The sequence below is a fragment of the Sorex araneus genome, chromosome 2 (assembly GCF_027595985.1).
Source record: "Sorex araneus isolate mSorAra2 chromosome 2, mSorAra2.pri, whole genome shotgun sequence".
Lineage (NCBI taxonomy): Eukaryota > Metazoa > Chordata > Mammalia > Eulipotyphla > Soricidae > Sorex > Sorex araneus.
The window spans coordinates 247,301,437-247,445,615 of record NC_073303.1 but is presented as its reverse complement, the minus strand read 5'-3'; the positions used below and the strand labels follow the sequence as shown (position 1 = coordinate 247,445,615).

Below are 144,179 nucleotides of genomic sequence, written 5' to 3'. Positions count from 1 at the left end.
AAAAAAATTATTCAGTGTCCTCCTTTAAATTTATCTTCTGATAGTTAGAAATGATCAATCTGGACAAGAACTGAGTGTTGGAAGTAGGTAAAGGGATATACATGATAACTTCTCAGGATCTGTATTGCAAACAATTTAATGCCCAAAAGGAGGGAGGGAATGAGAGGGAGAGGGAGAGAGAGAGAGAGAGAGAGAGAGAGAGAGAGAGAGAGAGGAGAAAAAGTGCCTGCCATAGAGGCAGGTGGGGGTAGGGGGCAAGAGGGAAACTGGGGACATTGGTGGTGGGAAATGCACTTATCAAAGGGATGAATGTTGGAACATTATATGACTGAAACCCAATCATGAACAACTTTGTAACTGTGTGTCTCACTTTGATTTCAATTAAAATAAATAAACAAATTTACCTTCTTTAAGGAACCAAGCTGGAGCGATAGCTCAGGCTGGAGCAATAGCACAGTAGGTAGGGCGCTGGCCTTGCACGCAGCCGACCCGGGTTTGATTCCTCCGACCCTCTCTGAGAACCTGGCAAGTTACCGAGAGTATCCCGCCCGCATGGCAGAGCCTGGCAAGCTCCTTGTGCCATATTCGGTATGCCAAAAGCAGTAACAACAAATCTCACAATGGAGACGTTACTGGTGCCCGCTCGAGCAAATCGATGAGTAACGTGATGACAGTGATACTGAATGGCAGAAGGAACCAAACAGATGGGGCTGGGGCAATAGTACACATGCAGCGAGCTTGCCCTCCATGCGGCCAGCCTGAGTTCAATCTCCAGCACCCCGTATGGTCCCTCGACCCTACCAGGAATGAAGAGCCAGGAGTCAGCTCTGAGCACGGCCGGGAGTGGCCCAAAAGAACAAACAGAAAAATCAGCAAACAGAAAGCACCCCCTGTTGCACCTGAAACTACGACAGAAACCCAGGTCATTCCAACATCCCTGGTGTAAGGGGGGAGGGGTCATAAAGGAGATAGCCCTCACTTCCTGAAACACCAGAACACTCCCCACCGAGGGTGTCTCTCTGTTTTTGTCACTGTTCGTTTTTCTTCTTTGCTGTATCACTTCCTCTTGGCTTGTTATTTATTCATTTTTTTGTTTTTTGGGGCCACCTGGCAATGTTCAGGGGTTACTCCTGGCTTTGCACTCAGGAATGACCTCTGGTGGTGTTCAGGGGACTACGAGATGCCCGTGATCAAACGCCTGAGTCCACCGCATGCAAGGCAAATGCCCTTCCCACTGTACTATCTCTCCAACCCATGGCTTTTTTTTTGTTTATGTTCCTTTCTTTTCCCAGGAAAAAAGAATGAGACAGTGCTCATTCATTTCTCATGAGTCATGTCTCAACCAAAATACCACTCAAGGGCAGCAGGTGAGATGTTTGCCTTGCACATGGCTCACCCAGGTTCAATCTCTGGCAACCCGGATGGCTCACTGAGCACTGCCAGGAGCGATTCATGAGTGCAGAGCCAGGAGTGGTGCCAGATGTGACTTTAGAACAAAAGAAAACAGAACACAGACACCAGTCATCAAGACAGAAAAATGCTGTGGAGGTGATGAGATGGGCTCCTTTCACTCAATGCTACTCTAATTATTTTGTATCTCTGCTTCCAAAAGTAGGGGGCTGATACCCATATCTGAGAATCCACATGCTCCATGAAGGCACACTATATGTGATCTCTTTATTCGCTTTAAAAATTAGCACCACCAAAAAAAAAAAAAGAATTAGCATCAAAGGAGACCATAGAAATTGCTGTGAGAAGTGAGAGGGCACAGCCAGAACAATGAATTATAAAAGAGCATTCAACCTTTGTGCAAAATATAGGAATACAAGTTAGTTGTCCAATGAACTCTTCCCTCAATCTCAGACTTGTCTGGATTCTAGTCCTCCTTCTCAAAGAGACCATAACACCCTCAGTCCCAACCTTAATCACTGGGAGATTCTGACATAAGTCAACACACTGATCAGTCACTGCACATTGGTCAGTCAGTGATTTAATAGGTCTCGAGAAAGCTCCACTGCCAAGTGCTAAAGCACTAAAATCCTGAGTTCTCTGGAGGGCCGTTTCCTGCTCACCAACTGCCTCAAGAGAACTGAAGGGGCCTTCTGGTTTGTGGGCTTCATCTCATAAACCACTTTTCCTGTGAGATGCCTGTTGTTGCCTTCTATGCGGCTAACCTAGGTTTGATTCCAGCATGGTCTTAAATGTATTGCTATCCCATGTCATTCCATACAATGGTGCATGGTCTTATATGCATAGCTATCCCATGATATTCCATATAATTGTGCATGGTCTTACATGCGTAGCTATCCCATGTCATTCTATACAATTGTGCATGGTCTTATATGTTAGCTATCCCATGTCATTCCATATAATTATACATGGTCTTATATGTATAGCTATCCCATGACATTCCGTATATTTGTGCATGGTCTTATATGCACAGCTATTCCATGCCATTCCATACAATGGTGCATGGCCATTTCATACAAGAGCAGAGAGAATACCTGGGATAAGGTGCTTGCCTTGCACACAGTTGAACCCAGCTTAAACCTCAGCACCACATATGTTCCCTTAAGGTCCCTGACCTCAGAGCTGGCAACAAACCCTGAGCACCAGAGAGGTGAGTATCTTGATCCTCTTTATCCTATCCCAAGGCTCTGCCAGTTCCCAGCAACTTCCGCAGTGCCTCCTTCACATCCTTGTTCCTTAGTGTATAAATCACAGGATTGAGCATAGGAGAAACAATAGTATAAAAAAGGGCAGCGAACTTTCCCTTGCTCTCCGAGTAACTACTCTTGGGTTGCAGGTACGTGTAGATGGCGGAGCCATAGAAGAGGGAAACCACGAGGAGGTGTGAGCCACAAGTCCCAAAGGCCTTCCTCCTGCCTGTCATCGACTTGACTCTCAACACTGCCTGAACGATGTGGACGTAGGAGCCGAGGATTAGCGCAGCGGGAACAATCAGGATGATGGCTCGGGCCACGAACATCTTGGCCTCGGTCCCGTTCTTATCCTCGCAGGCCAGCTTCAGAAAGGCAGGCATCTCACAGAAGAAGTGGTTCATGAGACGAAGCCCACAGAGCGGCATGGCCATCATGAGGCTGCTCTGAATCAGAGAATTCACGAGGCCGCCCAGCCAGGAGATGGTGGCCAGGACGTGACAGAGCTGGGGGTGCATGATGGTCGTGTAGTGGAGCGGACGGCACACGGCCGCGTAGCGATCGAAGGCCATCACCACCAGAAGGACACACTCCGTGGAGCCCAGGGCGAGGGTGATGAAGAGCTGGGCCACACACCTCCCGTAGCTGATGGTCCTGTCGAGCCCGTGGAGGTTGATGAGAAGCTGCGGCACGGTACACGTGGTGTAGCAGAGGTCCAGGAAGGAGAGGTGGCAGAGGAAGAAGTACATGGGCGTGTGCAGCTGAGGGTCCAGGATCGAGAGGGCGATGATGGTGGTGTTGCCAAAGAGAGTCAGGGAGTAGAAAATGAAAATAAAGACAAAAAGGAGCGGTTCCAGTTGAGGCCAATCCGAGAAGCCCAACAAGAGGAACCCGTCCCCAAGACTGGTATTGAAACTTCCCATTGCCTCTGGTCTGCAGACGTAGCATAAGACGACTTAACGTCTCCTAGGAAGACCACGGAGCAGTTTCTCTAAGTTCTTCTCCATTGTGCGTGGTCGTACATGGATAAGCTATCCCATGCCATTCCATCCAAATGATTTTGGTCTTTTCACTCCTCTGATTTAGGGTGGAGTTAACCTGAAATGAACGAGGAGTGATGTGACTTCATTAGCCCCCTGCCCCTCCCACCTGCTCTGTACTACGATTTCCACCAGATGACTCAATCCCTCTCACCTCCCTCACAACATTGAGGTCTGGATGAAATGTGGGAAGATGGAAATTTCTTTTGAAAGCCTAAGGTGTAAAATGGTGGCATGCTAAGTGAAATGAGTCAGGAAGAGAGGGACAGACATAGAAGGACTGCACTCCTTTGGGGAATATAAAGTAACAAAATGGGAGACTAACACCTAAGGATAGTAGAGATAAGGACCAGGAGGATTGCTCCATGGCTTGGAAGCTGGCCTCACCTACTGGGGGAAAAGGCAGTTCAGATAGAGAAGGGACCACTAAGTAAAGGGTGCTGGGAGGGCCCATTCGGGATGGGAGATGCACGCTGAAGGTAGACTATAGACCAAATTTGAAGGCCACTTAATGCCTGTATTGCAAACCAGAGAGAGTGAAAGGGAATGCGCCTGCCACAGAGGCAGGGGTGGGGGGTGGGGGGTGGGGAGGAATGGGGAGTAGGTGGTGGGAGGGATACTGGGAACATTGGTGATGGAAAATGGGCACTGGTGGAGGGATGGGTGCTCAGTCATTGTATGACTGAAACGTAAGCACGAAAGTTTATAAGTCTATTTCTGTACCTCACGGTGATTCATTAAAAAAAAAGGTAGCATGAGTATTTTATGTTTATTGGATCCTTTTCCTGGTCTATCAGGTAGGCTGTTGAAGTCAATTATCCGAGGGTAACAAGTTTGATATCAGATATTGGCGCTCTGGGCACTCACTTCCTTCTCTTCCATGTATATGATCAGCACAGAAGTTCTGATCCTATATCCAAACAAACAAAAAATATTAATAGCCCATAAATATTTATTTCCTGTGAAAAAGGAAACAACACATCAGTTACTTTCTCACTTTAGTGCCCAAAATTATTTTTTACAATTCTTGCTCGTTCATTTTTATCAAGGAATTTATTTGTTTGCAGGCCACTTACAGGGTTTGTTCCCAGCTCTGAGCTCGGAGACCTAATGGAACACATGTGGTATCTGAGATTGAAACTGGGTTCAACAGCGTGCAAGGCAAGCACCTTATCCCAGATACTCTCTCTGCCCTTGTATTATTTTTAGGATTACATGGAAATAGTGTATTTTCCGTTGACTAACAACTTCAACTTATAATTTTATGATATTTGAAAGAACCAGAACACCAAAGCTCTCACTATGATAAAATAAGGAGTCCTAACATTATCCTAAACTTATCGTCCTAGGAAAACAAAATAACACAAGGCTTAAGCTCATCTTCAGATTCTCAGTTGTACAAACCTACGGTGGAGACCAAACTTAACAGTCATTACCTTAGAAAGTAGCTAAGAGTGAGATAGAACAGTGGGGAAGACACTTGCCTTCCACATGGCTGACCCGGGTTCAACCCCCAGCATCCCATATGGTTCTCCAAACACCACTTGGAGCAATTCCTGAGTGCAGAGCCAGGAGTTACCCCTGAGTATCGCCGGGGGTGGCCCCCAAACAAACAAAAATGTGGCTAAGAGTGACAGAGCACATACTTGCCACACGTAAATCTGTGAGCTCAATCCCTGCCACAGCTTGGCATCTAAGCACCACAGGCAGGAATAATGGTGGGACCCAAGAACCACTGAGTGGAGCACCTATAAAACATTAAACATAATGGGCCAGGAAGATTGTATAGAGTACATGACGTACAAGGAATGTGGTCAGTCAGGATTCATTCCTTACCACATGACCTCCCAAACATTGCCAGGTGTAGGCCTGGAGTCCTCCACCCACTGCCCACCCCCTGCCTCCAAAGCATCACTTTGTGTGGCCCTTAAGGTCTCCTGAGCACTGCCCAAGGAGTCCCTGGTGGTCCTCAACACCAGAGGACCCGATTAACATTGTGTCCTTGGGTGCTAGCTCTGAACTACCAGAAATCTCTGGCAATGGGCCTTGAGCTAGTGTCATCAGGCTAAACTCTGCATATCCAAGGGTCTGCATTGCATTGTGAGTCAAAGGCCTTTGGGCTTATCTTAATGGATGCTTCCTCTGGGAGAAAAATCAGGGAGAAAAACGCAGTCAGAGGAGCCCTGTCTCAGTAGCTTGCCTCATCAGCACCCGTGTTCCAGATTCCAGGGCACTGCCACCTGCCCTTTTGCCTTTGGCCTCCATCTGTCTGTCTTTACACTTTGTTCCCAGCACAAACTCATCACGTTCCCCTTAGAAGACTTGTTCTTTCTTGGGTGAACTGCCTCAGGGAAGAGAACTACCAAGTTACAGGGCTTCCCAAACCAGAAAATTAATCATTAGCCCCTAGTCCTTCACTCTGGATTCAGGTCAGAATTTAGCAGTCATTTCTTCTAAGTTAGGGGTTCCACGCCAGAGGTACTTTCCTCCCTGGGGGGTCATTAAGCAATGTTGGGAAACATTTTTATGACTGTAAGTCGCATCTAATTAGTTAAAAACAGGGTATTCTGATGCACTGAACACATATCTCCACCAGCAAACACACACACACACACACACACACACACACATACACACTCTCAAAAGTGTGAACAATGTTTTTGAGAAACGCTCTTCTTTTGAGTGTGACTCCCAAGTACTGTTGAGGGGGGGCTCATGGGTCTTTTCCAGCTACTTTTAGCCTACCAGAATAGTGGTCCAATGCACTATTCCGAAGATGTGTTTGTGGCTTGGGCCCTGTGATGCCCAGGATTCACGGGTTATCCCAGATTTGCTCAGAAATACCTCGAGACCATACCCAGCAGTACCAAGGGCATCCAGAGCTGTACCCAGCAGTGCTCAGGGGTCCTTGTGTTATCAGGAATGTAACTAGGGTCAGCGACATGAGTCTTAGATCCTTCTGTCATCACCCTAACTGAGAAAACCCTTTTCTCAAAGCTGTTTTGCTAACCTTCCTATCCAAGCTAAACCTCTGGCGATAGTGCTTTATCCTTGCCCATGGACAATTCGCCACCCTCAGCTTCCATGTCTGATGTAACTATTCCTCCAGTCTCCCTCACCAGTACAGACAGAAAACAGGGCTCTGTCAGTCTTGCTTACAATTATTATAGTTTAAGAACCCAGAACAATGCCTGGTATACCTATAAGTTTCTAATAATAAAAGCCCAGGTCCAGGGAAGTTGCTTTATGAGCCCATTACAGCCTTGAACATGCAAGATCTAGGTTCTCTCTCCAACATTGCATAGACCCCCAGAGCACCACTGGATGAAAGCTGTGGCTCCTCTCCAACACCAACAGTGTCCCTAATGTTCACAATGGTAACAAAAAAATAAATATAAATTAATTAAGACCTGATTCCTGAACGAACTCACCAGCATCAACTCATCACCAGGTCCTCAGACTATGAAGTCCTCCTCTTGTTTCAATTTTTTGAAGAAAGAGGAATAATGTAGTAACCAGTGTTGGTGAAGATATGATTTTTCAAAAAGGAATTCTCTTTCACTGCTTGTTGGAATGTTGTGTGGTTCAGCCTCTATGGAAAAGAGCACGATATGTCTCAGAAAAGTAAGCCTAGTTGGTGCCAGAGAAATAGTAGAGAAGAGAAAACCCGGAGCCGCTGAGCGCGAATCGGACCCTCTGCGGCGCTTAAAGACTTTGACTCCAAAGATGTAACACATTCGGGCATCCAGCGCAGCACCCGAGAGCAATGCATTGGGACACCAAACTGGGCTACAACTCGGTGCTGCGGGGGGTGGATTTCCCCCCCCCCCCCCACCCTGTCTTCCTGCATGGAAAGCGGCGGGCTGGCGGCACCATGTGGCAGGCGCCATCTTCTGATTCCAGACCCACAGGTATTCGGATTTTACTTTGGGGGCTCCCAGGAACTCATGGGAAGGGGGCGTAACCGGCACGCCCTCGGCCCAGATAAACCCGGAGCCGCTGAGCGCGAATCGGACCCTCTGCGGCGCTTAAAGACTTTGACTCCAAAGATGTAACACATTCGGGCATCCAGCGCAGCACCCGAGAGCAATGCATTGGGACACCAAACTGGGCTACAACTCGGTGCTGCGGGGGGTGGATTTTTCCCCCCCCCCACCCTGTCTTCCTGCATGGAAAGCGGCGGGCTGGCGGCACCATGTGGCAGGCGCCATCTTCTGATTCCAGACCCACAGGTATTCGGATTTTACTTTGGGGGCTCCCAGGAACTCATGGGAAGGGGGCGTAACCGGCACGCCCTCGGCCCAGATAAACCCGGAGCCGCTGAGCGCGAATCGGACCCTCTGCGGCGCTTAAAGACTTTGACTCCAAAGATGTAACACATTCGGGCATCCAGCGCAGCACCCGAGAGCAATGCATTGGGACACCAAACTGGGCTACAACTCGGTGCTGCGGGGGGTGGATTTTCCCCCCCCCCCCCACCCTGTCTTCCTGCATGGAAAGCGGCGGGCTGGCGGCACCATGTGGCAGGCGCCATCTTCTGATTCCAGACCCACAGGTATTCGGATTTTACTTTGGGGGCTCCCAGGAACTCATGGGAAGGGGGCGTAACCGGCACGCCCTCGGCCCAGATAAACCCGGAGCCGCTGAGCGCGAATCGGACCCTCTGCGGCGCTTAAAGACTTTGACTCCAAAGATGTAACACATTCGGGCATCCAGCGCAGCACCCGAGAGCAATGCATTGGGACACCAAACTGGGCTACAACTCGGTGCTGCGGGGGGTGGATTTTTCCCCCCCCCCCACCCTGTCTTCCTGCATGGAAAGCGGCGGGCTGGCGGCACCATGTGGCAGGCGCCATCTTCTGATTCCAGACCCACAGGTATTCGGATTTTACTTTGGGGGCTCCCAGGAACTCATGGGAAGGGGGCGTAACCGGCACGCCCTCGGCCCAGATAAACCCGGAGCCGCTGAGCGCGAATCGGACCCTCTGCGGCGCTTAAAGACTTTGACTCCAAAGATGTAACACATTCGGGCATCCAGCGCAGCACCCGAGAGCAATGCATTGGGACACCAAACTGGGCTACAACTCGGTGCTGCGGGGGGTGGATTTTCCCCCCCCCCCACCCTGTCTTCCTGCATGGAAAGCGGCGGGCTGGCGGCACCATGTGGCAGGCGCCATCTTCTGATTCCAGACCCACAGGTATTCGGATTTTACTTTGGGGGCTCCCAGGAACTCATGGGAAGGGGGCGTAACCGGCACGCCCTCGGCCCAGATAAACCCGGAGCCGCTGAGCACGAATCGGACCCTCTGCGCCTAAAGACTTTGAATTCAGAGACTTCTTACAGCAATGCACTGGGACTGTGAGCTGGGCTATGTAATTTCTGGCAGAATTCTCCCTGGACTTTATACAGAAATCCAAAACCGCGCGGACGCTGCCGCGTCCGCGCGACTTAACATTTATAATTGTTCAGCAATGTGAATTGGTTCCATTTGAACAGGTCTGACTCGGGGGGGAAACTCCAAATAATAACAGTAAGTTTTTGTTGAAAATATTGAAGGTTTTTAATGTAGCAGCCACCTCTGGACTGTGAACTAAGCAAAAGCCCCACGCTGGCCGACGTGGCGTGGCGTACACCATACTATGAGGCGCAGGAAGGGGGATGAGGGGGAAAAAGAAAAAAAAAAAAGGGAAAAGGAAAAAGAGAAAAAAAAAAAGAGAGAGAGAGTTATGTCAACTATAGTGAGTTTTGTGTTGAATTATGGAATGTAATCAAGGTAAAGAAAAAATGAAGTGAAATTCATTAGTTATACAGTAGGGGGTAGGGGGTGGGGGCGGGGGGTATACTGGGGTTTCTGGTGGTGGAATATGGGCACTGGTGAAGGGATGGGTGTTTGAATATTGTATAACTGACATATAAACCTGAGAACTTTGTAACTTTCCACATGGTGATTTAATAAAAACTTTAAAAAAAAAAAAAAAAAAAAGAAATAGTAGAGAAGATAGGATGCTTGCCTTGCACGCAGCCAACTTGTGTTTGATCCTTGGCATCCCAAATGGTACCCTGAGCACCACCAGGAGTAATACCTAAGTACCTGAGTGCAGAGCCAAAAGCAATTCCTGAGCACTGCTGGGTATGGCCCCAAGAAACAAAAAAAAAATGGAGGGGGAGAAGAGGAGATAAACAGACACACAAAGAGAGCATATGAACAAACAACTGCATATGAAAAAGTGCTCATCATCACTTATTAGGGAAATGCAAATCAAAACAACAGTGAGCTAGTACCACACCAGTGAGAATAGCATAGATCCAAAAGGAAAAAAAACAAACAAACCTGGAAATAGTCTTGGTGGGATTGCAAATTCCAGATGTGCCACTTCTTGACATCTATCTCAAACACAAAAATATCCATTCAAAAAGATAAACTCACACATGTATCACACACCACTTACTCCAATAGTCAGGATACTGAAACACAAATATCCAATGACAGTTGATTGGATAGAGAAGTTGTGGTACAGACACACAATGGAACATAATGCAGAAGTAAGAAGAGACAAAACCGTGCCATTTGCTGCAATGTGGGTAGAACGGGGGGATCATGTTAAGTAAAATAAGTCGTCAGAGGGAGGACAAATCATGGATGACCTCATTCATCTGTGGAATAGAGAGAGACCAAAAAAGGGGAAGAGACAGCACCAAGCAAAGGCAAGCAAATGTAAGCTGTTGACCTTACGTTACAAAACTGATTATCAAGCAGTAGGGGATGGGAAAAATGAAAATCAGACAAAAAAATGATCTAAGGACAGTAAGGTCATGGATACTTAGTGGCAATGGAATTCAGAAACTTTGTACATTGATCCTATAAACTTTAACATTATAGTGACCATAATACTTAAACTATAAGAAAAATGGAATAAAATACATTAATAATTAACACTGTCATCCCGTTGTTCATCGATTTGCTTTGAGCGGGCACCAGTAACGTCTCCATTGTGAGACTTATTGTTATTGTTTTTGGCATACTGAATACGCCACGGGGAGCTTGCCAGGCTCTGCCATGTGGGCGAGATACTCTCGGTAGCTTGCCAGGCTCTCCTAGAGGGACGGAGGAATCGAATCTGGGTTGGCTGTGTGCAAGGCAAATGCCCTACCCTCTGTGCTATGGCTCCAGTCCACACTAATAATAGATATGTAAATAAATAAATGCAGTCTAAATAATAGACTGCCCTCCTACATAGTGATATTCTAGTCCCTAGAAAACTTCTTGCTTGTTCAAAGGTTGAAAGTTGGTCTTTTGGGATATTGGGGAGATGGGGAGAATGGGTTAGACGGTCTTGTGTCCCCAATCCTGTCCATATTTTACTAATGTCAAATAAATATTTTGTTTGTCTGGTTTATTTGGGAGGGCCACTTCCTGCAGTGCTCAGGCTTACTCCTGGATCGTGCTCGGAGAGCTCTGCTGGGGGTTCTCAGGGGAACATATGTGTTGCCGGGGATCGAATCCCAGTCAACCGTGTGCAAGGTAAGTGTCCTTCCAGACTATCTCTCCAGCCCTTCAAATAATTAAAAAATTTAACTCGTACTGTTAATGCCCTTTGAAAGCATCAATCATTCTGGCATTTGCATAGATGAGATTCTTCCCCTTCATATCCCAGAGATGAATGTTTTTTTTTTAACAGATAAAGGGCTTATATTTAGAATTATAAAAAACTTACAACTTAAAATGTAACAAATAACTAGAAGAATGGGGAGATTTGAATGGACACTTCACCAAAGAAGATTTTGCGGTTGCAAACATAAAAAGATATTAAATGTTATTAATAATTGGGAAAATGAAAAATAAAGCCATGTACTGCCATTTCAGAAACACCATAGTGACTAAAATTGAAAAAAAATTTGATCCTAAGTCATGGTGAGGATGCAGAGTAACTGGAGGTATTATCAAGAAAACCGAATACATTATGTTATATTAAGACTTGAGGGGCTAGAGCAATAGCACAGTGGGTAGGGCATTTGCCCTGCATGCAGACGACCCAGCATCCCATATGGTCCCCTGAACACTGCCAGGGGTAATTCCTGAGTGCAGAGACAGGAGTAGCCCCTGTGCATCGCTGGATGTGACAAAAAAAAAAAAAGACATAGAACCTTTATTCATAGTAATCTCAGCTTGAAATGACCCCAGTGTTTCTTAATGAGTAAATGGGTAAGGAAATTAAGGTATAAATATACCATACAGAATATGTGTGAATCCATTTAAAATTTTCCTATACATATGTATGCATATATATATGTATATATGTATACGTATATATACCGATAAACACTATATGACGTTATCCAGATTGAAATCAATATTTATGTGGATCCTGTGTTTGTCTGTTTACACGTGCATCTGTGTGTATGTGTATGACTTTTAAAATATCAAGCTTCATGAGCTCAGAAATGACATTCATATTTGTTTCAAGGCCATGCCAGTGCACTAATTTAGAGATATATTTTCTGAAAATAATGGGGCCATACTCAAGGCAGAAAATCAAACTTTTCTTCTGAGCAAAAAAGATACCAACTCCTTCCAAATACTTTCATTGTTCCCAGTCCTGAAATCTGTGTCTTTTGTTTCTTATTATGCTAACATGCAAAATTCTTACAAGTTTTTTTAAGATAAATTTACTTTCACTCCTTCCTCTACAAAACACAATAACCCCTCTGAAAACTTCAATCATTGTTTTATTCTGACTCTGCAACTCACACACGTAATCAGGATATCGAATACTCAGAATAATCCACCAGTAATATTTCTACCAAAGACCAGAAATTCAGTCGGAGTTCAGCATGGCTTAGGGACGTCCAAAATTGACTTAATAATTGCCTGCTTCAACTCTTACTCTGTCTACTTGTCTCCAGATAGGATATAGTCCTTTTTGTTATCTATTACCTGAAGAAATGTTCCTAGATGTTTTAAACAACCATGCCTGTATTCTTTGTCTCCTGGTTCTGATGTACCCTAATTACTTTGTATATTAGAGCCATCGAGTTTTTCAATGAACTTTAGAATTAGTTGCAAACATCTCTTTACAGTTTGCACAAAGAAACATAATGTCCTATAATTATTTACCCATATAATTAATGCAATTGGAACAAGTGATGCAGGTAAGGACCAGAGACCAGAGAGATGATCTAATAGGTAAGATGCTTGCTTGCCTTCACACAGATGAACTGAGTTTGATCCTCAGCATCGCAGATAGTCCCCGGAATTCTTCCAGGAATAATCTCTGGGCACAGTCACGAGTAAGCCTTGAGCACTGCCAGGCTAACTTGAGCACCCCGCAGAAGAGAGATAGGCAGATAAGACTGTTTCTATTTTCTATTTTTACAACCAGTGTGGTGTGGGGCAGGTGACTAAAAGACTATCATCACAAAATGTTTCACAGATATTAATATTCACATTAATATCTCTAGGTCTTCAGTTAGAGAGAGAAGGGGACTGGGGCAGAGCTGGCAGAAGGGACACTGGGGACCTTGGTGTTGGGGGAAATGTACCCTGGTGAAGGACAGGCGTTAAAACATGATATGAATGAAACTCAATATGAACAACTTTGTTCATTACTTTGTGTATCTCACAATGATTTAACAGAAATAAACAAAAAATATCACTCTAGGTCCCCAAACCTGGAACCAAGTACAGTTATGTCGAATAGAATGTTCCTAGCTTCCCAAATCTTATATATTTTATTGTTGTAGTTATGGTAAGAGGCTTACAATAGTATTAACCTTTATGATCTTGATGTACAGTTATTACATCTCACCACCACCAAAATGCCCAATTCCCTCCACCAATTTCCTTATATGACTTCTAGCCCACCTCTGAATTCCCCTCACTTCTGCTTGAAATCTCAGATTTGCAATTTAGGGATAAGAGATTCTTACTGTTCCATTCCGTCCAATTCCATTGTTGGTATCTCTATATACCACACATATAGTCTGGATTTTTACTGTGAAACCAGAGCCGCCAGTCAGTACTTCCCCAGAGCTCCAAGAGTCAAGAACCACTGCCTTGACATCCCTCTGCTCTTTGACTTCAAAAAGGTGTGAAAGGCGTTTGAGGACCAACGGCAGTGGAGAGATCTAAGAAGGGGCCTTCCTCTGTGGTCCTGACTTACCTTATGACATGGAGAACTCAGCCAGATCTTTTCTAGAGAACTTCTGATTACATGCAAGGTTCCACTTCCCAGCAAGTGGAGGCTCCATACCCTGGGAGCTGCGAGGATTCCCGTACCCGCCCCCTGTTCAGTCACCCGAACCAACACAGACCAGGAAGGAGATGGTGTTTATCAAACCAACCGTGTGGTGAAGGGCACAAGTTCTGCCTCCGGGGCATTGCCAAGGCCTCCTTGGAGCAGAGTGGAAAGTGTTACCAGGTGAGGGGCTTAGAGACCTTTGGGCCCCACTGAGGCAATTAAAGTCAACTGGCACCCCAGAACCTGCCTTGTGGTCCTCAATGGTCTCTTTCCCCCCCACACTCTGACCAAACAAATCGATTCATGAGTCCCCAGAGTCCCCTTCTCCTCAGCTCAGGCAGGCCCTTCCACACTGCCCTTATTTCACCCAAATTCCTTCCACCTTTAATGGACAGATTCAGTTAGAAGGTCCACTTGAAGATTATGGCATTTCACATACACCTCAAATCCTTTTCTTCCCTGAACTCCTAAAACAAAGCTCATGGGAGCTCCTTGACTCTGATTGTCGTATAATCCATTCAAACTAAATGTTGATTTTCTTCTTTCTAAAAAAAAAAAAATCAAATCACTGTGAATGACAAAGCTCTCCAGTTACTCATCATGGTTGAGTGTCAGCATGCAAGGTTTCCAACGTGAATCCCCTTCTTACTGTCCACTTTCCTCCACCGGTGTCCCCAGTCTGTCTGGGAGTCAGGAACAGAGGTAAAACTGGGATGACACGTGGCAGTCATTCTGTCCCTTTCCTTTAAGGACAGTGGTTCATAATACCGTCGCTGATTAAGTATCCCGAGTACAGAGCCAGAAGTAAGCCCCGAGCATCACTGCTCGTGGCCCCAATCCCCCTCAAAAAAAAAAAATTAAATAAATGAAACTAAAAAGAACTACTCCCAGGTTCATCCGTTCATCCAAGCAATAGCCTGAGTATCCCAAAGTCAGGCTGTTAGAATTCCAGTAACACTGCCTATGTAGGAAATGTGCATTGTTGGTAAAGAGGTGGGGGAGGGGGTGTATATGCAAGGTCCCAGGGCAGGGGGAAGAGGATGGAGATTTGGTGGACGGTGGGATACCAAATTCCCAAGTGTCATGAGTCGTACCGGAAATAGATTCAGTGCCAGTTGAACAGCATCACCAGAAGGCTGAGTGACCTCCAGAGAGCAGCATTTGCAGTGACACGAACCAATGAGAGTTTATTGGCATTTACATTGTACACAGGAAATAAATCACCCATAAGACGAAGGAGAGTGAGAAGAAGAAGAAAAACACAGTCCCTAGGGCACACATGACCAGCCTCGGGTAGAAGAAATGAAGTGCTGTCCTGTCACCCAGCGGCGGCTGCGACGGAGGCAGGGCAGGTTCTGTCAGAAGCGGTGCTGGCGCTGGCGCCCGGCTTGCTCCTGGGGAAGGAGCTGTGGGAGCGAGAGGAGAGAAGGTCACCCGTGTGCCTTTCCCAAGTCAGCCCCCCCCAGCTGGGAACCTGCAGGGAAACTGCGCCAGTGGCGCCCCCCATGAGGAGGTCTTCTTGAGCAGAGAGCTCACAATGGGGTCTCAGGCTCCTGGGAGCTCCCAGTGGGAGAGGAGGGAGGGGGGAGGGGTGGGGGGGTGGAGGGAGGAGAGGTTTAGGGCATCCTGTAAACAAAGCAATATTCAGATTGTTGCTCTTTGCAGCCAATATGGAACCAGACTCGTCAATTTCTAAGGATGGGACCAGGGAACTTTTCGCCATGAGAGTGTGTGTGTGTGTGTGTTTTTCGCCATGAGAGTATGTGTGTGTGTGTCTGTGTCTGTGTGTCTGTGCTGATCTTGCACACATCCAACCTGGGTATGATCCCCAGCAGGGAACTTTTAGGGGTGAGAGAGGGAGAGAGAGGGAGAGAGAGGAAGAGAGAGGAAGAGAGAGGGAGAGAAAGGAAGAGGGAAAGAGAGGGAAAGAGAGGAGAGAGAGAGAGGGAGGGCAGAGAGCGAGCGAGAGAGAGCTTGCCTGCCTTGTATGCATCCAACCTGAGCCATGAGAGATTGTGTGTGTCTGTGCGCGTGCGCTTGCCTTGAGTACATCCAACCTGGGTATGACCGCCCCAGCATCCCAGGTGGTCTCTAGAGCATAGCCGGCAATGAGACCTGAGGGCAGAGCCAGGAGTAAGCCTCTAGGATCACTTTGGGTGTGGTTCATTTTTTTTTTTTTAAAGAGGAAAAGGCCTTGGGGCCGGAGCGATAGCACAGCGGGTAGGGCGTTTGCCTTGCACGCGGCCGACCCAGGTTCGATCCCCGGCATCCCATATGGTCCCCCAAGCACCGCCAGGAGTAATTCCTGAGTGCAAAGCCAGGAGTAACCCCTGAGCATCGCTGGGTATGACCCAAAAAAAGCAAAAAAAAAAAAAAAAAAAAAAAAGAGGAAAAGGCCTTGGATATCAGGGAGGATTATCCAATCAGTAGACTCTGCCCCTACCTGGTCTGTCACGTGCCTTCAGGACCGTGGGAGCCGCCTTCCGAGAGGGAGAGAGTTGTTTGCTCAGTTCCAGGCCCTCACAGGTGCCAGCAGATCCATGAGTTCCGGGGGGCAGTGTTTTCCTGCTGAACGTGGACCCCCACCCTCTCTCTTTCGGCCGAACCGAACGAAGAGGCAACAGAGGGGCCAGGGCAGGAAGCCCCGCTAGGATGACAGGGGAGGAGTCTGTAAGGACATTAAAGCCCCCCCACCCCCACTCACCCCCTGGCTCTAGGTCCCCCCAAATGTTCCAAGACCTGAGAACAAAAGGGGCCCGGCGGGGCTTTCACACAGCTGGACATGGCCTCCTGTGGCTGCCCCGCCTGTCAGCAGCCGATCTGAGTCCAGAGACAACTGTCCAGCTAGTGTGCCCCTTGGAGAGGACTCCATCGTGTACGCCCACAGCACGAGAGGCCATGGCCCAGCCTCCCCCCCACCCCCTCCCTCTCTCTGCAGCCGGACACTGACCTGGATCCTGACCACGGGTCTGGTGGCCACAGTGCTGCTCTGGGGCCTGGGTGCTGCGAGGGTCACTTGGCTCATCACCGTCCCTATTGTCCGTTTGGCCGAGGGGAGTGCCGGGGGTCCCTGTGAGTGACGCAGAGGGTACAAGCATCTGCAGGGCGCCCCGGCGTGGGAAGGCAGGAGCAAGGAGAGAATCCCTCAGTGCTGGGGTCCTGCAACTCGTGGCCAGGATGGGACTCGGGGCTACCGCACCCCGACGGACAAGCCTAACAAGATCGTTCGCTCCCAGGCCGTCCTGGAGACCCTCACCGGGGAGATGGCAGAGCCAGTGGACTATGTTCAGATGAACAGAGAGAGAAACTGCCACCATCCGAGAAACAGCTCGGCCCCAGGTGATCTCGGCCTCGAAAGGGGGAGCGGCCGGCAAATCTCACAGGAGGAGCAGTTGTTGGCCACAGGGAGAGAAGAAGAGAGGAAAGTCAGACAGGAAATCAGACCCCCCGTAGAGCGGGGTCCCTGTATGACTGGGGAAGGACGGAGCCCAGATGATCGCTCAGGAGTCTGGTTCGTTGCCCTTGGGGTGGGGGCGGGGTGGGGTGAAGTGAAGGCTCATCTCAAAGTCCCCTGCTCCTGGACGCAGGATGGAGCCGGCCCTGGGGGAATGCCAGCACCCTCAAACGCATCTTTGATGACCCGAGTCCCCAGCAGAAGGGAAGAAGAGCGCCCCCCTGAGGATGGTGGAGATACCTGCTGATTCAAGGGATGAATGTGGCAGAAGGAGAAAGGAGCAGGAGAAAGGTGGCAGAGGAGAAAGCATGTAAGGCTGGCTCTGTGGGTAGAGCCTGACACTGGGAAAATGAAAACTCTATCTTTGGGCTCAGAGGCCAGCAATGAGTGGATAGCAAAGTGTACAAACTTAAGAGCGACCTAGTATGCAGCCTTGCTTTGTCTACTTCTGTGAGAAGTAAGAAGACCCCCATCAGCACAGGATAAGGGTAGGATCCTTTGAGCCCACACAGACACATTTTGGGGGGGATGGTGTCACACCCAGAGCTGCTCAGGAGTTACTCCTGGCTCTGCACTCAATAATTACTCCTGGTGGTGCTTGGGGAACCCTAGGGGACGTCGGGGATCGAACCTGGGTCGGTTGCATGCAAGGCAAACGCCCTCCCCCGCTGTATGACTGCTCCAGTCTCACAGATACATTTTATGGAAGTTGTTTCCTGGAGCCAGAGAGAAAATACAGCAGCGAGGGCACTTACCCTGCATGTGGCCAACCCAGGTTCGATCCCGAGCACCCCACAGGGTCCCCCAAGCATGACCAGAAGTGATCCCTGGGTGCAGAGCCAGGAGTTCAGCCCTGAGCACAGCCAGGTATGCACTTCCCCTTGAAATATCCCCCAACAGCAACAACAAAGTGTTTCCTGAGAATCCAGGTTCCTCGATGTCTCAGTAATGCATCCCAGGACGGTATCAGGAGAGAAAAGGCTCAGGAACCTGAGCAGCAGGCTGCAGACGGGCAGGGAGAGTGTCCAGTACCTGGGATGCTGCACGTTACCCGGACAGCGTCTGTGGGGTCCCGGGAGGCCTCAAGCTGTTTGCTCTCTCCCGGCTGCTCACCGCTGCCCGCAGGCCCCTGAGTCCCGGGGTCCGGTAGGTCTCCATCAGAAGTGGACCCTCCACTCCCCTCTTTGTGCCAAACCTCCTGAAGAGGTGACAGAGGATGGAGAGTGAGAGCCGGAAGCGCAGCTGTGGGGAAAGGAGCAGAGACGGCCGTTAAGGACATGAACGGTGTCATTTACGTCTCCGGCTCACTGTGCTCTGGCCCTGGGTCCCCCTGCAATGTCCCATCGTCAGTCTTTCTGTAAGTCTCTGAACAGAGGGACGAGGTATTTGGGAGTTCTGAAACAGTACTCAGCTTTAGGTAAGGATCTTAGGGCTGGAGTGATAGTACAGCGGGGAGGGCATTTGCCCTGCATGCCGTCAACCTGGGTTCAAACCGCAACACCCTATAGGGTTCTCCTGAGCACTGCCAGGAGTTAACTCCCGAGTTCAGAGCCCCGAACATCTCCAGGTGTGTCCTCCAAACTGAGAAAGTAAGTCAAGAATCCTCCAAGCCTCTATCAACACATTTCCTGAAGTTGCCGAGAACTGTTAGGTCAGCCCCTGGGCACCTTGAACCCACTGGTGAGCATTGGCAGATGAGCTCATGAAATCGCCGGAGTTTTTTTCTTCGCGTTGGAATTCCTGGACGGTGCCCAGAAGCTCTTTGGCAGCAATTTGCCCAGAAGCTCCAACTCCCTTATGCCATTCTACCCCTTCACCCCTGGCGAGTTGCCCTAAGAGATGCCCCAAGGTGGTACTGGGAGAGGACTTCAATGGCCCCTTAGAGACCACCGGGAAGCTTGGCCCAGCAGTGCTCCCAATAAACTTGCTTTGGGCTTCTCCTCTCTGCTTCGGTCTCTACTTCTCCAATCTTTTAAGAATGCCCAGTGGGGGCTGAAACAATAGCACAGCTGGTAGGGCTTTTGCTTTGCATGCGGTTGACCTGGGTTTGATTCCCACCATCCCATATGGTCCACTGAGCACTGCCAGGAGTAACTCCTGAGTGCAGAGCCAGGAGTAACCCCTGTGCATGGCCGAGTGTGACCCAGAAAGAAAAAAAATAAAAGAATGCCCCGTGCCTCCATTTCCCACTGGGGCACCACACAAAACTCACAGTGCCCTGTGCCTCCGTTTTCCACTGAGGCGTCACACCAAACTCTTACCCAGCCGTTGCTGTATTGTCGGATCCACATCGGGCTCTGCCAGAAGTGCTGCCAGCACATCCTCCTGGAACTCGGGGGGCTCTGCCAACGCCTCTGGGTCCTGAGCCCCAGACGATGGTCCTGAAGGTACCAGCTGTGGTTGCCTCCTCTGCCGGGCAGCTGAAGGTTCAGGAACTTTGCTGGCTTCTCTGACGCCACCCGGCGCCTTTGACGATCTAGGAGACAGGTTTGCTCCCGGAGTAGAAACTGTGAAAGTGAGAAGAGAGAAGGTCCCCACCATGGGCACGTCGTGGGGTTCAAGATGACCCAAGCAGTCTCCAGCACACTTGTTTGCAAACTGAAGTGCCTTTGGAAAAGCGTCTCAGCGCAGCCTCGAACCTGACTCCAGGTCAAGATTTCTTCTTTTTTTTTGGGGGGGTCACCCCTAGCACTGCTCAGGAATTACTCCAGTGGTGCTGGGAGACCTTATGGGATGCTGGGGCTCAAACCCAGGTCAGGCGCATGCAAGGCAGACCTACGCCCTCCCCACTGTCCAATGGCTCCTGCCCAGCCAAGGCCAACAGTCTTTTAAACTAATCGCTTATTCTGCTCTACTTGGTTGTATCAATCCGCGTTCCCATCAGCCAGCAGTATTTTGGCAAGGAAGCTAGAGGCTGGCGGTGAACCGGGAGCAACTAAGTAACTTTTTCTACTTGGCAGCTAAAGAAGAACCATGAGTGACAGTTACCTCACGTGGCCGTGGGTTTTCTCTGGGCATCTTTTCCCTGCGTCCTTGCAGTAGCTTGTCCTGCTGCTAGCAGCCACCTGCTTTTCCCTCTAACTCTGAGCCATGTCATCACACACCTGTTTCTCTGTGCCCATCCCAAGGTGGCCCCCCCTTGGGACCCCAGGAAATCCCCCAGAAAAGTGGAGCCCGGGGCCCACCAGGCTTCCCTAGAATGGGGTGTCGAACCCATAACCGGTCCTGTGACAACTCTGGCACTGGGAACACCCCTGGAGGGGGTCTCCTCCAGTTCCTCCCACCCACAGGAACAGAACCGCACACATTACACACCCTCGCCTTTGGGTGTATAATGGTCCCCTCCCTTCCTGTACCTGGCACAGGCAGGGCTGCACACACCGGAGGCACCAACATCTGGGGCGAAGAGGCTGCCTGGCCACTCGGGGCCTCCTGTTCGGGGGGGCTCCGCATGGCCTGAGGCACCACAATCTGGGGCTACTCCCCCCACTGGGGTCCTCCTCCCGGCACTGCAGAGAAATGACCACAAGGGGCTCAGCGCTCAGAGCGCTGGGCTGTCACCCCAGAGGATGTTGTCATTGTTGGTTAGTCCCCTGGACTCTCTCCCAGATGCACTGACCTGAGAATGCAGAGATATAAGCAGGCAGCCTGGGGGGGGGGGAGACAGAGGCAGAGAGACAGAGAAGAGAGAGACAAAGAGACAGAGTGACAGAGATAGACACAAAGAAAGACAGAAAGAGAAAGAGCCAAGTCAGAGACAGAAAGTGACAGACATACACACACACAGACACACAGAGACACACACAGCACACACAGACACAGAGTCACAGACACACAACACACAGACAGACAGACCCACACACAGCCCCTGCTACCCTGAATCACCTTTGCTGGTAGAAACGCCCGTGCAGTGTGTGTGATCTTAAGTCACCCAATGTCTAAATCTTTTCAGTCCGTGAGCTTTTTGCTTTTCTCTGTTTTTGTTTTTGCGCTTTTTTTTGCTTTTATAGCCACACCGTGGGGTCCTTGGGAAACTGCAAAAACATCCTGTTCCTCGCCCCCACATCTCTCCTGCTACATTGTCTCTCTCTGCCGGGTCTCTGCAATCCCAAACACAAACTGATCAGTTCCTCAGGCCTTGCAGGCACCTGTGACCTCTCCCTGAGATTTCCTGGGGGCGGCACCCCCACATTCGCCTCCCACGGGGTCCACACCCGCATTCCCGCACAGATGGTCCGTGTTAGTTGATGTGAGCCCGCCTGGGGGCGAGAGGGCGCCTTGCTGTTCAGACTATTATGAAACGGGGCACAAAGCTACAAGCAGTTCGTTGGAAATCCCACGGAAGTTTCAACAGAGTTCGAAATAAGTCGTTCCAAAACACAGTGACAATGAAAAGACTGGCGGTGTTTGAAAATACCGTCAAAATTGACATTTGATAAAGGGCCCCAGTGTCCAGATGATGTAAGGAACACGTTTGTAAGTCAGTTGGAACCGCAGACAAGCCGCCAATGAGCATCTAACCTAGGGATCTTCTGGTGCTGGGATACCAACTGCCTCTAACAAATCATGAACAAAAACGATCCCCAAGCACAGAACTAAGGAGTGAGCCCTGAGTCCTCCCCGTTATTCTCCTCCCCCTCCCCAAATCACCTTCGTTTTGCATTTCCTCAATAGTTAACAGTCCTAAACCATTAAAATCTACCTTGCACATCCACCTTATTTACTTGTAATTGTGTGCTTAGAAAAACTTAACATTCCATTTTTCTTTCAGGTGTTCTGCTAACTGTGGCCTAGATGTCACCTACTCTGGGGTACTGCTGGTGGTCTAGGACCCTCCAGCCCTTGCATTAAACTGGCAGCCTGGCTGACCAAGGATAGCTGGGTGGGGTCTGAGGACCCTGCCTGAGCACCACTTGGGAATACCCCAAAATAAGATAGTTCATGGAATTCCAAGAATTAGGTTTATTATGGCTATTGTAATGTAATCTTGATTTTTAATTTTACAGTTTATAAGGATATAATTCACATAATGGACTGGAGTGATAGCACAGCGGGTAGGGTGTTTGCCTAGCACACGGCTGACCTGGGTTTGATTCTTCCGCCCCTCTCGGAGAGCCCGGCAAGCTACCGAGAGTATCCTTCTCCACGGCAGAGCCTGGCAAGCTCCCCATGGCATATTCAATATGCCAAAAACAGTAACAAGTCTCACAATGGAGATGTTATTGGTGCCTGCTCGAGCAAATCGATGGAACAACGAGATGACAGTACTACAGTGCTACAGATTCCATGTGAGACAAAGGATAACACACATGCATACTATTATGAGTACTATATTTGTGATTAGATTTGGATTTCCCCCCTTCAAAATCTTACTAATTATGGTTGACTATGGTTGTGTGTGCATGGTGAAATTTGTTGTTTGACTGGATTCATTATTTTGAGTTGTCTTATGCTGGTCTTTTCAATGTGTTTGGGGGATAGCTTGATAATATTTGATTATATAATAGTTGTGCTCTAGAGGAATAATCTGAAGTTTAGTTTCTGATAGGACCAATATTTAATTACTCTATTGTATAATTATGGGACATGGTTGGTAACAGTGACTGGTGTTCTTTGCTTAGTTTTAAAATAAAAAATTGATATTATCCGTAAAAAATAGATGTAAGGTGAAAGTAATTTGGAAAAAGAGAAAATATAATGTTTGTCTTTTTATTTGTGTTCATTCTTTTCCTTGGTGTTGGTGTTGTACTGGCATGAGCTGCGAATGAACAGAGAGAGAGAGAGAGAGAGAGAGAGAGAGAGAGAGAGAGAGAGAGAGAGAGAGAGAACGCTCAGGATTAGATAGTGAATTTATTAGAAGCTCAGCGCTGAGAACCCCAACTTGGAAGAGAAAAAGACTTGGAGCCCTGTCTGCTGAGAGGGTTTCCCTTTTTTTTTCTTTTTTGGGTCACACCCAATGCACAGGTGTTACTCCTGGCTCTGCACTCAGGAATCACTCCTGTCAGTGCTCAGGGAATGCTGGGAATTGAACCCCGGTCAGTTGCATGCAAGGCAAATGCCCTACCCGCTGTGCTATCACTCCAGCCCCAGGGTCTCCCTTTTAATTCTCTAAGAGTAAGCTGTAATCTCCAAAAGGAAAAAAAAGAGCATCTTTCCCGGCCTTTAGGTGCCAACAAAGGTCTGTGTCGGCGTCTCTAGCCCATTTGCTGTGGCCTTCTTGTGCGGCCTTCTAAGCATTCCCATAAATCTGGCGGCCTCGGCTCTCCTGTCCATTCAGGGCGCCCTTATCCGACCTGATTAGGGTCTAACAAAGGAACAACTCTTCCTCCCTTCTCTGGCAGACCTTGGGATTGGTTTCAGTGTCTCAGTTCTCATTACAGTTTTATAATTCTCATCGCATAGTTTCTTATTTGCAATTTCTATTTGTCATTACAGTTGGGAGTTTTTCCCCCCTCTAAATATAAATGTTCTGTTTATGCTGAAGGGGCTGGAGTGATAGCACAGCAGCAGGGCGCTCACCCTTCACACGGCCAACCCGTGTTCGATTCCTCCGTCCCTCTCAGAGAGCCTGGCAAGCTACTGAGAGTATTGCGCCCACACGGCAGAGCCTGGCAAGCTACCCGTGTTGTATTCTATATGCCAAAAATAGTAACAATAAGTCTCATAATGAGAGATGTTACTGGTGCCCGCTTGAACAAATCAATGAGCAACGGCATGACAGTGACAGTGATGCTGAAAGCTAATAATATTGTTGCTGGCTCTAATTTTTTATTTTTACCTTTTGGGCCACACCCAACACTGCTCAGGGGTGACACCTGCAGTGCTTGAGGATCATAGGTGGTGCCAGGGATTGAAATCGGGGTGGCCCCATGTGAGGCAAGCATTCTATGCACTGCATTATTGCTCCCTCCCTCTGGCTATAATTTTGACTTATTGATTGGCTGGGTTGGAGTGCTAGCACAGCGGGTAGGGCATTTGCCTTGCATGCGGCCATCCCAGGTTCAACTGCCACCATCTCATATGGTTCCAGAGCACTTCCAGGAGTAATTCCTGAGCACAGAGCCAGGAATCACCCCTGAGCACTGCTTGGTCTGACTCTAAAACCAAAGTAATGTTAAGATAAAATATTTTATGGATCATTCGCGTGTGTGTTCTAAATTGGAACCAGTTCTTGCAAACAAACTTGGAAAATGTATTTATGTATTTTTACCTTTTAGGAACGTTTGATAGTCACAGATGTGGCCATAGAGTTCTCTCAGGAGGAGTGGGAATGCCTGGACCAATTCCAGTGGGATTTGTACACGGACGAGATGTTGGAGAACTACTGGCACCTGGTTTCCTTGGGTAGCGAGCAACTCTGCAGAAACCCTGATTTCCCTCAGAGTTTGCTTCACATCGCTTATAAACTACGAGGGGGTAGTGCTTCTTTGTCTATTAGAATAGTAGGTGCTTTTGTTTAACTAAACAATTAAAGTTCTCTTGGCGTGAAAAATAGAGCATTTAAAATCTTCTATTATGACTTTTTATTTCTGAGTAGCATCTTTAGAAACTATTCAAAATACTGCTGTACAATTTTGTTTGTACAATTTAAAATCCATTTGGCAGGATTTTGGGGGGGACTCAGCTGCACTAGAAGGTCAAACACTCGAGTCTAAACATTATTTTATGCGTCTGTGGAGGTTGAGCGCAACTCTTGGTGCTTGGGACCGCTCCTGGCTCTGTGCTCAGGGGGCACTTCTGCCTGTACTTGCAAAGCAAATGTGGTGTTGGGGATCAAACCAGAGTGACCCCCATGGAACACAAGTACCCTAAGCCTTGCAATACCCTCTCTGGAACAGGATCTGAATATCTTTTTTTGTTTTTGATTTTGGGGCCACATTGGGCAGTGCTCAGGGCTTGCTCCTTGCTCTGTGCTCAGGGATCATTCCTGGTGGGGCTCAGGGGACCGTATGGGGTGACGGGAAAGGAATCTGGGTGGATCATGTGCAATGCAGCAAGTTCCCTACCCACTGGCCCAACAATCTGGAACTTTTTTAAATGATGTCAAAAAATAGGATAGATAAGTAAGTTTCTTGAATACTATTCATAGTGGAACTGTCACTATTACTGTCATTCCGTTGCTCATCAATTTGCTCGAGCGGGCACCAGTAACGTCTCCATTGTGAGACTTATTGTTACTTTTTTGGGCATATCGAATTCTCCACGAGTAGCTTGCCAGGCTTTGCCGTGTGGGTGAGATACTCTCGATAGCTTGCTGGGCTCTCTGAGAGGGGGGGAGGAATTGAACCTGGGTCGGCTGCATGCAAGGCAAACGCCCTACCTGCTGTGCTATTGCTCCAGCCCAATGGTGGAACAAGAAGCACATTGTTGTCTCCAGAACTTGGGAGGGCTCCAGGATGCCCGTTAGTTGTCCACAGAATTCAGGATGCTACAGAAGGCCATTTTGTTGTTCCCGGGCCTTCAAGTGCACCCCCACTCCCCCACTCCCACCCCTGAACCACCTGGACTGGCCCTGACACCCCAGGGCTCATGTGGCATAATCTGGATCAGTCCTACCTCCTGCCCCACCCCCTTGGGGTCTCTGAGGACATACGGGTACCCCATACTCGTGTTGGCACCGCCACTCTTATGGCTGTCGGAGCCAGCCACAAGACTGCCCTGGCCTCCTCATGACCCCTGTGGCCCGACCCTGGCAGGCTCTGCCCGCTCTGAAGCCTCTGAGGGTGTTCCAGGGTGCTCCACTGGCCTGCCACTGGCTGGCCCCATGACCCTGAAGCCTCTAGTGCCCACCCTTGGCTGAACTTGCCCGCCTGGGGCTCCAGAAGTATGTCCTGGGCTGGCCCTGTCCTCCCTGGTTCCCACTCGCCCACCTAGGCCCACCCTGCCCGCCCAGGGTTCCAGCCAGAAAAGGATCCACATGCCCTGGGGTCCCCAGTCTCCACTCTCTGCCAGCCTAGCGTCCTACCCCCGACTGGGGCCCCCTAGGACCTGCCACTGACCAACCCATTTTGACCTCTGTCCCCTTCAGAGTGTTACCATAAGCTCTTTGTTTTCATCCCTGGATTTTCAGCGTGTTTCAGGAGGTCATTTGCTCATTTCCAGACTCTCAGGGTGCTCCAGGAAGTCCGACGATCATCCCCAGATGAACAGGGTTCTCAAGGAGGCACCCTTGTTGTCCTCACACCTTCAGTGGGCTCCAGGAGGCTCGGGTTTATCACTCTGGGACCATCAAAATGTTCCAGGAGGCCATTTTGTCACCCCCAGATTTCAGGGTGCCCAACAAGCTCTCGATTTTCATTCCTAGTGTCATGTCCCAGGAAGGGAGTTTCACACGCACATTGCCCGGACCAGACTCAAGGATGCAAATGCAAGGCACTGTTGCTAGCTCGAGCTAGGGTCCGAGTCTCATCCAACGCAGTGGAGCCTTGACAAGGACCCCCTACTCCGAGTTCTGAGTAGTCTATATAGGGTTTGGTTACATAACAGCATTTTTACTGACGCTATGTTTCCAATTTTGGTCTCAGTCCTGTCCTGTTACTCCAGGGACTAACAGTATGTTTCCAGATTTTAGTCCCAGTCCTGTCCCACGACTCCACCACTGCACTGGCCACCTCCATCTGGCTGGGCACCACTGCCTATGCCCTCTAGTCTTTTTTTTTCTTTGTTTTTTTTTTTTAGGTCACAACTTGGCAATGCTCAGGGTTTGCTCCTGGCTCTACACTACACTCAGGAATCACTCCTGGCAGTGCTTGGGGGACCATATAGGATGCTGGGAATCGAACCCGGGTTGACCCCGTGCAAAGCAAACGCCCTCCCCGCTGTGCGATGGCTCCAGCCCAATGCCCTCTATTCTGATAGGCTGTTGCCAAGGGTTCGTTTATCTGCCCAGGATGATTCTGTTTTCTGAGAAGTCGGGAGCTTCCCTGCTGAGTTCGGGTCTTAAAGTGGAGCCTGTCATGGCTCTACTTTGGCCTCTCACTAGACATTAAAGATGCTCTTGGAGTTCCAGTTGCTGCCCCCAGATCTTCAGCGTGGTCCAGGAGGCCTGTTTGTCATCCCCAGACCTTAAGGGAGCTCTCAAAGGCTCGATCGTCTCCCCCTAGATCTTCAGGGTGATCAAGGAGGACCATTTGTCATGCTCAGGGTCTCAGCGTGCTCCAGGAGGCCCAGTTTTCTTCCCCAGACTTCTGGGGTGTCCCAGGGCTCCTGTTTTCACCTTTTGACCTTCAGGAGACCACTTTTTCGTCCTCAGACACTCAGAATGTATCAGATGGTTATTTTGTGGTACTTAGATGCTCACAGTGCTCCAGGAGGCCCGATTGTCTCTTCCAGATTCTTATAGTGCTCTGGACAGGAGTGATAGCACAGTAGGTAGGGCGCCTGCCTTGCATGAGGCCGACCCAGGTTTGATTCCTCCGCCCCTCTCGGAGATCCCGGCAAGCTACTGAGAGTATCCTGCCCGTATGGAAGAGCCTGGCAAGCTCCCCGAGGCGTATTTGATATGCCAAAAACAGTCACAACAAGTCTCACCATGGAGACATTACTGTGCCCGCTCGAGCAAATCGATGAGCAACGGGACAACAGTGCTACAGTGCTACAGTGCATAGTGCTCTAAGAGGCCTGTTTTTTGTTTTTTGTTTTTGTTTTTTGTCCCAAGACCTTCAGAGAGCTCCAGAGGCCCATTTGATGTTACTGAAGATCTATGAGATAAAAAATAATGTAAAAGAGTCTCTTTGGATCATGTATTATTTAATGGTGAAGCAGGCAGGTAGATTTTGGAGGTGTGGGGTTCTGGCAATGAGTTATAAGGAAGTAATAAAGTAAAAGAGGGATTCAAAGGAATTACTCTGTCTCTAGCCTTAAAATATTCCAAAATTACTTTGTGGACATAGGGACAATGACTGTTAAGTTCTTAGTGTTCTGGCCTCCCCATGGTAGAGGAGAAACGTAAGCAGAACTCAAAGGCCATGGTAAAGATATTGAAGAAACCCTACAAATGTTCAAAGCTTTTCCTCTGTGCTAATAGGCAGATTAACTCTGATGTCAGCAGAAAACTAGGTTAAGGTGATTTGAAAAATATTCACATATAGGGGCTGGAGCAATAGCACAGCAGGTAGGGCATTTACCTTGCACTCGGCCAATCTGGGTTCGATTTCCAGCATCCCATATGGTCCCCGAGTACTGCCAGGAGTAATTCCTGAGTGCATGAGCCAGGAGTAACTCCTGTGCATCACTGGGTGTGACTTCACCAAAAAGGGACAAAAATAAATAAGTAAGTAAGTAAATAAATAAATAAATAAAATATTCCCATATAGACACATCCCCAAAGTCATTTAAGACTCTTTTCCTTTTGGAGAAGCCTCATTCTCTCTTGAACATCTTCCTAAAAACTAAAAGTTTTTTAAAGAGAGAGGAACCCCATCACAAGGCAGCTCTAAAGACCCACTGGTGCTAGTCCTGATGGAATCTTCCATCTTAGACTTTAAAGAAAACCTTAATTAGGGTTGGGTTAAGGTTGTTAGATGTTAGGTCTCTGGAAGGAAGGAGAATTCACCCAAGTGTAATAAAGCACGCATTCACTTCGTGACCTCTTCTCTTGGGATCAGTTAAGAAAGTTCCACGCTGTTCAGATGGATACCCCACGGGAAAATCACGTGCATAGGAGTAATGAGATGGAAATGTGCCTAATGAGCAGACACTTGGAGATGTAAATATTTATGGTACCAAGACCCCTACATTTATTTAACCTGGGGCGGGACAGGAACTGGATTCTTGATTCCTGAGTCTGATTGGGAAGCTGGACCTGACTCCTTCCTACAGTCTTGTGGCATGGGGAGAACAGATCTTCTCTCCCCATCATTAGCCACCCAGTGAGCAATTCCTCCTTCCACATGAGGACTCTCCTCTCAGATGCCTCATGACTCTATCTGGCTGGGTCCGAGGGGCCACTGAGTGGTTGAAGAAAGACTCGGAGATCAGGCAACTTGAAACTTAAGCCAGAGGTCACAGTCACCAGAGCATCTGACTACAGACAAGAGGTGATGTTTGTTTGCTTGGAGTGTGGGCAGTGATGAAGAGGTGTCTTTTTTGACTCTTTCTGGTTGGGAGGTGCCACAGCTGATTGTTCTCAGAACTTACTCATGGTCCTGAACTCAGTGATCACTCCTGGCCATGCATGGGGGAATGGATGGGGGTGCCAGAGATGAACCCGTGTCAGCTGCATGCAAAGCAAGTGCCCTTCCCACTGTACTCATAGATCCCAAGAAGTGTCTTCTTAAAAATGGGGTGTTTGCCAAGTAGAGGATGTTGGGAGGACCCATTTGGATTGGAAGATGTGAACTAAAAATAGACTATAGACCGAACATGAAGGCCACTCAATACATCTATTGCAAACTACAACACCCAAAAGGAAAGAGAACAAAAGGGAATGCCCTGCCGCAGAGGCAGGGTGGGGTGGTGGGGGATGGGATGGGGGTGGTGAGAGGGATACTGGGATCATTGGTGGAGGAGACTGGTGGAGGTATGGGTAAATGATCACTGTATGAGTGAATGCAAACACAAAAGTTCATAAGTTTGTAACTGTACATCACAGTGATTCTCTAATTAAAAAATGGGTGTTTGGAGGAATAATTTGTCTTCAGGAAACACTCTTCTCTTCATTGCTTAAGGACAATGAAGACATTTGGGGAGGAGAAGTAAAGATGTATTTAATTTCTCCACCACTAACAATGATTTTGTTCCTAAAAGGAAGAATTAATATACACTGACAAAAATCTTTGCCCCACTTAGAGAATGGATTGTGTTATCACATCTGTTTAGGTGAGGATATTCACCCCCAGGATGGAAGAGCAAAACGGTCTCATCATGGCTTAAAAATGAGCTTCTTTGGGTCCAGCAGTTTTATAGGTTACATGATATAGCAATGCATCTTAGAATCTTTCACTAAAAAAAAATCTTGAAATTAATGGTGACACTGTTGAGCGTTATGTATTTTTCGGGGAAATTGTGTGTTTAGTCCTCTTCCTCATTTTGCTTTAGGAATTTTTCCATCTAGAAGTTATTGTGGGGGCTGGAGTGATAGTAAGGTGGGTAAGCCCTTGAACTGTGTGAAGCCAACTTAGGTTCACTCTGTGGCATCCCAGAGTGATCCCTGAACACAGAGCTAGAAGTAAGCCTGAGCACAGTTGATATGGCCACAACAAAAATAACAACCGCCACAAAACATAACCTGACATTGTAAAGATATGTATTTCTTTGTTGAATCAGCTCCTTTATTTATTTATTTATTTATTTATCTCTCTGTGTGTGTGTGTGTGTGTGTGTGTGTATGTGACACTTGGGTATGCTTAGGGGTTACTCCTGGTACTCTCACTCTGGCTCTATTTTTAGCTATTTGGTGGCTATTTGTGGCATCAAGAAAATAGCTTGAAGGCTGCCAGAACCACAGAATCTTTCTTCTCATCATGTTCTCTCAGGGAGCAGTTAACAGTAATAGCTATTTTTTCTCATGCCTATATTTCCCCTTTCTCCATTGTCAACTATTTTATGTTTCTTTAAATACAGACATATAATAATCATATTCAAACAGAACCCTGTGTCTTCATGTCTGCGGAGGTTCACCAACTGGAATGTGGGTATTTTTTTATTCTTCATAGAACTGGAGTGATAGCACAGCGGGTAGGGCGTTTGCCTTGCATGCAGCTGACCTGGGTTCGGTTCCTCTGTCCCTCTCAGAGAGCCTGGCAAGCTACCGAGAGTATTTCGCCTGCATGGCAGAGCCTGGCAAGCTACCTGTGGCGTATTAGATATGCCAAAAACAGTAACAACAAGTCTCACAATGGGCAGCAAATAGATGAACAATGGGAAGATAGTGCTACAGTGCTATGGTAAATAACATCAAATGCTGACAATTTATGGGTACTGTAAATGACCTTATTATTACCAGGAATAAGGAATTCCAAGATGTTATATAACTTCAATAGGTCTTAATGTGCTTCAGTGTGTGTGTGTGTGTGCGTGTGTGTGTGTGTGTGTGTATAAGAACAACTTTCAAGGTAGGAGTATGTGTGGTTCTATATTGTAATCTGTGACCTTAAAAATCATATATTACAAACCTAGTTGCCATATAGAAATTTAAACATTATTCATAGATATTGGATATGCCAAAAACAGTAACAATAAGTCTCTCAATGAGAGACATTACTGGTGCCCGCTCCAACAAATCGATGAGCAACGGGATGACAGTGACAGTGATTATTTGCCCTCTCTGAAACAGAAAAGAATGGAGAATATCATGGACGTGGACAGTCATCTCTTTAAGCCATGGAGAGCCATGGAAACCATGTACTTATCTGCTCCAACACCACATTTTTTAATCTCTCTCTTTTTGCTCCTTTTCACTATTCACTGAGTTTCTTTGAACCATGATTTTCTGAAGGTGGTATAATCCTGAAAACCTCTGTGTTGCTGTTGCCTCTAGTTGATACACATTTCTCAGGAAAAAACATGTCTCCTGTGATCTCTTTCGGGAGGTCTCTATCCATGTGGTTGCTGGTGTATGTAGCTAGAAATGGGGGAAAAATACCATCTACTCTTTCAAAGCATCATGTTCCTGTTTTTCCATCTCTGCACTGTCACTAGCTAACATTAATATCCTTTATCTTTATTCCATCTTTGAACTGTGGGGACTTTTGTCCTGAATCTCCTTGTCCCTTTTCTGTGCAGTGTTCAATCTGTATCCTGAACGAGTACAGAATTTCTGACGGAGAGAGTATAATTTTGTAATGCTGGCAGACAGATAAGAGTGGAATGGAATTCCCAACCAAGCTGACCTAGGAGATCCCTCAAACTGGGAATTTCAACAAATACAGATATTTCAAGAAAGAAATTGTATCGTGCCCACAGCATTAGTAGGTGTTGATTTTGTTTTTTTTGGGGGGCCACATCTTGCAGTATTCAGGAAATACTTCTGGCTCTGTGCTCAGGGATCACTCCTGGTGGGCTTGAGGGATCATATAGGGTGCTGAGGATCAGGCCAGGTTTGGTTGTGTGCAAAGCAAGCACCACCCACCATATTAGCACTCTGGCCCCAGTAATGGTTTTCTGGATGAAAGGTAATCACATTGCCTGTATATATATTTTTTCAGCTTCTTTGACCTCATGATACAAGAAAATGCCACACAAATTGAGGAATTCATTCTCCGAGGATTTACAGAAGCACCAGAACTGCTGCCACTCATCTTTGGGATTTTTCTCTCCATGTACCTGATCACTGTCTTCGGGAACCTGCTCATCATCTTGGCCGTTGTCTATGACTCTCGCCTTCACACGCCCATGTACTTCTTCCTGTCCAACCTGTCCTTCGTGGACATCTGCTTCACCTCCACCACTGTCCCCAAGATGCTGGTGAACATCCAGACGCAGAGCAAAGTCATCACTTACGTGGGCTGCATCACCCAGATCTACTTTCTCCAACTTTTCCTAGTGTTGGATGACATTATCTTGACCATCATGGCCTATGACCGTTTTGTGGCCATCTGTCACCCCCTGCACTACATGGTCATCATGAACCCCCGGCTGTGTGGACTCCTGCTTCTCGGCTCCTGGATGCTGTGTGTCCTTAATTCCTTGTTGCATAGTTTAATGCTGTTGCGCCTCTCCTTCTGCAACAACTTAGACATCAACCACTTTTGCTGTGAATTCAACCAGCTGACCCAAATGTCCTGTTCCGACACCTTTCTTAACAACACAGTGATGTATACTGCTGTTGTTCTCTTGGGCGGGGGTCCGTTTGCTGGGATTCTTTTCTCTTACTTTAAGATTGTCTCTTCCATCCTGAGAATCTCCTCAGCTCAGGGCAAGTATAAAGCCTTTTCCACCTGTGCATCTCACCTCTCCATAGTCTTCTTGTTTTACTCTACAGGTCTTGGCGTGTATCTTAGCTCTAAAGATGTTCACAGCTCACATTCCAGTGTCACAGCCTCCGTGATGTATACTGTGGTCACACCCATGCTAAACCCCTATATTTACAGTCTGAGAAACAAAGATATCAAGGGTGCTCTGAAAAGATTCTTTGAGATGGCAACTACCTGAAGGTAAATTGTTTTAGGACTCAAAAGTACCCTGGATTCAGGTCCGATGTAATGAGGACAGAAATGATTGTTCTTTAACTACATGGGGAATCGTAGAACTTTGTCTCCTTCACTTAATTTTTAGAATCTTATTAACTTTTACTCTAAATGCTCCATACAATAAAAGTAACTCACTACGTTTTAAAAAATCATGTAAATATTTTTACTATCTAAAGTCTATCTTTGGCAGAGAGTCTCTTGCCTGCATGCCTGGCTGTCTTCCCTGGGGCCCCTCGGAGGGGATGGGCTCCAGCTTCCCTCCCCACCCTGAGCAGAGCTCCCAGCGGCCGAAGACCACCAGAACCTAGCTACAGCCATGCTCGAGGCCGCTCCCCACACGTTCGGACGGGTCTCACGCATGAAGGTACTGGCAGAAGAACCCAGGTGTGTGTAATCCCATCAACGGCCAACATCCAGAGACTTAAAAGCAAACTCCCAGAAGCTTGTAGCCTACTTCTCCCTCTGGGAGAAACTGGCAAGCTTCTGAGAGTTTCCTGCCCACGTGGGACAGCCTTGCAAGCTTCCCATGGTGTATTCATATGCTAAATCCAGTAACAAGCTGGATCCCATTCCCCTGACCCTGAAAGAGCCTCCAGTGTGACATCATTGGGAGGGCCGAGTCAAGATAGACTTCTAAGATCTCAGGGAAAGGACGAATGGAGAGGTTACTGAGCCCACTCGAGAAATCGATAATTAAAAGGATTTCGTGATCGTGATCGTGAAAGTCTATCTTTATTTATTTCATTTTAATTTTGGGAGGGCAATATCCAGCAGTGGTCAGGGCTTACTCCTAGCTCTGTTCTCAAGGATCCCTTCTGGTGGTGCGTGTGTGACCATACGGGGTGCATGAGATTGAACCTGGGTCTGCTACAGGCAAGGAAAGTTTTCTATCTGCTGTACCATCTTTCCAGACTGCATAAAGTCTACTTCTAAAATATAGATTTTTGAAGCAGCTATAGCTTATATAATAGGGTTAAAATAGTGTTTAAGCTTATAACGTTGCTGTGCAAAGTTACTCCCAACAAGTGTCCATGGCCCACCATCATTGTTCCTATGTTACCTCAGCATCCCCTCTCCTATATTTTGCCCTGCTATTTGTTGATTGACACTTATGGTGTCAGAGCACACTGTTACTTCACTTAGCTACCAGTCATGAGCCCTAGACCAACCACTGATGTGAAACTAGTGTATCTAGAGAAACAAATGAATGGCATGAATATTGTCAATTGATAAATAACGCTGGGCAGTAGATTACAGGCCGAGATTTCCAGGTTGTTGGGAGAATGGGGCAATGATGAAATGGACTGGAAGCAAAGAAAATCACACTACTAACTTTCCTTCTTTGATATTTAGATTATATTTCCCCTTTGTTAATTTTCCTATGTACCCAAAGTATTTATTCCATACTTTTAATGAGAAATACTCAGATTATTTCATTAGGCTACATTTAATATTGATAATTTATCAGATGTCATCTATCATCCTTGTTATCTTTCTTTTAGTTAGAATTAATGGTGTGAGTAACTTTACCCTGGCAAATAAAACTCACTTGTCAGTCAAAGCATTGTATGTGATTTTATCCTAGAAGAAATTGAAGCCATCATCATTCACTTTTGTAATCACTCCCTGAAATGATTTGCTGAGTTTTATTCCTTTTATTAGAATCAGGTTCTTCTTTTATTATGTATTCTACTTACCAGAATGGTTGACAAACAACTAATTACACGAATCCAAGAGGTTTCTGGAGAAAACACAACTTGGACTGAACAAAGTTAACATGGTCTTTGAATCCACAACAATCTTCAATATGAAAAATAATTGTTCATTATATTACTACACAAAACATTGCATATTTCCTTTGTACATATACTCATGTCAACATAGATTGGGGTTTATATGTACAAGTTTTCCCCTGTTGGGATTAAATTGCTTGGTGGGTGTATGAATTTTTATTTATCTTTGTGTTTATTCTTGAAACTTCCAGTACTGCCTATAATTAAGACTCTTACTTTTGCAAACAAAGTATCTCTTCTTCTCTCAATTTTGACATAACTCTGTTGTTAAGTCTTCATGGTGAAATACTGACCCTCTCAAGAATTTTACTTCCTGTTCATTAATGTGACTTAGATTACAAATTTGGGACAAAAATATATGCCTGTCTTGGTAAATGAAATCTGTGTGAATACAGGTTTCCCAAATAAAATTAAAAAACAGTCATAATGAAGGCTGTCTTTAAATAAGAACTAATAACTATTATTATAATTTTCCTCAGTTATTTTTGATGGGGTATTTGTGGAAGTTAGTGATACTGTATAACAATTCAATCTAGAAGTTAATCGCTCCTACTAGTGTTTTTATTTCTGGTTATATTGTATTTTTGTGGTCCTTCTATGATGTGTACATCTTTATCGCATGTATTTATCTGAAAATTATGATATTTTCATATGTCAATTGATCTATTAGTTATGGGCAAATAATTTATACAATTTGAATTTCTGTCATTTAACTATTTCTATGTCAATTTCTTCCTTATTACAAGATATATATCCACCAATTTCAGATGTAGCTCAGTTATATATGTTTTTGATTTGATTTTTGTCATGCATGATCAGAACTTTATTTATAACTAATTTATTGAAATGCATTATGTGTCACCAACTACATGTATGTAAAATGTGGGACTGCGAGGGGGGACTATGGGTGCCATTCAGGTATAGAGTACTTGCCTTATAGGTTTGAAGCCCTGGGTTCAATTCCTAGTGCTACAATAAAGAAGCACTGCACTATAGCTCTGTCATCCCCTTGTTCACCAAACAGGCACCAGTAAGGTCTCCATTGTGAGACTTGTTGTTACTGTTTTTGGGATATTGAATATACCATGGGTAGCTTGCCAGGCTCTGCTGTCCAGGCGGGATACTCTCGATAACTGCCGGGCTCTCTGAGAGGGATGGAGGAATTGAACCCTGGTTAGTCATGTGCAAAACAAATGCATGCAAGGTCGCATGCTACAATAAAGAAATAAAAATTAATTTTAAAAGCATACACTTCAAACTAAAAATAGAGATGATTCCATGATCTGAGTCATGCATTGGATACTGGATGCCAGGATTGATTCCCAGGATTTCGTGGTCACATGGGCATGATCCAAAGCATAGAGCTGGGAATAGCCCCCAAGAATTGCTGGGACAGAAAGCAAAAATAAATAAATAAATAAATAAATAAATAAATAAATAAAAAACAAACCCAAAAAAACCTAGAGACAAAGGACAAAACCAAAATCAAAAATGCATGACGGACAGTGTCGTTATGACTATGCTGTTACTATGCATGAAGAAATCAGAACCATCTGTGTATGTGTGTGGCCAGTCACTGATTGAATATTGTGGAGTGCATAGGGAGGCATATTTACAACCTGGTTTCTTGCATGAAGTTGTTCAGGTGATAGGCAACATAATACTTATTGCAGCTGCTAACTTGGTACCTCTCACTATACAAATTTAATAACCGGGGTCACTGGTGATTCAGATGTGGGCGTCTTCAGGAAGTTTAAAACACATATTCCGACTACTCTGAATAAATAAAATACATGTTTCATTTGTTATCACCAAAGAGTTCTTAGACCAAAAAAAGAAAAAACAATGTAAAACATTGTTGGAGTTTCTGCTGGGAAATCTCCGGAACCAACTGGGTCTGTTGAACTGTGAGAAAGTTCCCAGGGTCCGGTCAGAGGTGACAGAGTGGAGTAAGGGGGGGCTGACATTTTTCAGATAGATTAATGATTGGCAATCGCCATGGTTGTGTTTGAAACATGGGATGTTGACACCTATAGAATCTAGACAAATAACTGGCAATAATGGAATCTAGACAAATAACTGGCAATAATGGAATCTAGACAAATAACTAAATAAATACCTAAGAGACTGGGTGACTGGGATTAATTCCCAGGCCCTGTAGATCAGTTGGGACTCAGGAGGAATCAGGATTGCTGAATGGACCTGGATGGACAGAAGCGCCAACTAGCAGGTGCTGAAGGGATGCTTTCTCAGTCCTGAATCACCCAGGCTCTTTCTTCCCTGTGTGATTAAGGTGTTTATACTGAAATCATTCGATCCCCTGGCCAGACTTCTACTCCTCTTTCCTCCCAATTCACATAAGTCACCTGTAACAAATATCATTCAACGTTCCATGTAGAAGAGAGTTAAATATAGAATTTATAAAACCATTTGAATGAATACAAGGGCTATGGTTTACAAATCATTTGAGCACTTGTGTTTTCAGAGAATGACTATTGCTACATAGGACTTGAATGGGAACAAGCCCCGTTTCTTAGCGAGGGGCTACATTTCAAAATACACAAAAACCAGAACCACTCAAAAGCTTGTTGACATTTCAGAGTTTCTGGATGAAGTAGGACCTGTTGAGTCAGAATCTGTGTTTGAAGGCTGATTCCTCCACGCGTTGAATCTGAAAAGTGCTGGTGTATAATAATTTTTCCCATGTTCTCGTGATGTCCTCTGGGTGTGAATTCTGTGTGCTATGCATGTTATAGCTCTTGGGCATCCCTGCAGATATACCTAAGTATGTACGAGGATAGAGGCATCCATGGTTGAGATTCACCAGCACAGATTTAGACTTCAGAAGCTTTATGACAGAGTTTCAGTTGGTACCTAGACCTCACCTGTATTTTAACTTTGGGTAAAATCTCAGCACACGTCCCCATGCTGGGTCTCCAGACATTTGGAGCTCAGGGAGGTTTTCCTCCATAATATGGTGTGGGTGGTGCGGACTGGTCCGGGGGAGAGATGACAGTGGGGCCACCCACTGGTGGCTGAGCCACCGGAGTGAAGGTAGATTTTAGTCTTGGTGCAGCTCTGGGCCCAGAGTGGGCACCTGACTGGCTACAAGTTTATGGAGTCAAAATGCTTTTATAAAATATTTATTATAGGGCCGGAGCCATAGCAACAGCAGGGAGGGCATTTGCCTTGCATGTGACCTACCTGAGTTCAATCCCTGGTATCCCATATGGACCCTCAAGCACCACCAGGCATAATTACTGAGTACAGAGTCAGGAGTAACCCCTGAGCATCGCCGGGTGTGACCCAAAAAGAAAAAAAATTGACTATAGCTTAAAAGGCAGTTAGCCAAAAGAAGCCAGTTAGTTTTTTCTCTTCCCATGGAGGAGAACGCAATTTTGTGGAGTTAAAGCTTAAGGCGTCCAACCAGGTCAGTGCTTTGAAGTGACAAAGGCAGGTTCCTTTGTGAAGTGGAGAAAACTTTCAGCTCAGAAGAAGATGTAGGCTAATTGATGTGGACATGTGGGTGGCCAGATGTTCATGGAGAAGCAATTAAAAAAAAAGAAAAAAACAACCATTAAACTTGATTCATTGAGAGAGAAGTGGGGGAAAAAAAAAAACAACCACTAAACTTAATTCATTTGAGTAGTCATATCTTAGAATAAGAAAATAATTATGAAAAATCATTTTGTCCAGTGGTGTTTTCCACAAGGGAATCACGTGCTTAGAGATGGGAGAAACATGACGCAAAAGTGCCTAATGAGCAGGTGGGGGGGGGGGGTGCTGTAAGTACCTTCATATCTCTTGTGTCTCAGCTACACAAGCTCGATTGAGCTGGAGAGGACAATTTGGTTCCTTGTTTGTTTTCATTTTGAATTCAGGCTGGAGGAAAAGACACTGAATTGCGTCCTACTGCTTTTATTCCTGGGGAAGGACCTCCAGTCTTCATTCTCCGTCATTCGATGAAGAATTCGGACCTTCCTATGGAGACCTCCCTCTCTGAGTTCACATCTAGGTGAGTTCAATGACTGACCTTGACCCAGTCAGAGTTGCTGCAAGTGGAAGTCAAGGGCACTGACCTGCAGTCCCTTCAGAACCAATCTAAGAGCCCTGAGGCAGGACACTACAGGGTCAGGTAATCTGATTATTAAGAGAACGTATTTATTTCAGTAGCTTAAAGACATTTCAGTGTGACAGTATTAAACACAATGTGGTAATCTTTTTGATTCTTCTTTATATAAATAACTGATTTATTTATTTATTTGTTTTGCTTTTTGGGTCATACCGGCGATGCTCAGGGGTTACTCCTGGCTCTGCACTCAGGAATTGCTCCCGGAGTTGCTTCGGGGGGACCATATGGGATGCCAGGATTCAAACCCTGCGGGCTAGGCAAACTCCCTCCCTCTTGTTCTATTGCTCCAGCCCTCTTTTTGATTCTTTTTCTTTTCTTTTTGGGTCACACCTGGTGAAGCACAGTGGTTACTCCTGGCTCTGCACTCAGGAATCACCCTTGGTGGTGCTCAGGGGACCATATGGGATGCTGGGAATCAAACCCGGGTGGGCCGCGTGCAAGGCAAACTGTGCTACCCGCTGTGCTATTGCTCCAGCCCATCTCTTTTGGATTCTTAATGATACATTGCTATTATATCAATGCTAGAAAATTGGGTTAAGGGTCTCCAATTCACACATGGTCCCGAGCTGAGGTGCTATGTCAATTAGGGTGCACCAAGCAACTTCCAGAAACATTTCTGTAGGGTACAGTGGAGAGAGCTGGTTGGTTCTAAACATCCATCCCATGCATTGTTCTGACCACATCACTGAGAACATTTAGTCTAGAAAGAGAAAGTAAGAAGTGGTAAACTAAAAAATCCTAACTTAAAGAAAATCACTAACCATAATATGCTATAGTTGTCTTCAGGTTTTCCCTAACCTTGTGGCACTTCGGTTTTTCTCACCCAAGTGCAACTCCATCCATCAGAGGGACGGTACTTTTTTTTTCAGCTCCCTTATTCATGGATCTTAAAAGAGATTTTTTATTTCCTTAATTTTAAAATATCCCCAGTGTTAGACTGTGGAGAGAGCTTGAGGAGGCTGAGAACATGCCTGACCCGCAGTTTGATTCCTGCCACTGCTGGATCCCCCAAGTATAAGCCATGTGATCCTGGAAGCCCACAGGCTAAAGGGTTCAGGAAGCATCTTGCTGAGTAAGCCCTGCTTCATTGCTTTGCTGGAGTGGGCACCAGTAACGTTTCCATTGTGAGACTTGTTGTTACTGTTTTTGGCATATCAAATACGCCACAGGGAGCTTGCCAGGCTCTGCTATGCGGGTGGGATACTCTTAGTAGCTTGCTGGGCTCTCCGAGAGGGACAGGGGAATCGAACCCGGGTCGGTCACGTGCAAAGCAAACACTCTGCCCTCTGTGCTATTGCTCCAGTCCAACTTAAAATCTATAGCAACTTAACTTTTTATTTAAGTATTATTGAAATTTTAGCTTTTGAGTTTCTCATTTTATTTAAATTACAGGCTTCCTTCCATGTACCATGAGCATGTAATTTCACATGCAAATTTGTTTGTTACTATTATTCTTAATTGTAATTACTCTTGTTATTTGTCAAATGTGTAAGGGAAAGAATGCATATATTTCCCCAGAAATATCCTAATTTTATTTGAAACGCCAACTTCTCCTTAGATCAACTAAAATACAGTAGTGATTTAAGTTATAACCCCTGACACCTAATTTATATTTTGAGTCTATAGATGAAAATAATGATCCCTTATGGTGCAAAAATATCTAGGATTATTACATTTTTCTGTGTATGGGTCTTTGATGGTTGAATTGTTCTTCTATGTTGTTATCAGTGATCTATCATTATGTGTTAACTTGCTTAAATGTTTATTTCTTGTAAATTTGCTTGTGATATTTACTTTGAAAACTTATTTTTAAAAATTTTTGTTGAATCACCACAAGATATAGTTACAAAGTTTTCAGGTTTGAGTTTCCGTTATACAATGGTCGAACACCCATCCCTCTACCAGTGCACATCTTCTACCACCAATGTCCCCCTCATCCCAGCCCTTCCCCTGCCTCTATGGCAGACAATTTTCCCCAGACTCTCTCTCCAGGTTACCAACCATGGAGCAATATTCCTGGCCCTTGGGTTGACAAGTTACTGTGTTCCATAGCCAGCTTTTGCTGCCTTTTGTTCAGTTCTCTCCTATGCCTGTATTGTCTCTGTACAAATGCATATGTATTCATATTCTGTTATTAAAAAAAAGCTGAACAGAGAAATGGAAGTTCCTGATATTATGGATTATGTATTATAATTACAGATAATGGTGAAATAAATGTGTATATGTTACAAAGGCTCTGGGAATAATCATATAAAGAAAATTACCCATCATGAAATACACAGTGTGGTCAAAGTGATAGAGTGTGATATGGTCAAGGACATTGCATGTTGGGTGAAGTCAGGACTAGAGTGTGTAAGGAAGATGTGTAAACCTAAAATCTCAGAATAAAAGTAAAAAGATTCCACTTAAGAAAAGGGACAAAGAATTTGTTTTGTCCCTTTTGGGATCACACAGCAACTAATTGGTCAGTCAGCTCTGTATGTTTTCATCTAGTTAGTGCCTAATTATTGCCTAAGTTGAGATCAGCACTCAATTAATATTATGAAATAAAACAAGAGTATCTCACAGAATTGCAAGAAGCAAGAACATATAGGGACAGACCTGATAGGAACAAAACCTTATTATCAAAAGGGATGTGGGAGAGTGAAGAGAAGAATAAAAGAGATATAGACAATATTATCCATAATGTCTTGACTGCTGCTGCAAATTGCAATATTTCCATATGTGAGTAAAGCCAGTGAACATGAAAACTTATTCTATTGTTGTCCTCTTTCTTAGACAATACATCCATAATATTAAACCAGAAAATGAATCACACATCCTGAAAATTATTCTGCTGGGATTTTCAGAGGAACCAGAATTGCAGTCTTTCATATTTGTGATTTTTCTCTCTTTGTACCTGATCACCGTGCTGGGGAACCTGCTCATCATCCTGGCCGTCATCTCAGACCCCCACCTCCACACGCCCATGTACTTCTTCCTGTCCAACCTGTCCTTCGTGGACATCTGCTTCACCTCCACCACTGTCCCAACGTTGCTGGTGAACACTCAGAGGCAGAGTAGAGCCATAGTGTACGGAGCCTGCTTTGCACAGATGTATTTCTGTGTACTCTTTTCCGGCCTGGACATCTGTCTGCTGACCGTGATGGCCTATGACCGCTTTGTGGCCATCTGTCACCCCCTGCACTATACAGTCATCATGAACCCCCGGGTCTGTGGGCTGCTGGTCCTGGGGTCCTGGATGTTGAGCAACTTTAATTCTCTGATGCACAGCTTACTGACACTGCCACTATCCTTTTGCACAGACTTGAAGATTGACAACTTTTTCTGTGAACTCAAACAGATTATCCTACTCGCCTGTTCTGACACCTTAATCAATAACGTGTTGTTGTATCTTGCAGCTGTTCTTATGGGTGTTGGGTCCCTGATTGGGATCCTTTATTCTTACTCTAAGATTGTTTCCTCCATACGTCGAATCTCCTCAGCGCAGGGCAAGTATAAGGCATTTTCCACCTGTGTGTCTCACCTCTCGGTGGTCTCCTTGTTTTTTTCTGCAATCCTCGGAGTGTATCTTAGCTCTAATATCCTTACGACTCACAGCTCACGGTCAAACTCAATAACCTCAGTGATGTACACAGTGGTCACACCCATGCTAAACCCCTTCATTTACAGTTTGAGAAATAACCAAATGAAGAGTGCGCTGAAATCTTTGTTTGTGAAGAGAAGTACAGGACATTTGGCCTAGGAAGGAGGATGTACACAGAATTGTTGAGGTGCAAATGTTAGAGCTATAAATGTGATTATAGGCTTTGTCTATGGAAGTTGATTTTTTTTTGTCTACTGCCTCGAGTATTCTTTATTTAACCTTAGCTCTATTCACCTTAATTAATCCTATGGACAGAGTTTTATTTTCTATTTCTTAGCTTTTCTGGTATTCTCGTGGGTGCAAATTGGCCTGGAGTCTTTACATTGTCCTCCTAATATTTATTTGTTATGTAGTATTTCCACAGTGCTTGTGTATGTTGAGACAACCTATGGTGCATTGATGTTTTAAATTTTATTTCTGCTTAAATATAATGTGTTACATAATTTATATAAATGAATAAACATGAAAATTGATGTAATTTGTTAGTATTAGCACTGTTTCTTGAGCACATATGGCCATTTAGCTTCTTCGCATTTAGAGGACATACATACTGTCACCACTATCTAAACTGTGGATCAAAGTGAATAAAGGATTAAATAGAATTAAGGGCTCAACTAAGTTTATCATTCATATAATGACATTAAGCAACACTATTGACATTTAGGGAGTAAAATGAAGATTCCTCATCAGCACTTTATCCTAGATTACAGGTAGTATCTATTTTTTTTTTTTTTGCTTCTTGGGTCACACCCAGCAGTGCACCTGCTCTGCACTCAGGAATTACTCCTGGTGGTGCTGGGGGACCATATGGGATGCTGGGAATCGAACCCAGTTCGACCCTGTGCAAGGCAAACACCCTACCCGCTGTGCTATTGCTTCAGCCCCTAGTATCTATTTTTATATAAAGAATATGTGATTTGCTTTATCCTCCAAATATGTTGGTTACTAGTGAACTAATATTTGAGTAGGATACGCATTTACACTCAGTATGTCAACCTATAAATATGAAGAGGAAGAGACAAAGATTCCGTAAGTTTATTAGAAAGTGAGTTAAATAAATGAGAAATAATTCACAAAGTGTAATTATAACTGATTATTGACAAGAATAAAAGAACATGATGGGAGAAATGGACATAGATATAAAATTGGTAGGCACAAAAACTTTGCTTATGGAGTGGTGAAGCATATACATAAATGAAGTGGTGAACTTATACTTCTGAGACTTGTAGAGTTTTGGAAACCAACAGTAAATCAATAAAATGTTTATAAACCAAGAATTAAAACAAAACATTACTTATTTATTTATTTTGCTTTTTGGGTCACACCCGGCGAGGTACAGGGGTTACTCCTGGCTCATGCACTCAGGAATTACTCCTGGTGATGCTCAGGGGACCATATGGGATTCTAGGAATTGAACCTGGGTCAGCAAGGGAACTGCCCACTGTGCTATCGCTTCAGCCCCAACAAAACATTTTTTAAAAGTAAAGAATGTTTGAGAAAACTCCTCAGTCTGGAGGAGAGGCTTCGTCATCTAAATTCATATAATTAAGCATCAACTCAAGCATCACTTGTGAAAATTATCTCTAAGGCCCACTATGAAGTTATACATATAACAACTAGGAGAAATTATAATATTTATGAGAAGAACATCGTTCACTGAGGAGGACACACCCAAAACATCATTAGTGGATTTCTCAGAAGAGAATTTTAAGTCTAGGAAAAAAGGGAATAGATTTGAAGTACAGAAAATAAAGCAACCAGAGATGCAATACCCAGCAACATGAATTCCAAAATGAAGGAGACATGTATTGTTTTCAAAGCAATAGCTAAGCAAACAGGGCATTGTTGTTTGACAAAAGTTACAAAAAATGGTGAAAAGACACCTTAAAGTTAAAATTACAGTAAAATTACAATATAAAGTTTACTAACATGAAACATCAAAATATTAAACACACTAGTAAAGACAGCCTCATGTTCAAGTGAAGAGCACTCTGAGAGTATAAGGTGATGATTAAGTGCTTACTTCCTTATTGTACCACAAAATAGAATTGTAAAGATACTTAAAACTAATGATATTAGTGAATAAAAATTTAAAAACAGGGGGCTGGAGAGATAGCACAGCGGGGAGGGCGTTTGCCTTGCACACTGCCAACCCGGGTTTGATTCCCAGCATCTCATACGGCCCCCTAAGCACCGCCAGGAGTAATTCCTGAGTGCAGAGTCAGGAGTAACCCTTGTGCATCTCCTGGTGTGACCAAAAAAGCAAAAAAAAAAAAAAATTAAAAACAAGTACACAAAGCAACATATGGAAACAGGAATATGAAATAAAAGTGTACACTTTCATAAGATTTCACACAGACTCTAAAGCACGAGTATATGTTTAGAAATAGTGAATGTGTAGGTATTATATGATAGCGTGGCATTGTGTTGTATTTGAATTTTCCTAATGGCCTTGGAAAAGTGTCTAGAATCCATCATTATTGAGTCATCATTACTCATTAAATTCCATATCTGCCAAGCTGTGGATAATGCACTATCTTTGGAGACTGGGCAGTGCCCCGATTAGTCAGTACTTTGAAGAGTCAGAAGACCTAAGTTAGACAAATTCTCAGTGCATGATGTGGTGAAAGCTTCAACTCAGATGAATTCCTAGTTGGCGGGGAGCTCTGGATGACAGGCTGTATACATGGAACAAGAATTTAAAAAGAAAGGAAGGAAGAAAGAAAGAAAGAAAGAAAGAAAGATAGAAAGAAAGAAAGAGAGAAAGAAAGAAAAGAAAGATAGAAAGAAAGATGGAAAGAAAGGAAGGAAGGAAGGAAGGAAGGAAGGAAGGAAGGAAGGAAGGAAGAAAGGAAGAAGGGAAGGAAGAAAGAAAGGAACAAATAAAGAAAGAAAGGAAGAAAGAGAGAAAGAAAGAGAGAAAGAAAGAGGGAGGAAGGGGGAGGAGGATGGAGGGGGGAGGAGGGGAGAGAGAGTGAGAGAAAGAAAGAGAGAGAAAGAAAGCAAGAAATTGACTTTGTTGGTTTCTCCTTTCTTTTCACTATTGTCCGGTGTGCTATTATTATTTTATCCATCAATGTCTTTGCAGAGTTATATATAATCAATTTTCACTCTCTTGATTCTTTCTTGATTTTCCCTTAATACTTCTTAGTATTTATTTTTACACTTTTGTAAATTAGCAATTATAGTCATTTTTTATAAAGTTCAATATTTGCGCATGTAAATAGATTTTATGTATTTATTTTGTATCCTGCACAAACTTTACTGATTTTATTTACTATTCTTAAAAGACTTCTTGGCAGAATATTCAATATACATACATAAATAATGAGATTATCTTCAAATATAATGGTAGCAAAAGTTACATTCACCAAATAAGAATCAGTATAAATTATCAAGATAAACAATTAGTGTTATAGAAATTAGTATTAAAATTTAGTTGGTAATTTTTGTAAGATACGGTTTATAAAATTTTATAATTAACTGGTAGGACAGTGTAACATTTTTCTATGGCATAGTAAATGTTATTATTTTTTGTAACACTTGTTATGGTCTCTGTCCTTAAACAATTCTCAAGTATTATAAGTAGTTGGTAGTAAATAGAAATTTTCAAAAATTTAAGATTCCCCACTCTGGAAAATTTGAAAGAACATTAAAATGCAGGAAAAGTCTTCATACCACTGAAAACATAAATCTTAATAAAGAAAATCATATAAATTTATAGGGTAATTGAAATCAATGAGTGGAAAGTTTGGAAACATTTATGAAGAAAGTACTGTACTACCCTGAAAAAACAAATGGGAAATTTTAACCATCGTTCTACAATTAAGGAATCATCACGTATGGGACAATCGGTCTTTCATTGTTTCTTCCCAAAGAGAATTTTTAGTGCCTGCTTGATATCTTTGTTCCTGAGGCTGTAGATGAAGGGGTTCAGCATGGGGGTGACCACCGTGTACATCACCGAGGCAACTATACTTGAAGGTGAGCTGTGGGTACCCGCGGAGCTCAGGTACACACCCAGGGCTGTACAGTAAAATAAGGAGACCACGGAGAGGTGAGACACACAGGTGGAAAATGCTTTATGTTTCCCCTGAGCTGATGCCATTCCTCGTACAGTAGCAACTATTTTAGAGTAGCTATAAAAGATACCAGCCAGGGTACTACCACCCAGAATCACCACTTCAAAATACATCACCAGATTATTCAGAAAAGTGTCAGAACAGGCACCTTGGACCATCTGATTGAGCTCACAGAAAAAGTGGGGGATTTCCACGTTTCTACAGAAGGAGAGGCGAAATACCATTAAAGTTTCTAACAAGGAATGCAGAGCACCCGTGACCCAGCACCCCAAAACCAGCAGCCCACAAAATCGAGAGTTCATGATGACTGTGTAGTGTAGAGGTTGGCAGATGGCCACAAAGCGGTCATAGGCCATGACAGTCAGAAGAAAGTCATCTAATGCTATAAAGATCATGAAAAATTACATCTGGGTGAGGCAGCCCGCGTAGGTGATGGCCTTGCTGTGCGTCTGGATGTTCACCAGCATCTTGGGGACGGTGGTGGAGGTGAAGCAGATGTCCACGAAGGACAGGTTGGACAGGAAGAAGTACATGGGCGTGTGGAGGTGGGGGTCTGAGCTGACGGCCAGGATGATGAGCAGGTTCCCCAGCACGGTGATTAGGTACATGGACAGGAAGAGCCCGAATATAAGAGACTGTGGCTCATGTGCATTTGAAAATCCTACAAGAAGAAATTCGGTGATTTCTGTAAGGTTCTCAGGCTCCATGTGGTTGAATGCACTATAGGAAATGAGAACATATTCATGCTTTGGTTTTGTATGTGGTCTGGTCCATAGGCTTTGATGAGGCAGGAAATGGTAATGTTAACTACAGACAGTTTCATAAAATAATACTATCTCAATGTGGAAAAAACCAGAGTGCCCCAAAACAGATGACTGGTTAAAGAAACTCTGGTTCATCTACACAATGGAATACTATGTAGCCGTCAGAAAACATGAAGTCATGAAATTTGCATATAAATGGATCAACATGGAAAGTATCATGTTGAGTGAAATGAGTCAGAAAGAAAGAGACAGACATAGAAAGATTGCACTCATATGTGGAATATAATGTAACTGAGAAGTACAAGTTGGCAATGATACAACTTCTGATAGATATCTCTCTGGACTTAGTTACTAAAATACTAAAATACAGAAACCCAAAACTGAGAGGCCGCTAAGTATGGTCACTCGACCTCATACCTCTTCATCCTCAGCAATGGAAAACAAATTATCTAATGCTTCCTTTTCAGCAGGTCTGACATTAGGGGAGAGACTCTCCAAACAGTAATAGTGAGTTTTGTTGATATATTGAATGCAATCAAAGTGAAAGTAAAGTGAATTTTATTAGTTACATGGCAGGGGGAGCTAAGGGTGGGGAGGGTAGGGGTGTGTGGAGGTTAGGGGTGTGGGGGTGCTTCGTGGAGCTATACTGGGATTCTTGGTGGTGGAATATGAGCACTGGTGAAGGGATGGGTATTCGAGCATTGTATAACTGAGATTTGAACCTGAAAACTTTGTAACTTTCCACATGGTGACTCAATAAAAAATTTAAAATTAATAAAATAATACTATCTCAGTTTAATTAATTAATTAATTAATATTATTATTTTTCCTTTTTTGGGTCACACTCAGTGATGCACAGGGGTTACTCCTGAAGCCCCATGTCTTTGGGAAAATGATCTGAGTGGAAACATGCTTGAGAAACTTGTCAGGGCCGTGGATTTAAGATATTAATAACACCTATCTCAAAAATTGCCAAGGAGAAACAAGTAACTGAAAAATTCATCTACTATCTCAAATGGTGAGAAATTCTTGTATGATAGGAAGCAGCTTAGAGGCCAGAGAGATAGTGCAGGAGTAAGAAGCGTGCCTTGTACACGGCCAATATAGGTTTGCTCCCCGGCACCCTCATATAGTTCCTCAGGCACTGTCAGGAGTGATCCCTGAGCACAGAGCCAGGAGTGAACCCTGAGTACAGCCAGGTGTGGCCCAAATCCCCACAAAAAGAAAAAAGCTAAAAAGATACAATAGAGAGAAGGTATCATTTTTCTAGAGTTTAGATGAGAATAGTCAAAAGGGCATTTCATCAGAGATCACAAGTAATAGGGCAGAATCAGAGATTTACCTGGAAGTATCTGAGTCTGAACACAGGTTGGCCAGCGGAAAATGCTCTGAACTTATTCCCAGGAAGTTGAGTCTGCAGAGGAAGCAGGGTGGGAGAGGAAGAGGTTAACTCAGAGAACTTGGTGTGAGGAGGGGATCGCAGTTGATGCTATTGCCTCTGCTGCAGCTTTAAGATACTGTTTGTCACCCCACCCCACCCCCAACTAGGCTCTGGTACATTTAAAATTTTACTACAAGGGCATCTCCTGAATTGAGTTATCACTCACCCAAACATCATCTCCTTATCAGTTTCTAGTCTCAGTAATGTTCCACTCACTTGGAATAGATAAATTCCAGTTCTCTGAAATAGGATCACACAGTAAGGAAGTGTGCACACGTGCACCAAGATTCCAAATCTGTATGCATGAGTACCCACAAACACACACATCACAAACACACACCAACATAGAACTTTTCTGTTCCCACTTAACATTCATTAGGAAAGAAGTGAATGAAGCTGCTCCTCTAAACACTGTCATTCCACTAAGGGTTCAAATGATGCCCCAAACCTTAATTCTTTAATTCAATAGTCTCCCATGGACAAATAAACCATGCACGTATAGTCTTTTCTGCTCTGTATTATCGGATCCTCAAATATACAGAAATTATGTCTCAGTAGTTCCAGGCATGTAATAGATGACAAGATTATATTTCCATTTGGGGTGAACAGTATTGATTATTGAATAAAAAAGCAGCTATGATCAACCATGCAGCTGGGAGATTTTTGATAGTGATAAGGGTTCGTTTATCTGCCCAGGTAATTCTGTTTTCTGAGAAGTCGGGAGCTTCCTGATAGGGGAAACCAAAACTTAGGCCTGCTGAGTTTGGGTCTTAAAGCGGAGCCTGTCATGGCTCTACTTTGGCCTCTCACTAGACATTAAAGATGTTCTCAGAGTTCCGGTTGCTGCCCACGAGTCTTCAGCGTGTTCCAGGAGGCCTGTTTGTCATCCCCAAACCTTGAGGGAGCTCTTGGAGGCTCGATTGTCTACCCCTAGATCTTCAGATTGATCAAGGAAAACCACTCATCATCCTCAGGGTCTCAGTGTGCTCCAGGAGGCCCAGTTTTCTTCCCCAGACTTCTGGGGTGTCCCAGGGCTCCCGTTTTCATCTTTTGAACTTCAGGAGACCACTTTTTTCGTCCTCAGACACTCAGAATGTACCAGACGGTTATTTTGTGGTACTTAGATGCTCACAGTGCGCCAGGAGGCCCAATTGTTTCTTCCAGATGCTTATAGTGCTCTGGACAGGAGCGATAGCATAGCAGGTAGGGTGTCTGCCTTGCATGAGGCCGACCCAGGTTTGATTCCTCTGCCCCTCTCGAAAAGCCTGGCAAGCTACCGAGAGTATCCCGCCCACATGGCAGAGCCTGGCAAGCTCCCTGTGGCATATTTGATATGCCAAAAACAGTCACAACAAGTCTCACCATGGAGACATTACTGTGCCCGCTCGAGCAAATCGATGAGCAACGGGACGACAGGGCAACAGTGCATAGTGCTCTAAGAGGCCTGTTTTTTGTTTTTTGTCCCAAGAAATTCAGAGAGCTCCAGAGGCCCATTTGATGTTACTGGAGATCTATGAGATAAAAATAATGTAAAAGAGTCTCTTTGGATCGTGTATTATTTAATGGTGAAGCAGGCAGGTAGATTTTGGAGTTCTGGGGTTTGGCAATGAGTTATAAGGAAGTAATAACGTAAAAGGGGGATTCAAAGGAATTGCTCTGTCTCTAGCCTTAAAATATTCCAAAATTACTTTGTGGACATAGGGAAAATAACTGTTAAGTTCTTAGTGTTCTGGCTTCCACATAGTAGAGGAGAAATGTAAGCAGAACTCAAAGGCCATGGTAAAGATATTGAAGAAACCCTACAAATGTTCAAAGCTTTTCCTCTGTGCTAATAGATTAACTCTGATGTCAGCAGAAAACTAGGTTAAGGTGATTTGAAAAATATCCACATATAGGGGCTGGAGCAATAGCACAGCAGGTAGGGCATTTACCTTGCACTCGGCCAATCTGGGTTCGATTCCCAGCATCCCATATGGTCCCCCGAGCACTGCCAGGAGTAATTCCTGAGTGCATGAGCCAGGAGTAACCCCTGTGCATCACTGGGTGTGACCCCCCCAAAAGGGCAAAAACAAACAAACAAACAAAGAAAAATAAATAAATAAATAAATAAAATATTCCCATATAGACACATCCCCAAAGTCATTTAAGACTCTTTTCCTTTTGGAGAAGCCTCATTCTCTCTTGAACATCTTCCTAAAAACTAAAAGTTTTTTAAAGAGAGAGGAACCCCATCACAAGGCAGCTCTAAAGACCCACTGGTGCTAGTCCTGATGGAATCTTCCATCTTAGACTTTAAAGAAAACCTTAATTAGGGTTGGGTTAAGGTTGTTAGATGTTAGGTCTCTGGAAGGAAGGAGAATTCACCCAAGTGTAATAAAGCACGCATTCACTTCGTGACCTCTTCTCTTGGGATCGGTTAAGAAAGTTCCACGCTGTTCAGATGGATACCCCACGGGAAAATCACGTGCATAGGAGTAATGAGATGGAAATATGCCTAATGAGCAGACACTTGGAGATGTAAATATTTATGGTACCAAGACCCCTACATTTAGTCAACCTGGGGCTGGACAGGAACTGGATTCTTGATTCCTGAGTCTGATTGGGAAGCTGGACCTGACTCCTTCCTACAGTCTTGTGGCATGGGGAGAACAGATCTTCTCTCCCCATCATTAGCCACCCAGTGAGCAATTCCTCCTTCCACATGAGGACTCTCCTCTCAGATGCCTCATGACTCTATCTGGCTGGGTCCGAGGGGCCACTGAGTGGTTGAAAAAAGACTCGGAGATCAGGCAACTTGAAACTTAAGCCAGAGGTCACAGTCACCAGAGCATCTAACTACAGACAAGAGGTGATGTTTGTTTGCTTGGAGTGTGGGCAGTGATGAAGAGGTGTCTTTTTTGACTCTTTCTGGTTGGGAGGTGCCACAGCTGACTTCTCAGGACTTACTCATGGTCCTGAACTCAGCGATCACTCCTGTCCATGCTTGGGGGAATGTATGGGTGTGCTATAGATGAACCCGTGTCAGCTGCATGCAAAGCAAGTGCCCTTCCCACTCTATTCATAGATCCCAAGAAGTGTCTTCTTAAAAATGGGGTGTTTGCCAAGTAGAGGATGTTGGGAGGACCCATTCGGGTTGGAATATATGAGCTGAAAGTAGACTATAGACCGAACATGAAGGCCACTCAATACCTATATTGAAAACTACAACACCCAAAAGGAAAGAAAACAAAAGGGAATGCCCTGCTGCAGAGGCAGGGTGAGGGGGTGGGGGAGGGGTGGGGGTGGTGAGAGGGATACTGGGATCATTGGTGGAGGAGAATGGGCACTGGTGGAGGAATCGGTAAACGATCACTATATGAGTGAAATGCAAACACAAAAGTTCGTAAGTTTGTAAACTGTACATCACAGTGCTTCTCTAGTGAAAAAAAATGGGGTGTTTGGAGGAATAATTTGTCTTTAGGAAACACTCTTTTCTTCATTGCTTAAGGACAATGAAGACATTTGGGGGAGAGAAGTAAAGACATATTTAATTTCTCCACCACTAACAGTGATTTCTTTCCTAAAAGGAAGAATTAGTATACACTGACACAATCTTTGCCCCACTTAGAGAATGGATTGTGTTATCACACCTGTTTAGTGAGGATATTCACCCCCAGGATGTGTCTCAGCATACACAATTTCGCTTGGGCTCGAGAGGACAATTATTTTCCTTGTTTGTTTTCATTCAGAATTCAGGCTGAGGAAAAGACACTGAATTGCTTCCTGCTGTTTTTATTCTAGGGGAAGAACCTCCAGTCTTCATTCTCCATCATTTCATGAAGAATTCGAAACTTCCTATGGAGACCTCCCTCTCTGACTTCACATCTAGGTGAGTTCAATAATTGACCTTGACCCGGTCAGAGTTGCTGAGAGTGGAGGTCAAGGGCACTGAACTGTAGTCCCTTCAGAACCAATCTAAGAGCCCTGAGGCAGGACACTGCCGGGTCTGATAATCTGATAATTAAGAGAATGTATTTATTTCAGTAGCTTAAAAACATTTCAGTGTGACAGTATTAAACACAATGTGGTAATCTTTTTGATTCTTCTTTATATAAATAAATGATTTATTTATTTATTTGTTTTGCTTTTTGGGTCATACTGGCGATGCTCAGGGGGTTACTCCTGGCTCTGCACTCAGGAATTGCTCCCGGAGTTGCTTCGGGGGGACCATATGGGATGCCAGGAATCAAACCCTGTCGGGCTAGGCAAACTCCCTCCCTCTTGTTCTATTGCTCCAGCCCTCTTTTTGATTCTTTTCTTTTTGGGTCACACCTGGCGAAGCACAGGGGTTACTCCTGGCTCTCCACTCAGAAATCACCCTTGGCGGTGCTCAGGGGACCATATGGGATGCTGGGAATCGAACCCGGGTGGGCTGCGTGCAAGGCAAATGCCCTACCCACTGTGCTATTGCTCCAGTCCATCTCTTTTGGATCCTTAATGATACATTGCTATTATATCAATGCTAGAAAATTGGGTTAAGGGTCTCCAATTCACACATGGTCCCAAGCAGAGGTGATATGTCAATTAGGGTGCACCAAGCAACTTCCAGAAACATTTCTGTAGGGTACAGTGGAGAGAGCTGGTTGGTTCTAAACATCCATCCCATGCATTGTTCTGACCACATCACTGAGAACATTTAGTCTAGAAAGTAAGAAGTGGTAAACTAAAAGATCATAACTTAAAGAAAATCACTAACCATAATATGCTATAGTTGTCTTCAGGTTTTCCCTAACCTTGTGGCACTTCAATTTTTCTCACCCAAGTGCGACTCCATCCATCAGAGGGACGGTACTTTTTTTTTCAGCTCCCTGATTCATGGATCTTAAAAGAGAGTTTTTATTTCCTTAATTTTAAAATATCCCCAGTGTTAGACTGTGGAGGGAGCTTGAGGAGGCCGAGAACATGCCTGACCCACAGTTTGATTCCTGCCACTGCTGGATCCCTCAAGTATAAGCCATGTGATCCTGGAAGCCCACAGGCTAAAGGGTTCAGGAAGCATCTTGCTGAGTAAGCCCTGCTTCATTGCTTTGCTGGAGTGGGCACCAGTAATGTTTCCATTGTGAGATTTGTTGTTACTCTTTTTGGCATATCGAATATGCCACGGGGAGCTTGCCAGGCTCTGCTGTGCGGGGGGAATACTCTTTTTTTTTTAAATTTATTTATTTTAAATTAGTGAATCACCGTGAGGGCACATTTACAGATTTATACGCTTTTGTGCTTATGCTTCCCTCATACAAAGTTCGGGAACCCATCCCTTCACCAGTGCCCATTCTCCACCACCAGTAAACCCAGCATCCCTCCCACCCTCCCCAATCCCATCTCCCCCCAACCCACTCTGCCACTGTGGCAGGGCATTCCCTTCTGTTCTCTTTCTCTAATTAGCTGTTGTGGTTTGCAATAAAGGTGTTGAGTGGCCACTGTGCTCAGTCTCTAGCCCTCATTCAGCCCGCAACTCCCTTCCCCTACATGGCCTTCGACTACATTATAGTTGGTGATCCCTTCTCTGAGTTGCCCTTTCCCCAGAATGTGAGGCCAGCCTCCAAGCCATGGAGTCAACCTTCTGGTACTTATTTCTACAATTCTTGGGTGTTAGTCTCCCACTCTGTTATTCTATATACCATAGATGAGTGCAATCTTTCTATGTCTGTCTCTCTCTTTCTGACTCATTTCACTCAGCATGAAACTTTTCATGCCCATCCACTTAAATACAAAATTCATGACCTCCTTTTTTCTGACAGCTGCATAGTATTCCATTGTATAGATGTACCAAAGTTTCCTCAACCAGTCATCCGTTCTAGGGCATTCGGGTTTTTTCCAGATTCTGGCTATTGTAAACAGTGCTGCGATGAACATACATGTGCAGATGTTGTTTCGATTGTACTTTTTTGCCTCTCTGGGATATATTCCCAGCAGTGGTATTGCTGGGTCAAATGGGAGCTCAATATCTAATTTTTTGAGAATCGTCCATATTGTTTTCCAGAAGGGCTGAACCAGTCAGCATTCCCACCAGCAGTGTAGAAGGGTCCCTTTCTCCCCACATCCTCTCCAACAGCGGTTGCTTTTGTTCTTTTGGATGTGTGCTAGTCTCTGTGGTGTGAGGTGGTATCTCGTGGTTGTTTTGATCTGCATCTCTCTGATGATTAGTGATGTAGAGCACTTTTTCATGTGCCTTTTGGCCATTCGTATTTCTTCCTTGGGAAAGTTTCTGTTCATTTCTTTGCCCCATTTTTTGATGGGGTTGGATGTTTTCTTCTTGTAGAGTTCAACCAGTGCTTTATATACCATTGATATCAACCCCTTATCTGATGGGCATTGTGTAAATATCCTTTCCCATTCTGTGGATAGTCTTTGGATTCTGGTCACTGTATCTTTTGCGGTGCAGAAGCTTTTTAGTTTAATGTAGTCCCATTTGTTGATCTCTGTTTTTACTAGATTGCTTAGTTCTGTGGCACCTTTGAAGATACCTTTATCTTCAATATCGTGGAGGGTTTTGCTGACCTTGTCTTCAATGTACCTTATGGTTTGTGGTCTAATGTTGAGGTCTTTAATCCATTTTGATCTGAGTTTTGTGCATGGTGTCAGGTCAAGGTCTAAGCCCATTTTTTTGCATGTGGTTGTCCAGTTGTGCCAGCACCATTTGTTAAAGAGACTTTCCTTGCTCCACTTCACATCTCTTGCTCCCTTATCGAAGATTAGATGGTCATACATTTGGGGTTGTGTATAGGGATATTCCACCCTGTTCCATTGGTCTACGGCTCTGCCTTTGTTCCAGTACCATGCTGTTTTAATTGTTACTGCTTTGTAGTAAAGTTTGAGGTTGGGGAGGGTGATGCCTCCCATCGTCTTTTTCCCACGAATTGTTTTAGCTATCCTTGGACGTTTGTTTTTCCATATGAATTTTAGGATTGCTTGATCCGTTTCTTTGAAGAATGCCATGGGTATCCTTATAGGGATCGCGTTTAATCTGTATAATGCTTTGGGGAGTATTGCCATTTTGACAATATTGATTCTCCCTATCCATGAGCAAGGTATATGTTTCCATTTTCTCATGTCCTCTTTAATTTCATGGAGTAGCGTTTTATAGTTTTCTTTGTAGAGGTCTTTTACATCCTTGGTTAGGCTGATTCCGAGGTACTTGATTTTCTGGGGCACGATTGTGAATGGGATTACTTTTTACGTGTCCCTTTCCTCTGCCTCATTGTTTGTATATAGGAAAGCCATGGATTTTTGGGTATTGATTTTGTAGCCTGCAACTTTACCGTATAAGTCTATTGTTTCTAAGAGTTTCTTAGTAGAGGCTTTGGGCTCCTCTAGATATAGTATCATATCATCTGCAAATAGTGAGAGTTTGATTTCTTCCTCTCCTATCTGGATGCCCTTAATCTCTTTTTCTTGTCTAACAGCTATCGCAAGTACTTCCAGTACTATATTGAAGAGAAGTGGTGAGAGTGGGCATCCTTGTCTTGTGCCTGATCTTAGAGGAAAGGCCCTTAGTTTTTCTCCATTGTGGATAATGCTTGCCGTAGGCTTGTTGTAGATGGCTTCGATTATCTTGAGGAAAGTTCCTCCAAAACCCATTTTGGTGAGAGTTTTCATCATGAACGGATGTTGAATCTTGTCAAATGCTTTCTCTGCATCTATTGATATGATCATATGGTTTTTATCTTTACTTTTGTTGATATGATGGATTATGTTGATTGATTTCCGGATGTTAAACCATCCCTGCATCCCCGGGATGAATCCCACTTGGTCATGGTGTATGATCTTCTTGATGAGTTGTTGGATCCTGTTTGCTAGTATTTTGTTGAGGATCTTCGCATCGGTGTTCATCAGGGATATTGGTCTATAATTTTCTTTCTTAGTGGTGTCTTTGTTTGCTTTTGGTATTAGGGCGATGTGTGCTTCATAGAAACTGTTTGGGAGAGTTCCTGTTTTTTCAATTTCCTGGAAAAGCTTGAGGAAAATTGGCAACAGGTCTTCTTGGAATGTTTGAAAGAATTCGCCAGTGAATCCATCTGGGCCTGGGCTTTTGTTTTTGGGGAGATTTTTTATTACAGTTTCATTTTCCTGAACATTAATGGGTCTATTCAAGTATTCCAAGTCTTCTTTGTTCAGACTTGGGAGATTGTAGGAGTCAAGGAATTTATCCATTTCTTTTAGCTTCTCTTGTTTTGTGGCGTATAGACCTTCAAAGTAGTCTCTAATGATCTTTTGAATCTCACTGGTTTCTGTTATGATGTCCCCCTTTTCATTTCTGATTCGATTTATTAGGGTTCTCTCTCTCTCTTTCTTTGTGAGTCTTGCTAGCGGTTTATCAATCTTATTTATTTTCTCGAAGAACCAGCTCTTTGTTTCATTGATCTTTCGGATTGAATTTCGGCTCTAATTTTTATTATTTCTTTCCTTCGGTCTGGTTTGGGTTCCTTTTTCTGGTCCTTTTCTAAGGTCTTGAGCTGTGAAGTCAAGTTCTCTATGTGGGCCCTTTCTTCCCTCCTGAGGAATGTTTGGAGAGCTATAAATTTTCCCCTTAACACGGCTTTAGATGCGTCCCATAGGTTTTGATAACTCGTGTCCTCATTTTCATTTGTTTCTAAGTATTTCTTGATTTCTTCTTTGATTTCCTTTCTGACCCACTCATTGTTCAGCATTGAGTTGTTTAGTTTCCAGGTGTTTGATTTGGTTCTCCGTGTCGGTGTGTGGTTGGCTTCTATCTTCAGCGCTTCGTGGTCTGAAAAGATGGTTGATACAATTTCTATTTTTCTGATTCTATTGAGGTATGTTCTGGGGCCCAGTACATGGTCTATTTTGGAAAATGTTCCGTGTGCACTGGAAAAGAATGTGTATTCTTTCTTTTGGGGGTGTAAAGCCCTGTATAGGTCTATTAGGCCTCTCTCTTCCATTTCTTCTTTCAGAGTCAGTGTTTCCTTGCTGAGTTTTGTTCTTGTTGATCTATCCAGAGGTGATAAGGGGGTATTGAAGTCTCCAACTACTATTGTGCTGTTAGTGATGTCCTCTTTGAGGTCTGTAAGGAGTTGTTTTAAGTATTTAGCCGGTCATTCATTGGGTGCGTATATGTTTAAGAGTGTGATTTCCTCCTGTTGTACATATCCCTTGATGAATAGAAAGTGGCCTTCGCTGTCCCTTCTAATCTTTTTCAACCTGAAATCTATATTGTTGGATACTAGGATGGCCACTCCAGCTTTTTTAAGGGAGTTGTTTGCTTGCAGGATTGTTTTCCATCCTTTGACTTTGAGTCTGTGTTTACTCTGTTTGTTCAGGTGTGTTTCTTGTAAACAGCAGAATGTTGGGTTTAATTTCCGGATTTACCATTTTGCCACTCTGTGTCTCTTGATAGGTGCATTTAGGCCATTGACATTGAGAGAGATTATTGCGATGGGGTTTTGTGTCATCTTTCTGTGGGGTTAGTTGTTCTTATGGGGTTCCTCCTTGTCTTACAGTAGCCTCTTTAGACCTTCTTTTAAGTTTGGTTTTGAGTCTATGAAGTTCCTGAGCTGTTGTTTATCCGAGAAATAGTGTATGGTTCCTTCGAGTTTGAGTGAGAGTTTAGCCGGATAAAGTATTCTTGGTGAGGCATTCATTTCGTTGAGTTTTTTCACTATGTCCCACCATTGTCTTCGGGCTCGGAGAGTTTCCTCTGACAGGTCTGCTGTAAATCTGAGGGGTGTTCCTTTGTATGTGATTTCCCTCTTTGACCTTGCTGCTTGTAGAATTGTGTCTCTATCTACAGCATCCGCCATTCTGACTATGATATGCCTTGGAGTCATTTAATTTGGGTCTCTTTTTGCTTGCACTCTTCGGACTTCTTGTATCTGGAAGGCTACTTCTTGTAGCCTTCTCCAGCTCTGGGAATTTCTTAGTAATGATGTCTTTGACTATGTTTTTTTTCATTGGGGTTACTTCCCTGTGGTTCTGGTACTGCAATGATTCTTATGTTGTTCCTCTTGAAGTCATCCCCCAGGGCTCTGATTCGCTCTATAGCCATTTTGAGGTCTTTCGCCATTATTTGTTGTTGTCTGTAAGCTTTCTGCAGCTCATCCTCAAGCTCGCTGGTTCTGTCTTCGGCTGTAGTCATTCTACTGTTGAGGGCATCTACTGTGATTTTTAATTCTTCTACTGTTTCCTTTATTTGTGTGACTTCCGTTCCTAGGTTTGAAATTTCTGCTCTCATTTCTTCCTGCATTTTTTTGGTAGATCGTTCCAGTGATTCATTCATCTCCTCCCTTAATTTATTGGACGTCTGTTCCATGGTTGCTTGGAGTAGGTCGACTCTCCTCCAGATTTCCTTTCTGAATTGTTTATCTGAGAGGTCGTAGATGTTGGGAGCCTCTTTTGAGGTTTCTAGTATCTTTTCTTCTCCCTCTCTTCGTGGAGGGGATTTTCGCTGCTTCTTCATATTGTTATGGAAGTATAGGATTGGAACTTTGTAGGTGTTTATTCCTACTCCCTCTTGCTGAGAGAAGGAGGGGCTATGTTTGTGCTATTGCTGATGGCAGCTTTATTCCTATTCTAGAGTTTTTCCTTACACTCAGATTTTTCTTCCTGATTGATTTTGGGGCTTTAATGAAGACTTAAGGCTAAGTTCTCTTTACAAAGGCTTTGCTAAGCTTCTCTTATTCACTGATAATTTTTCTAAACTTAGAGCTAATAGGCTAGTTCGCATAAGTGATTGAGATGTGTTAAAGCGATTTTCAAAGCAAGAAGACTATACCTAATGTGCTAAGGTAGGAAATAATAACTCGCTCTGGCAGGAGGCCTCGCCCCTTTTAGTCCAACGCCCCTTTAGGCCACGCCCCCTAAGATACAGGCCACGTCCCCCCGTCCCCGTGTCTTCCTTGCAGGGGCTCCTGGGACGTGGGTCACCCAGGTTGGAGGGAGCCAGCCGGATGGGAAAGCTGGGGCGATGGGACGCGGGAAGTGGCGGCAGTAAGTGTCCGATGTCCCGGAGTCCGCGTGGGAACCTGGGGCGCACCCGGGAGGCGTGGCTGGGAGTCGCCTGATTACCTGGGAAACAGCCGGGTTGGATGGAGCCAGACGGATGGGAAAGCTGGGGCGGTGGGACGCGGGAAGTGGCGGCGGCAAGGGTCCGATGTCCTGGCTGCCGCGTGGGAACCGGGGGCGCACCCGGGAGGCAAGCAGGAGGAATACTCTTAGTAGCATGCTGGGCTCTCCAAGAGGGACAGAGGAATCGAACCCGGGTTGGCCACATGCAAGGTAAATTTTAGCTATTGAGTTTTAGCTTTCTCATTTTATTTAAATTACAGACCTCCTTCCATGGACCATGAGCATGTAATTTCACATGCAAATTTGTATGTTACTATTATTCTTAATTGTAATTACTCTTGTTATTTGTCAAATGTATAAGGGAAAGAATGCATATTTCCCCAGACATATCCCAATTTTATTTGAAATGCCATCTTCTCCTTTAATCAACTAAAATACAGTCGTGATCTAAGTTATAATCCCTGACACCTAATTTATAAATTGAGTCTATAAATAAAAATAATGATTCTTTATGGTGCCAAAATATCTAGGATTGTTACATTTTTCTGTGTATGGGTCTTTGATGGTTGAATTGTTCTTCTATGTTGATATCAGTGATCTATCATTATGTGTTAACTTGCCTAAATGTTTATTTCTTGTAATTTTGCTTGTGATATTTACTTTGAAAACTTATTTTTAAAAATTTTTGTTGAATCACCACAAGATATAGTTACAAAGTTTTCAGGTTTGAGTTTCCATCATACAATGGTCGAACACCCATCCCTCTACCAGTGCACATCTTCTACCACCAATGTCCCCCTCATCCCAGCCCTTCCCCTGTCTCTATGGCAGACAATTTCCCCCATACTCTCTCTCTACTTTGGGGTGGTATGGTTTGCAATACAGATACTGAGAATCTATCACGTTTGGTCTTCTATCTGCTTTCAGCACACATATCCCTTCCCGATCAATCCCTCCAACCATCATTGACTTAGTGATTCCCCCAGCTCATGCATGAGGCAGGTTACCAACCATGGAACAATATTCCTGGCCCTTGTCTCTACTGTCGTTGGGTTGACAAGTTACTGTTGTTCCATAGCCAGCTTTTGCTGCCTTTTGTTCAGTTCTCTCCTATGCCTGTATTGTCTCTGTACAAGTGCATATGTATTCATATTCTGTTATGAAAAAAAGAAAGCTGAACAGAGAAATGGAAGTTCCTGATATTATGGATTATGTATTATAATTACAGATAATGGTGAAATTAATGTGTATATGTTACAAAGGCTCTGGGAATAATCACACAAAGAAAATTACCCATCATGAAATACACAGTGTGGTCAAAGTGATAGAGTGTGATATGGTCAAGGACGTTGCATGTTGGGTGAAGTCAGGACTAGAGTGTGTAAGGAAGATGTGTAAACCTAAAATCTCAGAATAAAAGTAAAAAGATTCCACTTAAGAAAAGGGACAAAGAATTTGTTTTGTCCCTTTTGGGATCACACAGCAACTAATTGGTCAGTCAGCTCTGTATGTTTTCATCTAGTTAGTGCCTAATTATTGCCTAAGTTGAGATCAGCACTCAATTAATATTATGAAATAAAACAAGAGTATTTCATAGAATTGCAAGAAGCAAGAACATATAGGGACAGTCCTGATAGGAACAAAACCTTATTATCAAAAGGGACGTGGGAGAGTGAAGAGAAGAATAAAAGAGATATAGACAATATTATCCATAATGTCTTGACTGCTGCTGCAAATTGCAATATTTCCATATGTGAGTAAAGCCAGTGAACATGAAAACTTATTCTATTGTTGTCCTCTTTCTTAGACAATACATCCATAATATTAAACCAGAAAATGAATCACACATCCTGAAAATTTTTCTGCTGGGATTTTCAGAGGAACCAGAATTGCAGTCTTTCATATTTGTGATTTTTCTCTCTTTGTACCTGATCACCGTGCTGGGGAACCTGCTCATCATCCTGGCCGTCATCTCAGACCCCCACCTCCACACGCCCATGTACTTCTTCCTCTCCAACCTGTCCTTCGTGGACATCTGCTTCATCTCCACCACTGTCCCAATGTTGCTGGTGAACACTCAGAGGCAGAGTAGAGCCATAGTGTACGGAGCCTGCTTTGCACAGATGTACTTCTGTGTACTCTTTACTGGCCTGGACATCTGTCTGCTGACCGTGATGGCCTATGACCGCTTTGTGGCCATCTGTCACCCCCTGCACTATACAGTCATCATGAACCCCCGGGTCTGTGGGCTGCTGGTCCTGGGGTCCTGGATGTTGAGCAACTTTAATTCTCTGTTGAACAGCTTACTGACACTGCCACTATCCTTTTGCACAGACTTGAAGATCGACAACTTTTTCTGTGAACTCAAACAGATTATCCTAATCACCTGTTCTGACACCTTAATCAATAACGTATTGTCGTATCTTGCAGCTGTTCTTATGGGTGTTGGGTCTCTGGTTGGGATCCTTTATTCTTACTCTAAGATTGTTTCCTCCATACGTCGAATCTCCTCAGCGCAGGGCAAGTATAAAGCATTTTCCACCTGTGTTTCTCACCTCTCGGTGGTCTCCTTATTTTTTTCTGCAATCCTCGGAGTGTATCTTAGCTCTAATAGCCTTACGACTCACAGCTCATGGTCAAACTCAATAACCTCAGTGATGTACACGGTGGTCACACCTATGCTAAACCCCTTCATTTATAGTCTGAGAAATAACCAAATGAAGAGTGCGCTGAAATCTTTGTTTGTGAAGAGAAGTACAGGACATTTGGCCTAGGAAGGAGGATGTACACAGAATTGTTGAGGTGCAAATGTTAGAGCTATAAATGTGATTATAGGCTTTGTCTATAGAAGTTGATTTTTTTTTTGTCTACTGCCTCGAGTATTCTTTATTTAACCTTATTTCTATTCACTTACTTAATCCTATGGACTGAGTTTTATTCTCTCTCTCTATTTCTTAGCTTTTCTGGTATTCTCGTGGGTGCAAGTTGGCCTGGAGTCTTTACATTGTCCTAATATTTATTTGTTATGTAGTATTTCCACAGTGCTTGTGTATGTTGAGACAACCTATGATGCATTAATGTTTTAAATTTTATCTCTGCTTAAATATAAATGTGTTATATAATTTATATAAAAGAATTAACATGCAAATTGATGTAATTTGTTAGAATTAGCACTGTTTCTTGAGCACATATGGCCATTTAGCTTCTTCGCACTTAGAGAACATACATACTGTCACAGCTATCTAAACGGTGGGTCAAAGTGAATAAAGGATTAAATAGAATTAAGGGCTCAACTAAGCTTATCATTCAGATAATGACATTAAGCAACATTATTGACATTTAGGGAGTAAAATGAAGATTCCTCATCAGCACTTTATCCTAGATTACAGGTAGTATCTATTTTATTTCTTTTTGGGTCACACCCAGCAGTGCACAGGGGTTACTCCTGGCTCTGCACTCAGGAATTACTCCTGGTGGTGCTGGGGGACCATATGGGATGCTGGGAATGGAACCAGGGTCGGCCATGTGCAAGGCAAATGTCCTATCCACTGTGCTATCTCTCCAGCCCCTAGTATCTATTTTTATACATAGAATATGTGATGTGCTTTACACCCTAATATGTTGGTTATTAGAGCACTAATATTTGAGTAGGATATGCATTTACATGCAGTATGTCAACCTATAACGTATGTCCAAGAACAGTTATAAATATGAAGAGGAAGAGACAAAGATTCCATAATTTTATTAGAAAATGGGTTAAGTACATGAAAAGTAATTCACAAAGTGTAATTATAACTGATTATTGACAAGAATAAAAGAACATGATGGGAGAAATGGACATAGATATAAAATTGGTAGGCACAAAAACTTTGCTGTATGTTGTGGTGACGCATATACATAAATCAAGTGGTGAGACTATACTTTTGAGACTTGTAGAGTTTTCAACAGTAAATCAGTACAATGTTTATAAATCGAGAATTAAAACAAAACATTATTTATTTATTTATTTATTTATTTTGCTTTTTGGGTCACACCCGGTGATGCACAGAGGTTACTTCTGGCTCATGCACTCAGGAATTACTCCTGGGGATGCTCGGAGGACCATATGGGATGCTGGGAATCGAGCCCGATCGGGGTATACAAGGGAAATGCCCTACCCACTGTACTATTGCTTCAACCCCAATAAAACATTTTTTTAAAAGTAAAGAATGTTTGAGAAAACTTCCCAGTCTGGAGGAGAGGCTCCGTCATCCAAATTCATATAATTAAGCATCAACTCAAGCATCACTTGTGAAAATTATCTCTAAGGCCCATAATGAAGTTATACATAGAACAAGTAGGAGAAATTATAATATTTATGAGAACATCATTCACTGAGGAGGACACAACCATAGCATCATTAGTGGATTTCTCAGAAGAGAATTTTAAGTCTAGGAAAAAAGGAAATAGATTTGAAGTGCAGAAAATAAAGCAACCAGAGATGCAATTCCTAGCAACATGAATTCCAAAATGAAGGAGACATGTATTGTTTTCAAAGCAATAGCTAAGCAAACAGGGCATTGTAGTTTGACAAAAGTTACAAAAAATAGCGAAAAGACACCTTAAAGTTAAAATTACAATAAAATTACAATATAAAGTTTACTAACATGAACATCAAAATATCAAACACACTAGTAAAGACAGCTTCATGTTCAAGTGAAGATTACTCTGCGAGTATAATGTGATAATTAAGTGCTTACTTCCATATTGTACCACAAAGTAGAATTGTAAAGATACTTAAAACTAATGATATTAGTGAATAAAAATTTAAAAACAGGGGGCTGGAGCAATAGCAAATCTGGTAGGGCAGTTGCCTTGCACACCGCCATTCCGGGTTTGATTCCCAGCATCCCATATGGCCCCCTGAGCACCACCAGGAGTTATTCCTGAGTGCAGAGCCAGGAGTAACCCCAGTGCATCGCCAGGTGTGACCCAAAAAGCAAAAAAAAAAGTACACAAAGCAACATATAAAATCAGGAATATGAAATAAAAGTGTACACTTTCATAAGATTTCACACAGACTCTAAAGCACGAGTATATGTTTAGAAATAGTGAATGTGTAGGTATTATATGATAGCGTGGCATTGTGTTGTATTTGAATTTTCCTAATGGCCTTGGAAAAGTGTCTAGAATCCATCATTATTGAGTCATCATTACTCATTAAATTCCATATCTGCCAAGCTGTGGATAATGCACTATCTTTGGAGACTGGGCAGTGCCCCGATTAGTCAGTACTTTGAAGAGTCAGAAGACCTAAGTTAGACAAATTCTCAGTGCATGATGTGGTGAAAGCTTCAACTCAGATGAATTCCTAGTTGGCGGGGAGCTCTGGATGACAGGCTGTATACATGGAACAAGAATTTAAAAAGAAAGGAAGAAAGAAAGGGAGAAAGAAAGAAAGAATGGAAGGAAGGAAGAAAGGAAGGAAGGAAGGAAGGAAGGAAGAAAGAAAGGAAGGAAGAAAGAAAGAAAGAAAGAAAGAAAGAGAGAGAGAAAGAAAGAAGGGAAGGAAGAAAGAAAGGAACAAAGAAATAAAGAAAGGAAGGAAGGAAGAAAGAAAGGAAGAAAGAGAGAAAGAGACAGAATGAATGAAAGAGGGAGGGAGGGGGAGGAGGATGGAGGGGGGAGGAAGGGAGGGAGAGAGAGAGAAAGAAAGAGAGAGAGAGAAAGAAATCAAGAAATCGACTTTGTTGGTTTCTCCTTTCTTGGGAAAAGAGAATCATTAGAACCAAGTCATTTCACTCCAAGCCAATTTTCCACAGGGGAATCCTGTGTTTAGGGACAGGAGGGACAAGAGGTAAAGGTGCCTAATGAGCTAGTGGAGGGAGCTGTAAATAACTCTCATCTCCCGTGTCTCAGCCTATGCACACTTGGGCTGGATGGGATGTGTTTATTTCTATTTTTCTTTAATTCCTGATCCTGTCTAGGATACAGACACAGCACTCCTTCCTGTCTTCTTTTCAGGCAGTATTATCCACCATTCAATGAGGAATTAAGACATCTGCAAGGAGACTTTCCTCTTTGAGTTCCCCTCTCGGTAAGTTCAACATCTAAACTGACAGTGAACAAAGAAAGAGACAGGGCCAGACAAGGATCTTGATTTATGATCACCTGAGAACCAACCCAACATAGCTCAGAGTTAAAAAGTCACTGACTTCAGTTGTTTGAATGAAGAATTAATGTACTTCGTAATAGTTCAGTGCGATTGTCTAACTTTTGGATAATCGTATATCTTATTTATTATAATTTAGGTCATGACAATAGCACTAAAGCCATGAAACTGATTCCGATGATGAAGTTGGGGGCTGTAGAGATACTACAGTGGGGAAGGCACTTTTCTTACACATGACCAACCTGGGATTGATCCCCCAAGCCCCACAGAATTCCCAAAGTTCCACCACAAGTGATGCCTGAGTGCAGAGACAGGAGTAAACCCCAATAACGGTTTGGTGTGTCCCCCAAACCAAAAATCAATAAATTATATTTTATTAAACAGGTATTACAGGAGAGAGGGAGGTAGATGATGTGTAAATTTGCCCCACTGGGTAAATGTGTGTCATGAGAAGGAATAACAAGTCAAAGCTTTTCCAGCCCAAGATTTCAGGTGAAATGTTACCTGTTTTCTGGCCTTGTCTAAGCACCTGAAAAACTGTGGAACACTTTCTCCTTTCTCCAACTCTCCATTCCTCATACCACTTTTGGCATCTGAAGTGTGATGTAATTTATGCTTTGTTTTCTGTTTTTTTTTTCATGAATGAATCAAGGAAACTTTGTTTTCCAGCACCCTCTATGAATTGTCTGCATGTGACCTTAAACATGGTCTGCACTCCTTTATATTTCTGAAAACCGTGAATAATTTCCAATTAAGACAGGAGGTTTCATAAGTCCAAGGAGAGATATGTTTAAGACAGAGCAGCCATATCAGAAATGCAGGGAGATGAGTGGAAAGAAGCAGATAGCTATGGAAAAGTTCAATACACTCTTTCGTGTATTTTACTTATTCACTGACTTATAGAGTTAGAGCTCTATTGTTCATCAGGGAGTTTACAAGTTTACTTCATAATTTTGTGTGTGTGAATTTTCATCACTCTCAATTCCAAAGTACCAATTACACACCACCACCAAAAGACCCGTCTAGTCTTTACATCTACCCACCTCCATTTACATTCTAGAAAACAGTTGTTTCCACTGAACAATCATGTCTTGAGTATAAAATATAAATTTTGGCATTTAAATATGTGGACTATTTCATGTTCCTTCCTTCCCCCCCCCCCCCCCATTGCTGGAAGTCACTGCCGTTTCCACATGGAACAAGAAAATTGTTCACAAACTTCAGAATTTCTTCTCCTGGGATTTTCAGAGGAACCAGAATTGCAACCCCTCATATTTGTGATTTTTCTCTCCATGTACCTGATCACTGTGTTTGGGAACCTTTTCATCATTTTGGCTGTCATCTCAGACTCTCACCTCCACACGCCCATGTACTTCTTCCTCTCCAACCTGTCCTTTGTGGACATCTGTTACACATCCACCACGGTCCCCAAGATGCTGGCGAACATCCAGGCGCACAGCAAAGTCATTACGTATGAAGGTTGCATCACCCAGATATATTTTTTCATAGTCTTTGTTACAGTAGACATCATTCTCCTGACGGTGATGGCCTATGACCGCTTTGTGGCCATCTGCCACCCCCTCCACTACACGGTCATCATGAACCCCCAGGTTTGTGGGCTGTTGGCTGTTGGATCCTGGGTCACGAGCACCCTGCATTCGTTAATGCATTCTTTATTGTCTCTGCAAATGTCCTTCTGTACAAACTTGGAAATTCCCAACTTCTTTTGTGAACTCAAGCAAGTGGTGCAGTTGGCCTGCTCTGACACTTTATTTAATGATGTAGGGATGTACTCTGCTGCTGTCGTGGTGGGCGTTGGCTCCCTGGCTGGGATCCTTTACTCTTACTCTAAGATAGTCTCCTCCATACGTAGAATCTCATCAGTTCAGGGGAAGTATAAAGCCTTTTCCACCTGTGCATCTCATCTCTTCGTCGTCTCCTTATTTTATTGCACGAGTCTGGGAGTGTACTTCAACTCCGCTATTTCCCACAGCTCACAGTCAAGCGCCATCGCCTCGGTGATGTACACGGTGGTCACACCCATGCTGAACCCCTTCATCTACAGTCTGAGAAACAAGGACATAAAGGGGGCTCTGAAAGCATTCTTTGTGAAGGGACCCCCAGGGCAATTGTCCTAGGACCAAGGACCCATTTATAGTGACTGATAAAATGCTAGAGTAGAAATGGTGACTGTGAGGGAACTACAGAAAGTGGGGCTTCTTTCTGTCCTTTCTGTGACCCCCTGTGCCTACGTGCCTGCTGGCAGGGAATCTGGAAAGCTTCCCGCGTACATTGACCCATGGAATCCGGGAGGAGTCCTTGGAGGAGATGTCACCAGCGTATATCTGAAGGAGGAATTCTTCAGACGTACGGGGCATCTTGTAGTGTGTTAGAAGGAGGAATTCTTCTGACTGCTGTGAGAACAGACAAGAGACAAAACAGACCCTCCTCTGTAATCTCTCGTGCCTTCCCCTCCTAAGCACAACCGCATACCACGTAAATTTGTGACTAACCTTCTCGGGCTAAGGTAACAGTGCCTACGTGACTAGCTATGTATATAAACCCCCTGCTGAAAGAATAAACTTGCCTTCAGCCCTCAGCCACCAAGCTGTGTGTCTGCTGTTGGTCCCTCAGAACTCCTGTCTCGGCTGCATTCTTAGGGGCTGGACCCCGACAGGTGGCGCCCGGAACAGGGACCCTCAGAGGTGAGCGCGCGGAAGTTAAAGTTTTGAGGTAAGATGGGGCAAGCGTCTAGTCAGACGATTTTTGCTCAGATGCTACAAGCATCTCTGAAAATGAAAGGAATAACTGTCGGAATGGGGCAGCTGGCCAGATTTATAAAATTTGTAAGGGAAATATGCCCTTGGTTCCCAGAAGACGGGACTATTAATATTGAGGCCTGGAAAAAGGTCGGAGATCGGATTAGAGATCATTACAGGGCTAATGGCCCAGAGAAAACGCCAGTGGATGCGTTTAGTCTTTGGATTTTAGTAAGAGATTGTTTAGTAACTAATAGTGAAGCAGAAAGGTGGAGGTTATTATGCCGTGACGGAACTCATAATAGCCTTCGGAGAGTGAAATCTGACACCCAATTAAATAAGAATTTGGAACAAAAGAATGCTTTTGAGCATCACATCTATGATACCTCTGAATTTGGGTGTAGTAATAATAGCAAACCTGTTATTCGAAAACTTTATCCTGCACTACCTGATGAATTAAGTGAGGAAGATTGGCAACAGATTAGTGAACAAGCTGAAATTTATAATAGAGAAATTATAGGGGCAGCTCAGACTATTCCACTGCTGACGCAGCTTAGAAGTGAAATTCAGAACATTGCTGATGCAGTAAGAAAAATACAAGAGCCCCTGCAAGGGAATCCTGATTTTGAGAGAGCTTTTTTGCTCTCTAGATTACCAGCAACCCCATTGTCAGGGGGATAAGACCAAAGATAATGTGGACATCTGTAGGGCAGGTTCAGGAATTTCAGTGTGAATGTGGTGAGTGGGTGCGCACCCGTGTGAAAGAAGGACCGGTCCGAGCGAGTGCAGGAGTGTGCTTTGTACGTGTGCCTTTAGTGTGCATTTGTCTCATTATCTTTCTCTTAGTTCTGCTTATTATCAGCAGAGAAGGCAGGAAAATGCAAGATCATGTGGTTAAGTGTTTAATAATATCAGGAAATAAAAATATATTACTAAGGTAGCCTATCCCCAAATCTGATAAGATACTAGTTCCCTGCCTCAAAACTAGTCTTGACCAAGAAAGAAAAATGCTAGCATCTGACCACCTTAGGTTTCAACAATTTTGGAAAGGTTTTGCCGGCTTATATAAACAAAAGCGCTTTCTAGACCCATTTTTAACAGACAGGGAACTGGCTGGTCAGGCGGGGAAACGGGGAGCAATGTTCCCAATCGGCCGACAGGGCTTAATTTTGCCCTGGGGACTGCTCCTTCCTTTCTCAGTCTGTCAGTTTTCTCCCTGCCATTTCTAAAAGGTCAGATTGATAGATCAACTGCAGACGTGTGCACATGTATGTGTGGTGTTTTTTAGTGAACTTACTGTCTATCTGTTTGTCTGTCTGTTTGTCTGTCTGTGGAACACTCGAGTGTTAGAGCTAATTTGAAGTCAGTAATTCTTAGACCTGGGCAGAAAAAATCAAGGGAGATCAGAGTGATATGAAGCCCAGCAATTTATAAGATCTAAGGTGTCTTTGGAACTTGTTAGATCAGGTTAAGCAAAGATTTCTGATTAGAATGTGGCGCCTACAACAAAATTGAAATTTTTAGTCTAAATTTCTTATTGGAAGAACATTAATAGTTATTAACAGTTGAAATTCTTTTGAATTCCAGTATCTGTGCTATCTAGAAAAAGCTACAGAACTAGAGCCAGAAAACTAAAAAGTGAAATAAGAATTCAGAGAGTGCAAGGCTTTATCTTACAAGCCTCAGTCAATTTTAATGAGGAATTTAGCTGTTTTTCAAGCAACAGAGGTACAGAAACCCTCAAAATAAATAAAGTTTTCTTATGTTTCCATAAACATTGACAGTCCAAATTTTTTTTATGCTATTATCAAAGTTTGGTTAAAAAAATATATATATATACCCATAGGGCTCTTTCTGTGTTTGAAAGCATGTTTGTATTGTAGAATTGTTAAAGTTAGAAAGCTCATGATTTTAAGTAAAGTACAAAAAACTCTCAAAATTAAGTCAAAGAAGTTTTTACCGTGTTTCACAAAAATTGATGGTCCAAAAGTCTTTTGCTATTATACCAATGTATATATTTATATCTGCACTGGATTAGAATTATTTGACCTAGAGAATCTTGTGAGTTGAAATAATTGTGATCTATGAAAACAGGTTCAAAGAATAATGCTTCAGTTTAAAATATAATTTTCTAGAGTTGCAAAATTGGTTGAAAAACTTATTGTACCTGTGTTTTATTTGATCTCTGAGACTTCTGGTAACTAAAATTTTTAAAGCTACTTAGCTCAGGATTATAAGGGGTTAATCTCAGTTGTCACTTTGGGAGTTTTTAAAGATTTTCCCTGGATCCACCCATCCCCCTGCATTCCCAGCTCAGCAAGCTCTGCCTCAGTCAGACTGGATATGCAGACCCTCCCTAACCTCAACAGTGAATTCTAATCACACTTTTGCTCAGCAGATAAGACTTGCTAAATTAGTTTGTTAACTCTTCTAGGTATCTGGCTCTTGCAACTCTGTAAATGAGAAAGGGCTTGGGAAACAACTGATCCTTATATTTGCATTAAAATCTGACGAACACACAATAAAAGAAAGGGTGGGAAACCTCCTTGTAGGAGGAAAGGTCTCTGCTTATATTTTAACAGATGACAGACCTACTAATCCATTCTGGATCCTGCTACGGCCTCATCTGGAGTAAAATCCATCCTCCTGGCTCAGTCTCCAGACCACCTGAAACTCCAACACTCCAAACTTCAGCCTAGAGCAGATCTCAGCTGGAAGTCACAAGAAAATCTAAAGAAGACTCTGCAAAGCAGAACCCAAATGGGGAAGCACAGGCTGAATTGGCCTGAGGACTTAGTCTGGGATTTACGGTACCAACCTAATCCTGAACTTCAGAGAATTTTGTACACCAGTGTAGAATCCTTACTGTTTCATGGTAATCTATGAGTGTTTTAATCTTAAAAGTTGTTCCTAGAAATCAGAATTCTAAAGATGTCTCCAGGTTAATATATGTTGTAAGAACTTTAGTTGTGAGTATCTTTAAAACTTTTTGAAAATCTATAAGAACCGATATAATGTTTGTGACTGCAGAGTAGTTTTGCCATGTTAAATAAGATGATTGTCAACTTCTGTCCAAACTTGTGAGATCATGTTGTACCAATTTCAGTGAGTTTAAACTTGTGGGATGACTATAGATGTATGTCTTAAGTCAGAAAGATAATGTATGGAGATATCATCAGTGAAAAGTAGAAAAGCAAAGTGTAATTGTTTTTGAAATGGAAAAATTACAGGATGTAATGGATGTCACACATGAGCCTTCCTTTGGCCGTTTAAAATATGTTCATGTTTCAGTTGACACCTTTTCAGGCTATGTCTGGGCAGCACCCCTGCCTGGGGAAAATGTAACACAAGTACAAAAATTTTTTATTTCAATGTTTTTCTGTTATGGGCTATCCAAAGCATTCAAAAACTGATAATGCCCCATCCTTAGATGAAACATTTGTCCAAGAAGCTCAGGCATTTGTACAAGCGCTTAAACAACGATCTCCCCCTTTTTCATTTTCTCATTGGCTGTATTCTCTTATCGGTGTTGCTTCTGCTGTTTTGATCTTGATTGTATTAATCGCTGTTAGTTGTGTTTGTCTCCGGGTGCTTCTAACTATGGCCAAAACTTCAGCAAAAAGAATTCGGAAACTGCAATTAGAAAATGAGGCGCGTTCCTTATAAAATAAAAAAGGGGGGACTGTAGTGGGATTGCTTGGAGCACATAGACTAGAGACTAGAGACCAGCGTGGGACAATGAACTTTGTATGACCTGCACTGGGGGCTTGGGAGAGTCCTGTGCAGAGGGCCTCTTGAAAGAGGGGCCTTGAAGGTAAAACCTACCAGCAAGATAAGCAGGACACATCCTGCACGTACATACTTCTCGTGCTCTAAGTAACCTTGGGAATAATCTGACTTGGTATTTTTAATGAGAACATCTTGAGACAAACACAAATAAAGATAGAGCAAAAACTAAACACCTTGTTTGACACAGTAAACATTTTAGGGGACGAGCTACAGCGCTTTGAAACCTTACAACATTTGCGCTGTCATTATGAATATAACCATATCTGTGTCACACAAGTCTTTTACAATCGATCGCAATTTTCATGGGATAGAATCAAAAACCATTTGCAAGGTATTTGGCATAATGAAAATTCGTCCTTAAATTTACTTAAATTACATATGGAAATTAAGAATGTTCAAAATGCCCCTCACCTCAATACCGACCTGTTAAAAAATGCTAAAACTATTGCTCAATCATTTAGAAGCCAATTTCTGAACATTGATCATTGGATTTATTCTCTATTAGGATCTGGGCTTGGAATTCTTGTTTTATTGATATTTTGTTTTGTACTCTGTCTGGCATTAACTCTTATCCTGAGAAGGTTAAGGACCCTTTTTGTGTCCTCTAAACGCTTACAATTGGAACTAAGAGATCTGGCCACTAATAAATAAAAAAGGGGGAGATGTGAGGGAACTACAGAAAGTGGGGCTTCTTTCTGTCCTTTCTGTGACCCCCTGTGCCTACGTGCCTGCTGGCAGGGAATCTGGAAAGCTTCCCGCGTACATTGACCCATGGAATCCGGGAGGAGTCCTTGGAGGAGATGTCACCAGCGTATATCTGAAGGAGGAATTCTTCAGACGTACGGGGCATCTTGTAGTGTGTTAGAAGGAGGAATTCTTCTGACTGCTGTGAGAACAGACAAGAGACAAAACAGACCCTCCTCTGTAATCTCTCGTGCCTTCCCCTCCTAAGCACAACCGCATACCACGTAAATTTGTGACTAACCTTCTCGGGCTAAGGTAACAGTGCCTACGTGACTAGCTATGTATATAAACCCCCTGCTGAAAGAATAAACTTGCCTTCAGCCCTCAGCCACCAAGCTGTGTGTCTGCTGTTGGTCCCTCAGAACTCCTGTCTCGGCTGCATTCTTAGGGGCTGGACCCCGACAGGTGACCATTTGATCAGACCGTAGAAGTAGAACTACTTTTAAATTTTTTTCTTAGAACTTCCATTTTTCAATTACTTGCTCTAATTCTCAGCTTCTCTTTCTTCTAGCCAACTGATTTTCCTTATTTTCCATGTCTACATTTATTTATAACCATGGATACTAAGTCTTATTGAAAAATGGAATTTTCTAATAACACAAAACAATTGTTTTAGAATCATTGTTCTCATTTATTTAAGGTCAAATAATGCTTATGAAGACAACTGAATATTGTTCTAATCAGCCTCCCTCTTTTTAATACATAAATGTGCATATCCTAGTATCCTATCCCAAGTACCAGAAAGGAAACTGAATGAGATACTTTTAAAAAATATAGATGTCCTTAGAAAGATTGCACTCATCTATGGTATATAGAATAACAGAGTGGGAGACTAACACCCAAGAACTGTAGAAATAAGTACCAGGAGGTTGACTCCATGGCTTCGAGGCTGGCCTCACGTTCCGGGGAAAGGTCAACTCAGAGAAGCGATCACCAACTACATTGCAGTCGAAGGCCATGTGGGGGAAGGGAGTTGCGGGCTGAATGAGGGCTAGAGACTGAGCACAGCGGCCACTCAACACCTTTGTTGCAAACCACAACAGCTAATTAGAGAGAGAAAGCAGAAGGGAATGCCTTGCCACAGTGGCAGGGTGGGGTGGGGGGGAGATGGGATTGGGGAGGGTGGGAGGGACACTGGGTTTACGGGTGGTGGAGAATGGGCACTGGTGAAGGGATGGGTTCCCAAACTTTGTATGAGGGAAGTGTGAGCACAGAAGTGTATAAATCTGTAACTGTACCCTCACGGTGATTCTCTAATTAAAAATAAATAAATTAAAAAAAAAAAAAAAACAAAAAACATACTTAGGCATTAACCCAAAAATATTCTAATGGAAAAATAAAAAAGTATTAAAAAACAAACAAAAAAAAATATAGATGTCTGGAATAAAAGGAAATATTTGAGTAATTACAAATGATGTCTCAAGAACAAATTACTATTTTGTAATTTGTTATTTTTGAAATTTTGAAATTTTCTACCAACACTACTGAGGCAAGTCAAGTGAAATTAAGAGCAAGTGGTTGAATAAAAGCGTATTATTCTTAAAGTCCACTCATGGCAAGGACTGTTGTAGCTTTGTACTCAATGTGAATCTTTACATAGTGTTTCACATAGTCATTCGTGATGCTATGCTTGTCACTGTGCTTTTCTTTTCTGAGCTGTAATATGTTCACACTGTCCATGAATTATTTTTGTATTTTATATAAAGTGTAAATCAACGTAATTTACTTCAATTTACTTGTCCTGTGTCTCCCAAATCATTTCAAATATAGAAATATGTACTGTAATTATGTAGTGGGAAACGGCTGCCATTGCCCTGGGTCTCACACCAATCTATGAAATGGTTGATTTCTTTTCTCAAGACATAAAATAATCTTGTCAGAGGGTCAGAAACATGAAGAATAAAAACGAATGAATAAAACACGTGTAATTTGTGGAATTAACCAAGAGAAGCAAACTATTAAAATACAACAGTACCAATAACAATCACTTCTCAGAATTTTGGATGAGATGATATCGAGTAACTATTTTTATTATTTCAATATTTAACCTATCTTGTTTTAGGGGATAATTTATTAAGCTTTGGTATTGATATTTTGGTAAGAGGTTGTCAGGATAGGTGCCAGTATTGTAGACTATGTTCATAGACCTGATACCACACACAGTTCCTTAAGGAATCCGGTCACTCAAGAAGAAATGCCAAGAAGATACTGGGGTAATATTCTAATTTATGTTGGTAATAGACAGGGAATTTTCAGTGGATTTATAAGAAAGTAATCTAAATTTGGAATGACATAAAGAGTGAAACATAATAATCAGAAAGGTAACATGATCTTTATTGTGATGCTAAATTTTTATCTCTTAAAAATTTCTTTTCAGTTTTTTTTTGGGGGTGGGGAGGTCACACCCAGCGATGCACAGGGGTCACTCCTGGCTCTTCACTCAGGAATTACTCCCAGCAGTGCTCTGCTAACCATATTGGATGCTGGGAATCGAACCTGGGTTGGCCGCCTGAAGGCAAACACCCTACCCGCTGTGCTATCACTACAGCTGCTCTTTTCAGTTCTTTAAGTTTTTTTTCTTTTATTATACAGCATGATTCACCAAGTTGTTCATAATACAGTTGTTTCAGGAATCAATGTTCTGACACCAATCCCACCACCAGTGTGACCATCCTTCCACGGATATCCCCAGCTTCCCATCCACCACCCAAGCCTGGCCCCGTAGCAGGCACAAGCAAATTTACTTCTTATTGCTTGTTACAAAACAAAGGCAAATGGAATTATAAAAAATAGATCAATAAAAGTCAATCTGCGATATTGTTATATCTCACAATGATGCTACTTAACTCATTGATGATTTACTGGGGTGGCTGATGATAACTGAGATATCTGTGTTATTGTTTTCACTCATGGAGCTTGGGGGCACTTTTATACAACTTTCCCATCAGATTTTCTGTGGTCCTTAGGTCTGACAGTGCTATGAAATTTAAAGGTGGGCTACAGCGATAGAACAGCATGTAGGGTATTTGCCTTGCATGTGACCAACCTGAGTTCAATTCCTAGGCATCCCCTGTGGTCTCCCAAGCACTGCCAGGAGTAATTCCTGAGTCCAGAGCCAGGAATAACCCCTGAGAATCTCTGGGTGTAACCCCAAAAGCAAAATAAAAGAAAGAAAGAAAGAAAGAAAGAAAGAAAGAAAGAAAGAAAGAAAGAAAGAAAGAAAGAAAGAGAGAGAACGAGAGAGAGAGAAAGAGAGAAAAAGAGAGAGAAAGAAAGAGAAAGAAAGAAAATTGAAGGTATCTTTGAACTATGGAGCTGGAACAATTTGATAGCTTGGTGGCTTGCTGAGGTTTGGTTGTGGAGCGAGGTCATCTGTATGCTGGGGGTTGTTGGAGTGGCTGTGGGCTTCTGTACCTCCAGGCAGAAAGGGGGATCTACCTAATCCCATTCAGAGAAGGCCCCAGATTTTTCAGCCTGGGCCAGTATACCTGGGAATAAATCTCTCTTAGTGCCATAAAAATCACCTTAGTTAGAACCTCATTTTCACTTATGCATGGATAAAGATACTATATAAGATAATGGGAAGATTGTCTAACTATCAGTAAAAGCTTGTTAACCAAATCTGGGTTTCCTACTTGAAAAACCTTTGTCCAAGGAAAGGAAAACCAAGGAAGGATTGACTGACATAAGTCAGTTCTCAAAGAAATTCCGACACATTTGCAAACATATGAGATCACCATGACTACTGTAGATGGGCTCCACATCACTGCTAAAAGCAAAAGAATATGAGCTCTTACATTTCCACATGTCAGAGCGAGATCGCTTTTATTGGATTAATGGTAAATTGTGGATGGGACTGGGTGATTAAACTCATCTATTTGGGGGGCCAAAGTGGTGTTGTTGCTTTGCACTCTGCAAAAAACCAAAACAAACCAAAACAGAAACAAACAAACAAACACCCATCTATTCTCTTCCTCTTCTGGTTTGCATTGCTGGATGCTTATATCCTTCAAGAACACTTCTTCCATCTTCCTCCATTGTAGGATGACATTACTTTGCCCTTTCCCTCCTTGCCACAAGTAGCTTGTCCCGGTTTTACCCAGAGTTTAGGCTTACCCCAGTCACACCCATCAAGGTGTTCCCGAATCTCTCCCATCCCTTTGTTTAGCTATAATCACTTCTCCATGTTCTCTTCCCCAAAAGAGTTAATCCTCGGCTTTCCCTTAATCCAACTCTGCTAATTTGCAAGGTCAGACCTTCCTAGGATACTGAATTTATATTATATAAGTTAATATTGCCTTTCTCCTCTTCTTGTGCCTTTTGAATAATTTACTTTAAAGCTATGTCTGTTTTGTATAGACACAAGAAGACAATATTATGTTTTTATAACTTGGGAATTAATTGGCCTCGAATATTCCCTCCCGGGCCTCTGCTTTCTCCACTTAAACCTCAGTTGCCCTCAGTTCCTAGCACCCCAAAGTAGGGTCCCCGACGTGGGACAGGAAGGATCCAGGGCAAGCGGTGAGTTATGTGCTACCCTGGCATCGAGATGGGCCGGGCCAAAGTGCCTAATTCTTAACTATAAGTTAAGAGCTTGATCATAGACAAATGCTGTCATGATCCAATAGTAATTATGAGACTGGGACCCTGCCAGGGATAGGAAAGACTGATCTGGCCTGAGCACTGTAGTCTGAGATTGAGATGGCCCCAGGAGAGCAATTCTATAAGCTTTAATGCATCTCTTATTGTGTCCATACAAAATAATTAATATTATGAATTCTTATATGTTTGCTGGCTGAGGAGAAGAGAAACACATTCATGGGACTCCGCCCTTGGGTGGATCCTCCTGCTGAAAGAGAATTAAGTCCTAGGAGAAGCATCCCCTAAGGGAAAGGAACCTTACCCTATTGATGGTGACCACACCTACGTGTATGCCCCAGCCCCCTGATGCTGTGGAGATTTAACTAGGCTGTGAAAGTGGGTTGGGGAGCCAGATCCACGAGCCAGATCCACGGGGAGAGATCCAGGAGAGCGGGAGAGAAGCGGAGGGAGAGAATGAAATAAACGGATCGAGCAACCAGTTTGGCCTTCTTCCTTCTTCCTTCCGTCGCCTGCCCTCGACTGACAGCACACACAGCGGTTCCCGGGCACCGGACGCGGGCGGTGAGACAGAGCCGCCCGGAGAGCCCGCGAGTGCTCAGCCCCCTCGGCGTTCTTTAGTTTTTTTACACTCCATGAAGAATTTTCTTTCTTTTTTAATTTTGAATTTTTTAATTAGTCACCGTGAGATACACAGTTACAAAACTGTTAATGATTAATGATCAGGTTTCAGTCATTCATTGTTCCAACACCCATCCCTCCACCAATGTACATTTCCAACTTCCTTTATGGCAGGAACTTCTCTCTCTCTCTCTCTCTCTCTCTCTCTCTCTCTCTCTCTCTCTCTCTCTCTCTCTCTCTCTCCTTTTGTGCACTATGGTTTGCAATACAGGTACTAAGAGGTCATCCTTTTTGTTCAGCACATTCCGTAATTTTATCAGGAAGGCACAGCTGGGATAGCTTTTTAAAACTGGGTGGTGGCTGTGGGGTGCGGATGTGACTGCTGGGAACAGGTACAAGGAGCCCAGCCCAACCTGAGAAAGTCTGGAGATTTCAGTCACATAACCTGCACAACTGAAATTTCAACAGATTAATACCTTGGTGAGGTACGTCCCAAGAGGGTGGAGTCCGGCCGGGGCATGGTGGCAATGAGTCAGTGGTTGTGCAGCCGGTGCCACATGGGTGGCAGTGGAGGCTATTTAGTCTTATTGTGGCTCCTGGGTCAGAGTGGGTGCCTGATCAAAAAGGCATTTAGCTAAAATAAACCAGTGAGTGGGCTGGGAGCCTTAAAGTCAGTTCTCTCCTTTCCTGGGAAGGAGAATGCGGTTTTGTGAAGTTAAAGCTCAAGGCATCTGACCAGCTCAGTGCTCTGAAGTGATAAAGGTGAGTTCCTTAATTCTAGAAGTGGAGAAAACTTTCAACTCAGAGGAAGATGAGGGCTAATTGATGTGGGCATGTGGGTGGCCAGCTGTTCATGGAGAAGGAATTAAACACAAATAAAAACAAACACTAAACTTGATTCCTTGAGTAGTCATATCTTGGAATAAGAAAATAATCATGAAAAATGATTTTGTCCAGTGGTGTTTTCCACAAGGAATCACATGCTTAGACATGGGAGAAACATGACGCAAGAGTGCCTAATGAGCAGGTGGGGGGAGCTGTAAATGGCTTCATATCTCCTGTGTCTCAGCTCACAAGCTCGCTTGGGCTCGAGAGGACAATTTGGTTCCTTGTTTGTTTTCATTCTGAATTCAGGCTGGAGGAAAAGACTGAATTGCTTCCTGCTGTTTTTATTCCAGGGGAAGGACCTCCAGTCTTCATTCTCCGTCATTCGATGAAGAATTCAAACCTTTCTATGGAGACCTCCCTCTCTGAGTTCAATAACTGACCTTGACCTGGTCAGAGTCACTAAAAGTGGAAGTCATGACCACTGACCTGCAGTCTCTTTAGAACCAGTCTAAGAGTCCAGAGGCAGGACACTGCAGGGTCAGATAATCTGATTATTAAGAGAATGTATTAGTATTCAGTGGCTTAAAAACATTTCAGTGGGACAGTATTAAATACAATCTGGTAATCTTTTCTACTCTTAATGATGATACTGCTATTATAGCAATGCTAGGAAATTGTGTTGAGAGTCTCAAAATTCACACATGGTCCCAAGCAGAGGGATAATGTCAACTAGGGTGCACCAAGAAACTTCCAGAAACATTTCTATGTAGTACAGAAGAGGTAGCTCATTGGTGGTCAGAGATGTTCTGAACTTCCCCTCATGCATTGATCTGACCACATCACTGGGAATATCTAATCCAGAAAGTAAGATGTGGTAAACTAAACTTAAAGAAAATCATTAACCATAATATTCTATAGTTGTCTTCAGGTTTTCCCTAACCTTGTGGCACTTTGATTTTGCTCACACAAGTGCAACTCCAATTCCATCAGGACACAGCTTAACTCCCCGATGCATGGATTTTAAAGCAACTTTTTATTTCCTTATTTTAAAAATATCTCCAGGGGGCTGGAGCAATAGCACAGCGGGTAGGGCATTTGCCTTGCACTCGGCCGACCCGGGTTCGATTCCCAGCATCCCATATGGTCCCCTGAGCACTGCCAGGGGTGATTCCTGAGTGCAGAGCCAGGAGTAACCCCTGTGCATTGCCAGGTGTGACCCAAAAAGTAAAAAAAAAAATAAATAAAAAAAATAAAAATATCTCCAGTGTTGGACTGTGGAGAAAGCTTGAGGGGGTGGAGCACATGCCCGATCCTCAAGTTTTTACTTGATTCTAATATATTTGGTGCATTGATATTTAATGTTCTATTTTAATAATTTCTATGTTATTTGTGAAATATCCTCCTCTATCTTTATGAAGTGCCTGGAGTTTACTTTCTTTGTTGCTTATGTTTTTGAAATGCTTTAAGTTTTTTTTTTATGCCTCCCTTTGTATGGATTCTCCCCAAAGGATTCACTTCCAATATTTATAGGTTCTAATCCCCCAAAATGAATAAATCTTGTGTAAGCAGCCAAATTTGCATTTTGTTTTATTTATTTTTTCTTTTTGGGTCACACCCGGCAATGCTCAGGGGTTACCTCTTGGCTTTGCACTCAGGAATTTTTTCCTGGCGGTGCTCGGGGACCATATGGGATGCTGAGAATCAAAGCCTGGATGGCCATGTGCAAGGCAAATGCCCTACCCGCTGTGCAATCACTCCAGCCCCCAAATTTGCATTTTGAGTGGTTGCTTTTGTTTTACCCATTGAGCTTCACTATGAATTTTGGTTTGAAGTTTTCCAAATGAAGCAGTCACAAGTCTCTAAGTTGGTCATGCCCACCTACTGTGCCCAGAGATATTCTACTTTTTATGTATTGGCTAGAGGTGTTTAGGGGATTTCCAGTTTCGGCCAAGGGCAGTCTCAGGGAATTCCTTGGGGGGAAACAGAAATTTAGGCCTTCTGCTTGTTTTGTTGAAATGCAGCCTGTCACGGCACATATGAGGTTCTTTCTCAGCCTCACTCTGTCCTCTACATTTAGAGTCCAAAAGGGTCCTTACTCTGCTGAATGTCTCCTGAGGGGTCCAGCCTTTTAGTCTGTGCTGGTTGAGTCAGTCCTGGGCTTCAGGCTGATGGCAGAGCAGGATAATTAATTTTTAGATCGCATCTTGGTTTCCTGGTTTCCTGGAATTCATTGCCAAGCCTCCCCACTCACACACCCCCCTGTCCATGTTAGTAGTACGGTCACTGTCACTGTCACTGTCATCCTGTTGCTCATTGATTTGTTCGAGTGGGCAACAGTAATGTCTCTCTTTGAGAGACTTATTGTTACTGTTTTTGGCATATCCAATACGCCACGGGTAGCTTGCCAGGCTCTGCCGTGCGGGCGGGATACTCTCGGTAGCTTGCTGGGCTCTCTGAGAGGGGTGGAGGAATCGAACACGGGTCAGCCATGTGAAAGGCGAACGCCCAACCGCTGTGCTATTGCTCCATCCCGTCCGTAGGGTAGCTCTAATTATTTTTTTAATTTGCGAGAAGCCTCATATTGTTTCACATAATGAAGGAAACATAGTCTCCCACTAACACATTCTCCCACCCCCCAGCACTATCTTATGAGGGGCGCCGGCGCGACTTCAGATGCCTGAAGGAACGTCAGAGCCACTTGCTGAGAGATAAACTCTTCTCTCATCTCGAAGCCTTCTGGAAAGAAGTGTCAGAGAAATGTCAGTGAACCCAGGCCCATGGGCAGGGCTGGGGTGGGAAATCCAGAGGTGCCCAGTGGGAAGGGCAGAGCTACATCACCTTGCTGCTCCAGGAAGGGAGCAGTCCCCCCTCTGCCACCCCGACTGGGGCTCCCCAGGGACAGGCCCTGCTAGACTTTTTAAAATTAATTATTTTAAAATTAATTTTATTTTTATAAAGTTGTTCACAATAATCTATTATATTCGATATTCCAACACCAATCCCACCACTATTACACTGTCCCACCCTTATTCAAATTTTTCTACTCAGGCCTGCCCTAAAGGCAGATCCTAAATAATTTATTTTGCATTGCTTGTTGGGCTGGAGCGATAGCACAATGGGTAGGGCGTTTGCCTTGCACGTGGCCGACCTGGGTTCAGTTCCTCCCTCCCCCCCTCTCGGAGAGCCCGGCAAGCTACCGAGATCATCTCGCCTGCACGGCAGAGCCTGGCAAGCTACCCGTAGTGTATTGGATATGCCAGAAACAGTAACAACAAGTCTTGAAATGGAGAGGTTACTGGTGCCCGCTCGAGCAAATCAATGAGCAACGGGATGACAGTGATACAGTGATATTGTTGTTGAGTGGGGGGATATTGGGGTCCCAGAGAAGCACCCCAACAGTTCTTAGGGGCACTTATAAAAACCTAACACATGGCAGGAAAGTACTTTTCTGCCAGAGGCACATCTCTAGCCCCTATCTTCAGTGATGATAATATTAATTCTCACAGGCCTGAGTCGGCATCTAGCAGGGATATTGATCTGTATCTTCTCTAAGCTCAGGACTGCTTCAGCCAGCCCAGACTAGAAGACTGGACCCCTCGTGAGACATTTAGCAGAGTAAAGACCCCTCGATGACTCTAAATGTAGAGCACAGTATAAGTAGTGATGTTTAGCCTGTTGACATTTACCTGCTGATGTTTGCACATCTTCATCAAGTGTCTAATTCAGATCTATTTCCAATTTGAATGATTGTGGTTCTTTATTAATGCATAGGATTTCCTTACACATTTTGGGTATTGTCCCCTTGCCAGAAATTGGTTTAAAAATATTTTCTTGGGGACAGAGTGATAAGACAACAGGTAGGGCATTTGCCTTGCACGCGGGTGATCCAAGTTCAATCCCTGGCATCCCATATGGTCCCCTGAGCACTGCCAGGAGTAATTTCTGAGTGCAGAGCCAGGAGTAACCCCTGAACATCACTGCACTAGGTGTGAGCCAAAATGCAAATAAAAACCCCTTATTTTTCTTCCGAGGACAGGAGAAGCAGTACAGTGGGAACAACAGAGTGCCTTGCATGCAGTTGACCTGGGTTCAGACCCAGCACCCATGTGGTCCCTTGAGGAGTGATACCTTTGTTGATCCCTGAGTGCAAAGCCAGGAATAAGCCCTGAGTATTTCTGGAGTGGTCACCCACCCCAAAATTCTTTCTACTCCTTTGGATTCTTATTCACTTTGTAGATTCACTTACTTTAAAAAATGTTTTTATTTTTTCCATAATTTACTTTTACTTTTGTTGCTTTTGTTTTTGTTTAATGTATGAATAATCAGGTGCATTACATTGATCAATGATGTCAAGAGTTTTCACTATTGTCCAGTGTGCTATTATTATTTTATCCATCAATGTCTTTGCAGAGTTATGTATAATCAATTTTCACTCTCTTGATTCTTTCTTGATTTTCCCTTAATACTTCTTAGTATTTATTTTTACACTTTTGTAAATTAGCAATTATAGTCATTTTTCATAAAGTTCAATATTTGTGCATGTAAATAGATTTTATGTATTTATTTTGTATCCTGCACAAACTTTACTGATTTTATTTACTATTCTTAAAAGACTTCTTGGCAGAATATTCAATATACATACATAAATAATGAGATTATCTTCAAATATAATGGTAGCAAAAGTTACATTCACCAAATAAGAATCAGTATAAATTATCAAGATAAACAATTAGTTTTATAGAAATTAGTATTAAAATTTAATTGGTAACTTTTGTAAGATACAGTTTATAAAATTTTATAATTAACTGGTAGGACAGTGTAACATTTTTCTATGGAATAGTAAATGTTATTATTTTTTGTAACACTTGTCATGGTCTCTGTCCTTAAACAATTCTCAAGCATTATAAGTAGTTGGTATCAAATAGAATTTTTCAAAAATTTTAGATTCCCCACTCTGGAAAATTTGAAAGAACATTAAAATGCAGGAAAAGTCTTCATACCACTGAAAACATAAATCTTAATAAAGAAAATCATATAAATTTATTTATAAATTTAAATCATTAAATTTATAGGGTAATTGAAAGTTTGGAAAGTTTGGAAACATTTATGAAGAAAGTACTGTACTACCCTGAAAAAAATAAATGGGAAATTTTAACCATCGTTCTACAATTAAGGAATCATCACGTATGGGACAATCGGTCTTTCATTGTTTCTTCCCAAAGAGAATTTTTAGTGCCTGCTTGATATCTTTGTTCCTGAGGCTGTAGATGAAGGGGTTCAGCATGGGGGTGACCACTGTGTACATCACCGAGGCAACTATACTTGAAGGTGAGCTGTGGGTACCCGCGGAGCTCAGGTACACACCCAGGGCTGTACAGTAAAATAAGGAGACCACGGAGAGGTGAGACACACAGGTGGAAAATGCTTTATGCTTCCCCTGAGCTGATGCCATTCCTTGTACAGTAGCAACTATTTTAGAGTAGCTATAAAAGATACCAGCCAGGGTACTACCACCCAGAATCACCACTTCAAAATACATCACCAGATTATTCAGAAAAGTGTCAGAACAGGCACCTTGGACCATCTGATTGAGCTCACAGAAAAAGTGGGGGATTTCCACGTTTCTACAGAAGGAGAGGCGAAATACCATTAAAGTTTCTAACAAGGAATGCAGAGCACCCGTGACCCAGCACCCCAAAACCAGCAGCCCACAAAATCGAGAGTTCATGATGACTGTGTAGTGTAGAGGTTGGCAGATGGCCACAAAGCGGTCATAGGCCATGACAGTCAGAAGAAAGTCATCTAATGCTATAAAGATCATGAAAAAATACATCTGGGTGAGGCAGCCCGAGTAGGTGATGGCCTTGCTGTGCGTCTGGATGTTCACCAGCATCTTGGGGATGGTGGTGGAGGTGAAGCAGATGTCCACGAAGGACAGGTTGGACAGGAAGAAGTACATGGGCGTGTGGAGGTGAGGGTCTGAGCTGACGGCCAGGATGATGAGCAGGTTCCCCAGCACGGTGATCAGGTACATGGACAGGAAGAGCCCGAATATAAGAGACTGTGGCTCATGTGCATTTGAAAATCCTACAAGAAGAAATTCGGTGATTTCTGTAAAGTTCTCAGGCTCCATGTGGTTGAAGGCACTATAGGAAATGAGAACATATTCATGCTTTGGTTTTGTATGTGGTCTGGTCCATAGGCTTTGATGAGGCAGGAAATGGTAATGTTAACTACAGACAGTTTAATAAAATAATACTATCTCAGTTTAATTAATTAATTAATTAATATTATTATTTTTCCTTTTTTGGGTCACACTCAGTGATGCACAGGGGTTACTCCTGAAGCCCCATGTCTTTGGGAAAATGATCTGAGTGGAAACATGCTTGAGAAACTTGTCAGGGCCGTGGATTTAAGATATTAATAACACCTATCTTAAAAATTGCCAAGGAGAAACAAGTAACTGAAAAATTCATCTACTATCTCAAATGGTGAGAAATTCTTGTATGATAGGAAGCAGCTTAGAGGCCAGAGAGATAGTGCAGGAGTAAGAAGCGTGCCTTGTACACGGCCAATATAGGTTTGCTCCCCGGCACCCTCATATAGTTCCTCAGGCACTGTCAGGAGTGATCCCTGAGCACAGAGCCAGGAGTGAACCCTGAGTACAGCCAGGTGTGGCCCAAATCCCCACAAAAAGAAAGAAACTAAAAAGAGACAATAGAGAGAAGGTATCATTTTTCTAGAGTTTAGATGAGACTAGTCAAAAGGGCATTTCATCAGAGATCACAAGTAATAGGGCAGAATCAGAGATTTACCTGGAAGTATCTGAGTCTGAATACAGGTTGGCCAGCGGAAAATGCTCTGAACTTATTCCCAGGAAGTTGAGTCTGCAGAGAAAGCAGGGTGGGAGAGGAAGAGGTTAACTCAGAGAACTTGGTGTGAGGAGGGGATCGCAGTTGATGCTATTGCCTCTCCTGCTGCTTTAAGATACTAAGTTTGTCACCCGACCCCACCCCCAACTATGCACATTTAAAATTTTACTACAAAGACATCTCCTGAATTGAGTTATAACTCACCCAAACACCATCTCCTTATCAATTTCTAGTCTCAGTAATGTTCCACTCACTTGGAATAGATAAATTCCAGTTCTCTGAAATAGGAATGTTCTCACACAGTAAGGAAGTGTGTACACGTGCACCAAGATTCCAAATCTGTATGCATGAGCACCCACAAACACACACATCGCAAACACACACCAACATAGAACTTTTCTGTTCCCACTTAACATTCATTAGGAAAGAAGTGAATGAAGTTGCTCCTCTAAACACTGTCATTCCACTAAGGGTTCAAATGATGCCCCAAACCTTAACTCTTTAATTCAATAGTCTCCCATGGACAAATAAACCATGCACGTATAGTCTTTTCTGCTCTGTATTATCTGATCCTCAAACATACAGAAATTATGTCTCAGTAGTTCCAGGCATGTAATAGATGACAAGATTATATTTCCATTTGGGGTGAGCAATATTGATTATTGAATAAAAAAGCAGCTATGATCAACCATGCAGCTGGGAGATTTTTGAAAGTGATAATGGAAAACCTCAGTGGGGACAACATATTTTACAGGAACATTTAGAAAACTTTATGTAAAAATTTTACTTGTGTAATTCAGTATTAAGTAAGGCAGAAAACTTGGGTGTAAAAACAGAACTAGTTAAATGAAATATGAAATTTGGTTAAGGACAAAATATTCCAGGAAAAAATTAAGCAATGACCTGTGAAACTCCTTAAAAGGTTGATAGCTATACTGACATATCATTAAAATAGTGAAGATGCATATGGCTTCTGGACAAATTAAATAAATTTTTGTAAAGAACAAGATAATTAGTAGGATTAATTTTTTTTTAATTGAATCACCATGTGGAAAGTTACAAAGGTTTCAGGCTTAAGTCTCAGTTATACAATGGTTGAACACCCATCCCTTCACCAGTGCACATATTCCACCACCAAGAACCCCAGTATACCTCCCATCCCACCCCCATCCCCCCGCCTGTGTAGCTGATAATTTTCACTTTACTTTCTCTTTACCTTGATTGCATTCAATGTTTCAACAAAATACTCACTATTATTGTTTGGAGTTTCACCCCCAAAATCAGACCTGCTGAAAAGGAAGCATTTGATAATTTGTTTTCCACTGCTGAAAATGAAGAGATATGAGGTCGCGCAACCGCTATTGCGGTTTTGGATTTCTGTATTTTAGTAACTAAGTCCAGGGAAATTTCTGCCAGAAATTGAATCACTGCAAGTTCATAGCTCTCTTTAGTGGTTCTTATAAGATGGCGGTCGCCATGCTGCGACCCCCCTCCCTACCCCTGCCCTGAAAGGAAAAGCCGAGAGAGAAAAACCTTTCCCCTCCTGAGGCAGCATGGGGCTGTGGCTTAGTTCACAGTCTAGAGACATTTCTGCAAGAAGCTGCTGGTGCCAAAAGTAGATAGGTGGCCTCTGGGATCATGGTCATCCAGCAATGGAGAGGCCACATACGTGTGGCCGCTAGGGTCACATCTCGGCAGAGAGCAGCGCCGGTAATGCCCTGTCCCAAGGATGAATAATTATTAATCCTATTAATATGCCCTTCAAACACTGATAGATGGTCCCGCTGGTCTGGGATCCACTTAAAGCAATAAACAAAGCAGAAATCTAAAATTTTTAGTTTCACGGACAACTATGGCTAGATATTATTTTCGAACAATCTTTTCTCTAAATCTTTATCATTGATATGGAGTCATAGTCAAACATTACTCCTCTAAAAAATAAAATAGAAAGTCCTCAATTCACTGCAGAATGCATAGCTGGTAGGAAATTTCTACTCATTATAAAGATCAATGGATTCAGACCCTGCTTTCGAGGAAAGAACCTAACTCTACTTTCCTTTACTAATTTTTATGCTATTAACACAATTTAATTTCCTCCATTATACCACAAACTGCTGATGCAATAAGTAATCCCATTTTGGTCATCTGAAACTGTCAGCACTGTCAGCACTGTCATCCCGTTGTTCATCAATTTGCTTGAACAGGCACCAGTAACGTCTCCATTGTGAGACTTGTTACTGTTTTTGGCATATCGAATATGCCAAGGGTAGCTTGCCAGGCTCTCCTGTGCAAGTGTGTTACTCTCAGTAGCTTGCTGGGCTCTCTGAGAGGGATGGAGGAATCAAACACGGGTCAGCTGCGTGCAAGGCAAATGTCCTACCCGTTGTGCTATTGCTCCAGTCCAGGTCAGGTAATCCTAAACAATACATCTATTCACTCATCCACGACTTACCACAGTGAACTCTGGTGCTTGCACTAGCCTGGACAGATGTGATTCCAGACAAGACAGCAGGAAGGAAGGAAACCTCCGTCCCCTCAACAGACTCCGGGACTCCAAAGTATCCACCATGTCCTGGCTGCTCCAGATTGAACAAGCTGAGCAGATATTTTCAGCTACCATTGCTCATTAGGCTCGTTGCCATCTAGTTATCAGGACTGCTAGCTCCTGATTTCCCTGTGGGTCAATGCTCTGGACAAATGGAAATTTTCCTACTGATTCTGCGTTTCCAAGAGAACAAACAAGGAGTTAAGGAAAACAGATTTTCATCACTACTTCCTATGAACTCTCCTCTCTTCGAGGGATGGGAAAAATGACCTCCCAGCTTATTATCCTGGACACGAGTTTGGGCATCTTCTAAATATGAGGTGGACTCTTAAATTATTGACATTTTCAAGAATAAGTTGTGTTGGGGTCACAGTCCCTAATTTTCAGAAGGTAAAAATCACGTTCCTTTGATAGAGAATTGTGGGGTCTTCAGGGCTTGCTTCCAGATTCATTTGTTAGATAATTAGAAATTTCCCCATGTATTATAAGTACACAGATATTATTATGACATCATCATAAGACCTTTGTCTTGACATGACATGTAACAGAGTATAAATTGTGTGTGTTTGCCCAAGTATAGTGTGGTTGGGGGACCCGTTCGGGATGGGAGATGCATGCCAAAAGCAGACTATAGATTGAACATAATGGCCACTCAAAACCCCCATTGCAAACCACAACACCCAAAAGGAGAGAGAGAACAAAAGGGAATGCCCTGCCACAGAGGCAGGGTGGGGTGGGGGGGATGGGATTGGGGGGTGGGAGGGATACTGGAATCATTGGTGGTGAAGAATGGGCACTGGTGGAGGGATGAGTTCTCGAACATTGCGTGATGGAAACATAAGCATGAAAATATGTAAATCTGTAACTGTACCCTCACGGTGATTCACTAATAAAAAATTTAAAAAAATTTAAAAATAAATTGTATGTGTTTGAAAATGTTGAACGCGATTCGGTGGTCGTGAGCTGCTTCCCCACCCGGACCTGCAGCCATCACTGCTGTAGGACCCATACAGGAGGGAACAGGGCTGCCAAGCTGGCTGGTGACCAGGCGCCACGTACTCTGTCTGCGTTCAAGACTTAGACTCCTCTCTCATTTCAGTCTCCTGCTTTCCCCGTGCGAGTCTCACTCTTCCCTCTCACAGCCTCAGTCATCAACACAATCCAGTCTCACTCTGCCGCCCTCCCCAGCATCAGTTAAGAGCCCACCCTCCAAGGCTGGGGTGAAATAGCACAATCCACAAGTGTAAAGCCCTTCCCTGGGGCTTCTTCCAAGACAAAGACAAGGCTCTCATCTTGCTAGGAGATCCACTCCAGGGCAAAATACCATCTAAGGCCATATTTTTCCTTCCTTTTGTCCCTAGCCATTTAAGAAGTCATCTGAAACTTACTTCTTAATGATATTAGTCATTTTTATGGACACAGTAAGAGATATATGAAGCTTCAAGGATGGCTCTTCTGGGGACATCAGCAAGGACAGAGGAGAAATGACAAATCAGCGTCATTCCATAAAAAATGATCTATTTACACTGAAGCAGGCAGCCAGGAAGTGGGCCTCAAAAAAGTAAATTTCAGTTGGATTTTATTAAAAGGTTTTTCTTCGGTTTCTGGGCCACACCTGGCAGTGCTCAGGGCTTACTCCTGGTTCTGTACTCAGAGATCACTCCTGACAGGCTTGGGAGGATCTTTGTCGTGGTAGGGATGGAGCCCAGGTTAGCTATGTGCAAGGCAAACATTTAACACGCTGTACTATCTCTCCAGGTGAATTAAAAAAAGTTAAAACCGTCATAAATGATTTGACAATCCTTCCTGATATGCTTTTAAAAGGATCTCAAATTGAGTATCTTGGATAAAAAACATATAGGACAAATTTTAGAGAAGTAAGTGGGGCACATGCCAACATATGTTGGTATGATAACATATGTTATCATATGGTATGATAACACATATCATATGATAACATATGTTATCATTCTGGCTATGCCTCTCTGGGGAGCTGATCCTCACAGATGCCTAGCCTGTGTGCCTGCGACAATGAGGTGTTCCCTTTTCTCCTCATCTCTGGGGGGTGGGGATGGTGGGGCTATCTATGCTCTCAAGTTCACTCCAAGAGCGAAGATGAAGGGATGGAACGATAGTACAGTGGGGAGGGCATTTGCCTTGCTCATGGCCAACTGGGGTTCAATCCCCGGCACCTAAATGGTCTCCTGAGCACTAGGAGTGATTCCTGAATGCAGAGTCAGGAGTAATCTCTGAGCATCACCAGGTGTGACCCAAAAAGAAAAATAAAATGAATGAAGGTGAAGCAAACAAACTTAATCAGGAAACTTCTGAGTATTGATAGCATTAAAGGTCCTTCTACATTGTCCACCATTTCTCTGGCTCCCAATCATGCTTCATCACATGCTAAACACTGGCACTGTAAAATTGTCAACATTTTTACAAACCTACCTGTTTTCTATCATCTAGCTAGCCATCCAGCCTATCACTGTCTCTCCCTATCTATCCAAATTATCTATCACCTATCTATCTGTACATAGAGAACATTTATTTCTATAGATAGTGACATAGAGAAATCCATCTCTGTCTCTCTACATCACATATACTTACTTATTAATAGCACGGTTGCACTGTTGTCCTGTTGTTCATCGATTTGCTCGAGCAAGCATCAGTAACGTCTCCATTGTGATACTTGTTACTGTTTTTGGCACATCGAATATGCCACAGGTAGCTTGACTCTGCCGTGCGGGCGGGATACTCTCAGTAGCGTGCTGGGCTTTCTGAGAGGGACAGTGGAATCAAACCCCGGGTCAGTCGAGTGCAAGGCAAACACCCTACCCACTATGCTATCACTCCAGATCATTTACTTATTAATATTGATATGTATAAAACATTCATGTTTTAATTTGAGTTTGCATCCCAATGATTTTCTTTATAAATTATATTATTTAAATAAATAAGTAACGATATTTATTAATTTTATGAACACATTTGGTACTTTTAAATTTCTTATACTTTTGTAGTCTTATGCAAATATGTACTCAGTATAATACATGAACATGTATTTTATATTTTATACAGTATATAATTATGTATACCATATAAATGTATATCTTTCGATAAATACATGTAAAGCAGATATGATAGAGGCAATAATTATGGATTTTGTAAATTTTAATGATCACAAAGTATCAATATCCCTCCATTTTAGATTGTCTTCAAACCAAATGGCATATTTATCCAGAAAATACAATATACATAATCAGGAATAGTACTTAATTCAGCAACATAGAAATAAAGGTTAGACATTAAGGTGTGTCATATATTTTACTTTTACAAAAATCATATAAACTTATTGGTTGTTTACTTTTTCATGTGATTACTAAAGCACATCACAATTAATTTCTCAAACAGAAAATTTTTACTTGTTATGGCCTAAGGCCTTGGAAAAGATTACTCTTAAGAAATTCATCATATAAATAAAAGTTTATACACACATTAGGTCTTAGGTTAATTTTTTTGCAATTTAAATGAATATTTAATTGAAACAAGAATAACACCCAACAAGAGAGCAAATATCTTAATAAAGAGGTTCATATAAATTGCAATGAATAGTTGTAATAAAATCGTTTAATTTTAGAAACAAATGACCAGGAGCCCAGAAAAAGTATGGCAGTTTTGTTTTTTGAGGGTTTTTTTTTGGTTGTTGTTGTTATTTGCTTTCTGGGTCACACTCGGCAATGCACAGGGGCTACTCCTGGCTCTGCACCCAGGAATGACTCCTGGCGGTGCTCAGGGGGCCCTATGGGATGCTGGGAATCAAACCCGGGTCAGTCGAGAGCAAGGCAAATGCCCTACCTGCTGTACTATGGTTCCAGTCCCTGTCTTTTTTTAAATCTTATCCCTGAAATCAAGTAATGTTTTCAGCCATTAGACCATCATCCTCTTGCTGTGACTTTCCCTAAAAGAATTTTTATAGCCCTCTCTATGTCTTTGTTCCGGAGACTGTAGATGAAGGGGTTCAGCATGGGGGTGACCACTGTGTACATCACTGAGGCGATGACAATAGAGTGTGAACTGTGGGGGACAGCAGAGCTCAGGTACACGCTGATGGCTGAGCAATAAAACATGGAGACCACGGAGAGGTGAGATGTACACGTGGAAAATGCTTTATACTTCCCCCGAGCGGAGGAGAGTTTACGTACAGAAGAAACTATCTTAGTGTAAGAGTAAAAGATAGCAGCCAAGGGACCCCCTCCCAAAACCACAGTCACAACATACATTACCAAGTTATTCAGAAAGGTGTCAGAGCAAGCAAGTTGAACAACTAGATTGAGTTCACAGAAAAAGTGGGGGATCTCTAAGTTTGCACAGAAGGACAGTTGCAATGCCATTAAAATTTCTAACAAAGAATGCAGGGCACTGATAGCCCAGCAAACCGCAACCAACAGTCCACAGAGCCAGCAATTCATGATGACCGAGTAGTGCAGGGGGTGGCAGATGGCCACAAAGCGGTCATAGGCCATCGCGGTCAGGAGAAAATTGTCCAGGCCTGCAAAATGTGTGGAAAAGTAAATCTGGGAGATACATTTCCCATAGCTGATGGCCTTGCTGTGCGTCTGGATGTTCACCAGCATCTTGGGGATGGTGGTGGAGGTGAAGCAGATGTCCACGAAGGACAGGTTGGACAGGAAGAAGTACATGGGCGTGTGGAGGTGGGGGTCTGAGCTGATGGCCAGGATGATGAGCAGGTTCCCCAGCACGGTGACCAGGTACATGGACCCGAAAAGTCCAAATATAAGAGGCTGAAGTTCTGGTTCCTCGGAAATTCCCAGAAGAAGAAAATCTGGCACTCCTGTGAGGTTCCCTGGTTCCATGTTGATGAGGACTGGCAGGAGAGAGAAAAAATAGCATGAAATGTAACTAGTGGTCTCACACCACTGGCATCATCTACTGACTGGAATATCATTTGTATTCTATGGAGATATAATTAAAATTTGCACTTTAGTTGGGGTGCAAGAATTTTGTATAACCATCACTGTATCACTGTCATCCCGTTGCTCATCGATTTGCTTGAGCGGGCACCAGTCACGTCTCCATTGTGAGACTTGTTGTTACTGTTTTTGGCATATCAAATATGTCATGGGGAGCTTGCCAGGATCTGCCATGCAGGCAGGATACTCTTGGTATCTTACTGGGCTCTTTGAGAGGGGCAGAGGAATCAAACCTGGGTTGGGCATGTGCAATGCAAATGCCCTACCCGCTATTCTATTGATCCAGCTCATAAATTAATATTATCACTTTTTAAATTACTAGTCTATAGTAAAAAATTTAAACCTATAAAAATGACTGCAGACATTTACAGTAGAGAAAACTGTAATTATCCCAAAATACAGTCATTTACACGGGCAATAAAAAACTGCAGATGAAAGCTGCATAGCACATCTCGTGTCACTTATGAAAATTTTTTTTCATGTGAATGCACAGGGAGTGAAATTTAATGATTAGTGGATACTCCAGCACTACTACTGCTAAGGAACATTTCCAGGAAATTCACTGGCCTAGGTCTTTGTCTTCAATACAGAACCAGAATATATCACATCTCAAAAATAATAAGAAATTTCAAGAAGAAATGATTTCTTACTCCTGGATCTGTGCTCAGGAATCACTTCTGGGGAAATCAGGGGATCATATGGAATGCCAGGGATCAAACGATCAAATGCAAGTGGGTCCCAGGCAATGCCTGTATGTCTACCCATTATAGTATCTCTCTAGTCCAAAGAGCACTATATCAAAAGAAATTCTTTCTTTCCCCTGGAAACTCGACCACACCTCTACTTTCTACACCTTTCATTGTGTGTTCCTTGGATAGGTTTTTTAGACCTGAGAGAACTTTTTCCGTCTCCTTCCTCTTTCAGTGTGAATCCCCTCCTTATTCAACAACCCCCCCCCCCCGCATTGATGAACTTGATACTCTTCTTTTAAGCATTATTCATAAATCAATAATGGGCAGGTTTGCAAGCTAACAACCTTAACTGTCATGAGTTTCTAAGCTAGGCTGGAGACTGAGTTAAACATGTTTGATTCTTTCTGACTCTTTCCTGCAGGCTCCAATGGGTTGTTGGACTCACCTTGGTCGGAAGCCCAGGGAAGTTCTTGAGTTAAGTCAAATTCCACCAGGTTGATGATAGGGAAGGTCTACAAGGAAAGCTCTACCTCCATCTTCAGCTGGAGGAAATGAAACTTAAGTTCTTCATCCAAACGAAACAACCAGGTGCCTTGCAAGGAAGCACTGGTATTATTTACAGCTGCCCTGGTCTTATCATTAGATGGGTTTCCCCTGGTTACTCCAACCTTCATGCACCTGATTTCCCCACAGACACCAATGTAGAGGGGGAAGGTTTTGCTGGATATTCTCTTCCCAGTAGACCTGGCTGTAATCAAGTGAATCTATGTTTAATGTCTTACCTAGTGAGAGCTACCTTTTCCCAGACTTCTAATCTTCTAGTGCCACATCATAAACCTGACTTAAAGTATTCTCCAATATGTGGGCTGGAAGTAGATAAAAGACCAAACATGATGGCCTCTCATTTCTTCTATTGAAAACCATAATGTCCATAAGTAGAGAGAGTATAAGAGGGAAATTGTCCCGCCATAGAGGCAAGGGGAGGGGTGGGATGGGGCATGGTGGTGGGGGAGGGATACTGGGGACATGGGTAGTGGAAAATGTGCACTGGTGGAGGGATGCGTGTTCAATCATTATATGACTGAAACTCAAACATGAAAGCCTTGCAACTGTAGCTCACAGCAATTCAATAAATACATAAATTAATTAAAATAAAATGTTCTCCAAATACTTGTATTAGTAACCATCTGATTTATATAGCCTTTAAAACTCTTTCACAGTAGACAACTCTGAAATAATAATAGTAGTAATAATAATTAAGTTTGTGGAACAGCCAGTGATGCTCAGGGGTTACTCCCGGCTCTGCCCTCAGGGATTACTCCTCCTAATGGTTGGGGTACCATATGGGATTCCAGGGATCAAGTCTGGGTCAGCCATATCCAAGACAAACACCCTGTCCACTGTACTATCTCTCTAGCTCCTCTGAAATGATTTTTCAATAATTGTCACATGTATGGTTTGGAAATGCAGAGACAGCCATGGTGAACTCTCAATTAAAATATTATTATTAGTTTTGATTGACAATAATTGTTTCTTGTGGACATAACTTTAACACCCAACTCATCACCAGTGCACCCATCTCCCTCTCCCAAGGAGCCCAAGCAAACTCTTATTTTTGCCAGCATCGTCAAATGTTATTATGCTAGAAAACAGTTTGGCGACTGTTTCTGTCTATGAAAATGCATATTTTTCATAATTATGGAGGAAATTGAACACAGCACTCTTTCAGAGTCTTGTTAGTTGGTTGTAAAATAAGTCTCACTAAACTAATTCATGTGGATTAATTATGAAGTAAGTTATGAATTTGTGTATTTTATTTTACATACTAAATACCTGGTTTTTAAATTAGTCTTAAAACATGTGCTTTATAATATGGAAGATCCTCAAAAAAAGTAGAATAAAATTGCTATGTGACAAAGTGATTCCACTGCTTGGCTTATCCCCAAACACAAAACATTCATTCGAAAAGATCAGTGCCCCCGTAGGGTCACTGCAGCACTCAGTGCAAAAGGAAGTGGAGACATCCCAAACATCCCTCAGTGATTCATGGATAAAAAAGTTGTGACCTACATTTCCAACTGAATTCTATGCAGCCACAAGAGAAGATAAAAATTTTGGCTGGGAGAGATAGTACGGCAGGTAAAGTTTTTGTCTTCTCCTGTTGACCATAGTGTGACCCCTGGCACTACATATGGTCCCTCTACCCCACCAGGAGGGAGCCCTCAGCACAGTGCCTGTAGAAGGCCCTGAGCACCGCAGCCTGTGGCCAATCATCTGGAGAAAGGTAGAAAGAGAGAAAGAGAGAAAGAAGGAAAGAAAGGAAGAAAGATAGAAATTAAGAAGGAAATAAAGAAGGGAAGAAAGAGACAGAGAAAAGGGAAGAAAGAAAGAAAGAATGAAAGAAAGAAAGAAAGAAAGAAAGAAAGAGAAAAGGAAAGAAATAAGGAAAGAAAGGAAGGAAGGAACAAGAAAAGAAAGAGATAGAGGAAAGAAAGGGAAAGATGAGGCAGATTATTTCAGTGTGAATGGAACTGGAGAGCACCAAGTTATGAAAGTAAATCAGAGGGAGGACCATATACAAACTGGATTATTGCACTCATTTGTGTAAAATTAAGGAACAAAGGAGAGGAATGTCCAGTCTCAACAAACTTAATCCAATATCTGTAGTCTTGGATTAAAAGACTGATTACTGGTGGCCGGAGAGATAGCACAGTGGAGGTGGGAGTGGGATGGGAGGTATACTGGGGTTCTTGGTGGTTGAACATGTGCACTGGTGAAGGGATGGATGTTTGATCATTGTGGAATTGAGATTTAAGCCTGAAAGCTTTGTAACTTTGCACATGATAATTTAATAGAAAAAAAAAAGAATTTGTGGTCAGTCATGAATAAAATTGTGACTTTAGTTGGTGAAAAAAAAAAGTTTGTTTACTCAATAAACAATAATTTTGGAAGAAATGTTAGAGAATCTGTATAAATTTATACAATCAAATATATCCTACCCAAGATATACTGTCGCCTGATAAAGACAAAAATTAAGTCACTGAGATATGATGAGAGTGTTCATTTATGATTATAAACTTGGGTTGAGTCCTTGTTTTAAAATTACATAAGTGGAAAATTTTAGGTTTTCATGGGTAATTATACAACCTTTATTTGAAACAAAATAGACTTTATTGAAAGAATTTCCTTAGAAATATGTCTGGTAGAGAACAAAGGAAAATGTGTTCAATTTTGGACCCAGGTTTCCGCACCATAACTATTCTTAAAATAAAATTGAACAAAATAGGTGGTTGAGCTATGCCATCAGAAAAACGATTTTCAAGAAACCAATGTAGTTTGTGCTTTAAATGGAAATTCCCAAACAATTTAGATTCACGAGAAAACTTAAGAGAACATGAAATTAAATTGAGAGGAACTTTATGATCAGGGAGAAAAAATAACTTAACAAAAATCAATCATATTAATTGTCTAAATATGAAGACAGAAAAAATTTAGTTGCTGGACCTGAGAGATAGTATACAGGGTAAAGTACTTGCATATGTCTGACCCAGTGTATCTCTGGCACTGTATAAGACCCTGGATATCACCAGTAGTTATTCCTGAGCATCACTGTGTGTGTGGTCCACTACCCTCCCTTAATAAAAGTTTTTAATTAAATAAAGTAGCAAGTATATCATGGATCTCTGAAAAAATAGATTTACATTTTCTGTTCCTTGTTTCCTAAAATCAAGAAATTTCTTCAGTCTTAAGACAACTAAACTTTGGTGGTTTCTTTCTCAAAGAGAATTTTCAGGGCCATCTTAATGTCTTTGTTCCTCAGACTATAGATGAAGGGGTTCAGCATGGGGGTGACCACAGTGTAGATCACTGAAGCTATTGCAGTGGAGTGTGAGTTCTGGGTGCCGGCAGTGCTCATGTACACACCTATGCCAGTACAATAGAATAAGGCCACAACTGAGAGGTGAGACACACAGGTGGAAAAGGCTTTATACTTCCCCTGTGATGATGAGATCCTACGGATGGAGGAAACAATCTTAGTGTAAGAGTAAAGGATCCCAGCCAGGGGTCCGCCACCCAGAATTCCAGCTGAAAGACTCATGACCAAGATATTCAGAAAAGGATCATTACAGGCAAGTTGAATCACCTGTCTCAGTTCACAGAAAAAATGTTGGATTTCCCAGTGTGTACAGAAGGACAGACGTAAAGCCATTAAACTCTCTATCAAGGAATGCAGGGCACTAATGACCCAAGACACCAGAACCAGCAGCACACACAAGCGAGGGTTCATGAGGACCGTGTAGTGCAGGGGGTGACAAATGGCCACATAGCGGTCATAGGCCATCACAGTCAGGATACAGACATCCAATGTTACAAAATGTATGAAAAAATAAATCTGGGTGATGCATCCTTCATAGGTGATGGCCTTGCTGTGTGTCTGTAAATTCACTAGCATCTTGGGGACGGTGGTGGAGGTGAAGCAGATGTCTGTGAAGGACAGGTTGGACAGGAAGAAGTACATGGGCGTGTGGAGGTGGGGGTCTGAGCTGACGGCCAGGATGATGAGCAGGTTCCCCAGCACGGTGATCAGGTACATGGACAGGAAAAGCCCAAAGATGAGGGGCTGCAGTTCTGGTTCTTCTGAAAGTCCTAGAAGAAGGAATTCCTTGTTTTCTGAGAAGTTCCTGGATTTCATGTGGCAGAGAGAACTACAAGGTGAAAAAATATAGAATTTCTTTGATCCAGATGCAGGTAATGTACAGCATAATTTTTCCTAACTTTTTAATTGAATCACTGTGAGATAGACCCTTACAAAGCTGTTCATGATTGGATTTCAGTCATACAGTATTCAAACACCCATCCTTCCTCCAGTGCACATTTCCCAGCACCAGTTCCCCAGGTTCCCTCCCATCAACCCCCACCCTCTGCCTGCCTCTTTGGCAGGTGCTTTTCCTCTCTGTCTCTCTGTCTCTGTCTCTGTCTCTCTCTTTCTTTCTCTCTGACTCCTCTTCTCCCTTTGGTTTGCAATATTGATACTGAAAGGTTATCAAGAATATCCCTTACCTACTTTGAACCCTCAGATCCTGAATACAGACATATTTTCTACCCTCAAAACTTCAAAAATTATTTTTAAATACATTTACAAAATACTTTTATGACCAAAAATACCTGTCATCAACATTTTATGTGCACACCTTCTCTCTTCTTTGAAACTCTTGTCCCATATTTAGAGATAAATGCTCACTCACTTTCAAGATTTTTCAGGAGATTTTATATTCTACCATTTTTTGGAAATATTATGTAAAAAAACCGGAAATCTTATTGTAAACAAAAATTTTACCTGGAAGGCCTTACTGGCAATGTTGACTAGACCCTTGAGCCACATCTGGTGATATTCTACCTAATTGGGCAGCATGGGGTATGAGTTTTCAGGTCCAGTGGTGTTCGGGTCCTTCAGAGACACTTGGTGGCCCTCAGAGGACCCTGTATTGTCATGGATTCACCTCAAGACCTCTAGGATTTTAGCCCTTGGAGTTACCTCCCCAGCACTTGGTAATTACGAACTCAATACAAGCTGTTTGAAAACTGATTCAAATATTGATATTGAATGATGGATAATTGTTCTCACTATGGTGTAATGAACAAGAAATAAAATAAATAGAAGCGGTATCAAACAACTCAGGTGGTGAGGGATGCTCTCATGACACAGAGATTTTAGAAGAGAAAATATATTATGAGAACAATTTTTCCACCAATGCTATTTTGAGGGACCATGATTTGCAGCGTTGTTTGTCATAGTTCCAGGCATCCATAGTTCCATCACCAATCTCAACCCCAGTGTCACCTCACTGTCTCGGTGTCCCAGGCTCGCTTCAACCCCTCCACCAACCTGCCTCCTTCACAGGCACATTTTAAAGTTCCGTTCTTTAGTTTGGGTTCCACTGACCAATGTTTGTGGTATTGTTGTCTCCCTGGTTTAGATACATGAATGTACCTCACCTCTGTACCCCCCATGTGCCCAAGTCCTAGGACCTTTGTCCACATCTTATTACTTCCCCCTCCATTCCTCTCCTTCCCTGATCTCCTCATTTCTATAATCTGGGCCAATGTTTTACCCATCTTTGATATCCTTGCATCTCTTGTTCTTTTTTCTTCAGAGTACACAACAATGGACTGGAGCAATAGCACAGCGGTAGAGCATTTGCCTTGCATGTGACCGACCTGTGTTCAATTCCTCTGTCCCTCTTGGAAAGCCTGGCTAGCTACCAAGAGTGTCCTGCCTGCATGGCAGACCCTGGCAAGCTCTCTGGGGTATTTGATTTGCCAAAAACAGTAAAAACTAGTCTCATAATGGAGACATTACTGGTGCTGGCTCGAGCAAATCTATGAACAACAGGACCAGTTCTACACAATGGAAGGGGTGGGGACACGACAGCTCCAGTTTCTGAGGCCAGGCAGCTACTCCCCCAGGCCTTGCATTCCTTTTTTCTGCAATTCTTTACAAGTGCTTATAAAATACAAAAAATACCAGGTAACATTCGATCAGACATAACAAGGATTATATAGTGAAAACAGTCTGCAGAGAAATATGTTTGGGTGCAGTGAATCACTGAAGTACTCTGTACTGGAGCGATAGCCCAGCAAGGAGGGCGTTTGCCTTGCATGAGGCCGTGTCAGGTTCGGTTCCCAGCATCCCATAAGGTTCCCCGAGCACTACCAGGAATAATTCCTGAGTGCAGAGCCAGGATTAACCCCTGTCCAAAGCCGGGTCTGACCCAAAAGCAAAGAAAGAAAGAAAAAAACTCTGAGGAGGGTGCTTGAGAAAATGTGGGAAGAGAAAAAAACAGGTGTGAGAGTGAAGAGAGGAGTTTGTCAGAGAATGTGGATCTTAGAAGGTCTCCTTGCCACTGTTGTTTCTGTAATGAGTCCGAGAGAGGGTCTCAGAGACACCACATTCTGCCTACACGTCATCCAAATTTCTGAAAGGCATCACCTGAGTTGAATAAAATCCCCTCCCTAGTGTTATCTGTTGTTGATACATTTCTGATCTCTGTATGTGAGACACCCTGGAGGAAAGAGTTCAGGATCCCTGCTGGTTCTGAGCCTATAGGATTTGTGTGGACACTTGGGGAGATAGAGGATGAGAGAGGGAGGAGAAGGAGAGGGAAAGGAGAAGGAGGGGAAGGAGAAAGAAAAGCAGAAGGAGAAGAAGAAGGAGATTATGGAAGAGGAGGAGAAGGAGGAAGAGGAGGAGGAGAAGGGAGGAGAGGGGGAGTAGAAGGGGAAAAGAGATAGAAGAAAACTGCTGTAGAGAAAGGCAGGCTGGGGGAAGGGAGATGGTCCGAGGGAAACTAGGGACATTGATGGTGGGAAATGTACAGTGGTGAATGGACAGGTCAACATACTGTAATAGAAGACAATCACATGTAAATATTTTTGAAATCTAACAGTAAATGGATGTGGAATTAAGTGTTTAAACATATAACGGAATAACAAGTTAAATAATGAGCCTACATATCAATTTGGGCAAAAATCATCAATTGGAAGAACAAGAAATCAACACTTTGACACCAATAGTTCTGAAGAAAACTAAAATATTTAAATATTGATATGAGCTAGATTTATAGGTTTGGCAATGGGTCACTATCACTTTTTGCAGAACTTGGAAGAAATACGATGTGAGGAACAATTTGAAGGTCACCGTCACTGTCTCTGCTATCCCGTTGTTCACCAATTGCTTGAGCAGGAACCAGTAACGTCTTCATTTGTCCCTGTTGCATATTTGTGTAGGTAACTACAAATATTTACTATGCGGATGCTTTTTATTTCAGTTTCTTCCCTCTCAACATTATTGATATTGTGGCCCTGTAACTCTCCCCTTTGGTTCTTTTTTTGCCTTGGTGGGGGGGGGGGACTAAAATGTTGGTAGACAGAAATACTTGCATCCTTTCCTAATGTTGTAATCAAAAAGATTCTGAATAAACAAGTAACATTTGGATAACATTGGAACCCCTGTAAAGATTCACATTTTTTAACTTAATAGGAGACTGACACCCAAGGAGAGTAGACACAAGGGCCAGGAAGATTGCTTAATGGTTGGAAGTCTGCCTCAAGAGCTGGGGGAGGATACAGCTGGAATGGAGAAGGGATCACTAAGTCAATGTTGGTTGGAGAGATCATTCAGGATGGGAGATGTGGGCTGAAAGTAGATAAACGACCAAACGTGATGGCTGCTCAGTATTTATATTGCAAACCATAATACCCCAAAGTAGAGAGAGAGAGAGTATGGGGGAAATTGTCTGCCATAGAGGCAGGGGGAGGGTAAGGATTGGGGGGATACTGGGGAAATTGGTGGTGGACAATGTGCACTGGTAGACGGATAGTTATTTGATCACTTTATGACAAAACTCAAACACAAAAGCTTTATAACTGTATCTCACGGTGATTCAATTTAAAAAATTCTCATTTTTACTTAAACATCAAAAATGTGCTTTTGAATATGAAATACCAGCAAAGGTTTATGGGCTCAGTCATGCTAGAAAATACTATGTGCATATGTGGATATTCGAATGTAAAGAATTAGTGTCTATGCTTATTTATTAGTAGGTCATTCATAATAGACTGGAGAGGGTAGGGCATTTTACCTTGCACAGGCTAACACGGGTTCAATTCCTTCGTCCCTCTCGGAGAGCCCAGCAAGCAACCGAGAGTATCCTGTGTGCATGGCAGGGCCTGGCAAGCTACCCGTGGCATATTCGATATGACAAAAACAGTAACAAGTCTCACAGTGGAGACGTGAGTGGTGCCCACTTGAGCAAATCGATGAGAACAGGATGAAAGTGATACAGTGAATAAAATATAATAGAGAATAAGTTGATATTACATCAATTACAGAGATCAATTTCAAAGAAGGACTTCATCTATCTTTAGAAATAGATCCAAGAGCTCATGATTCACTGTAGATGCTCAGTAACTAATGGAATATTTCATTAGTCACCAAAGATCCTTGGCTTATCTTTTATATTTACAGGAGACCTTCAAACCTTTATTCCTTCCTCCAATTTTCTTTATGTAGATATCAATTATTGCCAATATTGACCCCTGTATTGCTTATTCAATACTCACTTATAGCTAGACATCATTAGCATTGCATAAAATGAGTAACCAAGCTGTTACTTGTAGCTGTTCATGAATGTCATCAGAATAACCTGGGAATATTCTTCTCCTTCCTTCTCTGTTACCTTCTCCTGCATAATCTATGTGACATATGGACTCACCTGGGTGGGATTTCTGAGAGGGACCCCTCTGGATGGAAGCACAAATCCTTCACTGGGTAGCTGACGGTGGAGACGAGAGCCCAGGCAAGAGAGAGGGATGGAGGGAAGCATTGGTCCCCACACCAGACTCAGAATGTCAAAGAGTCAACTTTGTCCTGAGCCGTCCAGGCTGAACAAGCTGAGGGACTGAGCAGAGGAGAGATTTACAGCTCCTGGTCTCTACTCATTAGGCTCGCTGCCATCCAGTTACTGCGGCCACCAAGTGCACGTGTCCCTGTGGGTCACTGCTCTGGACAAAGGAATGTTTTTCCCTCTGGTCTGTTCCCAAGAGATAAGATTAAGAGTCAATTTTATCGTGTTCATTAGTGCTTCACCGTGAACTATCTTGTCTTCCAGAGTTCTAGCTGATCTATCACTTCTCCCAAACATGAGTTTAAGTTATGTCCAAAAGTCTATGACTGAGAAGCCTCTGGAATTTGCTAGTTCTGACATTTTCAAAGCATTACGTTGCATTGGGAAAGTCCCTAATAACAAAAAATTGGTCTTCCTCTGTTCAGTAGGGGAGAGAATCATGCTCCTTTGATATAATATCTTGGGCTATTTATTGATTTTTTTTCAGGCCACATAAGCAAATATTTGGAATATAATCTATATCACAAGCTGAGGGGGACATTTTATTATAACTCTCATTTAGAAGTGTCCCTTATTTAGAGGCAGGAGTGAGTAAAAGCTGGCAGGGCACTTGCCTGCACGTGGCCAAGCCGGGTTTAATCTCCAGCATCCCATATAGTCTCCTGAGCACTGTGAGGAGTGATTCCTGAGCACAGCTCCAGGAAGTAGCCCTTGAACACTGCCAGATGTGGCGAAAAGAGTGCTCATTATGTTTAATATGTAATGAGATGTCTTGTGCCAGGTGGATTGATATTTGTAACTTTAGGAATTTTTTTGGGCTGGAGTAATAGCACAGTGGTAGGGTATTTGCCTTTCACGCAGCCGACCCATGTTTGATTCCTCCGCCCCTCTCAGAGAGCCCGGTAAGCTACCAAGAGTATGGAGCCCCCATGGCAGAGCCTGGCAAGCTACCCCTGCTTATTGGATATGCCAAAAACAGTAACAATAATTCTCTCAATGAGAGCCGTTATTGGTGCCTGCTCGAACAAATCGATGAGCAACAGGATGACAGTGACAGTGACAACGGTATGTGTTTTTAAAATTAAATTAAATTAAAAAATGGAATCACAGTGATATAGATATTTAAAAAGTTGTTCATGATTGGATTTCAATCATATAATGTTCCAGTGTACTTTTTCTACCCCCAATGGACCCAGTTTCCCTTCCGCCTCTACCCTGTCCTATTGCCTGCCACTATGACAGGTACTTTTATTCTCTCTCTCTCTCTCTCTCTCTCTCTCTCTCTCTCTCTCTCTCTTATACTGTACGGTTTGCAATTTTGATAATGAAAAGCTATCAGGTATATCCCTTTACTTTTACCCTTCAACTGACACACACTCTTATGGCAAGTTTCCAACCATTGTCCTATCCTTTAACTCTTCTTTACTCTCACCTTTTATATTACTCTCATATTCTCTCTCTCAGTCTCTCTCTCTATTTTTATATCGCATAAATGAATGCAGTCATTCTATACCTGCCCCTCTCCTCCTGACTCATTTCATTCCACATGATGCTCTCCATGTCAATCCCTTTATAAGCAAATTTTATGACTTCATTCTTTCTAACAGCTACATAATATTCCATTGTGTAGATGTACCATAGTTTTTTTTATACAGTATATACAGTATATGTTTTAAGGGTAAAATTTTACACTCTTCAAAGACTATTGTTACCAGAAGATAACTGTGACCAGAGTGCCATAGACCTCCAGGGTTCCTTCCCACAAAGGTCTTTGCCCTGGAAAGTTGTGGCATCACAACCATATGTGTTGACACTATTGTAAACTTGTGGTCTCAACTTTTTAATTGTTATGTTGATAATTTAATTTAATTTTATTTTTTTCTGAGCTGCACTGTTTATTTTGCGGCTTGAAACCAAAGTGACAGTATGCCACTGTAATTAAGAGGTTTCTTCTAAACCTTTACTACACTGCAAGTACAGAAATATATGGACACTTTTTTGAGAATTGACATTTTGCAAAATGCAGGAAACATTTTAATTTATACATGAGAAAAGGAAGTGTTCAAAAGGGTATGTATTTCAAGTTATTGCAGGTTATTTGTGAGAGAATTTCTGCAGGTAAAACATGCTTAATTTTAACCAACAGTAGCATGTCAGAGTATTTAAAATCATGACAAAAATCTTCTCTCTGGTCATGTTGCCCATGACAAATTACTATCATGTTGTATGTTTTGGGCAAGATGTCATTAATCACAAATCTCATGGCATTTTGGTTTTCTTCTGGAGATTAAAGCTGTTTTTTCTTGGGATAAATGCAGCAGCAAAACACAAACCAGTTGATCAAAAAAAGCACTTCTGCCATAACTCCAAAAATTTTCAGGACACATCAATTGTCAGTAGTTTTGCCATTCCCAGTTATGTTGATAATTTAAAAAAAAATAATTTAAAGTTCAATCAAATTCTATAAAAGGCTCAGCACAATAAGATTGAAAAGGGGTGTCCAGAGATGCTTAAGTGAGAATGGAATGTGGAAACAAATTTGAAAACAAGTGGCTTGCCCTAAAATATAAAAACCATTAATTATGTGTTCAGAAGTTCATTCATGTGATGATATAAATTCAACTACTATAGAGATAAAAATATTCAGGGCTGGAGCGATAGCACAGCGGGTAGGGCGTTTGTCTTGCACGCGCCCGACGAGGTTTGATTCCCAGCATCCCATATGGTCCTCTAGCACTGCCAGGAGTAACTCCCAAGTACAGAGCCAGATGTAACCCCTGTGCACTCTGGGTGTGACTCAAGAAGCTAAAAAAATTAAAGAGAAATAAAAATATTTAAGGTAACTTGGAACTTTGGAAAGGAAGAATAATGGTGCGAATGGTAGCAGGTTAAGGTTAGTGGTTCCATACAAAAAATATGTACCATGTACAAAAAATAGGTCAATTTACTTTACTAAGACCTACTTTAATTATGTAAGGTAGTGTAGTTCAGTGACACAACATAGTTCACTAATTTATGAATGAATTAACCAAAAGTATAAATAAAAGTACTGAAAGTATGGTAAAATTACATAGTATTTCTTTTTTAAAAAAATTTTTTAATTTATTTTTAATTAGTGAATCACCATGAGGGCACATTTACAGATTTATACACTTTTGTGCTTATGCTTCCCTCATACAAAGTTCGGGAACCCATCCCTTCACCAGTGCCCATTCTCCACCACCAGTAAACCCAGCACCCCTCCCACCCTCCACAATCCCATCTCCCCCCACCCCACCTGCCACTGTGGCAGGGCATTCCCTTCTGTTCTCTCTCTCTAATTAGCTGTTGTGGTTTGCAATAAAGGTGTTGAGTGGCCACTGTGCTCTGTCTCTAGCCCTCATTCAGCCCGCAACTCCCTTCCCCCACATGGCTTTCGACTACATTATAGTTGGTGATCCCTTCTCTGAGTTGCCCTTTCCCCAGAATGTGAGGCCAGCCTCCAAGCCATGGAGTCAACCTCCTGGTACTTATTTCTACAATTCTTGGGTGTTAGTCTCCCACTCTGTTATTCTAGATACCATAGATGAGTGCAGTCTTTCTATGTTTGTCTCTCTCTTTCTGACTCATTTCACTCAGCATGAAACTTTTCATGCCCATCCACTTAACTACAAAATTCTTGACCTCCTTTTTTCTGACAGCTGCATAGTATTCCATTGTATAGATGTACCAAAGTTTCCTCAACCAGTCATCCGTTCTGGGGCATTCGGGTTTTTTCCAGATTCTGGCTATTGTAAACAGTGCTGCGATGAACATACATGTGCAGATGTTGTTTCGATTATACTTTTTTGCCTCTCTGGGATATATTCCCAGCAGTGGTATTGCTGGGTCAAATGGGAGCTCAATATCTAATTTTTTGAGAATCGTCCATATTGTTTTCCAGAAGGGCTGAACCAGTCGGCATTCCCACCAGCAGTGTAGAAGGGTCCCTTTCTCGCCACATCCTCTCCAACAGCGGTTGCTTTTGTTCTTTTGGATGTGTGCTAGTCTCTGTGGTGTGAGATGGTATCTCGTGGTTGTTTTGATCTGCATCTCTCTGATGATTAGTGATGTAGAGCACTTTTTCCTGTGCCTTTTGGCCATTCGTATTTCTTCCTTGGGAAAGTTTCTGTTCATTTCTTTGCCCCATTTTTTGATGGGGTTGGATGTTTTCTTCTTGTAGAGTTGAACCAGTGCTTTATATACCATTGATATCAACCCCTTATCTGATGGGCATTGTGTAAATATCCTTTCCCATTCTGTGGATAGTCTTTGGATTCTGGTCACTGTATCTTTTGCGGTGCAGAAGCTTTTTAGTTTAATGTAGTCCCATTTGTTGATCTCTGTTTTTACTAGATTGCTTAGTTCTGTGTCACCTTTGAAGATACCTTTATCTTCAATATCGTGGAGGGTTTTGCCGACCTTGTCTTCAATGTACCTTATGGTTTGTGGTCTAATGTTGAGGTCTTTAATCCATTTTGATCTGAGTTTTGTGCATGGTGTCAGGTCAAGGTCTAAGCCCATGTTTTTGCATGTGGTTGTCCAGTCGTGCCAGCACCATTTGTTAAAGAGAGTTTCCTTGCTCCACTTCACATCTCTTGCTCCCTTATCGAAGATTAGATGATCATACATTTGGGGTTGTGTGTAGGGATATTCCACCCTGTTCCATTGGTCTACGGCTCTGCCTTTGTTCCAGTACCATGCTGTTTTAATTGTTACTGCTTTGTAGTAAAGTTTGAGGTTGGGGAGGGTGATGCCTCCCATCATCTTTTTCCCAAGAATTGTTTTAGCTATCCTTGGACGTTTGTTGTTCCATATGAACTTTAAGATTGCTTGATCCATTTCTTTGAAGAATGTCATGGGTATCCTTATAGGGATCGCGTTGAATCTATATAATGCTTTGGGGAGTATTGCCATTTTGACAACATTGGTTCTCCCTATCCACGAGCAGGGTATATGTTTCCATTTCCTCATGTCTTCTTTGATTTCATGGAGTAGCGTTTTATAGTTTTCTTTGTAGAGGTCTTTTACATCCTTGGTTATGCTGATTCCGAGGTACTTGATTTTCTGGGGCACGATTGTGAATGGGATTGCTTTTTACGTGTCCCTTTCCTCTGCCTCATTGTTTGTATATAGGAAAGCCATGGATTTTTGGGTATTGATTTTGTAGCCTGCAACTTTACTGTATAAGTCTATTGTTTCTAATTGTTTCTTAGTAGAGGCTTTGGGCTCCTCTAGATATAGTATCATATCATCTGCAAATAGTGAGAGTTTGATTTCTTCCTTTCCTATCTGGATGCCCTTAATCTCTTTTTCTTGTCTAACAGCTATCGCAAGTACTTCCAGTACTATATTGAAGAGAAGTGGTGAGAGTGGGCATCCTTGTCTTGTGCCTGATCTTAGAGGAAAGGCCCTTAGTTTTTCTCCATTGTGGATAATGCTTGCCGTAGGCTTGTGGTAGATGGCTTCATTATCTTGAGGAAAGTTCCTTCAAAACCCATTTTGGTGAGAGTTTTCATCATGAACGGATGTTGAATCTTGTCAAATGCTTTCTCTGCATCTATTGATATGATCATATGGTTTTTATCTTTACTTTTGTTGATATGATGGATTATGTTGATTGATTTCCGGATGTTAAACCATCCCTGCATCCCCGGGATGAATCCCACTTGGTCATGGTGTATGATCTTCTTGATGAGTTGTTGGATCCTATTTGCTAGTATTTTGTTGAGGATCTTCGCATCGGTGTTCATCAGGGATATTGGTCTATAATTTTCTTTCTTAGTGGTGTCTTTGTTTGCTTTTGTTATTAGGGTTATGTGTGCTTCATAGAAACTGTTTGGGAGAGTTCCTGTTTTTTCAATTTCCTGGAAAAGCTTGAGGAAAATTGGCAACAGGTCTTCTTGGAATGTTTGAAAGAATTCACCAGTGAATCCATCTGGGCCTGGGCTTTTGTTTTTGGGGAGATTTTTTATTACAGTTTCATTTTCCTTAACATTAATGGGTCTATTCAAGTATTCCAAGTCTTCTTTGTTCACACTTGGGAGATTGTAGGAGTCAAGGAATTCATCCATTTCTTTTAGGTTCTCTTGTTTTGTGGCGTATAGACCTTCAAAGTAGTCTCTAATGATCTTTTGAATCTCACTGGTTTCTGTTATGATATCCCCCTTTTCATTTCTGATTCGATTTATTAGGGTTCTCTCTCTCTCTTTCTTTGTGAGTCTTGCTAGCGGTTTATCAATCTTGTTTATTTTCTCGAAGAACCAGCTCTTTGTTTCATTGATCTTTCGGATTGAATTTCGGCTCTAATTTTTATTATTTCTTTCCTTCGGTCTGGTTTGGGTTCCTTTTTCTGGTCCTTTTCTAAGGTCTTGAGCTGTGAAGTCAAGTTCTCTATGTGGGCCCTTTCTTCCCTCCTGAGGAATGTTTGGAGAGCTATAAATTTTCCCCTTAACACGGCTTTAGCTGCGTCCCATAGGTTTTGATAACTCGTGTCCTCATTTTCATTTGTTTCTAAGTATTTCTTGATTTCTTCTTTGATTTCCTTTCTGACCCACTCATTGTTCAGCATTGAGTTGTTTAGTTTCCAGGTGTTTGATTTGGTTCTCCGTGTCGGTGTGTGGTTGGCTTCTATCTTCAGCGCTTCGTGGTCTGAAAAGATGGTTGATACTATTTCTATTTTTCTGATTCTATTGAGGTATGTTCTGGGGCCCAGTACATGGTCTATTTTGGAAAATGTTCCGTGTGCACTGGAAAAGAATGTGTATTCTTTCTTTTGGGGGTGTAAAGCCCTGTATAGGTCTATTAGGCCTCTCTCTTCCATTTCTTCTTTCAGAGTCAGTGTTTCCTTGCTGAGTTTTGTTCTTGTTGATCTATCCAGAGGTGATAAGGGGGTATTGAAGTCTCCAACTACTATTGTGCTGTTAGTGATGTCCTCTTTGAGGTCTGTAAGGAGTTGTTTTAAGTATTTAGCCGGTCGTTCATTGGGTGCGTATATGTTTAAGAGTGTGATTTACTCCTGTTGTACATATCCCTTGATGTATAGAAAGTGGCCTTCGCTGTCCCTTCTAATCTTTTTCAACCTGAAATCTATATTGTCGGATACTAGGATGGCCACTCCAGCTTTCTTAAGGGAGTTGTTTGCTTGCAGGATTGTTTTCCATCCTTTGACTTTGAGTCTGTGTTTACTCTGTTTGTTCAGGTGTGTTTCTTGTAAACAGCAGAATGTTGGGTTTAATTTCTGGATCCATTTTGCCACTCTGTGTCTCTTGATAGGTGCATTTAGGCCATTGACATTGAGAGAGATTATTGCGATGGGGTTTTGTGTCATCTTTCTGTGGGGTTAGTTGTTCTTATGGGGTTCCTCCTTGTCTTACAGTAGCCTCTTTAGACCTTCTTTTAAGTTTGGTTTTGAGTCTATGAAGTTCCTGAGCTGTTGTTTATCCGAGAAATAGTGTATGGTTCCTTCGAGTTTGAGTGAGAGTTTAGGCGGATAAAGTATTCTTGGTGAGGCATTCATTTCGTTGAGTTTTTTCACTATGTCCCACCATTGTCTTCGGGCTCGGAGAGTTTCCTCTGACAGGTCTGCTGTAAATCTGAGGGGTGTTCCTTTGTATGTGATTTCCTTCTTTGACCTTGCTGCTTGTAGAATTGTGTCTCTATCTACAGCATCCGCCATTCTGACTATGATATGCCTTGGAGTCATTTAATTTGGGTCTCTTTTTGCTGGCACTCTTCGGACTTCTTGTATCTGGAAGGCTACTTCTTGTAGCCTTCTCCAGCTCTGGGAATTTCTTAGTAATGATGTCTTTGACTATGTTTTTTTCATTGGGGTTACTTCCCTGTGGTTCTGGTACTCCAATGATTCTTATGTTGTTCCTCTTGAAGTCATCCCCCAGGGCTCTGATTCGCTCTATAGCCATTTTGAGGCCTTTGGCCATGATTTGTTGTTGTCTGTAAGCTTTCTGCAGCTCATCCTCAAGCTCGCTGGTTCTGTCTTCGGCTGTAGTCATTCTACTGTTGAGGGCATCTACTGTGATTTTTAATTCTTCTACCGTTTCCTTTATTTGTGTGACTTCCGTTCGTAGGTTAGAAATTTCTGCTTTCATTTCTTCCTGCATTTTTTTGGTAGATCGTTCCAGTGATTCATTCATCTCCTCCCTTAATTTATTGGATGTCTGTTCCATGGTTGATTGGAGTAGGTCGACTCTCCTCCAGATTTCCTCTCTGAATTGTTTATCTGAGAGGTTGTAGATGTTGGGAGCCTCTTTTGAGGTTTCTAGTATCTTTTCTTCTCCCTCTCTTCGTGGAGGGGATTTTCGCTGCTTCTTCATATTGTTATGGAAGTATAGGATTGGAACTTTGTAGGTGTTTATTCCTATTCCCTCTTGCTGAGAGAAGGAGGGGCTCTGTTTGTGCTATTGCTGATGGCAGCTTTATTCCTATTCTAGAGTTCTTCCTTACACTCAGATTTTTCTTCCTGATTGATGTGGGGGCTTTAATGAAGACTTAAGGCTAAGTCCTCTTTACAAAGGCTTTGCTAAGCTTCTCTTATTCACTGATAATTTTTCTAAACTTAGAGCTAATAGGCTAGTTCGCATAAGTGATTGAGATGTGTTAAAGCAATTTTCAAAGCAAGAAGACTATACCTAATGTGCTAAGGTAGGAAATAATAACTTGCTCTGGCAGGAGGCCACGCCCCTTTTAGGCCTCGCCCCCTTTTAGGCCTCGCCCCATTTAGGCCACGCCCCTAAGATACAGGTCACGCCCCCGTTTCTTTCTTGCAGGGGCTCCTGGGACGTGGGTCACCCGGGTTGGAGGGAGCCAGCTGGACGGGAAAGCTGGGTCGGTGGGACGCGGGAAGTGGCGGCGGCAAGGGTCCGATGTCCCGGCAGCCGCGTGGGAACCGGGGGTGCACCCGGGAGGCGTGGCTGGGAGTCGCCTGATTACCTGGGAAATGGCCGGGTTGGAGGGAGCCAGACGGACGGGAAAGCTGGGGCGGTGGGACGTGGGAAGTGGTGGCCCATAGTATTTCTTTAAAAAAAATTTTTTATTAGAGAATCACTGTGATGTATAGTAACAAACTTATAAACTTTTGTGTTTGCATTTCACTAATAGTACTTCTTAAACAAAGATGAATGAATTAAATTGAAATTCTCCTTATTTTGCTGCTGTTTTTAATGTAGTTACTATAAATCTATTTCTGAGACTAAGATGGAGCAGTTGAGGAATATAGGTTGGTTGTACCTGTACCTAAGGTACAATATTTCTGTGGCAATTGTTAGCTGAAATATTGGTAAGGATTTCATAGAATCCATTGATGATTAAAAATAGTGTGTTCATTATAAAATAATGCATCTTCTGATTCTTAATCAAAAAGTTCAACATATTCATGTCTTGTTGATTTTCTTTCTTCTATAACTGTCTTAAGTATATCTTATACTCTTTTGTTTGATTTGGTTTATAAGAGTTCTATACTACTGTAAAGTGCTTCACATACTTTTATTATGTAGTACAATTGTATAGAGAAATGGAATAATTTTTTGTGTTGAATTTGTATCCTGCATTTTACTCAATTCATTTTTTTACTCAATTCTAATTAAAACTTATTCTTAGGTTGGGCGTTACTGACGAGATGTGACCGAGATATGACCTGAGTGGCCGCACGTGTGCGGCCTCTCCATTGCTGAATGGCCATGATCCCGGGGGCCACCTACCTACTTTTGGCACCAGCAGCTTCTTGCAGAAATATCTCTGAACTGTGAACTAAACCATGGCCCCATGCTGCCCCAGGAGGGAAAAGGTTTTTCTCTAATGTCTTTTCCTTTCCGGGGTGGAGGGCGTTGTAGCGACAGCCATATTATAAGACCACTAAAGAGAGGTATGAGCTTGCAATGATACAATTTCTGGCAGAAATTTCCCTAGACTTAGTTACTAAAATACAGAAATTCAAAACCACACCTCAGCTGCTTGTGGCCATGCAACCTCATATCTCTTCATTCTCAGCAATGCTAAACAATTTATCAAATGCTTTCATTTCAGCAGGTCTGATTTTGGGGAGGAGAACTCCAAACAATAATAGTGAGTATTTTGTTGAAATATTGAATATAATAAGAGTAAAGAGAAATTAAACTGAAAATTGTCAGTTACACAGGTGGGGGGAGGGTGGTATGGGAGGTATACTGGGGTTTGTGGTGGTGGAACATGTGCACTGGTGAAAAAAGGGTGTTTGATCTTTGTATAAGTGAGACTTAAGCCTGAAAGCGTTGCAAATTTCCACATGATGATTAAAAAAAAAAAAGAACTTGTGGTCAGTCATGAATGAATTGTGCCTTTAGTTGGTGACAAAAAATTACTTCTTAAAGACAAGTTTGTTTACTCAATAATATTTCAGTCAATAATTTTGGAGGAATTCTTAGAGAATTTGTGTAAATTTATACAATCAAATATATCTTACACAAGATATATGGTTTCCTTATAAAGAACAAAAATTAAGTGACTGAGAGATGATGAAAGTGTTCATGTATGATTATAAAATGGTCTGAGCTTTGATTTAAAATTATATAAGTGGAAGATTTTAGGTTTTCATAGATAATTATACAACCTTTTTTATTTGAAGTAAAATAGACTTTATTGAAAGACTTTCCTTAGAAATATGTTTGGTAGGAAAAGAAAGGAAGACGTGTTCAATTAAGAAGCCAGGCTTCTCCACCATTACTATTCTTTAACTAAAATAGAACAAAGTAGGTGGTTGAGCTATGCCATCAGAAAAATGATTTTCAAGCAACCAATGTAGTTTGCGGTTTAAATGGAAATTCCCAAACAATTTAGGTACACAAGAAAATTTGAGAGGACATAAAATTAAATTGAGAGGAACTTGTGATCAGGGAGAAAAAAATAACTTAACAAAAATTAATCATATTAATTGTCTAAATATGAAGACAGAAAAAATTTAATTGTGGGACCTGAGAGATAGTATACAGGTTAAGGTGCTTGCATATGTCTGACCCAGTGTATTCCTGGCACTGAATGAACCCCTGGATATCACCAGTAGTGATTCCTGAGCATCACTGTGTGTGTGGTCCACTACCTTCCCTCAATAAAAGTTTTTAATTAAATATAGTAGCAAGATACATTGGATCTCTGAAAAAATAGACTTACATTTTCTTTTCCTTGTGCCCTAAAATAAAGAGATTTCTTCAGTATTAAGACAACTAAACTTTGGTGGTTTCTTTCTCAAAGAGAATTTTCAAGGCCATCTTAATGTCTTTGTTTCTCAGGCTATAGATGAAGGGGTTCAGCATGGGGGTGACCACGGTGTAGATCACTGAAGCTACTGCAGTGGAGTGTGAGTTCTGGGTGCCAGCAGTGCTCATGTACACACCTATGCCAGTACAATAAAATAAGGCCACAACTGAGAGGTGAGACACACAGGTGGAAAAGGCTTTATACTTCCCCTGCGCTGATGAGATCCTACGGATGGAGGAGACAATCTTAGTGTAAGAGTAAAGAATCCCAGCCAGGGGTCCAGCACCCAGAATTCCAGCTGAAAGCCTCATGACCAAGATATTCAGAAACGGATCATTACAGGCAAGTTGAATCACCAGTTTCAGTTCACAGAAAAAATGTTGGATTTCCCAGTGTGTACAGAAGGACAGACGTAAAGCCATTAAACTCTCTATCAAGGAATGCAGGGCACTAATGACCCAAGACACAAGAACCAGCAGCACACACAAGCGAGGGTTCATGAGGACCGTGTAGTGCAGGGGGTGACAAATGGCCACATAGCGGTCATAGGCCATCACAGTCAGGATACAGACATCCAATGTTACAAAATGTATGAAAAAATAAATCTGGGTGATGCATCCTTCATAGGTGATGGCCTTGCTGTGTGTCTGTAAATTCACTAGCATCTTGGGGACGGTGGTGGAGGTGAAGCAGATGTCTGTGAAGGACAGGTTGGACAGGAAGAAGTACATGGGCGTGTGGAGGTGGGGGTCTGAGCTGACGGCCAGGATGATGAGCAGGTTCCCCAGCACGGTGATCAGGTACATGGACAGGAAAAGCCCAAAGATGAGGGGCTGCAGTTCTGGTTCTTCTGAAAGTCCTAGAAGAAGGAATTCCTTGTTTTCTGAGAAGTTCCTGGATTTCATGTGGCAGAGAGAACTACAAGGTGAAAAAAAATATAGAATTTCTTTGATCCAGATGCAGGTAATGTACAGCATAATTTTTCCTAACTTTTTAATTGAATCACTGTGAGATAGACCTTTACAAAGGTATTCACGATTGGATTTTAGTCATACAGTATTCAAACACCCATCCTTCCTCCAGAGCACATTTCCCAGCACCAGTTCCCCAGGTTCCTGTCACCCCACAGCCTCTGCCTGCCTCTTTGGCAGGTGTTTTTTCCCCCCCCCCTCTCTCTCTCTCTCTCTCTCTCTCTCTCCCTCTCCCTTTGATTTGCAATATTAATACTGAAACATTATCAAGAATTTCCCTTTTAACCCTCAGATCTTGAATACAGACATATATTACTCTAAAAATTTCAAAAATTATTTTAAATACATTTACAAAATACTTTTATGACCAAAACAATCTGTCATCAATATTTTATGTGCACACCTTCTCTCTTCTTTGAAACTCTTGTCCAATATTTAGAGATAAATGCTCACTCACTTGCAAGCTTTTTTAGGAGATTTTATATTCTAACATTTTTTGAAATATCATGATAAAAAACTGAAATCTTATTGTAAATAAAAATTGCAGTTGGAACGCCTTACTGGCAATGCTGACTGGACCGTTGAGCCACATCTGGTGATATTCTACCTAACTGGGCAGCATGGGGCCTGAGTTTTCAGGTTCAGTGGTCTTAGGGTCCTTCAGAGACACTTGGTGTCCCTCAAAGGACCCTGTATTGTCATGGATTCACCTCAGGACCTCGAGTATTTTAGCCCTTGGTGTTACCTGCTCATCACCAACTTGGTAATTAGGATCTCAATACCAGCTGTTTGAAAACTGATTCAAATATTTATATTGAATGATGGATAATCGTTCACACTATGGTGTAATGAACAAGAAATAAAATAAATAGAAGAGTTAGCAAACAACTCTGGTGGTGAGAGATGCTCTGATGACACAGAAATTTTAGAAGAGAAAATATGTCATGATAATGATTTTTCTACAAATGCTATTTGAGGGACCGTGATATGCAGCATTGTTTATCAAAGTTCCAGGCATCCACTGTTTCATCACCAATCTCACCCCCAGTATCAGCTCACCTGCCTCCGTGTCCCCGGGCTCCCTTCAACCCCTCCACCAACCTGCCTCCTTCATAGGCACATTTTAAATTTCTGTTCTTTAGTTTCGGTTCCACTGACCAATGTTTGTGGTATTGTTGTCTCCCTGGTTTAGATATATGAATGTATCTCACCTGCACCACCCCCCATGTGCCCAAGTCCTAGGACCTTTGTCCACATCTTATTACTTCCCCCTCCATTCCTCTCCTTCCCTGATCTCCTCATTTCTATAATCTAGGTCCAATGTTTTGCCCATCTTTGATACCTTGCATCCCATGTTTTTTTTTTTTCAGAGTACAACAACAATGGACTGGAGCAATAGCACAGCATTAGGGCATTACCATGCATGCGATCGACCTGTGTTCAATCCTCTGTCCCTCTTGGAAAGCCTGGCAAGCTACCAAGAGTATCCAGCCCTCATGGCAGAGCCTGGCAAGCTCCCTGGGGGGTACTCGATATGCCAAAAACAGTAAAAACAAGTCTCACAATGGAGGTATTACTGGTGCCCTCTCAAGCAAATCCATGAACAGGACTAGTGCTACACAATGGAGGGTGTGGGCAAATGATAGCTCCAGTTTCTGGGGCCAGGCAGCTACTCCCCAAAGCCTTGCATTCCTTTTTTCTGCTATTCTGTACAAGTGCTTACAAAATACAAAAAATACCAGGTAACATTCGATCAGACATAACAAGGATTATATAGTGAAAACAGTCTGCAGAGAAGTATGTTTGGGTGCAGTGAAACCCTTCAGAACTCTGGACTGGAGCGATAGCCCAGCGAGGAGGGCATTTGCCTTGCATGAGGACTGGCCGGGTTCGGTTCCCAGCATCCCATAAAGTTCCCCGACATCACCAGGAATAATTCCTGAGTGCAGAGCCAGGAGTAACCCCTGTCCAAAGCTGGGTGAGATCCAAAAGCGAAGAAAGAAAGTAAAAAACTCTGAAGAGGGTGTTTGAGAAAATGTGGGGAGAGAAACAAACAGAAGTAAGAGTGAAGAGAGGAGTTTGTCAGAGGATGAGAATCTTAGAAGTAGGTCTCCCCACCGCTGTCGTTTCTGAAATATGAGTCCGAGAGGGAGTCTCAGAGACACCACATTCGGGGAGATAGAGGGTGAGAGAGGGAGGAGAAGGAAAAGGAGAAGGAGGAGTAGAAGAAGGAAAAGTAGAAGGAGAAGAAGAAGGAGAAGGTGGTGGAGGAGGAGGAGAAGGAGGAAGAGGAGGAGAAGGAGAAGGGAGGAGGGGGGAGGTGAAGAGGAAAAGTGATAGAAGAAAACTGCTGTAGAGAGAGGCAGGCTGGGGAAGGGAGATGGTCTGAGGGAAACTGGGGACATTGAAGGTGGGAAATGTACAGTGGTGAATGGACAGGTCAACATACTGTAATAGAAGACAATCACATGTAAATATTTTTGAAATCTAACAGTAAATGGATGGGCAATTAAGTGTTTAAACATATAACGGAATAACAATTTAAATAATGAGCCTATATATCAATTTGGGCAAAAATCATCAATCAAAAGAACAAGAAATCAATTCTTTGACACCAATAGTTCTGAACAAAACTAAAATATTTAAATATTGATATGAGCTAGATTTATAGGTTTGGCAGTGGGTCACTATCACTTTTGGCGGAGCTTGGAAGAAATACGATGTGAGGAACAATTTGAAGGTCACCATAACTGTCTCTGTCATCCTGTTGTTCATCAATTTCTTGAGCAGGAACCAGTAACGTCTTCATTTGTCCCTGTTGCATGCTTGTGTAGGTAAGTACAAATATTTATTATGCGGATGCTTTTTATTTGGGTTTCTTACCTCTCAACATTATTGATATTGTGCCCCAGAAACTCTCCACTTTGGTTCTTATTTTGCCTTGGCGGTGGGGGGGGGGGATTAAAATGTTGGTAGACAGAAATACTCGCATCCTTTCCTAATGTTGTAATCAAAAAGATTCTGAATAAACAAGTAACATTTGGATAACATTGGAACCCCTGTAAAGATTCTCATTTTTTAACATAAAATGAGACTGACAACCAAGGAGAGTAGACGCAAGGGCCAGGAAGATTGTTCAATGGTTGGAAGTCTGCCTCATGAGCTGGGGGAGAAGGCAGCTGGAATGGAGAAGGGATCACTAAATCAATGTTGGTTGGAGAGATCATTCAGGATGGGAGATATGGGCCGAAAGCAGATAAACGACCAAACGTGATGGCTGCTCAGTATTTATATTGCAAACCATAATACCCCAAAGTAGAGAGAGAGAGTATGGGGGAAATTGTCTGCCATAGAGGCAGGGGGATGGTAAGGATTGGGGGGATACTGGGGAAATTGGTGGTGGACAATGTTCACTGGTAGAGGGATAGTTATTAGATCATTGTGTGACAAAATTCAAACATAAAAGCTTTATAACTGTATCTCACGGTGATTCATTTTAAAAAATTCTCATTTTTACTTAAACATCAAAACTGTGCTTTTGAATATGAAACACTAGCAAAGGTTTATGGGCTCATTCACACTAGAAAATACTATGTGCATATGTGGATATTTGAATGTAAAGAATTAGTGTCTATGCTTATTTGTTAGTAGGTCATTCATAAGAGACTGGAGAGGGTAGGGCGTTTGCTTTGTACGCGACTGACCTGGGTTATTCCACGTCACTCTCGGGGATCCCAGCAAGCTCCCGAGTGTATCCTGCCCGCATGGCAGGGCCTGGCAGTCTACCCGTGGCATATTCGATATGCCAAAAACAGTGTAGATGTAACTGGTGCCCACTTGAGCAAATCGATGAACAACGGGATGACAGTGATACAGTGAATAAAATATAATAGAGAATAAGTTGATATTACATTAATTAGAGAGATCAATTTCAAAGAAGGACTTCATCTATCTTTAGAAATAGATCCAAGAGCTCATGATTCACTGTAGATGCTCAGTAACTAATGGATTATTTCATTAGTCACCAAATATCCTTGGCTTATCTTTTATATTTACAGGGAGACCTTCAAACCTTTATTCCTTCCTCCAATTTTCTTTCTATAGATATCTTTTAATTGCCAATAAATGTATTGCTATATACAATACTCACCTACCGCTAGACATCATTAACACCATAAAAAATGAGTAACCAAGCTGTACTTGTAGCTGTTCATGTAGGTCATCAGAATAACCTGGGAATATTCTTCCCCTTCCTTCTCTATTACTTTCTCCTGCATAATCTATGTGACATATAGACTCACCTGGGTGGGATTTCTGAGAAGGACCCTTCTGGGTGGAAGCACAAATCCTTCTTTGGGTAGCTGACCATGAAGACAAGAGCCCAAAAAGGAGAGCAGGATGGAGGGAAGCATTGGTCCCCACATCAGATTCAGGATGCCAAAGAGACAACTTTGTCCTGAGCAGTCTGGGTTGAACACACTGAGGGACTGAGCAGAGGAGATATTTACAGCTCCTGGTTTCTACTCATTAGGCTCGCTGCCATCCAGTTACTGCAGCCACTAAGTACACGTGTCCCTGGGGGTCACTGCTCTGGACAAAGGAATGTTTTTCCCTCTGGTCTGTTCCCAAGAGAGCAGGTTAGGAGTCAATTTTATCGTGTTCATTAGTGCTTCACCATGAACTATCTTGTCTTCCAGAGTTCTAGCTGATCTAGCACCTTCTCCCAAACATTATTTTATGTCCAAAAGTCTATGACTGAGAAGCCTCTGGAATTTGCTAGTTCTGACATTTTCAAAGCATTAAGTTGCACTGGGAAAGTCCCTAATAACAGAAAATTGGTCTTCCTCTGTTCAGTAGGGGAGAGAATCATGCTCCTTTGATATAAAATCTTGGGCCATTTATTGAGTTTTTTCAGGCCACATAAGCAAATATTTGGAATATAATCCTATCACAAGCTGAGGGAGACATTTTATTATAACTCATTTAGAAGTGTCCCTTATTTAGAGGCAGGACTGAGGCAAAGCTGGCAGGGCACTTGCCTTGCACGTGGGCAAGCCGGGTTCAATCTCCAGCATCCCATATAGTCTCCTGAGCACTTTGAAGAGTGATTCCTGAGAGGCAAATCTAGGAAGTAGCCCTTGAGCACTGCCAGATGTGGTGAAAAGCGAGCTCATTATGTATAATATGTAATGAGATGTCTTGTGCCAGGTGGATTGATATTTGTATCTTTAGAAATTTTTTATTTTTTGCTTTTTGGGTCACACCCAGTGATGCACAGGGGTTACTCCTGGTTCTGCACTCAGGAATTACTCCTGGCACTACTCTGGGGTGCCATCTGGGATTCTGTGAATCGAACCCAGGTCGGCCGCATGCAACGTCCTACTCACTGTGCTGTTGCTTCAGCCCCAACTTTAGAAATATTTTAAATTTCAATTTTTACTTTATTTTAGCTTTAACATAAATTTAATTTCTGTTCGATTCATTTTGCATTTACAACTATCCAGGAAAAATATATGGGATTGCTTCACCGTGTGTGAGTGAACTTATTTCAAAGGAACTGTATGAAAACTCACCTTTATTTAACTAACATAAATCTTTTCCTTGGATATTTTGTTTGGACTTAACAAATTATTTCTACACATTTCATTTATTCTTCCAGAAAGCCCTGTGAAGTCTTGTTCATAACCTGGGTCATAATTAGAAAGAAAGTCATTGAAGTTTATGGATTTAACTTGCAAAATCAGTTAAGTGAAAACGAGAATTTATCACGTTCCTCATTACAAATATGAAAACTGGGGTCCAAGGATTTAGTATAGTCGTTGAGATACTGCTTTGCATGTGACCAGACCTGCTTTCATCCCAGGCACTATATATGTCTCTGGAGGAATGCTGGAAGAGACACTGAGCACAGAACCCATAGTAGCACTTGAGCACTGCTGCAAGGAATCCCAGATCTAAACAAACATTTGGTAACTGACTCAGACTGTGCACTCAACTCCTGTGTGGGTTCCTCAGCTCTATGAATTGTCCATCTTATAGTACATGTTCTTCATTTGCATTGAGTTGTGATTGGCATGTAGCATTGAGTATGTGTACAACACACTCTACATGTAGGGAAATATTGATAATAGTAAAGGTGATAGCTCGAGTTATTGCACAGTGGGTAGGGCTCTTGCCTTGCACATGGCCAGCCTGGGTTCAATCCCCGACACCCGTATGGGTAGGACATACTTAGCATGGATTAAACCCTGGACTTACGCGCTGGCATTGAAATGAAACCAAAAGCTCTCTAAAAAAGTCTTTCTGCCATACAATGGGTAGGAAGCTCCTTTTTGATCACAACAAACTAAACATTGCATATAGGAAAATCGGAATCCAAAATGTTGGTAGCACTGCACTGCACTGTCGTCCCATTGTTTATCGATTTGCTCGAACAGGCACCAGTAACGTCTCCATTGTGAGACTTTTTGTTAGTTTTTGGCATATCGAATATGCCACATGGAGCTTGCCAGGCTCTGCTGTGCGGGTGGGATACTCTTGGTAACTTGCTGGTCTCTCCGAGAGGGATGGAGGAATCAAATCCGGGTCGGCCGCGTGAAACTAAAGTCCTTCATCCAAACGCAACAACCAGGTGCCTTGCAAGGCAGCACTGGCATTATTTACAGCTGCCCTGGTCTTATCATTCGATGGGTTTCCCCTGGTTACTCCAACCTTCATGCACCTGATTTCCCCATAGACACCGATGTAGAGGGGGAAGGTTTTCCTGATTACTCTCTTCCCAGTAGACCTGGCTGTACTCAAGTGAATCTATGTTTAATGTCTTTCCTAATGAGCGCTACCTTTTCCCAGACTTCTAATCTTCTAGTGCCATATCATAAACCTGATTTAAAGTTTTCTCCAAGATGTGGGCTGAAAGTAGATAAAAGACCAAACATGATGGCCTCTCATAACTTGTACTGCAAACCATAATGCCCATAAGTAGAGAGAGTATAAGAGGGAAATTGTCCCACCATGGAGGCAAGGGGAGGGGTGGGATGGGTCATGGGGGTGGGGGAGGGATACTGGGGACATGGGTGGTGGAAAATGTACACTGGTGGAGGGATGGGTGTTCAATCATTGTATGAGTGAAACTCAAACATAAGAGCCTTGCAACTGTAGCTCACGGCAATTCAATAAATACGTAAATTAATTAAAATAAAATTTTCTCCAAATGGGCTGGAGCGATCGCACAGCAGTTGGGCTTTCAGCTTTCACGCCTCGGATCCGTGTTCGATTCCTCCTCCCCTCTTGGAGAGCCCGGCCAGCTACCGAGAGTATGGAGCCCGCACGGCAGAGCCTGGCAAGCTACCCGTGCGTATTGGATATGCCAAAAACAGTAACAATAAGTCTCTCAATGAGAGGCATTACTGGTCCCTGCTCGAACAAATCGATGAGCAACGGATGACAGCTTTCTCCAAATACTTGTATTAATAACCACCCGATGTATAGGCCTTAAAACTCTTTCACAATAGAAAACCCTGAAATAATAATAGTAACAATAGTAATTTAGTTTGGAGAACACCCAGTGATGTTCAGGGTTACTCCTGGCTTTGCCCTCAGGGATTACTCCTCCTAATGGTTGGTGTACCATATGGGATGCCAGGGAACAAATCTGGGTCAGCCATATCCAAGACAAACACCCTGTCCACTGTACTATCTCTCTAGCTCCTCTGAAATGATTTTTTAATAACTGTCAAATGTATGGTTTAAAAATGCAGAGCCAGCCTTGGTGAACTCTCAATTAAAATATTATTATTAGTTTTGATTGACAATAATTGTTTCTTGTGGACATAACTTTAACACCCAACTCGTCGCCAGTGCACCCATCTCCCTCTCCCAAGGAGCCCAAGCAAAGTCTTATTTTTGCCAGCATCGTCAAATGTTATCATGCTAGAAAACAGTTCGGCGACTGTTTCTTTTTATGAAAATACATATTTTTAATAATTGAAGAGGAAATTGAACACAGCACCCTTTCTGAGTCTTGTTTGTTGGTTGTAGTATAAGTCTCATGAAACTAATTCATGTGGATTAATTATGAAGAGGTAAGTTATGAATTTGTGTATTTTATTTCACATGCTAAATACCTGGATTTTAAATTAATCTTAAAACATGTATTTTATAATATGGAAGGTCCTCAAAAAAAGTAGAATAAAATTGCTATGTGACGAAGTGACTCCACAGCTTGGCTTATCCCCAAACACAAAACATTCATTTGAAAAGATCAGTGCCCCCGTAGGGTCACTGCAGCACTCAGTGCAAAAGGAAGTGGAGACATCCCAAACATCCCTCAAATCCCTCAATGATTCATGGATAAAGAAGTTGTGACCTACATTTCCAACAGAATACTACGCAGTCACAAGAGAAGATAAAAATTTTGGCTCGGAGAGACAGTAGGGCAGATAAAGCATTTGCCTGGTACTGTTGACTTATGTGAGCCCTGGCACTTCATATGGTCCCTCCAGTCACACCAGGAGGGATCCCTCTGCACAGTTCCTGGAGTAAGCACTGAGTACCACAGCCTGTGGCCAATCATCTGGAGAAAGAAAGAGAGAAAGGGAGAAAGAGAGAAAGAGAGAAGGAAGGAAAGAAGGAAAGAAAGAAAGAAAGAAAGGAAGGAAGGAAGGAAGGAAGGGAGGGAGGGAAGGAAAGAAAGAGAAAGAAAGAAAAGTAAATAAACAAAGAAAGAAAGAAAGAAAGAAAGAAAGGAGGGAAGGAAGAAAGGAAGGGAAGGAAAGAAAAAGAAAGAAAAGTATATAAACAAAGAAAGAGAGAGAGAGAAAGAAAGAAAGAAAGGAAGGAAGGAAGGAAGGAAGGAAGGAAGGAAGGAAGGGAGGGAGGGAAGGAAAGAAAGAAAGAAAGAAAAGTAAATAAACAAAGAAAGAAAGAAAGAAAGAAAGAAAGAAAGGAAGGAAGAAAGGAAGGGAAGGAAAGAAAAAGAAAGAGAAAAGTATATAAACAAAGAAAGAGAGAGAGAGAAAGAAAGAAAGAAAGAAGAAAGAAAGAAAGAAAGAAAGAAAGAAAGAAAGAAAGAAAGAAAGAAAGAAAAAGAGGAAAGAAAAAGATAGAGGAAAGAAAGGGAAAGATGAAGCAGATTATTTCAGTGTGAATGGAACTGGAGAGCACCAAGTTATGTAAGTAAATCAGAGGGAGGATCATGTACAAATCTGGATTATTGCACTCATGTGTAAAATTAAGGAAGAAAGAAGAGGAATGGCCAGTCTCAAACAATGACGAACCGGGAGGGAGCCTTGGATTAAAAGACTGATTACTGGGGGCTGGAGAGATAGCACAGTGGAGAGAGCATTTGCCTTCCACAGCCAACCTGGGTTCAATCCCTGGTATCCCAAATGGTCCCCTGAGCACTGCCAGGAGTCATTCTTGAGTGCAGAGCCAGTAGTAACCCCTGAACATCACTGGGTGTCACCTAAAAAAAGACTGATTATTGGGGCTGCGTTTGCCTTACATGAGACCAATCCTGGTTAGATTCCCAGCATCCCATATGGTCCCTCAGAGCTGCCAGGAGTAATTCCTGAGTGCAGAGCCAGGAGAAACCCCTGATCATTGCTGGGTGTGACCTGCCTCCCCCCTGCAAAAAAGTCTGATTCCAAAGCAGTGTGGAAAAAGGCTGGAGGGAATGAGGATTAGCATAGAGGTGACGTAGGGACAGTGGTGAAAAACCCAGTAGTGCTGTGCATCAGAGTCATAAATGTTAGCACTGTTTTAACCACGCTACCTAAATTAGAATACAATTAAAAATTTTATTTTATTTATTTTTTTTTAAATTTATTTATTTTTAATTAGAGAATCACCGTGAGGGTACAGTTACAGATTTATACACTTTTGTGCTTATACTTCCCTCATACAAAGTTTGGGAACCCATCCCTTCACCAGTGCCCATTCTCCACCACCCGTAAACCCAGTGTCCCTCCCACCCTCCCCAGTCCCATCTCCCCCCCACCCCACCCTGCCACTGTGGCAAGGCATTCCCTTCTGTTTTCTCTCTCTAATTAGCTGTTGTGGTTTGCAATAAAGGTGTTGAGTGGCCACTGTGCTCAGTCTCTAGCCCTCATTCAGCCCGCAACTCCCTTCCCCCACATGGCCTTCGACTACAATGTAGTTGGTGATCGCTTCTCTGAGTTGACCTTTCCCCGGAATGTGAGGCCAGCCTCGAAGCCATGGAGTCAACCTCCTGGTACTTATTTCTACAGTTCTTGGGTGTTAGTCTCCCACTCTGTTATTCTATATACCATAGATGAGTGCAATCTTTCTATGTCTGTCTCTCTCTTTCTGACTCATTTCACTCAGCATGAAACTTTTCATGCCCATCCACTTAACTACAAAATTCTTGACCTCCTTTTTTCTAACAGCTGCATAGTATTCCATTGTATAGATGTACCAAAGTTTCCTCAACCAGTCATCCGTTCTGGGGCATTCGGGTTTTTTCCAGATTCTGGCTATTGTAAACAGTGCTGCGATGAACATACATGTGCAGATGTTGTTTCGATTGTACTTTTTTGCCTCTCTGGGATATATTCCCAGCAGTGGTATTGCTGGGTCAAATGGGAACAATTAAAAATTTTAAATAGGAGAAACATGATTAAGATGACTGGTATTGAAGTAATTTATTTAGTCTATTACACTGGTCTATGATCCAACCTACACATGTCCCAGGTGTGAGGGATACTTTTCTGCTCTTTTGTTGGGAAGCATTTTGCTTGGTCCCATGTTCTGCTTTATGTGTGATACTTCTCAGAAGTATCTTTCAATTGACATGTGTTTGCATTTCCAGACCATCATAGTTTTGAATTTCAGAATGGAATTCCTATAAATATGTTCAAACTTGCTGATACTTTGGTCTACAATAATTGTGTCTTTATGGACATAACTTTAACACCCACTCGTAACCAGTGTATTAGTCTCATACTGACAGACTATTATCTGAAAGAATATTGGTTTATACCACGGTAATGGACTGGAGTGATAGCACAGCTGTTGGGCTTTTGCCTTTCACGAGGTCTAGCCGTGTTCGATTCCTCCGCCCGTTTCGGAGAGCCCGTCAAGCTACCGAGATTATGGAGCCCCCACGGCAGAGCCTGGCAAGCTACCCCTGCGTATTGGATATGCCAAAAACAGTAACAATAATTCTCTCAATGAGAGACCTTACTGGTGCCTGCTCGAACAAATCGATGAGCAACGGGATGACAGTGACAGTGACAATGGTATGTGTTTTTAAAATTAAATTAAATTTAAAAAAATGGAATCATAGTGATATAGATATTTAAAAAGTTGTTCATGATTGGATTTTAATCATATAATGTTCCAGTGTACTTTTTCTACCCCCAATGGACCCAGTTTCCCTTCCGCCTCTACTCTGTCCTACTGCCTGCCTCTATGGTAGGTACTTTTCCTCTCTCTCTCTCTCTCTCTCTCTCTCTCTCTCTCTTCCTTTGGACCAGATGGTTTGCAATATAGATAATGAAAGGCTATCAGGTATATCCCTTTACTTGTACTCTTCTACTCACACACACTCTTATGGCAAGTTTCCAACCATTGACCTGTCCTTCAACCCTTGTTTACTCTCAACTTTTTTATTGATCTCATATTCTCTCTTAGTCTCTCTCTCTATTTTTTATATCGCACAAATGAATGGAGTCATTCTATACCTGCCCCTCTCCTTCTGACTCATATCATTCCAAATGATACTCTCCATGTCAATTCCTTTATAAGCAAATTTTATGACTTCATTCTTTCTAACAGCTGCATAATATTCCATTGTGTAGTTGTACCATAGTTTCTTTAGACAGTATATGTTTTAAGGGTAAAATTTTATACTCTTCAAAGGCTATTGTTACCAGAAGATAACTGTGACCAGAGTGCCATAGACCTCCAGGGTCCCTTCCCACAAAGGTCTTTGCCCTGGAAAGGTGTGGCATCAAAACCATATGTGTTCACACTATTGTAAACTTGTGGTCTCAACTTTTTTATAGTTATGTTGATAATTTTATTTTATTTTACTTTATTTTTTTTCTGAGCTGCACTATTTATTTTGCTGCTTGAAACCTAAGTGACAGTATGCCACTGTGATTAAGGGGTTTCTTCTAAACCTTTACTACACTGCAAGTACAGAAATATATACACACATTTTTGGAGAATTGACATTTTGCAAAATGCAGGAAATATTTTAATTTATAGATGAGAAAAAGAATGGTTGAAAAGGGTATGCATTTCAAGTTATTGCAGGTGTTTGTGAGAGAATTTCTGCAGGTAAAACATGTTTAATTTTAACCAATAGTAGTGTGTCAGTGTATTTAAAATCATGACAAAAATCTTCTCTCTGGTCATGTTGCCCATGACAAATTACTATGATGTTGTATGTTTTGGGCAAGATGTCAATACACACAAATCCCATGGTATTTTGGTTTTCTTCTGGAGATTAAAGCTGTTTTTTCTTGGGATAAATGCAGCAGCAAAACACAAACCAATTGATCAAAAAAAGCACTTCTGCCATAACTCCAATAATTTTTAGGACACATCAACCGACAGTAGTTTTGCAATTCCCAGTTATGTTGATAATTTTAATAAATAAATAATTTAAATTTCAATTAAATTCTATTAAAGGCTCAGCACGGTAAGATTGAAAAGGGGTGTCCAGAGGTGCTTAAGTGAGAATGGAATGTGAAAACAAATTTGAAAACAAGTGGCTTGCCCTAAAATATAAAAACCATTAATTATGTGTTCAGAAGTTCATTCTTGTGATGATATAAGTTCAACTACTATAGAAATATAAATACTCAGGGCTGGAGCGATAGTACAGTGGGTAGGGTGTTTGCCTTGCACGCGACCAACCCAGGTTCGATTCCCAGCATCCCATGTGGTCCTCCAGCACTGCCAGGAGTAATTCCCGAGTGCAGAGCCAGATGTAACCCCTGTGCACTGCTGGGTGTGACTGAAAAAGCTGAAAAAAAAAAGAGAAAGAAAAAAAAAGAAATAAAAATACTTAATGTAACTTGGAACTTTGGAAAGGAAGTATGATGGTGAGAATGGTAGCAGGTTAAGGTTAGTGGTTTCATACAAAAAATATTTTCCATGTACAAAAAATAGGTCAATTTACTTTACTAAGACCTACTTTAATTATGTAAGGTAGTATAGTTCAGTGACACATCATAGCTCACTAATTTCTGAATGAATTAACCAAAAGTATAAATAAAAGTACTGAAAGTATGGTAAATTTACATAGTCATCTATTCTAATGAAATAGTACTTCTTAATCAAAGATGAATGAATTAAATTGAAATTCTCCTTAATTTGCTGCTGTTTTTAATGTGGTTACCTAAAATCTATTATTGAGACTATGGTGGAGCAGTTGAGGAATATAGGTTGGTTGTACCTGTACTTAAGGTACAACCTTTCTATGGCAATTGTTAGCTGAAATATTGGTAAGGATTGCATAGAATCCATTGATGATTAAAATAGTGTATTCACTTATAAAATAATTTATCTTCTGATTCTTAATCAAAAAGTTCTACATATTCATGTGTTGTTGATTTTCTTTCCTCGATGGCTGTCTTAAGTATATCTTATACTCTTTGATTTGGTTTATAAATTTTATACTACTGTAAAGTGCTTCATATACTTTTTATCACGTAGTACAATTAAATGGAATAATTTTGTATGTTGATTTTGTGTTTTGCATTTTACTCAATTCTTTTTATACTCAATTCTGATTAAAACTTACTTCTTAGGGGGGCATTACTGGCACCGCTCTCCACTGAGATGTGACCCCAGTGGCCGTATGTGTGTGGCCTTCTCGTTGCTGAATGACCATGATCCTGGAGGCCACCTGTCTACTTTTGGCACCAGCAGCTTCTTGCAGAAATGACTCTAGACTGTGAACTAAGCCACAGTCCCAAGCTGCCCCAGGAGAGGAGAGGATTTTCATCTCTCGGCTTTTCCTTTCGGGGAAGGGGGGGAGGGTGGCGTGGGGACCACCATATTATAAGGACCACTAAAGAGAGCTATGAGCTTGCAATGATGCAATTTCTGGCAGATATTTACCTGGATTTAATTACTAATATACAAAAATACAGAAATCCAAAACTGCACAGCTGCTATTGTGGCCGTGTGACCTCATATCTCTTCATTTTCAGCAATAAAAAATAAATTATCAAATGCTGTCTTTTCAGCAGGTCTGATTTGGAGGGGGGGAAACGCCAAACAATAATATGAGTCTTTTGTTGAAATATTGAATGTAATCAAAATAAAGAGAAAGTAAAGTGAAAATTATCAGCTACACAGGCGGGGGGATGGGCGTGGGATGGGAGGTATATTCAGGTTCCTGGTGGTGGAGGAACATGTGCACTGGGATGGGTATTTGATCATTGTATAACTGAGACTTAAGCCTGAAAGTTTTGTAACTTTCAACATGATGATTCAATATAAAAAAAAAGTTTGTGTTCGGTCATGAATAAAATTGTGCACTTGGTTGGTGAAAAAAAATTTCTTCATAAAGACAAGTTTGTCTACTCAATAATATTTAACTCAATAATTTTGGGAGAATTGTTAGAGAATCTGTGTAAATTTATACAATCAAATATATCCTACCCAAGATATACTGACTCCTTGTAAAGAATAAAAATTAAGTCACTGAGATATGATGAAAGTTTTCATTTATGATTATGAACTTGGGTCAGTCTTTGATTTAAAATTATATAAGTGGAAAATTTTAGGTTTTCATAGATAATTATACAACCTTCTTTTATTTGAAACAAAATAGACTTTATTGAAAGAATTTCCTTAGAAATATGTCTGGTAGGGAAAGAAAGGAAAACATGTTCAATTAAGAACCCAGGCTGCTCCACCATTACTATTCTTTAACTAAAATTCAACAAATAGGTGGTTGAGCTATGCCATCAGAAAAATGATTTTCAAGCAACTAATGTAATTTGTGGTTTAAATGGAAATTCCCAAACAATTTAGATACACGAGAAAACTTAAGAGGACATGAAATTAAATTGAGAGGAACTTTGTGATCAGGGAGAAAAAATAACTTAACAAAAATTAATCATATTAGTTGTCCAAATATGAAGACAGAAAAAATTTAATTGCGAGACCTGAGAGATAGTATACAGGATAAGGCGCTTGCGTATGTCTGACCCAGTGTATCCGTGGCACTGTATAAGCCCCTGGATATCACTGGTAGTGATTTCTGATCATCACTGTGTGTGGTCCACCACCCTCCCTAAATAAAAGTTTTTACTTAAATAAAATAGCAAGTATACCACGAATCTCTGAAAAAATAGATTTACAATTTCTGTTCCTTGTGCGCTAAATTCAAGAAATTTCTTCAGTCTTAAGACAACTAAACTTTGGTGGTTTCTTTCTCAAAGAGAATTTTCAGGGCCATTTTAATGTCTTTGTTTCTCAGACTATAGATGAAAGGGTTCAGCATGGGTGTGACCACGGTGTAGATCACTGAAGATATTGCAGTGGAGTGTGAGTTCTGGGTGCCAGCAGCACTCAAGTACACACCCATGCCAGTACAATAAAATAAGGCCACAACTGAGAGGTGAGACACACAGGTGGAAAAGGCTTTATACTTCCCCTGCGCTGATGAGATCCTAAGAATGGAGGAAACAATCTTAGTGTAAGAGTAAAGGATCCCAGCCAGGGGTCCAGCACCCAGAATTCCAGCTGAAAGACTCATGACCAAGATATTCAGAAAAGGATCATTACAGGCAAGTTGAATCACCAGTTTCAGTTCACAGAAAAAATGTGGGATTTCCCAGTGTGTACAGAAGGACAGACGTAAAGCCATTAAACTCTCTATCAAGGAATGCAGGGCACTAATGACCCAAGGCACCAGAACCAGCAGCACACACAAGCGAGGGTTCATGAGGACCGTGTAGTGCAGGGGGTGACAAATGGCCACATAGCGGTCATAGGCCATCACAGTCAGGATAAGGTCATCCAATGCTACAAAATGTATGAAAAAATAAATCTGGGTGATGCAGCCTTCATAGGTGATGGCCTTGCTGTGTGTCTGTAAATTCACTAGCATCTTGGGGACGGTGGTGGAGGTGAAGCAGATGTCCACGAAGGACAGGTTGGCCAGGAAGAAGTACATGGGCGTGTGGAGGTGGGGGTCTGAGCTGACGGCCAGGATGATGAGCAGGTTCCCCAGCACGGTGATCAGGTACATGGACAGGAAAAGCCCAAAGATGAGGGGCTGCAGTTCTGGTTCTTCTGAAAGTCCTAGAAGAAGGAATTCCATGTTTTCTGAGAAGTTCTTGGATTTCATGTGGCAGAGAGAACTACAAGGTGAAAAAAATATAGAATTTCTTTGATCCAGATGCAGGTAATGTACAGCATAATTTTTTGTAACATTTTAATTGAATCACTGTGAGATAGACCCTTACAAAGCTGTTCATGATTGCATTTCAGTCATACAGTATTCAAACACCCATCCCTCCTCCAGTGCACATTTCCCAGCACCAGTTCCCCTGGTTCCCTCCCATCACCCCCCACCCTCTGCCTGCCTCTTTGGCAGGTACTTTTCCTCTGTCTCTGTCTCTGTCTCTGTCTCTGTCTCTGTCTCTGTCTCTCTCTCTCTCTTCCCCCTCTCCTTTTGATTTTCAATATTAATACTGAAATGTTATCAAGAATATCCCTTTTAACTCTCAGATCTTGAATACAGACATATTTTCTACCCTCAAAATTTCAAAATTATTTTTAAATACATTTTCAAAATGCTTTTATGACCAAAACTATCTGTCATAAATATTTTATGTGCGCACCTTCTCTCTTCCTTGAAACTCTTGTCCCATATTTAGAGATAAATACTTACTCATTTACAAGCTATTTCAGGAGATTTTATATTCTACCATTTTTTGGAAATATTATGTAAAAAAACCGGAAATCTTATTGTAAACAAAAATTTTACCTGGAAGGCCTTACTGGCAATGTTGACTAGACCCTTGAGCCACATCTGGTGATATTCTACCTAACTGGGCAGCATGGGGCCTGAATTTTCAGGTCCAGTGGTGTTAGGGTCCTTCAGAGACACTTGGTGGCCCTCAGAGGACCCTGTGTTGTCATGGATTCACCTCAGGACCTCGAGTATTTTAGCCCTTGGAGTTACCTCCCCAGCACCAACTTGGTAATTACGAACTCAATACAAGCTGTTTGAAAACTGATTCAAATATTGATATTGAATGATGGATAATAGTTCTCACTATGGTGTAATGAACAAGAAATAAAATAAATAGAAGAGTTAGCAAACAACTCAGGTGGTGAGAGATGCTCTGGTGACACAAAGATTTTATAAGAGAAAATATATCATGAGAATGATTTTTCCACCACTGCTATTTGAGGGACCGTGATTTGCAGCGTTGTTTATCACAGTTCCAGGCATCCACAGTTCCATCACCAATCTCACCCCCGGTGTCAGCTCATCTGCCTCCGTGTCCCCGGGCTCCCTTCAACCCTTCCACAAACCTGCCTCCTTCACTGGCACATTTTAAAGTTTTGTTTTTTAGTTTGGGTTCCAGTGACCAATGTTTTCGGTATTGTTGTCTCCCTGCTTTAAATATATGAATGTCCTTCACCTGCACCACCCGTGTCCCCAAGTCCTAGGACTTTTGTCCACTTCTTATTACTTCCTCCTCCATTCCTCTCCTTCCCTGATCTCCTCATTTCTATAATCTAGGGCTAATGTTTTGCCCATCTTTGATGACCTTGCATCCTCCTTTTTTATTTCAGAGTACACAACAATGGACTGGAGCAATAGCACAGCGGTAGGGCGTTTGCCTAACCGATGTGGGTTCAATTCCTCTGTCCCTCTTGGAAAGTCTGTCAAGCTGGCAAGAGTATCCCAACCGCACCGCAGAGCCTGCCAAGCTCCCTGTGGGGTATTCTGTATGCCAAAAATAGTAAAAACAAGTCTCAGAATGGAGATGTTACTGCTACATACTCGAACAAATCCATGAACAACAGGACCAGTGCTATACAACGGAGGGTTTGGGGACATGAAAGCTTTAGTTTCTGGGGCCAGGCAGCTACTCCCCAAAGCCTTGCATCCCTTTTTCTGCTATTCTATACAAGTGCTTATGAAATACAAAAAATAGCAGGAAACATAAGATCAGACATAACAAGGATTATATAGTGAAAACATTCTGCAGGGAAGTATGTTTGGGTGCAGTGCAACCCTTAAGAACTCTGGAGAGGAGCGATAGCCCAGTGAGGAAGGCGTTTGCCTTGCGTGAGGCCTGGCTGGGTTCGGTTCCCAGCATCCCATAAGGTTCCCCGAGCACCACCAGGAATAATTCCTGAGTGCAGAGCCAGGACTAACCCCTGTCCAAAGCTGGGTGTGACCCAAAAGAAAAGAAAGAAAGAAAAAAAATCTGAGGAGGGTGCTTAAGAAAATGTGGGAAGATAAACAAACAGGAGTGAGAGTGAAGAGAGGAGTTTGTCAGAGGATGAGGATCTTAGAAGTAGGTCTCCCCACAGCTGTCGTTTCTGAAATACGAGTCTGAGAGAGGGTCTCAGAGACATCACATTCTGCCTACACGTCATCCAAGTTTCTGAAAGGCATCACCTGAGTTGAATGAAATCCTTCCCTAGTGTTATCTGTGGTTGATGCATTTCTGATCTCTGTAATGTGAGACACCCTGGAGGAAAGAGTTCAGGTTCCCTGCTGGTTCTGAGCCTATAGGATTTGTGTGGACACTTGGGGAGATAGAGGGTGAGAGAAGGAGGAGGAGAAGGAAAAGCAGAAGGAGTGGAAGGTGAAGGAAAAGAGGAAGGAGAAGAAGAAGAAAGTGGAGGAGGAGGAGAAGGAGGAAGAGGAGGAGAAGAAGAAGGGAGGAGTGGGGGAGGGGAAGGAGAAAAGAGACAGAAGAAAACTGCTGTAGAGAGAGAGAGGCAGGCTGGGGGAAGGGAGATGGTCCAAGGGAAACTGGGGACATTGATGGTGGGAAATGTATAGTGGTGAATGGACAGGTCAACAAAATGTAATAGAAGACAATCACGTGTAAAGATTTTTGAAATCTAACAGTAAATGGTTGAGGAATTAACGGTTTAAACATATAATGGAATAACAAGTTAAATAATGAGCCTATATATCAATTGGCACAAAAATCACCAATCAAAAGAACAGGAAATCAACTCTTTCACACCTATAGTTCTGAAAAAAACTAAAGTATTTAAATATTTATTTGAGCTAGATTTATAGGTTTGGCAATGGCTCACTATCACTTTTGGCACAGTTTAGAAGAAATATGATGTGAGTAACAATTTGAAGGTCACCGTCACTGTCACTGTTATCCTGTTGTTCATCAATTGCTTGAGCAGGAACCAGTAATGTCTTCATTTGTTCCTGTCGCATGCTTGTGTAGGTAACTACAAATATTTACTATGCGGATGCTCTTTATTTGCTTCTCTTTCCTCTCAACATTATTGATATTCTGCCCCTGTAACTCTCCACTTTGGTTCTTTCTTTGCCTTCAGCGGGGGCAGGGGGTGTTAAAATGTTGGTAGACAGAAATACTTGCATCCTTTCCAAATGTTGTAATAAAAAATTTCTGAATAAACAAGTAACATTTGGATAACATTGTAACCCTGTAAAGATTGTCATTTTTTTAACATAATATGAGACTGACACCCAAGGAGAGTAGACAGAGGGCCAGGAAGATTGCTCTATGGTTGGAAGTCTGCCTCATGAGCTTGGGGAGACGGCAGCTGGAATAGAGAAAGGGTCACTAAGTCAATGTTGGTTGGAGATATCATTCGGGATGGGATGTGTATGCTGAAAGTAGATAAAGAACCAAACATGATAGCTGCTCAATATTTATATTGCAAACTATAACACCTCAAAGTAGAGAGAGAAAGTATGGGGGAAATTGTCTGCAATAGAGGCAGGGGGAGGGGAAGGATTGGGGGGATACTGGAGATACTGGTGGTGGAAAATGAGCACTGGTAGAGGGATAGTTGTTCGATCATTGTATGATTTAACTCAAACATAAAAGCTATATAACTGTATCTCACAGTGATTCAATTTTAAAAAATTCTCATTTTTACTTAAACATCAAAATTGTGCTTTTGAATATGAAACACTAGCAAAGATTTATGGGCTCAGTCACACTGCAAAATACTATGTGCATACGTGGATATTTGAATGTAAAGAATTAGTGTTTATGCTTATTTATTAGTAGGTCATTCATAAGAGACTGGATTGGGTAGAGCGTTTGCCTTGCCTGTGGCCGACATGGGTTCAATTCCTCCGTCCCTCTCCAGGAGCACAGCAAGCTCCCGAGACTATCCTGCATGCATGGCAGGACCTGGCAAGCTACCCTTGGCGTATTTGACATGTCAAAAACGGTAACAAGTCTCACAGGGGAAACGTTACTGTTGCCCACTTTAGAAATTGATGAGCAACGGGATGGAAGTGATACAGTCAATAAAATATAATAGAGAATAAGTTGATATTACATCAATTACAGAGATCAATTTCAAAGAAGGACTTCATCTATCTTTAGAAATAGACCCAAGAGCTCATGATTCACTGTATATGCTCAGTAACGAATGGAATATTTCATTAGTCACCAAAGATCCTTGGCTTACCTTTTATATTTACAGGGAGACCTTCAAACCTTTATTCCTTTCTCCAATTTCCTTTCCATAGATTAATTGCCAATAAATGTATTGCTCTATACAATACTCACCTATAGCTAGACATAATTAACACAATAAAAAATGAGTAACCAAGCTGTAATTGTAGCTGTTCATGAATGTCATCAGAATAACCTGGGAATATTCTTCTCCTTCCTTCTCTGTTACTTTCTCCTGCATAATCTATGTGGCATATTGACTCACCTGGGTGGGATTTCTGAGAAGGACCCCTCTGGATGGAAGCACAAATCCTTCACTGGGTAGCTGACGGTGGAGACGAGAGCCCAGACAAGAGAGCAGGATGGAGGGAAGCATTGGTCCCCACACTAGATTCAGGATACCAAAGCGACAACTTTGTCTGAGTCGTCCAGGCTGAAAGAGCTGAGGGACTGAGCAGAAGAGATATTTACAGCTCCTGGTCTCTACTCATTAGGCTCGCTGCCATCCAGTTACTGTGGCCATTAGGTACACGTGTCCCTGTGGGTCACTGCCCTGGACAAAGGAATGTTTTTTCCCTCTGGTCTTTTCCCAAGAGATCAGATTAAGAGTCAATTTTAGCGTGTTCATTAGTGCTTCACCATGAACTATCTTGTCTTCCAGAGTTCTGGCTGATCTAGCGCTTCTCCCAAACATGATTTTATGTCCAAAAGTCTATGACTGAGAAGCCTCTGGAGTTTGCTAGTTCTGACATTTTCAAAGCATTAAGTTGCATTGGGAAAGTCCCTAATAACAGAAAATTGGTCTTCCTCTGTTCAGTAGGGGAGAGAATCATGCTCTTTGATATAAAATCTTGGGCCATTTATTGATTTTTTTAAGGCCACAAAAGCAAATATTTGGAATAGAATCCTATATCACAAGCTGAGGGGGGCACTTTATTATAACTCTCATTTAGTAGTGCCCTTATTTAGAAGCAAGAGTGAGGGAAAGCTGGCAGGGCACATGACCAAGCCGGGTTCAATCTCCAGCATCCCATATAGTCTCCTGAGCACTGTGAGGAATGATTCCTGAGCACAGATCTAGGAAGTAGCCCTTGAGCACTGCCAGATGTGGCTAAAAGTGTGCTCATTATGTATAATATGTAATGAGATGTCTTGTGCCAGGTGGATTGATATTTGTAACTTTAGAAATTTTTTATTTTTTGCTTTTTGGGTCACACTCAGTGATGCACAGGGGTTTCTCCTGGTTCTGCACTCAGGAATTACTCCTGGCACTACTCGGGGGAACCATCTGGGATTCTGGGAATTGAACCCAGGTCGGCCGAATGCAATGTCCTACTCACTGTGCTATTGCTTCAGCCCCAACTTTAGAAAGTTTTTAAATTTCAATTTTTACTTTATTTTAGCTTTAACATAAATTTAACTTCAGTTTGATTCATTTTGCATTTATAACTATCCACTAAAAATATATGGAATTGTTTCACCGTGTGTGAGTGAACTTATTTCAAAGGAATTATATGAAAACTCACCTTTTTTTTACTAACATAAATCTTTTCCTTGGATATTTTGTTTGGACTTAACAAATTATTTCTACACATTACATTTATTCTTCCAGAAAGCCCTGTGAAGTCTCGTTCATAACCCGGATCACAATAAGAAAGAAGGTCATTGAAGTTTATGGATTTAACTTGCAAAATCAGATAAGTGAAAGTGAGAACTTATCACGATCCTTTTTACAAATATGAAAACTGGGGTCCAAGGATTTAGTATAGTCGTTGAGATACCTGCTGTGCATGTGACCAAACCTGCTTTCATCCCAGGCACTATATATGTCTTGGAGGAATGCTGGAAGAGACACTGAGCACAGAACCCATAGTAGCACTTGAGCACTGCTGCAAGGAACCCCAGATATACTTTAACATTTGGTAACTGACTCAGACTGTGCACTCAACTCCTGTGTGGGTTCCTCAGCTCTACGAATTCTCCATTATTCATGCAAATGTTCTTCATTTGCATTGAGTTGTGATTGGCATGTAGCATTGAGTATGTGTACAACACACTCTACATGTAGGGAAATACTGATAATAGCAAAGGTGATAGCTCGAGTGATTGCACAATGGGTAGGGTTATTGCCTTGCACATGGCCATCCTGCGTTTAATCCCCGACACCCGTGTGGGCAGGACATACTTAGCATGGATGAAGCCCTGGGCTTAAGCGCTGGCATTGAAATGAAACCAAAAGTTCCCCAAAAATATCTTTCTGCCATACGATGAGTAGGAAATTCCTTTTCGATCACAACAAACTAAACATTGCATATAGGAAAATTGGAATCCAACATGTTGGTAGCACTGCACTGCACTGTCGTCCCGTTGTTCATCGATTTGTTCGAGTGGGCACCAGTAACGTCTCCATTGTGAGTCTTGTTGTTATCTTTGGCATATGGAATATGCCACGGGGAACTTGCAAGTCTCTGCTGTGCAGGTAGAATACTCTTGGTAACTTGCTGGGCTCTCTGAGAGGGATGGAGGAATCAAGCCCGGGACGGCCATGTGAAACTTAAGTCCTTCCTCCAAACACAACAACCAGGTGCTTTGTAAGGCAGCACTGGTATTATTTACAGCTGCCCTGGTCTTATCATTCGATGGGTTCCCCTGGTTACTCCGACCTTCATGCACCTGATTTCCCCATAGACAAAGATGTAGAGAGGGAAGGTTTTCCTGGATATTCTCTTCCCAGTAGACCTGGCTATAATCAAGTGAATCTATGTTTAATGTCTTACCTAGTGAGCGCTACCTTTTCCCAGACTTCTAATCTTCTAGTGCTGTATCATAAACCTGATTTAAATTTTTCTCCAATATGTGGGCTGAAAGTAGATAAAAGACCAAACATGATGGCCTCTCATTACTTCTATTGCAAACCATAATGCCCATAAGTAGAGAGAGTGTAAGAGAGAAATTGTCCACCATAGAGGCAAGGGGAGGGGTGGGATAGGGTATGGGGGTGGGGGAGGGATACTGGGGACATTGGTGGTGGAAAATGTACACTGGTGGAGGGATGGGTGTTCAATCATTGTATGACTGAAATTCAAACATGAAAGCCTTGCAACTGTAGCTCACGGCAAATCAATCAATACATAAATTCATTAAAATAAAATTTTCTTCAAATGGGCTGGAGCAGTAGCACAGCTATTGGGCTTTCGGCTCTCACGCAACCAAGCCATGTTCGATTCCTCCTCCCCTCTTGGAGAGCTCGGCAAGCTACTGAGAGTATGGAGCCCGCACGGCAGAGCCTGGCAAGCTATCCGTATGTATTGGATATGCCAAAAATAGTGAAAATAAGTCTCTCAATGAGAGACGTTTCTGGTGCCTGCTTGAACAAATCAATGAGCTTTCTCCAAATACTTGTGTTAATAACCATCCGATTTAAAGCCTTTAAAACTCTTTCACAATAGACAACCCTGAAATAGCAATAGTAATAATAATAATTTAGTTTGGAGAACACCCAGTGGTGCTCAGGGGTTACTCCTGGCTCTGCCCTCTGGGATTACCTCTCCTAATGGTTGGGATACTATATGGGATGCCAGGGATCAAATCTGGGTCAGCCACATCCAAGACAAACACCCTGCCCACTGTACTATCTCTCTAGCTCCTCTGAAATGATTTTTCAATAATTGTCACATGTATGGTTTGGAAATGCAGAGACAATCTTGGTGAACTCTCATTTAAAATATTATTATTAGTTTTGATTGAGAATAATTGTTTCTTGTGGACATAACTTTAACACCCAACTCGTCACCAGTGCACCCACCTCCCTCTCCCAAGGAACCCAAGCAAACTCTCATTTTTGCCAGCATCGTCAAATGTTATCATGATAGAAAACAGTTCGGCGACTGTTTATTTTTATGAAAATACATATTTTTCATAATTCAGGAGGAAATTGAACACAGCAGCCTTTCTGAGTCTTGTTAGTTGGTTGTAAAGTAAGTCTCAAGAAACTAATTCATGTGGATTAATTATGAAGAGGTAAATTATGAATTTGTGTATTTTATTTCACATGCTAAATACCTGGCTTTTAAATTAGTCTTAAAACATGTGTTTTATAATATGGAAGATCCTCAAAAAAAGTAGAATAAAATTGCTATGTGATGAAATGATCCCACTTCTTGGCTTACACCCAAAAACCAAAAAGTTACATTCAAAAAGATCAGTGTCCATGTAGGGTCACTGCAGCACTCAGTGCATAAGGAAATGGAGACATCCCAAACATCGCTCAGTGATTCATGGATAAAGAAGTTGTGACCTACATTTCCAACAGAATACTACACAGCCACAATAGAAGACATAAATTTTGGCTGGGAGAGATAGTAGGGCAGGTAAAGCATTCGGCTTGTACTGTTGACCTGGCTGTGAGCCCTGGCACTTCATATGGTCCCTCCAGCCCCACCAGGAGGGATCCCTCAGCACAGTGCCTGGAGTAAGCACTGAGCACCGCAGCCTGTGGCCAATCATCTGGAGAAAGGAAGAGAGAAATAGAGAAGGAGAGAAAGAGAGAAAGAGACAAAGAGACAAAGAAAGAAAGAAAGAAAGAAAGAAAGAAAGAAAGAAAGAAAGAAAGAAAGAAAGAAAGAAAGAAAGAAAGAGAGAGAGAAAGAAAGGAGGGAAGGAAGGAGGGAAGGAAGGAAGAAAGGAAGGAAGGAAGGAAGGAAGGAAGAAAAGGACAGAGGAAAGAAAGAGAAAGATGAAGCAGATTATTTCAGTGTGAATGGAACTGGAGAGCACCACGTTATGTAAGTAAATCAGAGGGAGGACCATGTACAATACTGGATTATCACACTCATTTGTGTAAAATTGAGGAACAAAAGACAGGAATGGCCAGTCTCAAACAATGACAAACCTGAGGCCTTGGATTAAAAGACTGATTACTTGGGGCCGGAGAGATAGCACAGTGCGTTGTACGCAGCCAACCTGGGTTCAATGCCTGGCATCCCATATGGTCCCCTGAGCACTACCAGGAGTCATTCCTGAGTGCAGAGACAGTAGTAACCCCTGAGCATCACTGGGTGTCATAAAAAAAAAAAGACTGATTACTGGGGCTGCATTTGCCTTACATGAGGCCAACCCCGGTTAGATTCCCAGCATCCCATATGGTCCCTCAGCGCTGCCAGGAGTAATTCCTGAGTGCAGAGCCAGGAGAAACCCCTGATCATTGCTGGGTGTGACCCGCCTCCCCCCCCCCCGAATAAAAAAGACTGATTCCTAAGCAGTGTGGGAAAAGGCTGGAGGGAATGAGGATTAGCCTAGAGGTGGCGTAGGGACAGTGGTGAAAAGCTCAGTAGTGCTGTGCATCAGAGTCATAAATGTTAGCACTGTTTTAACCATGCTACATATAACCTAATACAATTAAAAATTTTAAATAGGAGAAACATGATTAAAACAACTGGTATTGAAGAAATTTATTTAGTCTATTACACTGGTCTATGACCCAACCTACACATGTCCCAGGTGCGAGGGAAAGTTTTCTGCTCTTTTGTTGGGAAGCATTTTGGTTGATCCCATGTTCTGCTTTATGTGTGATACTTCTCAGAAGTATCTTTCAATTGACATGCGTTTGCATTTCCAGACCATCATAGAACCACAGTATACCTCTCCCCCAGCACCCCCACCCTGCCTGTGTAGCTGATAAATTTCACTTTACTTTCTCTTTACTTTGATTACATTCAACATTTCAACAAAAAACTCACTATTATTGTTTGGAGTGTTCCCCCCAGCCCCCCAAAATAGGATTGCTGGAAAGGAAGCATTTGATAATTTGTTTCCATTGCTGAGATACTGAAATACTAAAATACAGAAATTCAAAACCTCGAGGCCGCTATTGTGACCACACGACCTCATATCTCTTCATTTACAGTACATGTTTTAAGGGTAAAATTTTATACTCTTCAGGGGCTGCAGTGATAGTACAGCAGGGAGGGCATTTGCCTTGCATGTGGCCGACCCGAATTTGATTTCCAGCATCCCATATGGTCCCTGAGCACCACCAGGAGAAATTCTTGAGTGCAAAGCCAGGAGTAATCCCTGTGCATCGCCAGGTGTGACCCAAAAAGAAAAAAAAAATTATACTCTTCAAAGGCTATTGTTACCAGAAGATAACTGTGACCAGAGTGCCATAGACCTCCAGGGTCCCTTCCCACAAAGGTCTTTGCCCTGGAAAGTTGTGGCATCAAAACCATATGTGTTCACATTATTGTAAACTTGTGATCTCAACTTTTTTACTGTTATGTTGATAATTTTAATAAATAAATAATTTAAAGGTCAATTAAATTCTATAAAAGGCTCAGCATGATAAGATTAAAAAAGGGGTGTCCAGGGGTGCTTAAGTTAGAATGCAATGTGGAAACAAACTTGAAAACAAGTAGCTTGCCCTAAAATATAAAAACCGTTAATTATGTGTCCAGAAGTTCATTCATGTGATGATATAACTTCAACTACTATAGAAATAAATATACTTAAGGTAACTTGGAACTTTGGAAAGGAAGAATGATGGCGAGAATGCTAGCAGGTTAAGGTTAGTGGGTCCATACAAAAATTATGTTCCATGTACAAAAAATAGGTCAATTTACTTTACTAAGACCTATTTTAATTATGTAAAGTAGTATAGTTCAGTGACACAACATAGCTCACTAATTTATGAATGAATTAATCAAAAGTATAAATGAAAGTACTGAAAGTGTGGTAAAATTACATACAGTCATCTATTCTAATGAAATAGTACTTCTTAAACAAAGATGAATGAATTAAATAGAAATTCTCCTTAATTTGCTGCTTTTTTAATGTGGTTACTAAAAATTTATTTCTGAGATAAGG

At 42.4% G+C, this 144,179-nt stretch overlaps 10 protein-coding genes and 1 pseudogene across 10 annotated transcripts; 4 read left to right on the top strand and 7 right to left on the bottom strand.

Annotated features, from left to right (window-relative positions):
- Positions 1–2,644: 2,644 nt before the first annotated feature.
- Positions 2,645–3,583, bottom strand: LOC101542610 (olfactory receptor 10-like). The gene has a single exon (XM_004615080.2). The coding sequence runs from the start codon at positions 3,581–3,583 to the stop codon at positions 2,645–2,647; it is 939 nt and encodes a 312-aa protein (XP_004615137.2).
- A 29,137-nt stretch (positions 3,584–32,720) lies between these two features.
- LOC101542339 (olfactory receptor 7A10-like) lies at positions 32,721–33,485 on the top strand. Its single transcript, XM_004615079.2, has one exon. The coding sequence runs from the start codon at positions 32,727–32,729 to the stop codon at positions 33,483–33,485; it is 759 nt and encodes a 252-aa protein (XP_004615136.2). The 5' UTR covers positions 32,721–32,726.
- Positions 33,486–42,410: 8,925 nt separating this feature from the next.
- Positions 42,411–43,193, top strand: LOC101542066 (olfactory receptor 7A10-like; the record flags this gene model as incomplete). Its single annotated transcript, XM_012934177.2, has 1 exon — positions 42,411–43,193. A coding segment is annotated over one exon (783 nt), but the record flags the coding sequence as incomplete, so codon positions are not given.
- A 3,760-nt stretch (positions 43,194–46,953) lies between these two features.
- On the bottom strand, positions 46,954–47,883 carry LOC101541804 (olfactory receptor 7A10-like; annotated as a pseudogene).
- A 14,619-nt stretch (positions 47,884–62,502) lies between these two features.
- Positions 62,503–63,216, top strand: LOC101541540 (olfactory receptor 7A10-like). Its single transcript, XM_004615077.2, has one exon. It carries the CDS (start codon positions 62,503–62,505, stop codon positions 63,214–63,216), a length of 714 nt encoding a protein of 237 aa, XP_004615134.2.
- Positions 63,217–67,786: 4,570 nt separating this feature from the next.
- On the top strand, positions 67,787–68,731 carry LOC101541276 (olfactory receptor 7A10-like). Its single transcript, XM_004615076.1, has one exon. The coding sequence runs from the start codon at positions 67,787–67,789 to the stop codon at positions 68,729–68,731; it is 945 nt and encodes a 314-aa protein (XP_004615133.1).
- Positions 68,732–85,136: 16,405 nt separating this feature from the next.
- On the bottom strand, positions 85,137–86,066 carry LOC101541018 (olfactory receptor 7A10-like). Its single transcript, XM_004615075.1, has one exon. It carries the CDS (start codon positions 86,064–86,066, stop codon positions 85,137–85,139), a length of 930 nt encoding a protein of 309 aa, XP_004615132.1.
- A 7,219-nt stretch (positions 86,067–93,285) lies between these two features.
- LOC101540757 (olfactory receptor-like protein OLF4) lies at positions 93,286–94,224 on the bottom strand. The gene has a single exon (XM_004615074.3). The coding sequence runs from the start codon at positions 94,222–94,224 to the stop codon at positions 93,286–93,288; it is 939 nt and encodes a 312-aa protein (XP_004615131.3).
- Positions 94,225–98,787: 4,563 nt separating this feature from the next.
- LOC101540496 (olfactory receptor 7A17-like) lies at positions 98,788–99,627 on the bottom strand. The gene is made up of 2 exons (XM_055124738.1): positions 99,273–99,627; positions 98,788–98,987 (listed from the first exon to the last, which is right to left on the bottom strand). The coding sequence occupies exons 1-2, from the start codon at positions 99,625–99,627 to the stop codon at positions 98,788–98,790; spliced, it is 555 nt and encodes a 184-aa protein (XP_054980713.1).
- A 16,044-nt stretch (positions 99,628–115,671) lies between these two features.
- LOC101540236 (olfactory receptor 7A17-like) lies at positions 115,672–116,511 on the bottom strand. The gene is made up of 2 exons (XM_055124737.1): positions 116,157–116,511; positions 115,672–115,871 (listed from the first exon to the last, which is right to left on the bottom strand). Exons 1-2 carry the CDS (start codon positions 116,509–116,511, stop codon positions 115,672–115,674), a joined length of 555 nt encoding a protein of 184 aa, XP_054980712.1.
- A 15,562-nt stretch (positions 116,512–132,073) lies between these two features.
- Positions 132,074–132,913, bottom strand: LOC101539974 (olfactory receptor 7A17-like). Its single transcript, XM_055124736.1, has 2 exons — positions 132,559–132,913; positions 132,074–132,273 (listed from the first exon to the last, which is right to left on the bottom strand). Exons 1-2 carry the CDS (start codon positions 132,911–132,913, stop codon positions 132,074–132,076), a joined length of 555 nt encoding a protein of 184 aa, XP_054980711.1.
- Between the last annotated feature and the right edge of the window lie 11,266 nt (positions 132,914–144,179).

Excerpts from the sequence above, each read along its gene's own strand:
- LOC101542610 (XM_004615080.2), bottom strand. The coding sequence starts at position 3,583 with ATGGGAAGTTTCAATACCAGTCTTGGGGACGGGTTCCTCTTGTTGGGC.
- LOC101541018 (XM_004615075.1), bottom strand. The coding sequence starts at position 86,066 with ATGGAGCCTGAGAACTTTACAGAAATCACCGAATTTCTTCTTGTAGGA.
- LOC101540236 (XM_055124737.1), bottom strand. The coding sequence starts at position 116,511 with ATGTACCTGATCACCGTGCTGGGGAACCTGCTCATCATCCTGGCCGTC. Across the intron at positions 115,872-116,156 it reads TCTTGTGTCTTGGGTCATTA|TTGTGGCCTTATTTTATTGT; the intron begins GTGCCCTGCATT and ends CTCACCTCTCAG.
- LOC101540757 (XM_004615074.3), bottom strand. The coding sequence starts at position 94,224 with ATGGAACCAGGGAACCTCACAGGAGTGCCAGATTTTCTTCTTCTGGGA.
- LOC101540496 (XM_055124738.1), bottom strand. The coding sequence starts at position 99,627 with ATGTACCTGATCACCGTGCTGGGGAACCTGCTCATCATCCTGGCCGTC. Across the intron at positions 98,988-99,272 it reads TCTGGTGTCTTGGGTCATTA|TTGTGGCCTTATTCTATTGT; the intron begins GTGCCCTGCATT and ends CTCACCTCTCAG.
- LOC101541276 (XM_004615076.1), top strand. The coding sequence starts at position 67,787 with ATGGAACAAGAAAATTGTTCACAAACTTCAGAATTTCTTCTCCTGGGA.
- LOC101542339 (XM_004615079.2), top strand. The coding sequence starts at position 32,727 with ATGTACTTCTTCCTGTCCAACCTGTCCTTCGTGGACATCTGCTTCACC.
- LOC101539974 (XM_055124736.1), bottom strand. The coding sequence starts at position 132,913 with ATGTACCTGATCACCGTGCTGGGGAACCTGCTCATCATCCTGGCCGTC. Across the intron at positions 132,274-132,558 it reads TCTGGTGCCTTGGGTCATTA|TTGTGGCCTTATTTTATTGT; the intron begins GTGCCCTGCATT and ends CTCACCTCTCAG.
- LOC101541540 (XM_004615077.2), top strand. The coding sequence starts at position 62,503 with ATGTTGCTGGTGAACACTCAGAGGCAGAGTAGAGCCATAGTGTACGGA.